This window comes from Carettochelys insculpta, chromosome 7 (assembly GCF_033958435.1).
Source record: "Carettochelys insculpta isolate YL-2023 chromosome 7, ASM3395843v1, whole genome shotgun sequence".
Lineage (NCBI taxonomy): Eukaryota > Metazoa > Chordata > Testudines > Carettochelyidae > Carettochelys > Carettochelys insculpta.
This window is the reverse complement of record NC_134143.1, coordinates 9,245,066-9,389,244: the sequence shown is the minus strand read 5'-3', so window position 1 is coordinate 9,389,244 and position 144,179 is coordinate 9,245,066. Positions and strand designations below refer to the sequence as shown.

The following is a 144,179-nucleotide window of genomic DNA, read 5'->3' as shown; positions in this document are numbered from 1 at the left end:
ATTCCATTCTACCCGCATTTGCCTCCTTCCAAATATTGGCCCCCATTCGGCTCAGCATCAGCCGTCTGGTCCCAGACAATATGTTTTCAATCCTCTTCCCAGTCGGTTCCTCCCAGCGGAGGGCCAGTAGTGCAGGATCCCAGCCAGCCCCTCTGAGATGGTAGGATACATTTACAATGGGCCAGGGGGTCTATCCAGGCATACCAAAGCTATCGGGTGCATTTCTGAGGAGGCCCCATGAAGAAGCGGCTGGAACTTGACAGCCATGTGACACTTTTAAGAAGTTCAGGCGTACGCTGGGGCAGCATCCCAGATGGGGCAGATGAGGGACTGTTCCTTTGGCGAAAGGACGGGACGCAACCCAGCCTCAGAAAATGTTTTACCACTCCCCTGCTGCTAGGGCATGGTCAAACAAAGACGGGCTTTGGAACTGCAAGAGTGCACAAGCTTCTAGGGTCATGCTTTGCTGCCCTACCCGCCCCTGCCATTCAGCGCAGTACAGCTACCCTAGTCACAAAGTTTCACTTGAAGGCTGGGAATTGTTAGCCTCTGTGCAAATTGGGAGCTCCCAAATGAAAACCACTTGTATGGGGGAGGGAGTGGACAGCTGCAGGCTGTGACATCATTTCTGTTCAGGGCGAGCTGCACACAGTCCCTCCAGTTAAAGGAGAGGAGCTCCGGGTCCCATCTGAGAGTCAGCTGCAGACGGGGGTTGGTTCTCTGGCCCCTTAAGGTCCAGGTCCATGGGGATCTGGCTGGAGCTGTGAGGCTGGTTGATCTGCCCTGCCTAGAGTGCTTGGAAGAAGGGAATCCCTGAATGAGCATTCCAGTGCAGGGCCTGCCCCCACTGGGGAATAGCCCCCTCAGGCTGTTCAGTTTGGGGCAGCGCTTTGCCCATTTTAAGCAGGTGCAACAACATTGAAAGCATCGAGTTACATGGATGTCAAACGGGTCTGTGGCAGCAAAGAATTAGAGTTTCTTCCATGGAGAGAGAGAGAGAGAGAGAGAGAGCACAAAATGTGCACCTCCAAATTCAAAGAGAGTCCCACCCTGGGTTTCAGGGTTTCATAGATTCCAAGGCCAAAAGAAAGCAATGCAATGAGCTGAGCTGACCTCCTGTATCACTGGGGCTGGAGAACGTCCCTGGATTTATTCCGGTTTGAATCAGAGATCTGCACCATGTTTTTTGTGGCATGGTGGAGTTGCCTTCTTTTACCACAATTATTTTTGCCTGACCCTAATTAAAAGCCCTTGGCACTGCCTGGTCCAAAATGTCGTTTCATCACAATGTGAAGATTCACCTTTATTACCATGGGCTTTGGATGACAACCAGTGTTCCCTGCAAACTGAGCCGCCCAAGAGAGATTCGGGTGCCGCCCAGCTGATTCGCAGAGCGCCCTAAGCCAGCAGCGTGTGTTTCTATTGGTGGTGCGCTTCCACAAAACAAAATTTATTCTGCCCGAATACAAGATATTAGAAGGTTGAGACCTGGGGTGAGAGCACATTGCTGGTTTGACACAAATAGTTCAGAGATTGTTACTTCCAGAAATGTTTTACTTCCTTGAAAAGTTTCCTAAAAGAGCCTTTTGTTGGCTTTCTGGGTATCTGATGGACATCTACTTTGGTACTGCACTAATCATTTTTGACCTCTCCTCGCAGAGTAACTTACCTTGAATGAACAAAATAAGTGACAAGCTGGGGGGAGACAGGAGGAGAGTTTGCTGGAAAATTAGGCCATCGGAGGAAGAAAGTGTTCCATTTCCTCCCGTTCGTGGCACAATCCGGAAGTGCAGAGTTGGATTGCTTTGGTAGAGGATCCCTTGCCTTTCATGGAGTCTCGGGGCTTTCTGAGCGCCGCAGGGCATTGACTCATCAGCTCAGAACTCTGCAGGGTCTGAGCCTTTCAGTGCACAGACAAATGGAAGTTTCCACATCCAACACCACTTAGTGACCTGGTGACAGCTAAGTCAGCCTCTGGTATGAGAAAGCACAGCAAGCGAAGTTTAGACGCAGATGGGTTTTGCCTCTATCCGAAGTTTACTGCTTCTACTTGGATGCAAATTCATTTCGCACTCGGCAAATATTTTCAACAAAGCCACCTCCTGTCTCCCTGCAGGGGCTATTTTTTTACACACTTCCTTGGGCATAATTGGAACAAGCCTCTGGGTTTGTGCCTGCTGCTGCCCTCTATTCCATGGACTCAGCATGGCTCAGCTACAAACAGCTGCTGGAAATTCTCCCTTAGCCTTCAGAGCAAGGGCTGGAAAATGCAGCGTTCTGTCCCCTGCTGTTGCTGTGAAGTATCAAGTGGCTGTGCTACGGAGCAGAATGACAGCTGCCAGGTTCCTCGCTGGCCACAGAGGTGGCTGAATATATTCACATGGTAACAAAGGGAATTGCTTGTTAGGCGGAGCTGGGCCTACTCGCTCTCTCGGTTCCTCACCCACCCTCTCAATCAAAAGCATAAGCAGTTAAAAATGGAGAGGAAACATTATAGGGCCCAGCCACTGAACCATCACGTGCATACAAATAAAGGTGAAGCAGGCAGGAAACGTATTGCTGGTGCCGAAGGCAGAACACGGCAGGGTTCTGCTTCCATGCCACGAACGTGCCAGTACCAATGTGCCCCTTGGGTTCAAGCAATGCGCAGCAAACGAAATCAACCGCTTGCACGAATGGCCGAGCTGGAGACAGCTCCGAGGTGTCCTCCTCGCTAGGAAATGCTGCTCCTTGTACAATAGGCAGGGCTGATAGCACCGGCGTTCCCTATCAGCCGTGCACTTGGGTAGCCATCCAGGAGAGATTCAGGTGCTGCTCAGCTGATGGGTTGAGAGCCTAGAACATCCACAGCTGGCAGCATGAGTTTCTCTTGGCGGTGCGCATCTGCATATGTCTTGGCGCATGGAACAAAATGCATGAGACCTCCACAAGCCAGTTTTTAAGGGGCGCCATGTTAATTTTATGTTGTTTGATTTTTAAACCCCCTTAAAGTGCCAAGTGGTACACAGACAGACACAATGAATTAGTTTAAAGTACATCGCATCCGCGTAAGAGACAGCGCAGGCAGGATGGCCTAATCATTACAGTTGGCTGGGTACAATGTAGTCAAAGGGAGGCCAAGAGGCAGGGTTCAGAGTAGTTTTGAGTGCCAAAATCAGTAGGCAAGAGGCAGAGTCACACACAGAGCAAAGACTGGGGGGACACGGGCTGGAGCTACAGCAAACCAGAAGTCCGCGTTATTGCCCGGACAACCTCCTGGGGCATCTTCCAGGGTTACATAGCAAGCATGGGCCAATCAGAGGGCTGCAGCTTGTTATCGCTCTGTCTGCTTGGGGTGGGACTTCCTGTAGTGCCAAATCTCTACAAGTCTCATGAGATAGGGGTCTACATCTCCTCCTGTTGGTGATGAGGAAATGTTGGCTGTCCCACGCACGGCACATCCAGAGTCTAGTCCAACACGTCCTTACAATCAGCCTCTTATCTTTATCAACCAAGCTATTTTTTAAAAGTCAGATTGCAAATTAGTTTTCCATACGCCTGTGTTGCTCTGCATTAATTGGATTACGCCTTTCAATCCTTAATTAATTGAGTCTTACGTCAGCTGTGCCATCAACTTTCCCATTGCAGGCCCCTCTGTCTAGAAGAGCCTCTGACTTTTACTGGGAGGCCCCTTCGTGCTGCAATATGGCTGTAAAGACTACAAGTCCCACAATCCTTTGGGAAGAAAAAGGAAGGAGAGTGTGGCTTTTTGGCCAGGTGGGGAAGAAGATGGTGTTCTCCTTGTTTTGGGAAGTGAAGGCTGCTGCTGTGGGCACACTGTGGACGGTGATTGAATAGACCACTTCAGGGCAGGTGTGGAGCTTTCTCTCAACCAAGGGCTGCTGTAGGGAGTTAGAGCCTGTGGGCGAGGGGCCCTGCAAAGGGAGGACTGTAAAACTAGGTTTTACATCCTGGCTTGACAAAGCCCTGCCTGGGATGATTTAGTTGGGGTTGCTCCTGCCTGAAGCAGGGGGCTGGATGAGATGATCTCCTAAGGCCCCTTCCAGCCCTAAGATTCTGTGAATTATCTGGGCCTGTAAAAGTGCTGCAGAGGCCAGCTCCAGGGTCAGAGGGGCTGGACAGCTTGTTGCTTTGCCTGGACCGACACACAGAACCGCCACCAAGCTGTCTGCAATCCAGCAGAACGCCTGCAAGCGCGCCAACACAAGCTAGTATCTGCAACTCTGATAACTGAGGAGTGTACGCTCTGGGTGGAATAACTGATGACAGTGTGCATGCTAGTTAGGTATGTTTCATTAAGTCAATCAACAATATACACAGAAGTAAAGAAAGATTTACAGGCTACACTTCAATAAAAGGAAAGTGAGTGCTCATTCTAATTTGATCCATTAGAAAGACTGTTTATAATTACTGTTTGGGAGTTGAATCCCAATTATAACTGGAATAAGTATTCCCGGAGGTTCTCAGGGCACACCATTACGTGAGTAAGGGGCCAGCCTGGTGGAGGCACTGCCATTTTACACACCTTTAGAAATAAGGAGCAGAAAGGGGATTCCCAGCTATCCAACATCACCACTGGGATGCTCAGAATCAACTTTAATATTAAACCCATCAGGTGCACAGGCACAGCGTTGAGTGTTGGCTGCTCCTGAGTAAGCCAGGGGGGAAAGAAAGGGGGTTAAACCATGATTAACGTTAGGCCGATAACTACGTGGGTCCTCCAATTTACCCGTTTAAAATTTGGCACAACATTAGCCTTCTTCCAATTTTCTGGGATTTCTCCAGTGCTCCAGGACTTGTTGAAAATTAATATTAATGGTCTGGCAAGCTCCTCAGCAAGCTCTTTTAAAACTCTTGACAGTAAATTTTCTGGCCCTGCTGATTTTCAAATTTCTAACTTCTGATTTACATGCATTGGACACTCAGAAAATCAGTGACCACCTCTGAGCAGTTTGCTCCCCTGAAGAAGTGGATTAAAATCCTTGCCTCTGCTACAGAGGTAAATCACTTCAAGCAGTCAGTTACTTTAACCATAAGACCATCCTTTTTCTCCCTGCAGTTTCATGCTTTGCATCCCAACTTCTGCCACCAATGGACAGGGATCTCATAGACACTAGCTTCCTTCCCTACCGAAGCCTGATCCATTCCTGGAGCAGGTCCCGCCTGGAAAATGAATGAGGCAAGAGTGCTGTAGAAATAAATGTCTCTGACCATTGAAGGCTGTATTGTAAAGCAGGCACACAAGGGACCTGAATTAAAGTTGAACAGGCAACCTTAAGTTTGGCATTTCGTAACGTTTGAGGGCTGCTGTTTGTAATCTTGATAATGTTCTTTTAATGTAGGTGTGTGCGTGTGACAGAGGTCTATGTCCCCAGAACAGGCACCAAGGTCTCTCTCGGTGCACCCAGAGCATCTGACACAAATGGCTAACACAAAGAACAAACCAACGGTACCCGATTGGCGGTGTTCCCTGCAAGCTGGGTGCTTGCGCAACTGATCTGAAGACACTCCAGTGCTGCCCAGCAGTTTAGTAGAGCGCCCAATGCCAGGTGATTGTTGTACATTTGCACATGCCTGGGTGCACATAACAAAATTTATTCCACCCCGGATAAAAAAAGTCCATGCATGGATCTAAACAATGAGCGAGAACATTGCTGATGGGTGGTGTAAGCTCCTGGCACCACCACAGTGCATGAACTTTGATCTGGAAGGACCCCAAGTCCTGTATCAAAGCACAGTTCAGTCCAGGAGTTGTGCATGAAGTGGTTTTTTTAATGTTGTTGCCCATCTCGTAGGTACAAGGTTAAAACCACTAGGCAGCTGGGAGGTGATACCATTTGGTCAATGCTGAGCTGGCTGGATCCAAGCTGCCTCTTAGATCCTGGACGGTGCTGTTTAGTCTTTCACTTCTAAGCCCCCTGGGCAATAGAAGCACTGGCGTATTCCCTGCATACCTGGGCTTTGCTTGCGACGAGAATGTTTACTCACGTGCTGCCAGAGCCGATGATCTAGTGCAGAGTCGGGGGTTGTGTTGCACCCAGTGTGGCATGAACTGAAGGAGCAGATTGCAGCAGCACGGTGGGGTTGACCATGAATAATGACTCGCTGAGCAGATGTAAAGTGCACCAATTTATCTTACTTAAAAAGGGCCTTGCTCACTCGCCCTGAATGGTGTGTCTGCAATATTTATTTCTATTACGCCAGGAACAAGAGCAGTGTCAAGCGTCTGGGGCATCACACGCTGGATGTCCAAACGCTGCCATCCCACCCTCCCCTGACATTGCATCCCTTCCGGTCACACCCTAGAGCTGGCATGTTGCAGCAGATCAGACAAGGTTTGTTTATCAGAGCTGGTTTATTTATCCTTGTTGAGGAGGGAATGGTTATTTCAGACTTCTTGAAATTGATCTCATTCTTGCTTTGTATTGGAGGGAAAAAATAAACATTGCAAGCGTGACTCAGATCACTGCACAACCAGCATTAGAGCAAACTACCGTTATAGTGACCTAAAAGCAGTTTCTTTCACAGCCGAGGAGCAGCGTTAGTGGGGCTGATGGAAATAATTGGAAGGAAACATTTCTCTGTTGGAAAATGGGGTTTTCTTGAAACTGACATTTTTGGTGGGGAGTGGTTCATTTCAGCAGCTGTTTCCAGCAGGAAAAGTCAAATGGAAAGGTTTCACTTTGCCCTGGGTCAGGATTAATCTCCGGTTCCAACTGGGCTGCTGCAGAGTCTCGTAAGGGTGATCAATTCACGCCCTTCACCATCCCATTCTGTCCTCTTTGACCAGACCAGACTACATCTCCCATGATGCACTACTGCAGACTATTGAAGTGCCTCTGGGACAGTCATTCCTTTGGCCCATCAGCTGTCTCTGCCTCAGCTTCCCGAGGTCAGACTGAATTTGGCTTTATGGTGCATAGGCCCAAAGGAATTGCACAGCATGGACTGAAACAAAAGAAAAACTTAAGGCTCAAAGTGCTCTGAGGTCTAAAGACGGACAAGGCCCTGGCTGGGATGACTTAGTGGGGTTGCTCCTGCTTGAAGCAGGGGGCTGGACTCGACTTCCTGAGGCCCCTTTCAGCCCTGGGATTCTATGATGAATCCAGGAGGGAAATAAAACAATTGCATCAAATGGGCCATTCAAATTACGAATGTGAGCCTTAAGAAGGGGCTATTCTGGGTAACATCTGCCCCGCGCTGGCTCTTCTTGGCTCCAGGACGGGCAGCCGCAGACCCTACGTGCAAGGCTGTGTGCGAGCCAGTGCCACAGGAGGTTGCAAGTGGACACTGGGGGAGTGTCGGTGGCTCTCCTGCCCGCCTGCAGGAGTGGGGCACACCCAGGCTGTGGCCCCCGTACCATTCCAACAGGGCCGGCCTTAGAAAATGGTACCCTGGGCCAACTTGTATGCCCCAAGCTCCTGCGCACACGGTGCGCCTCAATGCCCCGGATACCCCAATGCTCCCCAGCCCCCTTCACCCCTAGCCTCTGGGCCCCTCCTGCAGCCATGCAGGGAAGCTGGCCCACACACACGGAGCAGCTCCGCTGTGCGCATGCGGGGGCAGTAGGGGCGCAAATTGGGAGCAGCATCAGGTCCAGGTCACTCTGAATCCGGTCTCTTTCCCCACCTGGGCTGTGTAGAGGGAGAGCAGCAGCCAGGGGTCCCCAGGAGGGGGTGGGGCACAGGATAATGCCCCCATCTGCCCCAAGCCACACCCTTGCCCCGCCTCTTCCCACCCCTGCTCCGCCCCTTTTTCCAGACCAGCTCCCCAAGTGCTGTGGCCCGGGGGATGAGCGAGGTGCCTGGGGCCAGCAGCAGGGATTGGGCCACCCAGTGGTGGCGGGAAGCAGCATGACCCCCTTCCAGCAGCGTCACTCCACTGCCTGCTGCTGGGGAGTGTGTATGGGGAAGGTGTCGCCTCTTCCCCCAGGCGAGGTGGCTGGGAGCCAGGGGAGTGGGGCAGGCTGGGGTCAGCTTGCTCTGCTGCCTGCCGTTGCTGGTGAGTGTGGAGGGCAGGCCCGTCGCCTGCTTCCTGTGCCAGGTCCCTGCTAGCCCCCCAGCCCACCCTGGGCTCCATGCAGCCCCCCCACTCCTGCCTCCCCAAAGCACAGGGCCCAGGGCAGTTGGCATGAACCGTCCAATGGAGATGCAGCTATGGCCCCAGCTGCTGAGGTGTGGAGTGCTCGGTGGACTGGGACGTGCAGTATCTGGACACCACCACTTCCTCCTCTCCACCGGCTCTGGTTCCTCTGCCAAGAGGCAGCAAGGAGAACTCTGGGGGCTGCCCCAGACGGTGCTCCCCAGCCAGCCGTGAGCAGTTTCTGAATCTACACCCCTCTCCAGCGAGCATCTCTGCGCTGCCACCTGGCACCCCCTTGACCATGGTGCCCTGGCTGGAATCACAGCCATGGTGGTACACGCCACAGGCCAGGTGTGTGCCCTTCACTGCAGCCTGGAATCAGTTCCAAGAGCCCCAGGGGCTGTTCTGCACTCGGGGTTTATCCTCACCCTCTTTGCGTGCGATCTGAGCCCAGTGTTTGGAACTGGAGCTAGCCCATGTGTGGGCCCTGCAGAATTTGACCTTGTGCTCTGAGACATGGCTCCAACTTGATGTCAGTCCCAGGGCTTCTCTTGCCAGCCTTGTGTTTCCTTTGCAAAGCCATTTAGAATGCGCTCGCTCCTTCAGTAGCGTGAGCCGGGGCTAGGGTTTGTTTGCATAAGGATTTAGTTCTGGCTACGACAAGCCAAATGGCAATTGGTCAGCTTATCCGGGACTTGTAGGGTTCGATCTGGACCCTAATCTGATGCCTAATGGCTTAGTGAGCTGGAGGAGAGGAAGCCCCATTCAGGCACTTGTGTTTTGATAAAGCTGCCGCAGTCCGTAACTCATCTGAGAAACTGGTGGATAATTGCCCCCTACCTGAGCCAAGAAGCTCAGGCCAATCCCACCTGACTAATAAAACCGGGAAGATAAAACCAGGTTCGGAGCCTGCTTGTGGAATAAATAACTCTCAGCTCTGTGTTTAGGCAGTCGCTGCACTAGCAACGCCCACCAAGGCCGAAACCCACTGGCACAAACAGCTGTCGGGCTGGCAGGAGATTGACAGCAGGGAGCCACGGCATCACCTTTGCTGGAGAGAGGAATCCAGAAGACATGTGAGGTTCTCCAGCTGGCAGCGTGTAAAATCCTCGAGAAGAGAAAGAGGACGACTCCTGATTTAGATGGTGTACCTCCCCAGCAATCAGCGGTTACGCCCAGCGTGCAACGAGGCCAAGCGGTCAGATGCAGAAAGAGGCTGTCAGGGGTCACGTTCGCTGGCGCGGCACCGCTTGGCAGCAGGGTGAGGTGGTGAAGGGGTCTTCCCCTCTAGTGCTCCATGTTGGTGGCTCCTTTGGCCCTATGATGGTCTGGTTCCGTCATGACTCTGCTCTCTGGCTAAGTACCGTGCAGTCCAGACCCTTCCAGGTCCCCACGGCAGCGATGCCTCCTCCCGGGCTGTTCCTCAGCCCACCCCTTAGGCTCCGTCTCCAGCACCAACCTGGGATCAGTATTCCTTAAGCAGGGCTTGTTCGCCCCTTCCTGGGCATGTTAGGACAACCCAGGGCCACCCCCACCTCTGGATTCTGGTCCAGGGTGCTACACCGAGTGGCTAGTTCTGCTCCTTCAGACATGCTGCTCATTCCCTGGGCCATGTTCTACCTGCCCACCCCTTGTCCCGAGTCCCTGCAGCCTGTGCTTAACACAGCCTCCCCTCTGCTTCCTGGGTCTCTGGCTTCTCCTGTGGCCCTCCCAGCTCCTTCTTGCACATCTGGAACATCCCTAAAGACTGCCTCTCCCTTGCCCCTCTTTCCAGTGATTGGTTTGTCTGTGTGGCTTAAGCAGGCCTCCCCTGGTCTCTCACAGACACAGGTCTTCCCTCCTCTTTCCTGGGTCCTCCTCTAATCAAATTCTCCATTAAATTTCTGTAGACATCTCCGAGCTCCTCACCACCAGCCCCACCCGGCTCCTGTTCATTAACTTTCCATAAAGGGTGATCCTCCCTCAGGATCTGACCAGTGCCGCGCAAGAGAATTTGCCAGACCATGAGAGGTCAATATTATCATTACCAACACGTCCACTGCTGGCTGGGCTCTTAGAAGACATTTAGGGCTAAATTACAGCTCAATAACAGCACTGTCAACAAACTTCATGGGTGTGGCCACGTTTCCCACAGTCGCATAAAGAGTGGTCGTCCGGCTAACTAAAAACATGCCTTATTACGGATGCTGCCAGTTGAGAGAGTGCCGGACTAGAGAGGTTCAACCTGTACCCTATTCATCTGAGAGACAGTTGTCAGGTCATAGGCGAGGCTGAGTCCAACTCCCCAAGAAGGGCCAGCCATCCTGTGATGCAGGCTTGCAACGTTAGCCCACTTGTAGTGAAGGTCTGCCCAGACGGCACCTCCTGAAAAGGACATGCTATTGCCCTGATACTCTGCCTCCATGAGTGAGACCGGGTGTTTAAGGAAAGGCAAGGCCCAGCAATGGTTTGGTAGAGAACTAATAGGCCGTCACTACTGGCAAGAGACCTGGCAGTAGCGCTCTCTGGTTACACACTGCAGCATGGACAAAAGGGACCCAGTAAGGAGGTGCGCAGATGGTTTTCCTGGAGCACCTGTCACACGCAGCAGCCAGCAATGCTCGGGAGGCAGCAGGAGAGGTGTAAGGATGTGCGAAGGCCTGGCAGTCCCATGAGTATAACTGTGGTTCCTTCTAGACAAGACTCACTGTTATCGCTAGTGGTGGCCCTCAGCCAAAACCCCGGCTCTCAGCACCTCCCAGCATTCAGACTTGCTTGGTTCGGGGTCCAAGCATGGCTGGCGCTGCCCTGGCTAGGCTAAGACCTACCTGAGAAGCCATAAACATCAGGGAAGCTGGATGTGGCCCCCAACTTTGCATCTCGCTCCCCCTGCAGTTGTTGCTAATTGCGCTCCGGAGGGGGCCACAGGGCTAAGAGGCTGCTTTGTGCCCTATTTCCCCTCTCCGCAAAGCTCCCTCTGTTGCAGTGCTGGGCTGCTCCCCGCTCCTGGGTGCGGAACAGAGGATATGGCCAGGCACGAGCGGCAGGGGACAAGTCGTTACGGGTCACGTGCAGCACCACACGGCTCCTGTGCTCCTTCGCCACATTCTAGAACCACACACGCGTCCTAATACACGTACCAAGTTATCGTGGAATCAGGCGCGTGGTGATATACGGCAAATAGAGGAATGCCCGATACAGGTACCGGGCAACACAAGCCATCTGATTTACGCTGAATGTGCAGCGGTCACTCACCACGAGTCCATCACCTACTTCATTTGCTTCATTAATTGGTCCTGCTAGCAACAGGCCGGGTTTTGTTCTCCCCGTCCACCTGTTAGATACACCCCGGATTCCGTTTTGCCTCTCCCTCCCTATCCGAGGAGGTGGACTTTACCCACAAAGCTCATGACCAAACGCATCTGTGAGTCTCCAAGGTGCCACAGGACTGCTTGTGATTTGTGAAGCTACAGACCAACCCCTCTGAGATCTGTTTTACCGTAACTACAGGCTGAGCAAGAGCGTTCTCCTGGCCTGTCTGTGATGGGCGATAGCTGTTATGCAACAACTGGACTTCAGGCTGTCAAAGATTTCTGATCTATTCAAGGGCCCAGGAACTTTGCACGTATTTAAAGAACCAGGAATGGAGCCGTACACCTAGGTAGATGGAGACTCGAACTCTTATCAATGTCACACCTTTGGGTATCCAACCAGAAAATGAAGAAGCCGCTGAGCCAGCCCTTGCCAGTCTGAGAACTGCAGGATGGGTCCTGTAAGATTGTCTCCAGGGTTAAGATGATGCTGTTTGCCAATCAGCTTAGCTTTTGCCCCCTTGTGCTCTTCAGAATCAGGCTTTGCTTTGCAGCTGGCTGCAGACACAGAATGCCTTTGCTCGCCGTGAAGGTGGCTATGACATGCAGTCGCTCGCTCTAATACAAGTGGAAGTGACCCACTCAAGGAGCCCAGATCGCTTCCTTGTCAAGCCACAGCTCTGGCCTCTCCATCTGCTTCGCACTTGCTTTCACCTGGCCTCGGCATGGTGAGCCTGCTGGTTGTTAACTGGAACAAACTGGGCTCATGTTCCTTTGGGCTCCGTAACTGGGGGAAGATTTCTGACCCATAAAGCCCATTAGATCAGCACGATAACGCTTTGAGGGGGTGAGATGTTCCAGCGCTTTGGATACTGACTCTGAGCGGGGAATGTTTTCCTGCAGGTAGAAGCTGTAGAAGACACAGACCTTCAGCAAACACCTTATGGATGGGGGCTTTCTCTCACTGTTCCCTTGCTCTGCATTACACGAGACCTTCTGGTGGGCAAAGCAAAGCATGGACGGGCACGGCCACCGTGTTCCTGATCAGCTGTAAAACAAGAAACAGGGAGGGAGGGAGTCCGGAGATGTAACATTTGCAGGTAGGTTGCCCCACCACCACCCCCCGCTGAGACGTCTCCCCTGCCACATAAGGGGCTCAAAGTGATTTACCGACATAAGAAAATGAATGCCCACCAGGCTGTGGTGAGGTAGGTCGAGACCAACATTCTTTAGTGACAGAAAAGCCTCAGACAGAGAGAGACTAGCATTAGCTATAGAGTTACACATTGGGAAACCACAGCACGGTTTCAGACCCTTCTCTTGCGCCGCTAAAGGGAATGAGAACTTTGCAGCTGAGGTCAATAAGTGCAGGATCAAGCCCCAAGCGGCTTCCCTGGCTAGTTGAGGATCTCTCTTCTTCACAGGCCAGCGTAGCTTGCTCTCAGCTCCCACTCAGCATACAGGGCCTGCTGGAGGCGTGGCTGGGGCCAGTGGGGCACGGATGGGGGAAAAAGGCACGGCCAAGGAGCAGCAGCGTTCCAGCCACTCCCAGCTACCAGGATGGCCTCACGGGACACTGTGCAACTTGTTCAGTTAACAGAGTCCTTTTGCATTTAAACGATCTTCTCTCGGACGCACAGAAAAGCTGATCTCCCTAAGTCACTGGAGAGGGTCTAATATTTTATCAGGCCAAGGAGTGCTTTGTAATTCCATCCCAATCCCTGTTCGAACACACACATCTGCAGTCATTCACTGCTGACATTGAAACTACGTTCTGCGTGTGCCACCATCGGATGAAATGGTGCTGCTCAAACCTACCCTCCCCTGCCCCGGGCACGGTGAAAACCTGCTCCCATTGAGGTTAACGGGAGTTTAGCCATTGACTGCGGCGGGGTCAGGATTTCACCTACTGCCTGCAAGCAGGTGCAGGAGCAGATAACGCTGCTGTCGCCTCTTCTCCTTGGGCCTGATCCAAATCCCGAAGGCTACATTTCAGGGACCCCTTCACCCATCACACGGTGGCCCTATTTTCCCAAAGGGAAAACAGGACACTCCATGGGGGCCAGCACTCAGTTAATTTTAACCCTCTTTTTCCTTTCACAATAATTTGTAAGACCTGAGAAGAGCCATTCTGCACTGAAGGCGTCAGTGCTGTACATTCGGGGAGAAATTCTGCCTTCGATATGGAGTCACATCCAGAGCCTCTGTAGTAAAACTGCAGGACGATATACCTTCAGGAGAGCCAATAGACAAAGTAACCACAGATCCAAAATCCGCCGTGGTGTGAACAGTGTTCCCCATAAGCTGAGCACTTGGGTCGCCACCTTGGAGAATTAGGGTGCTGCCCAGCTGATTAGCAGAGTGCCCACGGCCGCCCACAACCAGCTCTCTAGGTGGTGCTCATCGGCACATGCCTCCGTGCATGTAAATTATTCTGCGCATGGATGAAAAAAGTTAGCGGAGCCCTGACGGTGATTTTTGTTGTATCTCTTGGTCTCTCTGCCTGCTCTGGCCACAGAACAAAAGACCCTTTCAGCAGGCAACTGCTTCAGTTCAAAGGATCCCCCTCTTCTCCCATTGGCTGACCTGGCTGCTTGCCAGCCGAGAACCCACTCTGTCTCTCTTTAGAGGCATTCGTTCATTGCAAGCAGCAAAGTTAGAATTTCGACTTGTCTGTTCCAAAAACAGAGGCTTCCTACCAGGTGTGAGCAGAAACAGGAAAGTCACATGTATCTTCACAGTTCTGACTCCATCCAGTAGGTGCCAGTGATGATGGAGCCATTCCTCTCTGACAGTAACCTGGCTAAGGTGGACCCCGTGCTTAGGACCACCATGTTGTATTTTGTTGGTGGCTGGGTTGATTTGGTACCATTCCACCGGGTAATGCTGCAAGTAAGCTGAGTTGGTGGGTTTATTAGTACAAGGCCCCTTGTTGTCTCGACAGACGGTGGTTAGCAGCAGCAGTGAGAATCTATGGGCAGCGTTTGAGTCTACAGCTTCTCTCATGGCTTAGCCGTCCAATATTGGATTTGCACGGTCGATTGCCACAACCGCATGTCAGGCTACTTCCGAATTCTGGAGGCTGAGAGTTTCTAAGATGAAGTTCTTTTGTGTGGCTTGCACATATACTCTCAAAGGATGGTGCGCCCTGTCGTAGCGGTCGTCGTCGCCAGGTATTTCAATCGGATGATGTAGATTTCCAGGATTTTGGATCATGGCGTTTTCGCGTGTGTCCTTCAGTCTTAGCTTTGGTCATCCTCTTGTTCTCAACCAACATGACAGTTCAGCGAAGAGAATTTCTTGGGGAAGATGTTCGACCCCCATTCTTCTCATGTGACCAAGCCAATGTAGTCTTCTGCTGCTGAGGATCGCTACGAGGCTGGATGTGCCAGATCTTGGCAGGATGTCTGCACTTGAAACTTCATCTTGCTAGTTGATATTCGTAGTTCTGCTGAAGCAGCAAATATGGAAGCTGTTCAGTTTTTTGTCCTGGTTTGAGTAGCTGGTCCATGCCTCGGAATCATATCGCAGGATACTCAATACACATGCCTGGTAGATTAGTATCTTTACATATGGTATTATTGCTGCTGGACTGTCGTGACTGCATTGCTGCAACATTAACCCATTGGCAGGGCATATGTTGTGGGTTTGTTTATTTTAAACAAAACTATTGTGTAATTTTAAACAAGTGAGATAAAATCCTAACTGCCTAAGAACATCTTTAGCTACTGTGTGTTATCTCAATAGAAGTCAGGTAACTTTTACCCAGTGTCATGAAACTAACCAGCTTTGATACAGAAGTAGTTCAAGAATGCCACCTAGTGGCTGAGAAACAAGATGCGGGGCAGGGGAGAAAGTCTCAGAGGTATCAGAGAACTTTCTGAGTCACTATAGGGGCTCGTTTGCAGACTTGGCTTAATCTACTCCTTGACCTTCCCCCCCTCCCCCGACCCCCTTCTACCCCTCCACTCTCTGATTTGCTCACCTTGATCATTTTTTTTTCTGATTTGTCTTCCTTGATTACTGTTTTTGGTTCTCTGTGCCTTAAATAGTGAGTCTGTTCCGGTCTGGCTCTGGTCTGAAGAAGTGGGTCTGTCCCACGAAAGCTCACCTAATGAACTATTTTGCTAGTCTTTAAAGTGCTACTGGACTGCTTTTTTGTTTTGCTCGGTATCAGAGAGGTAGTTGTGTTAGTCTATAAGGTGCCACAAGACATCTTGTTGTTCTCAGAGGCAGTCGCTGTGTTTGTAACTTCACAAGTAACGAGCAGCCCTGTAGCATCAGGTGGTCTAACAAATGTATAATTAGATCATGCGCTTTTGTCGGTGAAACCCACTTCCTCGGCTGAGCTGGAGTAGAAGTTACAGAATGCAATATCTTTAATCCATATCTTTTAGCGGACCTGCTGCTGTTTGGTGAGACAGACCAACCTTCCAGCCCCGCAGAGCTCTGCTTCACGTCTGCAAACAGCACGCCCAGCCTCCCAGCGAAGTGCAGGGTGGAAGAGAGGAACGTTTTAGAGTTAAGTAGTCGGTCCCTCCTGTTATGTGCTATTGAAGGTAAACGGTCTGTTAACACCTATGAAATCAGAGGTCAAAAAGAGGGATTCATGGGTCACTGATAATTGTAATGAGCCATAAATCCAGCGTCCACCTGGCACTTTGCTGCAGTGCTGCGTGTTCCTTCCCTGACCCGGAGAAAAGTTCTAGGGAGCTTGGCAGCGGGTCCCTCTCACCAACAGAAGTTGATCCAATAAAAGAGATGACCTCCCCCACCTGGTCTCTCTGACATGCTGGGACCCCCAGGGCTAAAGCCAGCCTGCAGGCACCTAGTGGCTGAAGCAGCATTTTGTATGTGCATTGGCAGGCATGTAACTCATATCACCGCCGGTGCCTCCCAGAATCCCAGTCCCCTTGCTTCATTCTGCCAATTCGCCTATTTATCTAGAGTCACACCATGCGTGCCTGGCCCTCGTGTGAGGGGGCAGGAGGCCGCGTGGGAGGGAGCTTTCCTCTGTTTATGCCCGGAGGTGAAAGTAAGCGGGTGCCTCCTGGTGTACTGCTCCAGCCAGAGCTGGCTGAGCTGCAGCAAAAGCCAGCAGGGAGCTGTGTAAAGAGCTGGTGGGGACCTGGGTTGCAATAGGACAGGGCTTGTCAGTCACATTTTAAGTGACTTTCGCCCCAGGTTATGTCCCTTGTGCAGGGACCAGCTGCAAGTGCAATCCCTGGGTACCGGGCGCAGGGAAGAGGGAAAGTCACTTCCTTGGCGGACACATCTGCAGAGCTGGCTAGCCACCCAGCAGGCAGACAGCTGTCCTGCCCTAAGGGGTGCAGGGCCTCCTTTTCTACACTACACTACAGGGAGTGTTTTTGACTTAAAGCAACAGGGTCCCATGATGCCATTTGGATCTGCACTCAGCAGGCCATGGGCTCCCCAGCCCCTAAATTAACATAAGAACATAACACAAGAACGGCCATACTGCGTCAGACCAAAGGTCCATCTAGCTCAGTATCCTGTCTGCCGACAGTTGCCAGTGCCAGGTGCCCCAGAGGAGGTGAACTGAAGACAATGATCAAGCGATTTGTCTCCTGCCATCCATCTCCCGCCTTCGACAAAAGGCTAGGGCGCCATACCTTACCCCTTGCTAATAGCCATCTACGGACCTAACCTGCAAATATTTATTGAGCTCTTTTTCAAACTCTGTTAGAGTCCTGGCCTTCACAGCGTCCTCTGGCAAGGAATTCCACAGGTTGACTGTGCGCTGTGTGAAGAAAAACTTTCTTTTATTAGTTTTGAACCTGCTACCCATTAATTTCATTTGGTGTCCTCTAGTTCTTATATTATGGGAACAAGTAAATCACTTTTCTGTATTCACTTTCTCCACACGATTCACGATTTTATATAACTCTATCCTATCGCCCCTCAGTCTCCTCTTTTCTAGACTGAAAAGTCCCAGTCTCTCTAGCTTCTCTTCACATGGGACCCATTCCAAACCCTTAATCATTTTAGTTGCCCTTTTCTGAACCTTTTCTAACACCAATATATCTTTTTTTGAGGTGAGGAGACCACATGTGCACACAGTGCTCAAGATGTGGGCATACCATAGTTTTATATAGGGGAAGTAAGATATTCTTCGTCTTATTTTCTATCCCGTTTTTAATTATTCCTAACATCCTATTTGCTTTACTGACTGCCGCTGCACACTGCGTGGGTGTTTTCAGAGAACTATCCACTATAATTCTAAGATCCCTTTCCTGAACTGTTGTAGCTAAATTTGCCCCCATCATATTGTATGTATAATTGGGGTTATTTTTCCCAATGTGCATTACCTTACACTTACCCACATTAAATTTCATTTGCCATTTTGCTGCCCAATCACTCAGTTTGTTGAGATCTTTTTGATGTTCTTCACAGTCTGCTTTGGTTTTGACTATCCTGAACAGTTTGGTGTCATCTGCAAACTTTGCCACCTCACTGCTTACCCCTTTCTCTAGATTTCTCTAATTTCTAAATTAGGCAAAGGTGCAGCAGTTAAGGCTGGGACTCATCTGACCCAAGTTCAATCCCGTACTCTGCCACCGGCTCTCTGTGTGACCAAAGGTAAGGCACTTAGCTGCTTGGTGCCTCAGTCTTCCCAAGTGTAAAACTGGGATAGTAGTATCCCAGGGATGGTGTGAGGAGCTGTGCTGATGGGGGACAGAGAAGTATCTAAGACATACGAACCTGAGCAGTACAGGAGCTTTTGGTGTGGGAAAATTTAGGGCCAAACATTGCTAAACTAGTATACCTAAAGTTCGTCCTCCTGCACCGATATTCAGGTGACTCATCTTAGACACCCACATCGGACAGTTGTGACCTCTGTCTCCTATTTCTAAGCAGCACCCAGATCCCTTGTGGGCTCTGTACTAAACTGGGCTTGACTTAAACTCTCGCACTCTGAGTGGAACATAGATCACTAACGAGCCTCCTCCGCTTCGCTCTTTCTTGGGATAAAACTTCTCATCTTGTGCTGGAGCTGAATGAAAACTTCCCCGGAGGAACAGTGACAATTTCAAGCTGGGGGGGAAGGGGGATTTCCAAATCCATTTCACTCTCCCCCCATTTCACAGTGGCAACTTCAGTTTTGCAGGCTCTCCATGGAGGAAACAACTAAAACTGACTCTGCTGGCCCAGGGTGTCTCACTGGATGCACACAGAGATGCTTACTCCAGTAATTACAGCAATAATGCGGAGGGATCAAGATAAAGGTGCCTCTTCTGTTTACTGAGGAAACAATGCCCTGAGGAACTGAAATGCAAACTGGGATGGGTTGAAAGAGGCACGATGGTCCTGGGGCAAAGGCAGGAGTGGACAGTGTGGGAGAAAATTTCATTTCCAGCTCTGATGCGATGGCCCAGTTAGCCTTGGGCAAACCACTTAATCTCTGAAATTCACTGCCCCGTTTGCAAACAGGGGTAACAGCGCCCTTCTCAGAGGAGCTGTCAAGGCTGTTCCCTACTCTGACACTCTGAGTGCAGAAGGTGGAGGCCCTCAAGAGACCTTAAAAATACCTTGCCTCTGGAGCAGAGGTTCCCAACCGCTTTCCCTTTTTCTATGAAATAACTATTATGAAAATATAAACATGAGGGGACACAATTTTATATTCTCGCCTCAGGTGCAAAATTACCTAGTTACGGCTCTGCTCTCCCCTTCTCCCCATTGTTTGAATTGCTGGGAGTCTTCCTGAATTGTCAGAATGGGCCCCCGTCTGGAAAAGGTTGGGAACAGCTGCTTTACAGGCATTCGTTCAGGACAGGAGCACTGTCTTGGGGGAACTCTATGGAGCTCGTGCAGTGAGTCCTGAGAAAATCTCCCTTTGCGGTACATTGATCTAGTGCATCAAGAAGCTCCTACGGATCCTGTTACTTAATACCAGCAACAGAGTTAGCTCCACTGGTCCAACCCTGTGCTGACTTCTTGGGACCTGGCATGTCAGAATTTCCTCCAGCACAGACATCCTGGAGAAAAAAAGTCAATCCAGATTGGCCCCATAAGGCTGACACGTTCCCATGAACTGAACATTTCAGACCATTTCAATTTGGCACCGTCAAATAGCTTGATGTTGTCTAGGCTATGAAATGGAATATCCCCAGCCCTACATCTAAAAAAAGTGAATCACTATGTTTTATGTAGGGGGGTTGCGGCTGTGCTAGTCCCAGGTTATTCGAGAGACAAGGTGGGTTAAGTCATCTCTTTTATTGGACCACTTTCTGTTGATGCTTTTGAGCTACACACAGCTCATCTCCAGGGCTGGGAAACGTACTCTCACAGCGCTCTGCTGCAGGGCTAGCTAAACAGGTCATCTGTCTCTTGCCAACAGAATTTAGGTCAATAAGAGATGTGTAAGTGACCAGTTTTCCCTGCAAGCTGAGCGCTTGGTCGGCCACCCAGGAGCGACTGAGGTGCAGCCCAGCTGATTAGCGGGGCTCCCACAGCCGGCAGCGTGTGTTTCTATGGGTGGTGGACATCCTCACATGCTTTGGTGCACATAACAAAATTTAATCTGCCCATGGATGGCAAAACTTAGAGGGAACACCACCCTGACCCACCTTGTCTCTCAAAAGGTTTTGACTTTGTCGGAGTCAGATGCTGACTTTTGCCTGTCGCAAGCTGTGCTGAAACATGCCCAGCCCCACAAGGGGTTCGTGGCGCAGTGCGTCGTTCAACAGAAAACTGTTCTCTCGAAAATCGTTTGTTCAGATCTGCCTGCTGGCATGGGAGGCCTCAGGCTCCACCCCTGCTGATGACCCACGCTGGGGAACCCACAGAAAAGAGATGGAATGTGAATGCCTATTGTTTGGGATGAATGCCCCATATAGGGTGAGTGTGTTGTTCCCCTGCCTCCTGCCTCCTTCCACTGTGTGCTCACCATAGAAGAAAAGAGGCAGCTGCTATTGGAATTATTCTGCTAACTCATATGGAAGAGATGGGAGTAGAGGCGGTGGTAGAGATCCTGGGTTCTAGCCCAACTGATTGCCAATGGCAAGGGGAAATTACAGATTCTGTATCACTGATGTGGGGCAGGAGTGTGTGGCTTTGGGTATTGCTTGTTGATCAGGGAGGACACCTCTGCTTCTGCCCCCACGCATGTGGCTGTGTCTCTCTCTGCAGCTGCCGCTCTAGGTTTTATCAAGTGTGACTAAGTGCTCTGCAGAGGTGGTGGCTCGGACCAAGCAGGCGGCTCACAAGTCTACTGGTGTCAACGCATCCCAGAAGCAGCTCGCCACTCAGGTTGCCTGGAAAAGTCCCCCTGCTACCAGCCGGGTGAAAAGGCCCCATCGCTACCTCCCTGGCGCCGTGGCCCTGAGGGAAATTCACTGCTACTGGAAGTCCCCGGAGCTGCCGATCCGCAAGCTGCCCTTCTAGCGCCTGGTGCCCGAGATCGCCCAGGACTTCAGGGTGGATCTGTGTTTCCATAGCTGAGCTGTCATGGCCCTGCAAGAGGTGAGCGAAGCTTATCTGGCGGGGCTCTTTGAGGACACCAACATGTGCTCCATCCACGCCAAGCCCATCACCATCATGCCCAAGGACATCCAGCTGGTGCACCGCATCCACAGGGAGATGGCTTAGACCATCCTCCTCTGTGCTCCCCGGCTCCCAATGACCTACTCAAAGGAACTTCCCTTTCATTCAGGCCTGCACAGAAAGTCCAGGGTTGGCTCCATGCTGGGCTGTGGAGATGTCATCGTGCGTATGTGCAAATCCTAGAGAAACAACCTGTCCCTGTTACTTCTCTCTGGCACAGCACGGCATTGGATATAAGCAGGACCTGACTAGGGCACAGAGGAAAGAGACCGCTTGAAAGCAGGGTGTGCCAGGTGGGAAATCTGTAGCCATCAACTCTAACCTCACAGGGGCCTGGATAAACCTTTGTCAATTCAAATGAGTGCAAACCTTACAATAAAATTCAGGGAAAATGCCCAGATTTCGCCTTGGCTGCTGTTGCTGCCAAGCAAGGCTGTATTGCAAATGCTCCCTCGTAAGCAATAAAGCCAGAAACCTGGATCTCAGGAACCCCAAACTTTTGGTGTTTGGGTTGAGTCACACAGCTGATCTGTGCGTTGTGACCAGTCCCTCTTTCCCTAGAATGCAAAATCCAGAGCAGAACTCAACACCCCAAAACTTTGGAGAAGCTCTGGTCTGGATGAAGATCGGAACTCCCCAGCCTGAATCCAGCTCTGACTTTGACTGTGGCCAGTTCTATGATTTATTTCAGACTCCTGAAAGATCTGTCTCTTATAGGGAGCCGCCTGACAACCCTGATCCCTGACAGAAGGGGAAAGCAAGTAGAATCCCCACAGCTCTCCTCCTGATCTCTGCTCACCCCAGAAGCAGCAGGAAATATGACAGGATGAGGATGGAGAGGGGTGCCTGGTAAACCCCTGCCAGGGCGCAATAAATCATTGTCAGGCAGCTTTGCTCCAAGTTTCAGCTGTGGAGAAGAAACAGCGAGACACAATGAATTCAAAGGAAAAGGGAGCTGACGGATAATCCGATGCAATTAGGAGAAAGATAAATCAGCCTGTGATTTAATCCAGAAGAGGGGCAGGAAGGGATCTCAGGCAGACAAGGGTCTGTGTGCTAAGTGGGACCTTATGGGATGAAACTGACAGAAAGGTCGCCAGGCCACAAAATCCTAAGCACAAATTGGAAAGCAATAGATCTGGGGCTCTGCGAGTGACAGAGAGGTGACCGTGCTGAGAGCTAAGGGAGCCTGCCATTCCGTGCAGCGGAAGAGATCAGTCTGCAAAGTTGGCAAGAGGCTGCAATTGTTCCAGGGAAGAGGCTGGTTCTCAACCGTCAGGACAGCTGCACTCCTCCCATGCACACACCCTGGCAGAGGAGACCCTAGTGGTTGCTCTCAACATGGCCCGGAAGAAGAGCCGGAGGCGGGTATGTTGGGTTTCAGGTAATAGCTTCATTCATAGCATGGATCCATGTGACTGGCATTTCCGCCCTCGTCAGCCCACGTTAGAAAATACTTTTTAAAACCACGTTAGTTTTCTCTTTTTGAAATGAAACAAACTCAATTCTTCCCTCATAGGTCATGTTTTCTAGATCTTGAATCTTTTTTGTTGCTCTTCTCTGGACTCTCTCCTAGGGGTACACGTAAGCCATCCTAACGTGCTGTGGAAGCGAAATGCACAAAGGACACAAATCCCCTTAACACTGCCCACCGGGATCCCACAAGGACCAAAAAAAGGAAGAAGACTGGAAAGAGACTTGATAGCAGCTTTGAAGTACCTGGAAGGGCCTGACAAGGAGAAGGGAGAAAAAAATTATTCCCCTTAACCTCTGAGGATACAACAAGAAGCAACGGGCTCCAAGCCAGGTCTACACTCCAGTGAAAAAAATCTATTTAAGATCCACGACTCCACCTACATAAATTGCACAGCTGGAGTCGACGAAGTAGAAATCGATTTTTCTCGCTGTCCCCGCAGCGGAAGAAACTCTCCCATTGACTTCCTTTACTCCTCACGACAGCAAGGAGTACCGGGGTCGACGGCGGAGCCCTGATGGTTCGATTTATCCCGGCCTCACTAGATGTGCTGAATCAAACCTGCAAGATTAACCATCGTGCCGTCAATCTTCCGATAAGCGTAAATGTACCCTAAATTGCAGCAGGGAAAGTGTAGATTGGACATTATCCACCTTGACAGTCAGGAATTTTTTCCTCAATATGGGAATAAATTGCCTCGGGAGATTATGGACGTCACGGGAGCTACTGAAGAGCGGGTTGGATAGGCGTCTGTCGGGGATGATCTTAGGTGGTTCTTGGCTCTGCCACAAGGGCAGGAGATTGACCTTGATGACCTCTCGAGGTCCCTTCCAGTTCTAGTGTTGTATGATTAATTCTGGGTTTGCAGGTGTGTAATACTTGTTTGGGGAGAATTACAACATTCCAGTAGTGACTTTAACCCTTACATCACTGATTCAAACATTAAGGGTGGGTGGAGCTTAACCTAGCCTTTTGCTCGCAATACAGGTGGGACAGGGAGCAGAAAACACACTCTTGAAAGTCGCCCAGAACTGCCCACTCTAAAGGCTTTTGAGCTCTCGCTGACTGATACCTGAGCCCCTGCTATTACTGCCTGTTCATACTAGGTTCTGTGGCTGCCAGTTGGCTTGGGAATCGTTGCTCAAAAAGCTCCCCAAGGCCCTGCTGCCTCCCTTCCCCGGCATCCCCCTGTGCAAACACAACCCCAGCCGGCACACTGACCCACAAGGCTAAGCCTCAGAACACCTCTGCAGCCTGCTACGGGTGGTTTGTAGCGGCAGTTGTGTGCCACCTACTGGTTAATGGGAGCTGTTGCACAGATTCCCTTTTTTTCCATGTGGGCTTTGTCGTATTTGAGGGGGGGGTGCGTGTGTGTCTGTTTGTTACCGGACAGGAGCTGTACATGCAGGAGGGAGGCTTGTGCCACTTACAACAAAATAGGCTTTTCTTTGCTGTTCTGCCTCATGCTGGGTCACACTTTGTGTTAGTTTGTTTCCTAATATGCAAGGGGGTGCCAGGTGCAGTGTTCATACTGTCAGAGCTGGGGCAATTAGGACTGGTGCTGGCACGAAGGATTATTGATTTGAGTCAATGTTCCCTCTAATTTTTTCCATCTATGGTCAGAATAAATGTTGGCACTTGCACCGAGGCACGTGCAAAGGTGCACCACCCAATAGAAACACACGCTGCCAACAGTGTGCGCTCTGCTAATCAGGTGGGTGTTACCTGTATCTCTCCTGGGTGGCCGCCCAAGAGCTCAGGTTACAGGGAACGTTGCTCTGAACCCTTCAGAGCATGGTAGCTATGAGAGTCATCACTGGCTTAAATGGGCAGCATTTTATATCCCCACTGTGATTGCAGCATCAAACACCAGCCTTCTTGCTTCGCTGTTTAATCGTCCATCAACTGGACGTAGTAGCCCAGGCCTATGGTCCAACCAAGGCCAAGTGCTTTAGAGGGAACGAATGATCATGAAATGATCCCTCCTGCCACCCAATCTCAGCTTCTGGCAGTCCAAGGACAGTCCACCACTTCAACATCTGGAACTAACCTCCATCAACACATCTGGTTCTTTTTTTTTTTTTATTAACCCCATTTTAGTTGTGGCCTTTACAATACTGGATAATCCTTTTCTACGTCTTTGTTGATCCTTTCCTCCACCCCAAAGAATTATAATAGATGGGTGAGGAATGATTTCCCTTTACAAGAACCATGCTGACTTTTCCAACCCATCTTCAGAGAGGTAACTGTGTTAGTCTATATGGTGCCACAAGACTTCTTGTTGTTCTCGAAGCTACAGACTAACCGATAGTTTGGAGCATAAGCTTTCGTGGGCAAAGACCCGCTTCGTCAGATGCGTGAGAAGCGGGTCTTTGCCCACAAAAGCTTATGCCCCAAACTATCGGTTAGTCTATAAGGTGCCACAAGACTTCTTGCTGTTCCCAACTAATCATGTTCATCTAGGGGTCAGCTAATTCTGTTCTTTACTGTGGCGTCCACCAGTTTACCTGGTACTGAAGATAGGCTTACATGCCTATCATTGCCAGGATCACCTCTGGAACATTTACAAACTGGCACCACATGAGCTGTCCTCCTACTGTCTGGTACGGAAGCTGATTTAAATGACTTACCACAGTTTGTCGTTCTACCATTTTAAATGTGCGTTCCTTCAGAACTCTTGGGTGAATACCATCTGGCCCTGGGGACTTATTACTATTTCATTTACAAGGTTGTTCCAGAACCCCATGAATCTAGAACGGTTCCTCAGATTTGTCACCTGAGAAGAATGGCTCATGCGTGCTCTGGCAGTGAAGAATGAGGCAAAGAATTTGTTTCCTTTCTCCACAGTGGCCTTTTCTTCCTTAATCGCTCCTTTAGCGCCTCAGTCATCGAGTGGCCCCGCTGGTTGTTTAGCGGGCGTCTTGCTTCTGACGTACAGCTGAATCCCATTTATCCAGTCTAATCCGGACCAGGGCCGGCTCATGTGGCCCAAACGCCAGATGACTGGAGAATGAGAAAATGCAGTGTTGCAACACCATCTATAGGCAACAGGAGAGATCTCCCATTTCTGGCCCTGGGGTTGCGGGTACTCTGTAAATGTGGCAAAAGTTCCGGATGGGTCATATAAGAGGGTGTGTGGTACGGCTAACCTCCTTCCTGGGCTCTGGGCCTCTATTCAGTCCACTGGCCCTATGGCAAGGATGCTGTTGCCCTTCTTGGGACGGAGGGGTGGCCTGAGGGGGACCCGGGCCCCACCCACTTGTTCTGGGTTCCGGCCCAGAGACCCTGTGTGGCTGCTATTGGTGGGGAAGGGCTCCCCTTGCCCTGGACGCTGTAGCTCTTCTCCTGGGCCTCTTCCCCAGATGATCCCACCCCAGCCCCAGACCTCCTCCAGGTAGTGGCACCAGCACCACGTTCTCCCTCCTGGATAGACTCCCCCGTGCAATCAGCTCTTTCTGGACTCACGTCGAATCTCAGGGTGACCTAGACAGGGGCCCCAGCCCCTCGCTGCTGAGAAGTCCTCCCCTCCTCCGCTGTTCCAAGACAAACTCCTCTTGCTTCTCTCCACTGGCTCTCCTCGGTCATCCCCTCCCACCCTGGCAAAGGGTTTTTAAAGGCAGTCCTAAGTGGGACCAGCTGGCCCCACTTGACCCAGGGCAGCCTCCGCCCCAGCTGCTCCCACTCCGTCTGTTTGCTAGTTCAGCACAGCCCCGCTTTTCCCGCTTATACTCACTCCCCCGGCCTCAGCCTGTCACAGGTTCTGCTGCGCATTAGCAAAAAAAAACCCCAAACTGGCAGTAATTATTATCTTGTTGCCCTTCGGATTTGTGTTTTCGGCCTGCCTAATTATACTTGGCCAGAGTTCATACTCCGTCCTTACACACCAAACCCCCAAAAGAAGCAATTCTGCAGCACCTTAAAGACTAACCAATTTATTTATTAGGTAATGAGTTTTTGTGCATAAGACCCATTTCTTCAGATTCTCACACCACGGTTTGCACCTCTTTCTTTCTAGTTTCCTCCATGGGATTTCATTTTATTTTTTGAAGATGCCTTTCTTGCCTCTCATCCCTTCTTTTCCTTTGTGGTTTAGTCATGGTGGCATTTGTGGTGCAGGGGGGATAACTCTCTTACTATGTTTCTTTAATTTGGAGGCATATATGTAATTTGAGCCTTGGACATGGGTTTTTTAAAAGTTTCCTTGCAGTTTGCAAGCATTTCACTTTTTAACTTCTGTTTTTCTTCTTCGTGTGTGTATTTCCCCTTTCTAAAATGACAACTGCTGCTGTGGGGAGCTTCTTCAGTGACCCTCCTCCAAAAAGTTAGATTTAATGATATTGTGGTTGCTGCTACCAACCAGTTGACACATTTTGACTTCTTGGACTACGCTCAGTGCTCCTCTGAGGACTAAATCGAGACTCATCTCCTGCTGTGAGTTCCAGGCTAGACGAGTCAATCAGCCGTCATTCATGATGTCTAGAAACTTCACCTCTCTTTACCATCCTGCGTGATGGTCCAAGTCGATAAGGGAATAGTTGAGATTGGTGTTCCCTGTAAGCTGAGTCCTTGAGTGGCCATTCTGGAGAGATTCAGGTGCCATCCAGCTGATTAGCAGAGTGTCCAGAGCCTGTGTTTCTATTGGTGGTGCACAGCTTCACCCGCCTTAACAAAATGTATTCCACCCATGGATGGAAAAATGAGAGGGAATCTTGGTTGAAAGCCTCTGTTATTATTGAATTTTCTGTTTTTATGACATCCGTAATCTCCCTGAACATTTCACAGTGAGTAGGCTGTTGCTGCTGCTATAGTCTTATTATTCACGCATAGAAGTTCTATCCATCGGTGATCATCAAGTGACCCCTCCCTTGTTGACATTTCCAGCCTCTGACAAACAGAGACTGGGGACGCCTTCCTACCCATCCTGGCTAGTAGCCATTGGTGGGCCCACTCCCCATGTATTTATCTAGCTCTTTTTGAACACTGTTATAGTCTTGGGATAGGTCTTCACTCCAGGGAAGATCAATCTTACCACAGTCAATCTTCTGGCATTTAATCGAGCGCTTCTGGTAGGGATGCACTAAATCAAACTAACAGAGTGCCGAGGTCATCACCGGTATTCCCGGCTCTCATTAGGACTAAGGGAAGTCGACGTGAGTGAACGCTTTCGTTGACTTTCCTTGTTGGAGATAGCACGGAAGCCCACATTAAGGTGAGTCAACTTCAGCTACTTAATTAACATAGCTGGAAATTCTATCTTCTGCTGTAGTGTAGACCTGTCCTAGGCCTTCACACCATCCTCTGGCGAGGAGCTCCATGGGTTGGCAGTGCGCTGCGTGAAGAAAAGCTTCCTTTCGTTAGTTTTAAACCTGCTGCCCATGAATTTCATTGGGTGACCCCTGGTTCTTATGTTATGGGAACAAGTAAATAACTTTTCCTTACTTACTGTCTCCACACCAGTCATGATTTTATAACCCTCTATCATATGCCCCTTTAGTGTCCTCTTTAAAAAGACTGGGACTTTTCAGTTTAAAAATCTGCTCTGATATGGAGCCCGTTCCAAACCCTTAATCATTTTTCTTGCCCTTTTAGGAACCTTTTCCAATGCCACGACATCTTTTTCTGAGATGAGGCGACTACACAGCATTCAACATGTGGGTGCGCTGTGGATTCATACAGAGGCAATAAGGTACTGTCTGTCTTACTCACTAGGGCTATGTCTACCCTACACGGTCTGGCAACAGAGTTGTGTCGACAGAGTGCATCTACGCACAAAAGACGATCAACAGCGCAAGCCGGTCTGTAGCCAGAGAGTGGCCAGACTGCCCGGCCCTCTGTCTGCAGAATGGCTGACTGGAAACTCTGCAAACGGGGCTGCCTGAGGAACCGGAATCTCTGTCTGTCGTCAGAAATGTCCACGCTGCGCTTCTGTCAACAGAGTGTTATTCCTTGAATTTCCAGCTATGTGTACGCCAGAAGCAGCTGTCGACAGGTTGCTGCCACACACAACTTGCTCTGGCGACAGAGAGCTGAAAGACTGCACTGCTCTCTGGTGACAGAAAGCGAAATCAAGTATCAGAGAGGTCGCCGTGTTAGTCTATAAGGTGCCACAAGACTTCTTGTCGTTCTCAAAGCTGCAGACTAACAGATACTTTGGAGCATAAGCTTTCGTGGGCAAAGACCCGCTTCATCAGATGCATGAGTGGGGGGTGGTTTCAGAGGGGTATTTAAAGAGCGGGGTCCCAGTAAGAGGGAGGGCCAGAGCTGACAAGGTCTATTCAGCAAGGTGGAAATGGCCCGGTATCAACAGTACTTATCAAGAGAGGAAAAAAAACAAGTCAGATCAGACAGGGGGATGTGAGCCTTGGTCAGAGTCTAATGGGGAGATACTAGCACCCAGAGCAGAGAAGCTGCCTGTGTAAGCTGCGAGCCTCTCCCCGTCTCTGTTTAATCCACGGTTAATGGAGTCAAATGTGCAAATAAATTGCACTTCAGAGATTTCTCTCTCCATTTGATTTTTGAAATTTTTTTGTTTCAGAACTGTCACCCTTAAATCTGCCACTGGGCATCCAGGGAGATTGAAGTGTTGTTCCCCCACAGGCTTCTGTACATCACCGTTCCTGATGTCTGATTTGTGTCCACTTATTCTTTTACGGAGAGACTGTCCAGTTTGGCCAATGTAAATTGCAGCGGGGCATTGCTGGCACAGGATGGCTTATACTGTATTAGTAGATGTGCAGGTAAAGGAGCCCCTGATGGTATAGTTGGTGTTGGGTCCTGTGATGATGTCACTGGTGTAGATATGTGAGCAGCGTTGGCAGCGAGGACTGTTGCAGGGGCTGTTTCCAGGCCTAGAGCCACTGGTTTGTGATTCATCGTGGCTGGTGAGGATTTGTTTGAGGTTGGCAGGCTGTCTGTAGGCGAGGAGAGGCCTGCCTCCCAAGGTTTGTGAGAGTGAAAGATCATTGTTCAGGATGGGCTGCAGATCACTGATGATGGGCTGGAGAGGCCTTAGGTGGGGGCTGTATGTGGTGGTCAGTGGTGTTCTCTTGTTTTCCTTGCGAGGCCTGTTTTGTAGCAGGTGGCTTCTGGGTACCGTCTGTGTCTATCAGTCTGTTTCCTCACTTCCTTAGGTGGGTATTGTAGTTTGAGGAAAGCTTGGTAAAGGTCCGGCAGCTCTGCAAACGGCCGCTGGGCAACAGGAAGCCCTCTCCGTCGACAGAAACATCTGCACTGCGCATCTGTCAACAGACTGTTGTGCCTCAAACTTTGGAGGGAAAATGCTGTCGAGACAGAAGGCTCCCGTCTGTCGACAGAACTCTCCAGTGTAGACACAGCCTTCGAGGGATAAGGCTGTTGAGACAAATGCAGAGTTCTGTCGAGACTCTGGTGACAGAATGCTTTGTGTGGGTGAAGAGCTCCCTGGGTTATGTTGACAATACTGCCTAGTGTAGACACAGCCTGTTGTGTTTTTTAGTGATTCCTAATGGTCTCTTTGCTTTCCTCACCCTGCTACTGCACATGGCGTCGTCTTGGGTCATTCTCTGGAAACGTCACCTCAAAGATCTCGCTCTGGCGTGGTAATAGTTAAATTATTCCCCATCGTTTTGTACGCACGGCCGGATTATTTTTTGTGATGTGCATTGAGTTGCCTTTCTCAACATTAAAATATAACCCTGCTTTCTCTGCCCTGACTGAGGGGGCTCGTGCTGCAGAGGGCCCTTGGCGAGAGCGGCCCCTTTGCACTCAGAAGGCGTGGACTGGATTGTGGATGGAAAACTCTTTATTTCTGATCTCCCCGCAGAAAATCCCCCATCTGAACAAGAGCCAGGTAATATTGTTCCTCACATACACCCCTGTCTCGAAGGCATATACCTTTGAGGCACTCAGGCAGGGTCATAGGTAGAGAGAGAGAAATGTGGCCAGACTGCACCTCTCACCCACAGGCTGCAGTTCCAGAACTGCTCCAGCACCAGTATGGGATGACGGCGGCTGATAGCTAACTGCAGTCATTACGAATGACGGATCCTCGCAGTGCTGGAGTGGGAGAAGGTGTGTGCAGCGGAGACGACAGCCACCCCGAGCCTTGGGGCACAGTGGGAGGGGGCTCAGCTCTGCACATCCCCTAAGGGGCGGAGCCAAGGTTAGAAGGGGCGGGGCCAAGGGTGGTCAGTATTTAGAACAGCCAGGACTAGGGCACTGGCCCGCTCCCCGGCCTCTCTGAGACCCACACAGAGCAGTAGTGGCGGATGGAGCTCTGGCCCCCTTTGACATACCAAGCCCTGAGGCATCTGCCCCCTTCTCCCCACATTGGCACGCCTGGGTGGGTAGATTCTCCTAGGGGGAATACACAAAGGACGTGAGGCCTTGGAGAAGGCCGTGATGCAGTACATGTAGTACAGAATGGGACCCAAATGACATTAAAATGGGATTGGCTGGCCATTTGTCCTGGGTAGGCTCAAGAGGATCCGCTCAGACTAAAGACTGTTTTGTCCCCCCACCAAAAAAAATGTGTTTCACAAAGGGCTGGATTTCAGCTGTGCTTTTTCCCAGTGGGAAAACCTGAACCTCGGAGAGTGTGTGTGTGTGTGTGTGGGCCAGGGGGAGGGATCCATTTTGAGTTGCGATTAGTTGCTTCCCCTTATTTTTAACTTCTCTTCTGCCCCCTACATTTTTCAGTAGGGTGGGAGGACGAGGCAGCTTAAAAGGCAAACCTGCCACAAGCTACAAGGTGTGTGGGGGGTGATCAAAAAGGGAAATCAAGTCACTTCCCTGAAAGGTGATATTTCAGGACGTGGACATGAGGCGCCAGGCGGCTCATCCCCACCGGCCCTAATTCCAATGCAAAGTGACACGTCGTTCCCCTTGCATCAACGCTGAGGTCGCGGGAATTCCTCTGCGCAAAGGGGGAACGGTGCTGCTGCTCAACAGAGCCTTGACTACATATAGCTCCTACAAAGCCCCTCTGGGAAGGACCGGAGCACTCCTTCCTTCTGCATGGAAGTGAAGGGAGGCCTTTGTGCACAAGCCCAGAGCTTTCCACAGACCTCCAGTAGACAGCCCCATCCACAGCACCGGTTCAATCCGTCTTTGTGCTTTAAAGCTCTTTCTCATTTGGAGCATGGAGGAATTCATCTCACAAGTTCTCAGGTCAAATCAAAAGCCCCTCTGTGTTTTTGTTTTTGTTTTACTCCTACTCAATTGTCTGTGCGTTTGCCCCAGTGAGGAGAACTAAGTGAATCTCAGAATTTGGCCTTTCCGCAACGGGGCACATGCACAGGTAGGGTGAAAGAGCAGCTCCCCCGTTGCAGTCTGCAGGATTCTGTCATTGATTTTGGCTTTTACTCTGGACCTCTCGGTGGAAGGAAGTAATAAAGGAGCTCTCCTGCCACACACAGACTGCTGTGTGCATCGCATGGGGGTGGGGGAAGGCAAAGCCGCGGTAGCACAAATTTGACAGGCAGCCACGTTGTCTGTCTCAGGTTTTCTGATGTCAAAGATGGCTCATGAGATAGACGCTGGTGTTACTGATTAATCTTACTTGTGCACATGTCATTACTTCTCCCTTATGCCTTGCCAAGAGCTTTTTATTTTTTGCTACACTAGGAACAAAATCTCCAGTGGGTCTCCTGAGCATTACAAATTGCAGACTCTGTCTCTTTGGCCCCTGCATTAATTTTCTTCAAGTGACACCAAGGGGCCAATATGTTAAGGTTACACTATTGCTTTGACAAAATTCTAGCTTTTATTTATAACCATGTGTGTAAAAAGCAGCAGACTGGGCTTGCGTAGCCCTGTTGTGCAGGGAATTGTTTTGCCACACTGGCACGGAAATTGCTTCCACTTTCTATACTTGCTGAGGTGTGTGGTTTTGCTGTGTGTGAATGCCTGCCTCCCCTTTTTCTGACACGTGGGGTTGGGGCTGGACTAAAATGCTACATTTAGGTCACTGCTCTTCTCTTTCCGACCCTCCAGGAGGATCTGGTCACAGGCACAGGCTTGATTCGCTTCACCTTTCCTGTTCTTGATCACAATGGACTGAACTACGGGCAGGACAACAGATGGCCATGAACGGGGCACTCAGGAGACACTTTTCAAACAGCTGGAGGGCATTGATTTTGCTGACGACGTCACCCTCCTTTCACACCGACATGAAAGCATGGAAGAAAAGTTTGTAACACTCCACAAAACTGCTTCAATGACTGGACCGAGCATTAACAAGGGAAAGGCCAAGACAATGAGGGTCAACCAGTCCAACTATACCACCATCACACTGGGAGAGGATGACCTAGAAGGGGTGGAGCAGGTCACCTACTTAGGCAGTATTATTGGCAGAGATGGAGGAACAGACAGATCTGTCCACAGGGAGGGATGGCTCAGTGGTTTGAGCATTGGCCTACTAAACCTAGGGTTGTGAGCTCACTCTTTGAAGGGGGCATTTAGGGTTTTGGGGCAAATAGATTAAAGAAAGAGTAGGGGATTGGTGCTCGGTCCTGCCCAAGGGGCAGGGGACTGGACTCAATGACCTCCCAAGGTCCCTTCTGGCTCTATGAGATGGGTCTCTCCATATATCAGTGCTAGAATAGGGAGAGCAACAGGTACGTTCAAGCCTTTTTGCCCCATATGGAGATCACAATCATATCTGTGAAGATGAAACTGCAGATCTTCAGCACAAATGTGCAGGACGCGCTCTTGTATGGATGCGAGACCTGGCGTACTAAAAAGTCTTCAAATCACAAGCTACAGACACTCATACACGGTTGCCCGAAGTACATCCTTTGCATCAAATGGCAAGACGTCATCGCAAGTGAGGAGCTTTGGAAGAGAGCAGGACAAGAACCACTTGACGTTTAAATCAAGAGAAGAAAGTGGGGATGGCGAGGCCACGCTCTCAGAAAAACAGCATCCAGCAGAGTCCGTCCAGCTCTCACATGGAAACCTCCAGGAAAACACAAAAGAAGACGACTTTGGACAATGTGGAGAAGGTCTACTGAGACTGAAGGACAAGTAGGGTGCTTCTGGGGTCAGCTAGAAGTTTCGTCCCAAGACAGAGTGAAGTGGAGGAGACTTGTAGATGGCCTACGCTCCACATGGAGTACAAGGTTTCAAGTCAAGTTGATTCAAATATGCATTGTACCAATCATTTACTGGTGCAAAAGGCATAAAACTGGAGTAAGGGGTGAATCAGGCCGAGTGTCGGAACAAGTATGCAAAGTGCAAATGGTACATAATATATCTCCATTGTGTCCCACGGACCCAGTCTCCTGTCGTCTTGTCTATTACAGGCACAGGTGTGGACCTTATATACAGTGAGGGCTTCTGTGGGACTATAGGGGATCACTGAGATCAGGGGTGGGACATTCAGAGCCAGGGCAGTGAGGCGTCCTGCTCTGTCCTGCTATATACAGTCACTAGGGAGGGGAGAGATGCGTGCCAGAGACATGAAGGAATTGGCAGAGATACATTATAAATATAGCATTGGTTTTCCCACCAGTGGGTTAACACACAGAACCTCGCACAGTCTGTGTCTAAGGAAAGTGCACCTAAGCAGTATTCCCTGTAAGCTGAGCGCTGGCGTGGCCACCCAGGCGAGATTCAGGTGCCGCCCAGATGATGAGTAGAGGGTCCACAGCACCCACTGCTGGCAGCAGGTGTTTCTCTGGTTGGTGCACATCTGCACATGCCTTGGTGCAAGCAACAAAATTTATTCTGCACATGGATGGAAAAAAAATAGCGGGAACACCACAGCTGATCCTTGTGTACATCCAAGTCTAATAGAATATGCAGGGCTCTTACTGTTATCTGGTTAGCTCTATAGTCCTGAGTCAGTCACTGGCGGTAGGAACGGAACCTTCAACCTCTATATCTTAGACATGTGGAGGACACCCAGGTCAGTGTCAGATTCCCACATGCAGCCCAGCCACCGTCAGCAGGGGCAAAGCACTGCACAGTGGTAATCAGAGTATCTCTGAATTGTGTAACCTGTTAGTATAGTTCCAGATCATCACTTGCTTTCTTTTCAGGAGCGTGGGCAAAATGAGCAGAATAACTTACCTGTGTACTTCGCTGAAGGGTATATTTTCAACATCTTCATAGGCTTTTCTCCAGCTCCCGTTACTGTAGGATCCCACGAGCTCAAAAAATTAAGAATGTGCCCGCGAGTTCCTTATGGAATGGGAAAGAGCATGAAATCGGCAATCCTGGGAAACTGAGGCATCAAGGGACTCACCAGAAGGCTCCTCTGCCCACATCTTTATTTAGACTCTTATATTTAATCACCTACATTAGCATTTGCTCCATTTTTGAGCTAAGAGGGGAGCTGAGGTGACTCCCTATTCTTCTTGGGGCACATCTCCGCTCTCATTAAAAGAACCAGCCTGCCTCCACTTGGCTCCGCTTTCATCAAAAGACCCAGCCTGTCTCCACTCTCATCTATCTGAGCCAGTCTGCCTCCACTTGGCATCAGGAAGTCAGGTCCAGGGGGTCACTTATGTCAAATTCAGGGAGGACGTTGGTGAATCAAAATGACCCTGAGCTGCTCCTTATGACCTTGGTTCTCCCTGGGACACTCTGGACCTCATACAGAAGGTAACAACGTTCTGTGGGAAACAGGCAGGTCAGGATCAATAGGGAACACGCTGTACAAATGAGTCCAACCCCATCGCTGGGGCTGAGAGAGAGACTGTGCTCTGGGTGGACTATCTGATTCATTGATCATGGCACTTGAGAAGGAGATTGTCCCAGGCTAGAGAGACAAAGACAAATTGTGACAAAGATCAGGTGGGAAGAAGAAGAGAGAGAGGGAGGGAAGGAAGAAAAGGGACATCTGAGAGGACAAACCCTCAATGTCCCCATTGATTCTACTGGATAAGTCCTTGGTAGGAAATAAAATCACCTTAATCTTGTGATTTCTATGCCTAGAATTCAAGTGGCCCCAGGTGGATCAGGTTGAACAGTTTCCAAACTTCTCTGAGACTCTGACCTTCTAAATAGGGACCACAAAATCAGTAGGGAAGGAGAAAACTCTGAAGTTCCTCCTCATGGTCAGGTACATCAAACCTAATTCTCTCGCAGTCGCCAAAGAGAAACCTTGAGAAGGAGCCTGGCTGCTGCAAAGCTGCAGGAGGCTCTGAAGCTGCCCCTGGCTTGCCCCTCTGTCCTACCTAGCTGATGTCAGGGTTTCTCTATGAGGTCACCACCTCCTCCACCACAATCCTCCAATAGGCTGAGGTCCTGCAATAGACCTTTGTGATGTCACTACCATACCCACCCTTTCCTTGTAAGTGGTCTCCTCTTGTGAGGTCTGAGCTATGGGGCTTTATCCATCAGCCAAGGGATACGACAGTCCTCCCCCTTCCAGGGTGTGATGGTCCGAAAGAAAACAAGAACAGAACACCGCAACTCAACTGGGGTTGTCAGCTGAACCTTCAGTGGAAAACCGCTCTTCCGTTCAGGGCTTGTTACTAAACAGTCCATACCCATGGTCATCCCTTCTAGCCAGAGGATCATCTGAATGACAAGCCACTCTGTGTGTGGGCTGCTGCCAGGCCTCTGTCACTTGAGCTGGGCTGGGCTGCTTCTTCCCCTCCCACCTGTGACCTGTGGCAGGACAGGGCCAGTTGGGGCCACAGGCTCTCTGTAACCAACTCGAGCACCGTCCACCCTATCACATGGACGTGCTCCAAGCCACTTCAACTCCTACTCGCTGTAGTCCAGACCACAGTCGCTCCGGAATAGAACACCAGGTTCCTCTAGACATAGTTAGCTAGCTCCTGGAATTTGAGAAATGTTTACCATCTTTTGAAGTGTCACCTCTGCTTAACTATATGCCCAAAGATGTTTAGAAACTGGTTTTCCCTGGGGCAGAGTGATAGAGGATGATGGCTGTAAAGATTAAACAAAGATAGACCCTAATCTCGCTTTCATGAAGTCCGGGGAAGGTTCCTCCTGGACTTCAGGTGAGAGCAGACCAAGACCACTAAAGCCAAGCTATGCTTTGTCCAAGCTGACCTTGAAACTAAGGGATCCGCTATCTCACAAGATTCGCTCTGAAGGGGCCAGTTTTGCTCCTGTCTAAACGTGTAGATCTGGACTAATGCTGGCGACTACACTAGAGTTACTCCATATGGTTCACTGGTGTAACTGGGAGCAGAGTGAGGCCCAAGGTTTATCAAAACTGAGTTCTGAAGTCTTTAATTGAAACCAACTGCAAAGCAGTGCATCAGAATAGGCTTTCCCATTTGTACTTGATTTTTAATTAGTTAATTATGTGTGTATCACTTAAATTCCAAGAAGTCACATAAATTAGCATAATTTATGTCAGGAAATTACCCTAACTAATTAGCTGTAATTGATTGTTATTTTTCCTTAATAACTAATGCCTCTCTGTTCCAAGGCAAGCTAGACATTTCAGGGCTCCTCAATAAACTGTCTGCAGGTATCTGACGAAACAGCCCACAATTTCAAACATATATAAATTCACAGCCTTTCAAACAGGTTCAAAATTGGGTCCGGAAGGGAAATTTCACGAAAAAAGTAATTGTTTTTCTTCAAAATTTGTTGGGTTGCACCCATAAAACGTTATCTGAAAATAGAAAGAGGTGGAAATTTCCTCAAAAAGATCAAAATGCTACCTGAGAACTTGAGTCAAAATCCAGTGAGTTAGATTTTTAACAAGATTTGTTACGAATGGACTAGCACATGAATAGTAAAAACAAGTATGGGTCATTGAAATTAAAACCTTCATTTAAATATAGCTTTTAAAATGAAAATGGTTAGCCTCACGAGTGAAAATAGAAAGTTCAATATCAACTAAAATTAACTAATTGTCTCAACATCCCCACATAATTCCCTGCCATTCATTTGAAACAAATCTTAAAAAAAATCATCCATGACAACTGTAAAAGGCAGAAACAGAACTCAGACCAGCCTAATTAGCTTTGACTAGATACCTTTCCAATGAACTGAGGGTCGAGCACTTTACGTTGTGAATTTATGTTGTTGGCGCACTTAAGCCTTGTCTACGCTTACCCGAAGATCGATGCTCTGAAGATCCATCTCTTAGGGGTTGATTTGGCAGGTCTAGTGAAGACCTGCTCAATTCACCACTGATCACACACCTGTTGACCACAGCGGCGCGAGAAGAGTAAAGGTAATCAACAGGAGAGTTTCTCCCGTCGATGCCCCCCCACAGCAGTGGGACGCTGCGGTAACTCAAACTAAGGAGGGTCGATGCCAGGTACGGCGGTATTGTTGTAGCTGTAGCTGTGTACCTTAGTTTGACATTGTAGCCCAGGCCTAGAGAGTTAGCCAAACAATCCACAACTGACAGAGGTTCTCCTGGGAACTCAGCCCTCAGATGGATTGGGAAGTTACCCAGAGACCGCAATTTATAATGCCAAATAGGCATTTACCTTTCAGAGAGTCATCGTCTCCCTCACCCTGAACAAACCTGCACCCAGAATGGCCTGATTTTAGGCCACCGCCGCTACTGGAAGTGCACCAGAGGCATTAAATCTTATGGACCACCTGGCATGCCTGGCCAGGTTCATCCCTGAGGCAACTCTCTTGACTTGGGTGGCCTCAGCCCAGGGACCAGCAAACGGCTCATTGTGTCAGGGAGGAGCCACCTCAGGGCATTGTTAGCTCATCCGTAAAGTGGGAGCCAGAAGCCTGACTTACTGTATGAAGAATGCTCAACTGTTATTCATGAAGCTGCTATATCAGGGCCCATCCTATACTCTTAGATCCTCCATCTAGCTGCTGTGTGGTGACCGGGCCTTTGGACCGTACCTCATGCAGCCGCAAGCCTCCTGTAGGCTCTGGGAGGGGCGAGAGGGGTGGGAAGAAGTTTAAGGACAGGAGGGATGGGGAGCTGAAGGGGTAGGTACGGGGTACGGTGCTTACCTGGGGCTCCCCTCCTCTGGTGGGGCTCTCCACACGCTGCTGCCTGGAGGAGCTGCCCCTGCAGGTCCCATTGTCCAAAGGGGTGCTCAAGGAGGGACAGCACATGGAGACGCACACACGCTGGGGCCACAGGGATGTGCTGGCAACCATGTGAAGCAGGCGGGCAGGAAGCCGCTTTAGCACTGCTGAACTGCCAGTGGTGGCGGCAGGGGGCTCCTAGGCTATTTAAATCACTGTTGTGGCGACAGCAGGTGAGGTGGGGGGATACACTGGGGAGCTGCATATGTGGGCTGCTGGTGGGGCTGTCGGGGGGAGAGACCTGCCCTGAGCTTTGCTGGAGCTGGGCCCTCCCCAGCCAGGAATATCCTTGGATCCCAGGCATCAGAGGGCCATAGAACTCACTGCCCCTTCATCTGGCCCAGGCCAGTTCCCGGTCTTCCCACAGTGGCCAGTGCCAGGGAGTGAACAGGACAGGTCATCATTAAGTGCTCCCCCCGTCATCCATTACCAGAGGCTAGGGACACCACTCCTACCCATCCTGGCTACCAGCCATTGATGGGCCTGACCTCCATGACTTTATGTAGCTCTTTTTTGAAGCCTGTTAAAGTCCTGGTCTTCACAACCTCCTTTATCAAGGAGTTCCAACAGCTGCATGTTGTGTGAAGAAACACTTCCTTTTCTTTGTTTTAAACCTGCTGTCTCTTCATTTCATTAGGTGACCCCTGGTTCTTGTGTTACGAAAAGGCGTAAATAACACTTCCTTATGTACTTTCTCGATACCGATCATGAGCGTCTAGCCCTCGAACAGGTCACACTCATTTTACTTTCTTTTTTTAAAAAACGAATCAGGGCTTTTGTGAACCAAACACCAGATGTTTCCGGGGCCTCTCTTTTTGTAGCTCTGACACTTCTGCAAAGAAAGACATCTCCTACTTTGTGACATTTTAATTATTCAGAGCACCAGGGCTCCGCATGCGGCACATGCTGTGTATTCTCCGTTCACTCATTCATTAGTTTTAATTAAACCCTTTAATTTTATTTATGCTGTCATGGACTGATTAACAATTTGCCAGCACAAACCCAAAAGTCTTAAACTGCACCTTGAGAAATCTTCCTTGCTCTAAACAGAGAGTGATGCACTATAATAACCACCGATCTGCAGGAATACAGCCCAAAATGCTAAAGGAACTGCATCAGCAGCTTCCCCAGTGCAATTTTCTTTTAACAGTGTACATTCCAGAAGCCTTAGATGAGAGTCGGGCATGATGAGGCATCCCAGGGATGCAACGGAATTAAAATACAGACAGGCACCGGGAAAGTTCGTTCACTAAAAGGAGTATATGGCTGAGTAGGAACAGTCAGAGGCATAAGGGAGAGCAGAGAAACTTCCATGTGAGCCAGGGCATCTCAGGACCAAGTCTTGCCAATAGGACTGGGTAGGGTGCTGCCCTTAGCACGTTGAGAAGTCTCAATGACATGGGATAGTAACTAGGGCATATCTTCCCTACAGGAAGCAATTGATCCAGAGGGGGTTGATTTATCATGTCTAGTATAGAAGCGATAAAGCAAACACCAAGCACTCTCCCATCGAGTCCAGTACTCCACCACAACGAGAAGCGTAGGCAGAGTCGACGGGAGCTTGTCAGATGTTGACTTACTGCAGTGGAGATACTGTGATAAGTAGATCTAAGTACATCGACTTCAGCTACGTTGTTCCCATAGCTGAAGTTGCGTAACTTAGGTTGACGGCCCATGGTAGTGTAGTCTAGGTCTCGGACGTTAAATCGTTCTTAAATGTCTTGTCACACCTGTCAGCTTTCTTTGCACGTCTGCATAACTTACACTTCAGTCAAAGTGTCTCTCCGGGTTCTTATCAGGCCCTGTCATGGCAACATCAGAACAGCTGGGCCCCTCAGCATGCATGTTGTACCACGCTTAGATTCTCTCTGGACTCTGAGACTGACACACCCCTGGGGCCTATTTCAAGTTGTGCGTGGCATATTGGCACGCTCGGTTCAGCCTCCTGGGGTGCCCACACCACTGACGTTGCAGCAAACTGGAGTGACCACAAAGGAGCTGGTTTTGAGCAACCCTGTTACCCAACAATTTTCCAGCTGTGTGAACACTCAAAGGGTCATACAAGAGTATAGTTCCCTCTGGCCACAGCTTTCACACAGCTCACCCTGATACACTCCTTTTGCTCCACAGGGATCCCCTCTTCCAAAGGAACCTCTGCCTCTGTTTAAGCCACGACATGGCTCTTTTGCACACACCTCCCCACTCCAGAAATAGTCTCTGGACAGCGAAGGTGAGCTTCATGTGTGTGATGGGGGAAGAAAACACTGTTAAACCCTGGCCTTTCACCTCTTTGCCCCAAGGTTCTACTCCGACAGAGGTGTCAAAGGATATCGTTTGAATGGCGTCGGTTGGGGGGAACTAAGGCACCATGATTGTTCTGCAGACCTTTCAGAACCTGCTCACAGCAGAACTCAGCCGCAAGCTATTTGTAGGGAGCGAATTGCCTCCAGTCCCACTCAGAAGATCTCCCAGGAGAAGACGGCTGGCCCAAAGCAGAGCAGCTGTTCCCGCCTGATCGTGGCGGTTCAATTTCCATCCATCTCGGTGAGTCTGAAGCACACACGAGGCCCCCCAGATATGCTCCAGTAGAAACTAAAAGCTTTTAAGAGAGATTAGCGTTCCGTTCTCTTCCAAGACGCCATCACTGAAAACTGGGCTCTGTTTCAAAAGTTTTTGACCTCTTTTGGGCAGTCGCACCCTCTGGTGTTACAGCAGACAGGTGGAGGTTGGGTGCGCCTACTCTGCCATTAAAACCCCAACGCTGACCCACGCCGGCTAATGCAGGGCTCAGGCAAAGGGCAAAACACCTAAATTGCAGTTTAGATAATTCTGGCTTAGGCTGAAGTCTAGAGCTAGGATCCTGTGACACGGGAGAGCCCTGACTCCCAGAGTTCAGGCTACTGCCTAAGGCCCAAATGTCTACGCTGCCTTGAAATGCGGCATCATGGAGTTGGAGCAACCATATTGGAGCGAGTGTAGCTTGAGTCAACTGTGTAGACAAACCCACTGACTCCCCAGTGTACATTGTTCCCTTCCTAGGGAGCAGGAATTAATGTTATATAGCGTGGAACCCAGAAACTCTAGGTTATGCCGTTAATCTACGTCAGACTCACACCCGGTGACCTGGCGCTGTGGATCTCAGACCGTGAGCATTGGTTTATTTTACTTTTTCCTTGCTGGGTGTTAAACCAAACGCGCCCTGGCCTTGCAAGCCACTGAGCCCCCAAGAGGAGGCCCTTAGAATCTGGTAGGATTGGGCCCATACAGTAAAGGACATGACAACCCTGAGCCAGCTCCCTCCCTTCTGGCACAGAACAGGCCATTTCTAAAGCAATGGAAAGAAACGCTTGATTGTGAATCATCTTCTGAGATGGCCATTTCAGTTTCATGGATTAGTGGGCTGCTTCCCATGATCACGTTCTGCAGTCACTTACTGCAACATCGCTATATTAAAATTAATCATTCGAGATTATACTCACCAAGGAGGCCAAGGGATTTTGGGACGCTATAGGATTAAGGCTCCGATTCAGAAACACCTCTGTCTTCTGGACAATGCTTAAGAGTGCGCTTCGCTTTGAAATCAGTCAGATTTCAGGATGTGTGTAAGTACTTTCCTGCTTGTAGGCTACATGCTTAACTATTTTCCTCTGTTGTACTCAAAGAAAGAAGTAATGGGGTGAAAATGAGAGGGATAGTAAAGTAATTCAATCCTTAAATTTTGTGAGGAGGGTAGAGATTGAGGGATGGCAGGTAGTTGTCTCACCCCTCCCAGTTTGGAAGGTGCCTCCACTTGGTGCCGGACTGTGATGCTGTAGAGCTCCTGGTGAAGATGCTGTATGCCAACAGCAGAGGCGGAAGCTATGTTGGCAGGACAGCATGTTAGCCAGCACATTCAGAGCTTAGGTCGCTGTATCTTGCCTCGCTTGAGGAGGCGGGGGCTGTCATCTGTCACACCCCTTCCAAGTTAGATTGACTTAAGTGGTAGTGCGGCCTTGCCTAGAGGTGCCTTTGTTTCTCTGGGTGCCATACGTCACCATTGGAGTTAACATACCAGTGCAGATGCAAAGCTCCTTTGAATGTAGCCACCTCTGGAAGGGAACAAGGCAGCTCACAGCAACACAACAGCGTAGTGGAAATAATGCTATTCTAATTTGAAGTGGCGAAGGAATTTAGGTGGGCAGAGTTTCCTGGAGTTGGAGTTTGACCAAGATGCAGAGATTAGTAGTCCTACTTTTTTTTTTTTCCTGAAAGGAGCTCTAAAGAGGATGGAGAGAGGCTGTTCTCAGTAGTGACAGATGACAGAACAAGGAGCAGTGGTCTCAAGTTACAGAAGAAGAGGTGTAGGTTGGATATTAGGAAAAACTGCTTCACCAGGAGGGTGGTGAAGCACTGGAATGTGTTACCAAGAGACGTGGTGGTGGAATCTCCAGCCATGGAGATTTTTAGGTCCCAGCCTAACAAAGCCCTGTCTGTGATGATTTAGTTGGGGTTGGTCCTGCTTTGGTCAGGGGGCGGGACTTGATGACCTCCTGAGGTCTCTTCCAGCCCTAGGATTCTGTAATTCTATGAACTGTTAAGCCTGAGCAGACCATGGTCATCAGCATGAGTGTGGGAAGTAGGAGTGCTAGGGTTGCGACAGCACCCCCAGGCTTTGTACCCAGTGTGGCCCTGAATCAGGGAGCCCTCTGCCAGCTTGCACCCGAGAGCCCCACTGCAACCAGGGGCTGTAGCTGCCTGCCCCATTCCTGCCACTTGTAATCCCAGCTGCCCATGTTGGTTGCTGCCGCCTGGCTGTGGGCCCCAGGGTCCTGTCTGTCCATCCCACCAGGGTTCTTGCTAATCTTTTCCATCCATGGGCAGAATAAATTTTGTTATGTGCAGATGTGCACTACAAAAAGAAACACAAGCTTCTGGCTCTGGGCAGCTGTGGACACTGTGCCAATCAACTGGGCAGCATTTGAAACTCTCCTGGGCAGCCACGCGAGCGATCAGCTTACAAAGAACACTGTGCCCCGCTGCTGCCACCGGGCTCCTGTCTTCTGGCCACTGGGCTCCACTCCAGGTAAGTGGGAAGCTCTGCACAGCACCCCCACACTAATAATGGTTCCAGCACCACTGGTCAATGGGGAATGAGATGCAGGTATCCCCCGTAGAAAGGTATTGGCTTGGCAGCTGGAAGCCAAGAGAGGGTGCCCTTGCTGAGCCACTGAGGGAAATGCCCGCATGCCCACATCTAAATCCATCTTCCACGCTTAATGTTGCCATGGCGCTAGATTTTTGCAATTAATTTCTTCGCTGTACTATGGCAGGGAAAAGAATTCTATTCCTCAGCAGTATCTGGAGGCAGACGTGCTCTCCCTGTCAATGATACAAATTGGTTTCACGTAATTAGCATCTCTCTCGGATTGATTGCCCTGGCACGGCACAGAGAGCTACTTGCCACGCGGCTGCTGGGTACAGAGAGATTGAGATGCCTTATTACTGGGGATAGAATTCCCATAGCTGCCGATGGTGCCAGCATTCTCTGCCCTCTTGAGAAGTAATGCATCCGCCTAAATCATTTATCCATTTTCATCTTAACTCTGTAGTTCTGGGGCTTTGTTTGAAAAGTGTCACTGAGGCTCAGTGGGTAGTGCTTTTATTGCTGGGGCAGGAGCCTCCCAGGACTGAAATAAACTCAGGCCTGATGCTGAAACTGCAACAGAAAAGGATGGTGAAAGCAAGAGATGCTATACATCCTTAAACTAAAATCTTTCTCACCAGCTCCCGAGGGCCTTCCAGGCTTAAGATTCTTAAAGCAACTGTTGGATACTTGGTGCTTTTTATAAAGTTAAGCCACTTATTTATGAGTTTACATATGGATTTAAGACCCTAATTTTAGACTTCTGTTTTTGGAAACCTGGATAAATGCAGGAGAGAGGAATGGCACTGATTTTTAATAGTGAAGGTAGTTAACCACTAGAACAATTTACCAAGGAAAGTGATGGGTTCTCGATCACTTGAGATCTCTGAGGGTATGGCTTCCCTACAGGGAAGATCGACCCTGCTGCGGTCGGTGTTCTGGAGTTCGATTTAGCACGCCTAGGAGGGATGGGCTAAATTGAATTTACAAGGCGCCTGCATCGGTGCCAATAATCCTGCCCCCAGCCCTCCTGTTAGGATTAAGGGGATTTGATTGGAATGCATGCTCCCGTCAACTCCCTAAGTAGAGATGTTGCGGAAACCCTGATTAAGGTGCGTCGACTCTAGCTACGTAATTAACGTTGCTAGAATTGTGTGCCTTAACTCCACCTTCTGCTCTAGTGTAGACTTGCCCTAAGTCAAATTGGGAAGTCTTTCTGGAAAGAGCCTCTAGCTGAACCAGAAGACATGGGCTTGATTTGGGAACTCGGAGATTCTCTATCGAGTGCTGTGAAGGAGATCAAACTAGATGATCCAGTGGTCCCTTCTGGCCTTAAACTAGGAATGAATGAAAATTTTTGCCTGTGCTCTTTGAGGCAAGGAATATCTTTAAATGTTTAGTGATGCTGTAGCTCTTCAGTGTGGTATATGAATAGTAAGAGTCCTTTGCCTCAGGAAGAGTTGTTATCTCGAAGCCCCCTCAACACGTTTGGGAGTCCCTGGGTTGTTTTGGATAGGATTCCATAATACTCCTAGGTAGGCCCCCTTTGGAATAGGTGGACGCTCAAGTGCAGCATAAACAACAAACGGTCCTGCGGCACCTTATAGACTAACAGATATTTTGGAGCGTAAGCTCTTATGGGCAAAGACCCGCTTCAACGAAAGACCCACTTTGTTTTTGCCCCCACAAGCTTACGCTCCAAAATATCTATCAAAACAAAAAGCAGTCAAGTAGCACTTTAAAGCCCAGCAAAATAATTTATTAGGTGAGATTTCGTTGGACAGACCCAATTCTTCAGCCCATAGCCAGACCAGAACAGACTCAATATTTAAGGCACAGAGAACCACAGACAGTAATCAAGGAGGACAAATCAGAAAAAAATGATCAAGGTGAGCAAATCAGAGAGCAGAGGGGTGCGGGGGGAAGGTCAAGAACTAGGTTAAGCCAATTATGCAGACGAGCCCCTAAAGTGACTCAGAAAATTCCCGTCCCTGTTCAAACCACATGTTAATGTGCCGAATTTGAATATAAAAGACAGCTCGGCTGTTTCCCTTTGAATAGCGGTGCGAAAATTTTTTTTCAGTAACACGCATACTCTTAAGTCATTAACAGAATGGTCCACTCCATTAAAATGTTGACAAACTGGTTTGTGGATCTGGAGTGTTTTGATGTCTGTTTTGTGCCCATTAACCCTTTGTCTAAAGGAGTTAGAAGTCTGTCCAATATACAAAGCATCTGGGCATTGTTGGCACATGATGGCATATATGATGTTAGTTGAGGAGCATGAGAAAGTGCCCGTGATTCTGTGAATAACCTGGTTAGGTGCAGTGACGGTATTTCCAGAGAAGATATGTGGACAAAGCTGGCCGCAGGCTTTGTTTCAGGGAAAGGTTCCAGGACTGGTGTTCCTGGGGTATAGACTGTGGCTGTTGGTGAGGATCCTCATAAGGTTGGGAGGTTGTCTGTAGGAGAGAACAGGCATGTCACCTAGGGCCTTCTGGAGTGTGGCATCCTGATTAAGGATAGCTTGTAGATCTTTAATAATTCGTTGCAGTGGTTTGAGTTGGGGGCTGTAGGTGATGACCAGTGGTGTTCTGTTCTTGGCTTTTTTGGGCCGATCTTGGAGTAGCTGGTCTCTGGGTATTTGTCTGGCCCTGTCGACTTGTTTTTTTACTTCTCCTGGTGTTAGTCTATAAGGTGCCACAGGACTGCTTGTTGATTTTGAAGATACAGGCGAACTCGGCTACCTCTCTGATACTTGTCACCATGTAAGTGCAGCACAGTTGCAGGACTCAATCCATACAGATAGAGTCCTGGTAACAGACCATGTCCCGAAGACTTCACGGAGCTTTTAGTCTGTCAGAATCCTTATTGAAGTCAATGGGGCTGGGTCTCAGTGAAAACCAGGCAAGGAATTCAGGATTTGGTTTAATGGAAACAGAACATGATGCTGATTGCACAATCAGGCCTCAGCTGACAGCTCTCAGCCATATCAGAACACCACCAAGCAAAAGGTGCACTCATGCCTGAAATAAGTTACCTGGCTGGGGGTGGGACCCCAGAAATAGGAAACACCTTCTCTTTGGCTCTCATACCTTATCCTAGGTCTGAGTTTTAAGGGCAGCATTTTCGAGTAGGAAACAGAAGAGAGAGGCTTCTGCCCCTTTAAGTCTTGTCTCTGACAGTGAAGTTCAGTACCAGCCTTTTCATTAAGGATTTCAAAGGCAAAACCTCAAGTTATTTCCTTTCCAAGTTGTTCTCCTATTTGAGCTTCACCCGAGACCTCTGGTTGTGGAGCGCCTCCACGGCCATCCCACATGTACAGCTGAACTCAGAGCACGTACTTTAGATACTCCGCCAGGCTCTTCCAGTAATCCCACATGTAGGAGGGAATGGTGGTTGGGGGTGGGTGGGCAGGAATTTAATTTCCCAGTATCATTAGTTCAGATCAAAGAGCATAATTACTGTATTTCAAAAGCTGCCTGGGCTATCTCCAGCAAGGATGAAGTGTCAGCTTTAATGCTCACAGATTAAGGCAAACCCCAGGGACAGCACTATAGCTACAAGGAAAAGACAAAAATAAAGACACCAGCAAAATCCAGCCTGCCCAGAAAACTAATTTTTCTCTGATTTAATAAACTATACATATATCTGGTAGCCTTGCCAACTAGCCACAAAGGTACTGACAGCCAAGGTAAGGATACTGTATTTACCTTCATTTCCTACACCCCAGCAACAGAACACCCATGTAACAGCCCCACTGGCTGCAAAGAAATGGCATGAATGCCACTGTAACAGCATTGGCCCCCTCCTAAATAACCTGGGGAATGTCTATTCACCCGCCTCACTTTCTTATTCTGCTCAGCACCCCTTTAGAAGCGGCTCACAGACCCCAAATACTTGAGTTGGACCCCAGCAAGGGGAACATTTTATCAAAACTCGTCCAGAGTCTTTCAAAATAAGAACACAAGCAATAGACTTTTCACCCTGCTGCCCAGGTGGGAACAGGTACAGCCAGTCCTTCTGGAGGATTTCTCTTCCCTTTGGAGTTCACCAACTGTCCTTGGTTCCCTTCCAACCTCTGAGCTCAATTCCCTTCCTTGCAGGACTCAACTGGTCTTGGGCCAGCCTCGAATGCTCAGGCTTCTGTCCCATGTGGCAATCCTAGCCCCGCTTGGGTGAAGTTCAGCTGACTTTCCCATGGGGCATTCCTTTCCTCCTTGCTTGGTGAGAATTAATCACATGGTCTTATTGCTTCTTGATTACAGGTTGAACCTCTCTAATCTGGAATTTGCTCATCTGGCACATCCATAATCTGGAATCATTTCAGTTAGCCGGATGAACACTTATCAGGGGTGTGGCCAAGTTTCCCAGCATCCCATAAAGTTTGTTTCCAGCCAACAATCCTGGCTCTCACTGTTCTGTGCTGTTGTTTATCTGTGATTTACAGTAAGCAGTGGAAGTACTGGGAACACTGCAAGATAATATTGACCTCCCGTGGTGTGACAAATTCTCTGGTCTTGCACCAGCCAGGTTCCCAGGGTCCTGGGTGAGAGAAGTTCAGCCTGTACCCTCCTGGGGAGGTGAGTGGATCTTGTCACAAGTGGGCTTAGGCTCACGATGGTCACCAAGAGCAGAATTTGGCCCTACTGCCTCTACCTCTTTAGATGCGGAAGTGGGGTGTGCATGAAGGGTTTCAGCCTACCCTGGGAAATCAACCACGCTGGGGATGCAATTCAACCTGATTCTGCTGGAGACTACAGACAATAACTAACAGTATTTCCGCAGGCTCTGAAATGTGCAGTCCACCATTGTGGCATGCACTGGGAGCATGATTAAATGATGATCGGGTCCCCACTAGTTACGAAACAGAACCTTATTTTAAACCTACCGAGGACAACAATATTGTAATTTGTTGGACAAGGTTGGGGCTTTTATACTGCAGATGGCCTGCCCGTGAACAAGCATTAGGTGGTGGCGCTCTGACTTTTCATAATCTTATGTGCGATACATTTCATTTGAGCTACAGCAATGTCCACCTGGCTTTGTAGAAAAATTTAATGGTCACCGTGGGGGCACTGCTCACGGTCTATTACTGTTGGCCTGACATCTGACCAACTTTGCAAGGGAAAGCTCTCTATTAACTCCCTTTCATCGCAGGGTTGGGAAGGAAGGAACATGTCCTTTGGATCACATGGGGAAGGGAGGCTCAGGTCACCTCCTTGGGGTGTGCCTCCGGTAAAAGTATGGTCACCCTAGATGTGGGGTGCACATAACTGCTCATCTGCAGCTCTAGGGCAGGATCAAGGGTTTGACAGCTGCATGCCTGGTTAGAGTGCCATTTGTGCTGACAGGCTGAGAAGCACAAAGAGGAAAGACCTTACTCTGGGCAGGCATTGAAGAGAAAGCTGGGCGATCAGTAGCCATAGACAGGCAAGTTAATTGTTCTGTTACCCATCTCCCCAGAAGGGAACAACACGCGCCGCGTGCAACCTGTCCCACCAGGGAAGGGACTGAGAATAACTGTGCACTGGACACGCGTCCTCCTCTTTAGAGACAACGTCTGCCAGGTGCTGTGGCACGTCACTGAGCCACAGCAGGGGCAGAGGAACAGCGGGAGCCGCCGGCGGCGGAAGAAAGAGCTAAACCCGGGCGCAGTCCTCAGTCCCCTAGAAAAGCTGCACTCAGCCAGAGAAAGCCACGTGCAGGCGGCGCATGCGCTCTCTTTTCTTTCTCTCCCGGCTTGGACGACGGGTTTGTGAGGCAACGGCGCAGGCGCGCTCTCTGCGCCAGGCGCGTGCCGGGGGGGGGGGAGGGAGCGGTCGTTTCTGCGCATGCGCGCTCCCTTTGCGCCGGATGCGTGCTTTGGGGAGGGGGCGGGATTCATTTGTGCGCGTGCGCAGTGTGTTGTCCCGGTCGCGGCGCGGCCCTGGAGCGGAGGGGAGTCACGGAGCGGCCGCCCTCGGGGCTCTGTCACTGCGGCGCGGTTCCCCAACGGGGGCTGGCTCGGCCCGTCGACGATGCCCACGGAGGCCGTCGGCCCGCTGGACGGGCCCCACGCGCGGGTCCCTATGGCGGCGGCGGCGGCGAGCGAGCCGGGTCCGAGCCGGGCCGGCGAAGCGGGGCCTGGCCCGGCTGACAGCGACCCGGCCGGCGGGCCTGGGGCGGCGGCGGCGGCGGCCTGCGAGGGTGGCCGGAGCGGCTCGTCGGGGGCCGCCGGTCGGGGGCCCGGCCCGCCGCGCTTCCACATCGACAGGCAGCAGATCCCGTCGGTGGCGCCGGGGGCCCAGCCGGCCGCGCTGCGCGGCCTCGGGGTGGCCGTGTACGACCAGGAGGTGCTGGAGCGCGGCGTCCTGCAGCAGGTGGACAGCGCCATCAGGGACGCCGGCGCGGCCGCCAGCCTGGCCAGCGCCGAGGCGGAGTACCAGGCCGTGCTGGACGACGTGCGGTACGTCCCAGCGCGGTGGGGCCTGCTCTGGCCACGGGGCACCACCAGGTCGTATCGCTGGAGCAAGAGAGGGGGGCGATTATTGCGTAGCTCTGGCGTCGCCCTCCGATCTCGAGGACCCGCTGCCCCGTGGACTGCTGATGTCCATGTTACTGGTGTGTCGCGTGAGGCATGTAGGCGTTGCCTTGCACCGGTTCCCTGAGGGCAGCCAGCTAGTCAGCGGCAGGGGACCACAGAAGGATGGAAAGTCGATCCCAGAGACGCACCCCTAGCTACGAGAACAACAAGAAGTCCTGCGGCACCTTATAGACTCGCAGATACTTTGGAGCATAAGCTTTCGTGGGCAAAGACCTTTGCCCAGGAAAGCTTATGCTCCATAGTATTCGCGAGTCTGTAAGGTGCCGCAGGACTTCTTCTTGTTCTCAAGGATACAGACTAGCACGGTGACCTGTCCAGGTTCTAGCTACGAGAATAGCGTGGTTGGAGTTGACATGCCTTAGGTCGACTTTGTCCACCATCCACCAAGCGGGAGGTCGATGGGAGGAACTCTCTTGCGCTACGCAAGGACAGAAAGTCGATCTCAGATGTGCAATTTTGGGGACATCACGAGTGTAGCAAGAAATGATGGCTCAGGATTGACTTCCTGTCTCTGTAGATTGGGGCTCTTCAGGCACATGCCGTCGTCCCTTGCTCCACGTGATAGCATGGAGTACCAGAACTGAGGGCCCAGCCTGGAGAGATGGATTTTGCCATGTCTTCGCAGACATGGCAAGATCGACCCCCAGAAGATTGAACGCAGCGCACTTGCCCCTCTCCCTTTGAGTGTAGACATACCCTTATTCCTTGCAGTTACAAGGCGTGTCATGGTTGACAGGAGGAACTGGTGAGCCAAACTGAACTCTGGAAAATAGAGTGGGGCAGCATTGATCTTGCCTGGAGTGAAGAATTGCCCTTAAACTAGTAAACTCCTCAACTTCAGTACCAGTTCTTTACATTGTCCCTCTCAACCATTGACTTGCTGCATGAGAATTGGAGGTTTACAGCATGTCACACTACAACCATGTCTACACTAGCACCCCCCTTTCGACAGTGGGATGCTAATGAGACACATGAGGATATGCCAGTGAGGCACTGCGATGAATATTGGAATAAGGGGATTTCGACCTCTGGGGGGGTCCTTTTGAAAAGGACCCTCTGTGGACAAGCCACGTGTGATCGAAAGCAGCACTTTCCAAGTGCCGTGGCTGCCATTATGCTAATGAGGTGCTGCATATTCATTGCAGTGCCTCATTAGCATATCTCAATGTGTCTCATTAGCGTCCCCCTGTTGAAAGTGGGGTGCTAGTGTAGATATGGTCATACTGTGACATGCTGTAACTGAACAGTTCTTGTGCAGCGAGTCTGGTTGAGTTGGACACTGTAAAGAAGATCTGGGACTAGAGTTGAGGAGTTCTCTAGTCTAAGGGCCAGTCTTCACTCCGGGGAAGATCAATGCTGCCCCACTCTATTTTCCAGAGTTCAGTTTGGCTCACCTATAACCAAATAAGAATAAGGGGGTTTTGACATCTGCAGGGTCCTTTCGAAAAGGACCCTGTGCAGAACAGCCGTGCGCGATCAAAAGTGGCACTTTCCAAGTGCTTTGGCCATCATTATGCGAATAAGGTGCTGCATATTCATTCCAGGGCCTCATTGGATATCTAATGTGTCATTAGCCATCCCCCTTTCGAAAGGGGGGTGCTAGTGTACACATAGCCTACATACAAGACATTTTGAAAGAGTTTATAAAACTTAGAGATCTCATTAGTTCTTTTGATCTCAGTGAATCTACTCATACAGGCAGTTAGGAGGATACATAAGAAATGTCTCACATTAGGCCCTAAGCTTTCAGTGATGGAGCAAAATGTACTGAATACACACAGAGCAAAAGTGGTTGCATCATCAATAATATAGTCTTTTGAGACTTCTGCACAGCCTGGGGATAAACTTTTCATAGGATCATAGAGATGCAGGGCGGGATGCAACTCATGAGGTCATATAGTTCAGCCCTTTGTGTTGTGGTAGGATCTCACATAGTGAGAACAGGGATGGACAAATTATGGACTGTGGGGCGCACCTGGCCTCTTGGTCCTTTATATCCAGACCTCAAGCACCTGCTAGGGAGCTGGAGTATGTGTTTGCCTTGCTGCTCCCTGGCTGGAGCACTGGGCAGGGGGTCAGAGTTGGTGGTGGTACATGGGTACCCATTTTTCTGGGGCTTCTCAATTGGCTGGTGGATCACAGAACACTCCAGCAATTTTGTTAGTGCAACTTATGCTAGTCAGGGGTTTTTGTTCTCCTCTTCTCAAAAGTTTTACCAGCCAAAGCACTAGTATAGACAAAGCTTAGTCCCATTTTTCTAACCCTCGGTGTCTACATTCCGTTTTAGTTTTGATGTTTGTAGGACAGACTTGTGCAATATCGCTATAAGCACTTGCTGCAAGTGCTTGGCATGCCTCTTTGGCCCAGTGGCTAATCAGCCAATGGGAGTAGGTTAGGCCAATGAGCATTTATGACCTGCCATACGATTTGACTGTATAGATGTGGCCCTCACTCCAAAAAGTTTGCTGCTTGACCTGTTGTTAAAAACTGCAAAAGACAGGGATTCTACAACATTCCTTGAAGCCTATTCTAGTGCTTAATTTTCCTCATAATTGAAAAGTTTTTCCCACTAGGTAATCATCCTATCCCTCGTCACAGATTAAATCTGTTATTCCATTTTTCGCCTTCAGTAGATGTGCAGAAGCATTGATCGTTCTCTCTATCATTAATTCTTAACATACTTGAAGACAGACAGGTCTCCCTTTAGTCATCTTTTCTCAAGACTAAACATGCCCGGTGTTTTATAACTGTTCCCCAGTGTTTAGATTTTCTAAACATTTATCACTTTTGTTGCTCTTTTGAAGTCTGTCGAATTTGTTAACATATTTCTTAAAATGTGGTGTCCAGAACTAGACAATGCTGAGTAGAGCAGGACAGTTATTTCCTGTCTCCAGTAACAATCCACAATATTAATTTTTGTGCAATTGCATCACATTGTTTGCTCATTCAGTTTGTTCTACATTACTTTTTCTAGTTGCATGTGTGCGCCACAGAAGAAATAGTCTTTAAGGAGGGATTTAAATGAGGGAAGATGTGGAGCAGTCTTTTCAGATTAGGTAATAAAATGCATTTTATGTGTAAGAAGCAGTGGCTGTGGAGAAAATAAGCAGATCAAACATGAAATCTGGTATTGGCGGATTGGAGAGGACGCGGGACAGGGACAATGAGAGAAAGGATGCCTAGAAGCAGAGGGGGACAGAGTTGGTTAAGGATCCAGGAGAGTCGGAAGATAAATGGTAAACTTGGTGTGATGGCGTGGGCAGCGAGTGAAAGATTCAGACAGTGAGATGATAGGATTAGAATGTCGGAACCCAAGGATGATAACTGTAGTTGCATTTTTGCATAGATTAGAAAGAGATGAAAGACATAGTAGGGAGCTCAGCTAGGAGGAGGTTCTGGTTAAAAAAAAAAAAAAAAAAAAATGTGGGAGATAATCAGGCTTTTAGAAGAATTTCATCTGTCCAGCATGATCTTACATGAGCAGAAACTGAAAGATTTTGGAGATGACCTAGATGCAGTGCTTTATTTATTGATTTACTTATTTAGTGCCAGTACTGAGTATCAGGGCCTCGGCAGCCCCAGCCACAGAATTAGCGGCGTGGGGAGCTGGCTTAGTACCGGCTTTTCTTTTTTTCTTTGGCGCGGGGAGGAGGCAGTGCCTCGATGCATGGGGCAGTGAATAAGAAAGTCAGAAAACCCCTGAGTTATAGGATGGAGGGAATAATGGTGTGCTCCGCAACAACAGGTGAGAGGAAGTGGAGAAAACTTTGGGAAAAAGACTAAGTTCAGATCTGACCATGTTAAACTTTCAAGTCAGAAGTCACAGAAAAGATATTCAGGAGGAGATGTCAAAGAGAGAGGGTGAAGTGAGCTACTGGATGGCTTCAGACAAGTCAGGACCAAGAGGCAGATGTTTGGAATCTAGCTGAAGCTATGTGGTCAAATGAGATCACACACAGAAAAAAGTGTGGCGGAAGAAGAGGAGGTGGCTAGGCTTATTGTTCTGTAGGAACCTACAGAAAAAGGAGAGGGAAATGGGCAGATCTTTAAAGAGATCATGAAGAAATCGCTGAAAAGTTAGAAGAACTAGGAAAGGGCAGTCCTAAAATGAATAGGACAGAATAATAAGAAGGGAATCATGATGAAAAGTGTGTAGAAATGCTGTAGAGAGCCAGGAGGGTGAAGGTGGAGTACAGGCCCCGAGACTTGACAAGGAATAAGTTATAGCTGAGCAGAACATCAGAGGGTGAAATCTAGATGAGATTAATACATTCCAAGGACAGAAAAGATCATTGTGGTCATCTTGTCTGATCTCTGACATACGCACATGCACGCTTTCTCTCTCGTATAATAGAAACCTTCTCAAAAATAATAAGGAAAGTAGGGGCCCAGTGTTTGGAGGAGGTGAGTCAAAGCAATACTTCTTAACTCAAGTCTTGATTTTGGAGGAGAAGGGAAAAGGAGGTGCAGTCAAATATGTGGCTCTGAGAATAGGAAAGATTACAGTGCGGATAGGTATTATTCTCATTTTACAGATGAATATCTGAGAGGTCACAAGAGTTGGTGAGGTTTAACTAGTTCATATTTATATGGTGCCTTTGCGATAAAAAACCGTGCGTAAGGATGACATAGTTATTCTCCCATTAGAACCTGCAGACGTGACAGAGGCCAATACAGGACCCCCGCGAAAAGGTGGAGACAGGAGGGTTATGTTGAGTGGGAGGAGACATCCCGGAAAATCTTTTCAAGTGTACAGTAAACTCCAAATCTAAATAATAGCAGAAAACGTGATGGAAAAAGCAAGATTGTAATTACTGAGTTCTAAATACTGCGGTGGGTTGTTTGTATTAAAACAAAACCATTTAACCTTTTAAAAAGTCTTGAGAGCTTTAATAACAGTGCTCAATTTATCTTAAAAAATACCCTTTGTAAAATTCAAAGGCCAAAATAATCAGCGTGCTTGCTTAGAAATCCAGTTTGAGTCTTCTGTTAAAATCTTGCCTGCAATTTTTAGGTTTAAATGATCGGTGTTGAAAATGTCATGTATTTATTCTTTTCATTATTACAACAGAGTACTAAACTAACTTTTTTTTTAAATTTTTCAGGTCATGTACAACATCTCTGAAACACATCAGTGCAATTATAGAGCAACTTACTCCTCAGGCTGCCAACAGCAAAGATATAAACAGAAAACTAGATTCTGTAAAACGACAAAAATATAACAAGGTGACTGGAAAAAATTAACTTGTGCTTTCAGTTGTTTAAGGCATTGAGTCTGTGTCACACCAGACGCTTTTGGATCCCGGTAAAGGGCCAGAATCCAAATTTGCAATTCCTTCACCATTTCTTGCAGTTTGTCTTATTACTAAAGGCTGTATGAACTTGGTCCAGAGCCCTGAAAGATCAGTAGGAGTTGTTCCATTGATTTGCTCTTTGGCTCAATCACCAAAATATTAATTCCCGTGTTTGTTTGGATAAATTATTGAAACTAAATTCCTGCAGGGGCTCAGATACTGCTTCAGAGGGTTAACAAAGTTATGTGACTCTTTCACCACACTTGTGTCCATGTTATGGGAAAATGAATCAATGAACAACCAGTTGCAAAATAATAACTAATTTGAACGAGGTATCCTTCATTAGCCAGCTCTAAAACTGACCAAGTCTTAGAATAACTCACCATGAACATGAAGGGCTTTGTATTTAGGAATAGTTGTACTGCTCTTAGGAGACTTAGTCAAGTGAGTGAAGTTGTGTGCGTAGTGTTTGAGGATTCAGGCCCTAAACTGAAAGTTCACTCTGTTTGTGTTGTCATTTTCCCAATTTCAATGTTTTATACTTTGTCTTTTTTAGCAGTTGAGAAAAAAATCCTTAGTAGGTGAAAGCCAAACTCTTTTGACAGTGAGAGAAATGTTAGTTGCCTTAAAACCAGCTAATATATGAAATTATTTCCGTGATATCTTAGTGCTGACATCTCACGAGTGTTTTATAATGTGGCTTTTATGACAGCAGGGATGTCAGTGCTTGTGTAAGTAACTTTTGTAACAGACCCATGTCCCCTAGAAGGTTTTCAACAAATGCCGCTCTTAAGGAAACAAACAGCTCATTGAGCGCACGTTATCAAATTTAAAAAAATGAAAACTTGATCCTCAAATCAGGCACCTCTGAGCAGAGAGGAAAAGATTGAGGCCAGGTCTACACGATAAAGAAAAATTGATTTAAGATATGCATCTCCAGCTGCGCGGATTGCATAGCTGGAGTTGACATATTGTACATTGATTTATTGTCACCTCCACAGCGACAGATCCTCCCGTCGACTTCCTTACTCCTTACAACAGCGAGGAGCACCAGGGTTGACAGCGGAGCCCTGGTGGCTCGATTTAGTGCGGCCTCATTAGGAGCGCTAAATCGATTCCCGGAAAATCAACAACAACCATGTTACAGCAACGATACTTAACAACCATGTTGATTTTCTCTAAGTGGAGATGTACCCTTAGAACAAAGTTTATGAGTAGTAAAAGAAAAAATAATTGGGTCAGTTTCTTAATAAATCAGAAAATTCATACGTACCCAGGCTAGAAGGGACCATTGTGGTTATCTAGCTGGCACTGCTGTATAACACCGTTCATAATCCTTTTGGTCAACCTGGGAATCGTAACTTTGCCACATTACAGCGTTTACGAGGACGATAAAAGTAGATACAGAATTGTGAAAAAAGTGTTAAATAATGATGAGCTATGATTGTTACATAGTTTTGAATTCCCTGTGGTATGTTTCCAAGGTCTACATTTCCAGATAAATGAGTTGTCTTCTCTTGACCTGACTTGATGTAATGATACCTGTTAATGCCCAAGGAAGAACATTGCTTATTTTTGGGTTATGTTAGACTCTTCTTGGCAAAGCGCCTCAAAAAAATGTTTCAGAGAGTGGTTTTGTACTTAATTTTATGATTGTACTTAGCACATGTGAAAGCGAAGGATTAGCAGTGACTGAACTCAAATACATGCTGCAATTTCATATGCTAGGTATAGGGCTTTTCTTCACTGAGTCCTGGACCGAAGTTTAAAAATACAGACCCGAGTTGCATGTGAAAATATTTGATGCATGTGAGATTTGTGTATAGAACCTTAACTTGTGCATGCACATCTGGTGTTTTACACGTATATGCTGTGCATGTGCACCTGAATTAGTGCACTTTTAAAAATTTGGTCCTTAGTCACGATCAGCTCTGCCAAATTGTGGATGCGGATGGACGTGCTATGTCAATTAGTGTCCACCAGGTGCTAGGCCGATACCTTCCGTGTGCATTTTTATCACACAGAACGTATCAGAATTTCAACTTTTGTCAGATGCAAAATACCAACTGCTGCTTAATGTATTAATAGCAGTTTGAACCTTGTTGTTTTTAAGAAAAACAAGTCTGCTAATCAATAACATACACTCTTGTCATTCAAGGAGCAACAGTTAAAAAAGATCAAAGCAAAACAGAAGCGTCTCCAAGCGGTTCTTGGTGCACCAGAGACTCTGGGAACAAATGATGTTGAATTTCAGGACGATGATGGTGAGAGAAAATGCCACTGCAGATCTCTTTCCACGTTTGTCATTTCTGTATGATCCCTTTTATTGTTTGAAGCTTATTGCCCAAGATCTTTGCCAGTGAACATGTGTAAATAAATTTCAGCGCTTTGTTTTCAAAGAGTGATTTTAGCAACATTTAATTCTCTGCACCTGCAAAATTGCAGATCTCAGAGTAGCCATATGGGGATTTTTAAAGAGTGAAAGTAGATCTGTATTTAGTTCAGTGGGGAAAGCTGATGCACATTCGAGTACTGGGCTTAATAAATTGGAAATCTTCGCATTTTTCACAGCTAATGTGATAAAGCTAACATAATGATTGAATTACATTTTATAATCAGCCATCAGTCAGCACTCTCAAAATTTATTTTTTTGTATCTTGGTAGAAAACATTAGAAATGAAAAAAAATGTGTGTGTTGTGTGAATCATAGGACTGGAAGGGACCTTGAGAGGTCATCTAGTCTAGTCCACTCCACTGATGGCAAGACTAAGAATTATCTAAGCTGTACCGTATGAGTACAACAGTTTCTTATAGAGTACTTATGGTAATTGTCTCTGTTTATAAGATCAAATATAATCGAGCATGTGTGCGTTTATTTTCTTTCTTCCTTCTAGAAACCCAACATGAGTTTATTAGAGTCAAGCTGGTATCTTTCTCCCTAGTAACGGAGAGGTGGCCGTGTTAGTCTGTACTCCAGCAGAACAGCAGAAATGTAGCACTTTGAAGACTAACAACATTTGTAGTTGTTTAAAGTACTACATTTCTGCTGTTTTATCTTTCTCTCTAGTTCATTATCACAAACACTCAAAATTCTGAAAGCCAAAATAGGTACCCATTGATGTCTGTGCAACTCCATTAGAGTTCAGTGAGCACAGGGGAGGTTTAGTGAACTCTATGATATTGTTCTGGCAGATTAGATGATTATGTTCCAGCTCTCTCACTCTCATCTGTGTTGGATCTGCAGGTTTGCAGGAGTAGAAAGCAGTAAAGACTTATTGTGTGACAGTAAGTGGTAGAAGGAATAGGGCTGTGGAATAAGAAGGTGGCACTTTAACAGTTACTTTTGTGAGTAGAAAAACACTCCCAAGGGCCTTCTTTTTACACTCTATACACTAAAACTCGGGCATTTATTATGAGGAAATGAGCTCTGTATGTCCAATTGGCATTCCCTTATTTGTGTTAGTTATCTAATCTGGTAAAGTAATAAGTTAATGAAAATAGCTGCATATGTGATTACTGATTCCTTGTGTTTTGTAAATAAACATAGTGTATTAGTGGATAGTAAATAATGTTTTGATGCTTGGTGGTTACCTTATATCTAACTATAACAAGCTAATACAAAGCTGTAACAAATTACAGTTGATCTTGCAGAGCAATGGTATCTGTTCAAAGAGCATGAAACTCAAGTGACTTGTACCCCTGCTCCTCATATTCAGGATGTATTGTGGCAAAACCATAGTAATTTAAATAGCCATCACTTTTAAAATTATGCATTAATTTTAAATTACTTTCCCCTTGAGTGGGATAAGGAAAGTGTGTAATGCATTCGTTTTGGAATGCGATACAACTGTAAACAAAAATTGACTACACAAATCAACTAAATTCTGTATTTCCCATTTCCTAACACAGGTCCTGATGCAGGAATGTAGTTAGGTACATTTATAATCTCATGGAATTGAAGGGGATGACTCAGAGTTAAGCAAAAGTTTAAGTACTGTGCTGGTTTGGTGTTGGAGGCCTTTGCCCTACAGTCTGATACAGGTGATCTCTTAAGTACCATATAGGATTGGAACTGTAGTTTTTGTCCTTTTTAGTGGCAAAGCTGAGGAAGAGTTGCATTAACTGTGTTAACTGTAGTCTCAGTAGGAAATGTAAAGTAAGAGGAATCTGGAGGAATTGAGCTTGTGGGGCAAAGTCACTGAATCGAAGAAATGGAGTTGAGATATCATCATCTTGATAGCTGCTTAGTTTTAAAAATAGGACTTAAACATGGTTTCAGATACAGTACCAGTTGCTACATGTACCTCCCAATTTTTTGTTATGCATCATGTTGCGACTGCGTATGTGAAACGGAGTGTGTGGTGCATTAACATTTTAGTAATTTTATGCGTTGTTTTATATTGTTCTGAATAGATGCCATTTTTTCAAGTCGGAATCACAAGTTAGACGTCAGTGAACAGTAATAGATGGTTGGTAGTGTGTGTGTTAAGGTCAGAACTTTTGAGTCTATGAACAGCCTGGTGTCCCCTGTGATAAGACGACAAGTTTGAGTACAGTAGCCATTGAATTATTAATTGTAATGTTGAAAGATCAAAATTAAGGTGGTGCATGGCATTTTTAGATTTTTCATTTGTGAAAAATCAGTACATCAGAGAGGACATGAGTGTGTTAGTGGTGCTAAGTGTTGTGATGGCAGCGCGTTAATTTCTGCAGATAAATGATGTGGATACTGGCTTAATTTGTTATCTTTGTAAATAAGGTTAATGCCAGAAACAGATGCATTTCAGTTGTGCATGAAGTGATTTATTGCATACATAGTTTGAGAAATATCTGGAGATAAAAGATTCTGTTGCGTGTTTGAAAAAAAGGTTATCTGGCTGTTTTGGCTTTCTGTTTTACTCTCGTCCTTTTTGGAACGTTGCCCCACTCCCTCTACCACCAGTTCATTTTGTCTTTTTTTGCCATTGGAGTCGATGGAAGTAATTTTGTCTGTTTTGTCCAATGTGCCTGGTAGGGTGTTAGTATCAGGATTGATGTTTTAGCGATTATTATTAAATGACTAAACTGAAAGATTAAAATGAACCTACTTATCTATTTATACTCTGAGATATCACTGGGCTATTACTAAGAGCATGTTAATGAGCCGGCAGATAAGAAATTCATGTTCTGAGTCTCTTTGCAGAGCCTGGTCCATCGTCTCTTGGCAGCATGCTCATGCCAGTCCAGGAAACGGAATGGGAGGAACTCATTCGCACTGGTCAGATGACGCCTTTTGGAACAAAGGTCTCCCAGAAGATAGAAAAGAAGCCACGTAGGTTAATGCTAAATGAAACATCAGATTTTGAGAAGTATTTGGCAGATCAGGCTAAACTGTCATCTGAAAGGAAGAGGTCAGCCTTGAAGAAGAGAGCAAAGAATAAAGCACAGGCCAAGACTGTTGAGTGTGCAATTCCCACCTTAGCCGTAAAGGGAAAGAGTGGCAAAAACAGAACCTTGTCAAAGGCCGACAAACGCCTGAAACAGCACATGAAGAAACTTCAGAACCATGCTCTTCAGATGCAGTTTAAAATAGGAATTCCAAAGGAAAAGAGGCTTCCTGAGCAGAAGGAGAAGTCGCGAGGTGAGCATGGGGATGATAGTGAAGAGTCAGAATATGTGCCTGATGAGGAGCTTTTTAATCCAGAAGATGATGAGGAGCAGGAGGAGGAGCCATTTTTTCATGCCGACGATAGTTCTGATTATGAACTGAAGACTTTGCCCGGAGGAAGAAAATGTTCGGGGAAGAGAGTCCTTAAGGAAGATGCTGAGGAGGATGAAGACTTCTTCCCAAGTTCTGAGGAGGAAGAAGAGGAGAATGCGGTAGGAAATCATAGAATAAAGAGATGCAGAGATGATGGAGATGAGGATTACTATAAACAAAGGCTAAGGTTAGTTCAAGAAGGCTTTATATTAGTAAATTTTACAGGTGATTCTCTCTCTCTCTCTCTCACACACACACACACACACGCTCACACACACACACACACGCTCACACAAAATGGGTGAAATACACCTCCAAGAATGCAGCTGAAGGAAGGGGGTTCTAAAATTAAAAGTAGACTAAGCCAATAAAAATATTCACATGCAAATTTCAAGACAGCTACTATGAGATTGGGAGTACTCCAGAATTATAAGGATCTCAGTATCTGATTTCCTATGGGGAAAGAGCCAGTTACGTGAAATAAACCGTTGCTATTTCATTGTTTTTCTTTGTGGCCGAAAATCAATTCGTGAAAATTAAGGCAATTTGTTGGATGTTGTGGTATTACTAAATAATAACTCCGTTTACTTCTGCAGCACTTTTTAAATGATTTTGTATGCTTTACAAGTTGCGTATCATTCCTCTTATTGTACAGATAAGAAGACTCAAATGCAGAGAGATTGTAATTTGTCCATCTCTCGCCATACAGTCACAGGTTTGAGACAGGAAACTTGATTGTGTTCTGGCTTATTTATTAACATCAGAATTGTTTTGAAAAACTGGTTCTGAATCTGTACAAAGCTTTAATGGATTTTTGCACATTAAGAAAGGATTCAACTATTTTTTTAAACTATCTTTTTCAGTTTAATGCTCTCTCTCTTTAGGTACAAAATGAACTCTCTGAGCTTTTACAAATAAGTTGGTCAATTTATAGAATTAAAATTAATTACATTTATCTTTAAATTAAGCACCATGTATCAGATCATCTTTTTGGACTGGAAGGAACGTCAGGAGGTCTCCTAGTTCAGTCCCCTGCACTCAAAGCATGGCTGCGTATTATCTAGACTATCCCTGTCATAGGATTGTCTACCCTGTTCTTAAAAACCTCTAGGCTACGTCTACACTTGCAGTCCCCTTTTGAAAAAGGAATGCGAATGAGAGAAATCAAAAATGCAGATGAGGTACTGACTTACATATTTTGTTCTTCATTTGCATAACCTTTTTTGGAAGAGATTCTTTTGAAAGGAAAAAAGCGGTGTAGACGGGGCTCTTCCGAAAATAAACCCAATCTTTGAAAGAACCCCTGTTCCTGAAACAAAATTGACACAAGTCCACTAGAGGAGAGCACCGGCGGTAGCTGCCACCAGCGGCAGCCGGGGAGCTGCTGCCATATTCATGAAATTCTACATTTGTGAGGGTTCTCAACACGGATCCCTCACGAATGTTGAGACCCTACTGTATGTGGCATGGTTATTTAGATTGTAGCTATGAACAGGAGTAGGTCAAAGCACACCATGTAAGCTTTGGTATCTGGTTGCCCAGTTCACGGGGTCAGCTTGCTGCATGCCAAGTCTCTCTCTATAGACATGCCTTTGTTTTCTCTAAAGAGGTAGGGAAAGCAGCAGTCAGAGACACAAAACCCAGGCTTTGCAGCAGGATTGTGCAGTTGGTGGACATTCTAGGGGAGGGTAAACCGTAGGTGAGAGACACGCTCATTTAGCCCATTTTATTGCTTTAAAGTTCTTTTTTCTCTTTTGCTTTTCTGAGTTCCTTCTGTGGAGATTAAATTGTACTTGAAGCAAGTTACCTGGTCACTCTGTTGAATACTAGTTGCAGCTCCTGAAATAAAAACTTTCAGATGTTGAGTCTAGTTGGACCTGCTGAGCAATTGTATTTTGTACACTGGGAGCTTTCTCTTGAGACTCTCGCAGTAAAAGAGTCATGGGATTCCAGCTGAGGGAACTAAATTTTCAGGCCCTAATATCCGAGGTGATGCAGTCATAGAAATTAGGGAAGGTGTCCAGAGGTGCAGCTAGCCCTGTAACCTTGACAGCCACCGCCTTTAATCATTCCTAATAGACGTGAAGCTTAGCTTCCCTTGAAGAAAATGTTGGTAACAGACAGCATAGTTAAAATATTATTAATTTAAGTTCCAGTTGCAGAGAACAAATTTCTAGAGACATCAAGGATTACAAGAAGACATGGTACAAATACAATCTATAGGAAGGCCAAGGACAGAGTAGGCTCATTACACAATGAAGAGGGAAAAACAGTAACAGAAAATGTGGCAATGACAGAGGTGGTCAACGACTGTGTTTCAGTTTTCGCCAAGAAAGGTGGACGCTTAACATAGAGAATGCCAAGGAAAATGGTAGAGGTTTAAAGGTTGAAATTGGGAAAGAAGAAGTTGAAATTACTTAGAAAAGTTAGATGTCTTCAAATCACTAGGGCAGTGATGTCCAAAAGGAAGACACCCAATCGTCGCACTCCCCCGGCTCCCAGTAGCCAGGCACCCTGGCCCCAGACTCGCTGGAGCTGTGCCACCGGAGCCGCCCAGCCCCAAGAATCGGTGTGGCAGCTCTGGGGGCTCGCACGGCTGCTCCTTGGCTGCCATGCAGGGATGGCGGGAGCTCGGGCTCTGCGTGGCTGGTTTTGGCGGCAGAGGCGGGAGCTCAGGCACCACGTGTCTGGCTTGGGTGCCTCACTGCGCGGCTGTTGAGGCTGTGCAGCTCCAGTTGCGCGGTGCCCGTGGAGACACCGTGCCACCAAGCAGCCCATGAACCCGCCACGGTGGTGCCCAAACTCCCGAGCCTCTGCGTGGTGCCCGAGGAGTTGTCGTGTGAGCCCTTAGAGCCGCAGCCCGAGCTGTCACACCAGCCTGCCGACCGACCCACATTCGCCACAGTTTGCTTCCGTATTTGCCGCATGTGGTGAATGGGGAACGCATTGGACACCGTGGCACTAGGGCCCAATGAATTGTATCCTAAAATATTGAAGGAGCTGACTGAGGAAATATCCGGGTCCTTAACTAATATCTTGGACAAGTCTTGGAAGATAAAAAAGGTTTCGGAAGGCTAGAAAGGGACAATTATAGTGCCCATCTCTAAAAAGGAAAAGAAAGAATTACAGACTAGTCAGCTTAATGGAAAAATAATGGCACAAATAATTGGAATAAGTCCAGAGAAGAACCATGGAAATGATGGAAGGTCTGGAAAAAAGGACACATGCAAGAAAAGATTGAAAGAATGGGCTTTGTTTAGGCTGGAAAAGAAAAGACCGAGAAGGAACATAACAGCTTTCAAGTATCTAAACGGTTTTTACAAGGGACAGGGAGAAAATTTGTTCTTGTTATCCTCTGAGAGTAGCACAAGAAGCACTGGGCTTAAATACAGCAAGTGAGGTTTTAAGTGGGATATGAAGAAAAACTTTCTATCTAGCAGGATGGTTAAGTGCTGGAATAAATTGCCTAGGCGGGTTGTGGAGTCTCCATCGTTGAAGATTTTTTAGAACGGGTTAGACATACACCTGTTGTGAATGAGGCTTGATTCTGCCAAGAGTGCAGGGAACTGGACTTCATAACCTTTTGCGGTTCCTTCCAGTTCTGAGATTCTATGAATCCTTATATTTGCTGGTAATGCCTTGGCAAGAAAGAATAGGGTTTTACTTTCAGATTCCAGATTGAGAGTGCAGAACTGGAATTGATTAAAACAATAATCATGTAATCAATCCCCTGAATCACACTTTCCAAAGGAAAATCACATGCCAGTTTTATAATTCTGTGTGGGATTTTCTGTGGGGGATTATTCTGAGGGACATCCATAAGGCCGAGACATTTTTTGTAGGCTGTGCTAAAGTATTAAAAAATGTATTAATCAGTAAAATATTTACTGGTTTATTGGAGGAGGCTGTAGTCTTTCCATTAAATTAGGTCAATATTAAAACATTTTTAATTCAGTGTTTTCATCGAGTAATTTATTTTGATTGAAAGTTTTAATATGATTCATAGTGTAAATTCATTCAAACAGATTTTTTCATAATGTTGAGATTGTGACAATTTATCCTTAGCAAAGTCATATTATAACCTACATTTCTTTCTGTTGCTAAAGTTACATGAAGAGTGTAAATGAATTTTAGAAATATCAATAAGTGTAATTGCCACCAAAACACTACATCTCTTAAAAATTTCATAGCTTCAGTTATTATGGCTGTTAAACTGCAGCTGTCCACGTCGATGTTTTTATGTTGATATCCCCAGGTAATCTTCATTATGGGAAACGCTACTAGAAATAAAATGCAGTGAATTAAGAAGCAGCACATTATGAATGCCTTAGAAATGTTGTTTGCTCTCATTTAGGTCTATTTCTGTGATGATTGGATACAAATAACTGGAAGAAATTTGACTAAATTTTTGCACTGAGAAAGAAGAGAAATATCCTTTGGGCTTAGTTAGCAGAACAGTTGTTTGGCATTAGACGCAAACTCAAGTCCCGTGCTCAGTAAGGCAGAAATCAAGTTTTAAACATACGATTGGTTAAGCAGTGGGAGTTGAAGTGTTTGTGGGAGTCAAAATATCAGGATAGTAAATTTTGACAATTAGCCAGGTGTGGTCCTGCTATGAACTTCTAAAGTGGAAGGGGTTTTTTTCTTACAATAAATAGAAGAAGTATGTAACAGTTCTGAGCTTTTTCTTTTCTTCAGAAGGTTACTTTGAGGAAGCAGGAGGCCTAATTCTGTGTAGCAAGATGTAATTACTAGTGAGAAGGACAGGAAAAATAGTTATGGAATTGAGCATGCGTCTCTCTGTGACTTGTATTATCTTGAGTAAAAAAATGGGCTCGACTCATATTATCACATCCCACTCGAGTGGCTGTAATTGCAGATTAGGACAGGTTGTCGCGTACATCCACTCCAGTTTATTTTACAGTAGCACCCAAAGCCCCCTGTGAGGATTTGGGCCCTATTGTGCAGACACATAGGGAAATATCAGTCATCATTAACTCACAAATTAACTGCCATTTATAAAAGTAATCATGATTAATTAGAGTTTGAAGCACACTACGAAACAATAGAATACCATTAAAATGTATTAAATATTTTGGATATTTTTCTTCATTTTCAGGTACAATGCAGAATACCAAGTGTGCATTACTCACTTTATATCTTTTTACAAATATTTGAGCTGTAAAACTGATAAAAATAGTATTTGTCAGTGCACTTCATACAAGTACTTTAAGGCGATGTGTTTATCCTGAAAGTGCAACTTACAAACGTAGATTGTTTTGGTTTTGATTGCGGTTATGTAATAATGTAAATGTAATACTTCAGAGCCTACAAGTCAACTGAGTCTTGCTTCTTCTTTATCCAGTTTCTAAGAGTCACACATTTGTTTACATTTGTGGAAGATAATGCTGCCCACATGTTATTTACAATGTCATGTGAAAGTGAAAACATGGCACTTTTGTAACTGGTTTTGCTTGGTATTTATGTGCCAGCTATGCAAAACATTTCTATGCCATTGTGCTTTGGTCACCACTCTAGACGACAGGTTTCTATGCTGATGTACTCGTTCAGAAGAACAGCTTTTGAAAGAGTGCGTCCACACGCAATAAACCAGATCAAGTGAGTGCTCGTCTCTTTCAAAAGAGAGTATACTCACAGCCTCTGCTCCTTCAAAAGAATAGGACAGGGATTACAAAATCCGGTGCCATGAGGACTGCTCTTTCGAAAAAAAGAGCCTGCAGAGCGTGTACGCATTTTCGAAGGCACTCTTCCTGAAACGGGAACTGAAGAGCTCTTTGGAAAGGAGCGCTGCATTCTTTCGATGTAATCTTGAAAGAATGCTTTTCTGTGTGTATACTCTCCCCTGGATATTTCGAAAGAGTCTCCTTCTTTTGAAAAATATGTGAAGAGAACTTGAACTTGCCACTTTAGGCACAGCCTTTGTGCTTTACACCATTCTGTCACATATTTTATGTTACAGCAATCTTAGGTAATGGAGTACATTTTGTTTATTATAAGAACACTTTCACGGCAGGTCTGACAAAATTCAAAGAAGGTACCAGTGTGAGATTTCTAAACATAGCTACAGCACATGACCCAGAGCGTAAGCCTCTGAAGTGTCTTTCATATTCTGTGAGGGACTAGATGTGGAACATACTCGTGGAAGTCTTGAAAGAGCAACGTTTTGATGTGGAAAGTACAGAACCCAAATCACCAAAGAAGAGACTGAAATGTCTGCTAATGGCATCTAGCGGAGATAATGAAAATGAACAGGCATTAGTCTGCACTGCTTTGCATAGTTATCAAGCAGAACCTGTCATCAGGGTGGATGCACGTCCTGTGGAATGGTGATTGAAGCATGAAGGGACATGAATCTTCAGTGCATCTGGCACATAAGTATTTTCAGTGCTGCCTACAATAAAGCCAGGTGAACATCTGTTTTCACTTTCAGGAGAGGTAAACAAGAAGCAGGCAGCATTATTTCCATCAGATGTAAATCAGTTTGATTGAGTGGACTTGTAGGCTCTAAAGTTACATTGGCTAAATTTTGAATTCAGGTTTTTTTCCCCCAATCGTTCTATATTCGTAAGTTAAACATTCACGATAATTTTTTGCACTTAAGTACTTGAATTCGGTGAGTGGGAAAATACTAACCTTTTCAAACGCAAATAATTGTCAAATATAATGTGAGCGCTGTACAGTTTGTAATTGAACTTGTATAATGGAAAGTGTAAAAAACGTTCAAAATCTTTAATGGTATTCTATTATTGTTTAACAGTGTGATTAATCATGATTAATTTTTTAATCACTTGACAGCCTTAGTTAAAATCGAAGTTAAGACAAAGCACAAGAAGAAGGAGTAGCAAATATGATAGGATAAGGATAAGAGACTGATAATGTAAATAACTTCCCAGTTTTGGGTCAGCTAAGAGGTGGGGGTTGTTTTTTACTTTAAAAAACAAATCTAAATGTGAATTTAACTATTGGTTTGGGGTGTTTGCTATTCTTTGATAATTCAAATCCATTAAATAATCACTTTCGTAACGGACTTTGTCATTATTACCGTGTCGTCTTTGGGGTAATTCATTGAGTCAGAGATCTCTTCTGCCAGCCAGGGCTACGTCTACACGTGCCCCAAACTTCGAAATGGCCATGCAAATGGCCATTTCGAAGTTTACTAATGAAGCGCTGAAATGCATATTCAGCGCTTCATTAGCATGCGGGCGGCAGCGGCGCTTCGAAATTGACGCGCCTTGCCGCCGCGCGGCGCGTCCAGACGGGGCTCCTTTTCGAAAGGGCCCCGCCTACTTCGAAGTCCCCTTATTCCCATGAGCTCATGGGAATAAGGGGACTTCGAAGAAGGCGGCGTCCTTTCGAAAAGGAGCCCCGTCTGGACGCGCCGCGCGGCGGCAAGGCGCGTCAATTTCGAAGCGCCGCTGCCGCCCGCATGCTAATGAAGCGCTGAATATGCATTTCAGCGCTTCATTAGTAAACTTCGAAATGGCCATTTGCATGGCCATTTCGAAGTTTGGGGCACGTGTAGACACGGCCCAGTAGCGCTTTCTTTTCATATGCTCCAGGTCATGGATTTCCTTCCCCTAGTGTCAGAGAGGTAGCCATGTTAGTCTGTACTCCAACAAAACAAAACAGCAGAAATGTAGCACTTTAAAGACGAACAAAATGATTTATTCGATGATGAGCTTTCGTGGGACAGATCCACTTTATCAGATCAATCTCATTTCCAGTACAGACTGACATTTATAAGTACAGAGGACCAAAAGAAATTGCAATAGAAACCAACAAATCAAATACATAGGGAGGGAGGGAGAAGTGGGGCGGATGTTAATTGTACTGTTTGAGATAATTATGAACATCAAAGGATGGGAAGCAGTCCTTGTAATGCATGAGGTACTTGATGTCTCTGTTCAAACCACGCATTAATGTGTCCAATTTGAATATGAATTCCAACTCACAAATTTCTCACTCTAATCTGTTTTTAAATTCTTTGTGCTCCAGGACACAGTCTCAGGTCTTTAACAGAACGGCCCACCGACCAGCTTATGTGTATTCTGTTTCTTGATGTCTGCTCTTTGTCCATTTATTCTTTGGCGAAGGTTTTGCCCAGTCTGTCCAATGTACATAGTAGCAGGGCATTGTTGGCACATAATGGGATATTTAATGTTGCTGGAAGTGCATGAGAATGTGCGTTTGATCTTGTAACTAACCTGGTTAGGACCAGTGATGGTATCCCCAAAATAAAACTGTGGACAAAGTTGGCAGCGGGGTTTGTTGCAAGGAAAAGTCCCAGGATTCGTATTACTGCGGTGAAGCCTGTGATTGCTGGTGAGAGTCTTAGGCCTGTCCTTGCCTGTAGACAAACTCCTAACCTATCACCTAGGACCATCTGGAGTGTAGTACCAGGATCCAGAATAGGTTGTAGGTTTTTAATGATGCGTTGCAGGGGTTTGAGTTGGGGGCTGTAGGTGATGATAAATGGTGTTCTGTTATTGAGCTTCTGGGGTCTGTCTTGAAGTAGCAGGTTTCTAGGTATTCCCAAACCCCTGTCAATTGGTTTTTTTACTTGTCTCAGTGGGTAATTTTTGTGAGTGTTTGGTAGAGGTCTTGTCATTTTCGGTCTCTGTCAGTAGGATCAGAGCAGAAGAGGTTCTGTCTAAGAGCTTGAATGTAAACAATGAATCATGTGGTGTATGCTGAATGGAAGCTAGAGGCATGTAGGTAAGTGTAGCGGTCAGTGGGTTTCCGGCAGAGAGTGGTGTCGATGTGGCCATCAGTGATTTGTACTGTGATACCCAGAAAATGTATTTCTCATGTGGAATGGTCAAGGCTGAGATTCATGGTAGGATGCATGGTAGGATTCATGGTAGGACATAGGAGATGGACGAGTTGAGAGTCTGTGGGTTAGTTTAAGAGGGGTAAAAAACAAGGGTGATGTCCTGTTAGGAGTCTACTACAGGCCACCTAACCAGGTGGAAGAGGTGGATGATGCTTTTTTTAAGCAACTAAAAAAATCATCCAGAGCCCAGGATTTGGTGGTGATGGGGGACTTTAACTATCCAGATATATGCTGGGACACTAATACAGCAGGGCACAGACTATCCAATAAGTTCTTAGACTGCATTGGAGACAATTTTTTATTCCAAAAAGTTGAAAAAGCCACCAGGGGAGAAACTGTTCTGGATTTGATTTTGACAAATAAGGAGGACTTGGTCGAGAATTTGAAGGTGGGAGACTGCTTGGGTGAAAGTGATCATGAAATCATAGAATTCACAATTCTAAGGACTGGTAGGAGAGAAAATAGCAAAATAGAGATGATGGATTTCAGGAAGGCAGATTTTGGTAAACTCAGAGAGCTGGTAGGTAAGATCCCATGGGAGGAAAAACTGAGGGGAAAAACAACTGAGGAGAGTTGGCAGTTTTTCAAAGAGACATTATTAAGGGCCCAAAAACAAGCTATTCCCCTATGTAGGAAAGATAGTAAATATGGGCAAAGACCACCTTGGCTTAACAAGGAGATCCTGCATGATCTCAAACTAAAAAAGGAATCCTATAAAAAATGGAAACTGGGACAAATTACAAAGAATGAACACAGGCAAATAACACAGGAATGCAGGAGTAAAATTAGAAGGGCTAAGGCACAAAATGAGCTCCAACTAGCTACAGGCATAAAGGGTAACAAGAAGGCCTTTTACAAATATATTAGAAACAAGAGGAAGACCAAGGACAGGGTAGGGCCATTGCTCAGTGAGGAGGGAGAAACAGTAATGGGGAACTTGGAAATGGCAGAGATGCTTAATGACTTCTTTGTTTCGGTCTTCACAGAGAAATCTGAAGGAATGCCTGACATAGTGAATGCTGGTGGAAAAGGGGTAGAGTTAGTTTTTGAAATAAAAAAAAAGAACAAGTTAAAAACCATTTGGAAAAATTAGATGTGTGCAAGTCACCAGGGCCTGATGAAATGCATCCTAGAATCCTCAAGGAGCTGATAGAAGAGGTAGCTGAGCCATTAGCTCTCATTTTTGGAAAGTCATGGGAGACAGGAGAGATTCCAGAAGACTGGAAGAGGGCAAATATAGTGCCCATCTACAAAAAGGGGAATAAGAACAACCCAGGAAATTACAGGCCAGTAAGCTTAACTTCTGTGCCAGGAAAGATAATGGAGCTGGTAGTTAAGGAAGTCATCTGCAAGCACTTGGAAGGTAGTAAAGTGATAGGGAACAGCCAGCATGGTTTTGTAAAAAACAAATCATGTCAAACCAGCCTGATAGCTTTTTTTTGACATGATAACAAGACTCGTAGATAAGGGAGAAGCAGTGGATGTGGTATACCTAGACTTTAGTAAAGCATTTGATACGGTCTCGCATAATATTCTTATCGACAAACTAGGCAAGTCCAACTTAAATCACGCTACAATAAGGTGGGTGCATAACTGGCTGGCTAATCACACCCAGAGAGTAGTTGTTAATGGTGCTCAATCCAGCTGGAAAAGCATAATAAGTGGGGTTCCGCAGGGGTCTGTTTTGGGACCAGTTCTGTTCAATATCTTCATTAATGATTTGGATATTGGCATAGAAAGTACGCTTATTAAGTTTGCAGATGATACCAAGCTGGGAGGGGTTGCAACTACCTTGGAGGATAGGGTCATAATTCAGAATGATCTAGACAAATTAGAGAAATGGTCTGAAGTAAACAGGATGAAGTTTAATAAAGATAAATGTAAGGTGCTGCACTTAGGAAGGAATAATCTGTTTCACACATACAGAATGGGAAAAGACTGTCTAGGAATGAGTACAGCAGAAAGGGATCTAGGGGTTCTAGTAGATCACAAGTTAAATATGAGTCAACAGTGTGATGCTGTTGCAAAAAAAGCAAACATGATTCTGGGATGCATTAGGAGGTGTGTTGTAAACAAGACACGAGAAATCATTCTACCGCTCTACTCTGTGCTGGTTAGACCTCAGCTGGAATATTGTGTCCAGTTCTGGGCACCCCAATTCAAGAAAGATGTGGAGAAATTAGAGAAGGTCCAGAGAAGAGCAACTAGAATGATAAAAGGTCTGGAGAACATGACTTATGAAGAAAGGCTGAAAGAATTGGGCTTGTTTAGCTTGGAAAAAAGAAGATTGAGGGGGGACATGATAGCGGTTTTCAGATATCTTAAAGGGTGTCATAAGGAGGAGGGAGAAAACTTGTTCTTCTTGGCCTCTGAGGAGAGAACAAGAGGCAATGGACTTAAGCTGCAGCAAGGGAAGTTTAGGTTGGACATTAGGAAAAAGTTCCCAACTGTCAGGGTGGTCTCAAGTACTGGAATAAGTTGCCAAGGGAGGTTGTGGAATCTCCCTCGCTGGAGATATTTAAGAACAGATTAGATAGATGTCTATCAGGGATGGTGTAGATAGTGGTCGGTCCTGCTGTCGGGGCAGGGGACTGGACTCGATGGCCTCTCGAGGCCCCTTCCGGTCCTGGTGTTCTATGATTCTATGTTCTATGCACATTGTTAAAATCTCTGTGGAGTTCTTCCAGAGTCTCTTTACCGTAGGTCCAAATGATAAAGATGTTATCGAAGTAGCCTAAGTAAAGGAGGGGTAACGGGGGACGAGAGCTAAGGCATCGTTGTTCTACGTCGTGCAAAAAATGTTAGCATACTGTGGGGCCATGCGAATGCCCATAGCAGTGCCGCTAATCTGGAGGTATAAATTGTCCCCAAACTGGCAATAATTGTGGGTGAGAACTAAGTTACATAGGTCAGCCACCAGATTTGCAGTGGTAACCTCAGGGATGGTATTCCTGATAGCTTGTAGTCCATCTTCCTATGGAATATTAGTGTAGAGAGCCTCTGTGCCCGTGGTGGCAAGGATGGAATTGTCAGGAAGGTTTCCAGTGTTTTGTAATTTCCTCAGAAAGACAGTGGTATCTCAGAGATAGCTAGAAGTGCTGGTGACGTAGAGTTTGAGGAGGGGATCTGCATAGCTGGACATTCGGGTAGAAGGGTGACAATACCTGAAACAATAGGGTGTCCTGGCTTTCCAGGTTTGTGGATTTTAGGCAGTAAATAGAATAATCCTGGTGTGTCTGAGTGAATTTGGTCCCAAGTAGAGGCAGGGAGTTCTTAAAGTAGATGGTGTAGTTAATTAGGCGTTGCATTTCTGATAGGTTTCCAGAGTACAGCATGGGTGATAGATCTTTACTCAGAGAATTCAATCCTTCTTCATCGAACATAGAGATAAAAATCCCACTTTTGGCCCAGGTCAGCTGCCTCTGGCTCAGGGGTCGAAAAATTGCTGTGTAGAGTTTCTGGCTTAGGCTAAAGCCCAAGCTCTGGAATCCTGCAGGGGTGACAGCAGTGTTTCCTCACATTTTTTCCATACATGTGCCGTGCCATAGAAACACACGCTGCCAGCTGTGGGCACTCTGCTAATCAGCTGGGCAGCACCCAAGTCTGTTCTGGGTGGCCGCCCACTTGCTCAGCTTACAGGGATCACTGGGTGGCAGGATCCGTACAGCAATGTTTAGCCCCACAAGCCGTTTCGTGTCAGAACCTGCTGATCTGGGGCTGTAGTGACCACGCCATGGTGCTTTTATTCTCCTGTAGATGTGCACGTGCGTAGGTGGTTAACATTGGAAACATTAGTTAACATTCCCCTTTTTATACTTCCCAAATCAAGCGTGTCTCATAGAGTCCTCTGAGTTTGTGGGAGTACAAATGGCTCTTGGCTCCAAAGAATTTAGCCAAAAATATCAAGACTTGAAGATGGGATTGTATTTTTTCCCTGACCAGGTTAGCATTGCTCTCCTACCCAGGGAGTTTTAAGGCTACATCTATACTACGAAATCAATACGAATTTACGGCATTACCATCTTCACTTTAAATACGGTTAGCTCGATTTAGTGAGCACTAATATTGATATCATAACATTGTCAAAACTGGCTGGCTGTAGCGTCAAATTCAAATGTAAAAGTCCAAATGAAGGCCAGTGTGGAAGAGCTACGTCTTAAAATCAAATTCATAAGCCTCCAGAAGTGTCCCATACATATCCCAAAACACCCCACAGTGCTCCTCTGTGGCCGTTTCCATCTCCACTCCAGGTGTGCAGGAATCAGGTACCAGGTAGCCTGCAAATCTGAATTTGGCACCAGGAAGCCCATGGCTGTGGGGTCATCTGTGTATTCTTTCTTTGCTTTCAGCGCTGTGAGGACCTCTACCCTTTCAAAATAGCCACAACTTGGAGTACATGGTTCTGTCTCTATATCTCCAAGCTGAGCGCGTGGATTTTTTTTTTTTTCCCAGTGCTGGCTCCAGCCCCTGCCCCATGGCACCATGGGGCAGCTGGGGTCAGGGGGGAGTCATGCATGAAAGAAAGGCCAAGATACTTCTTTTCTGTGGTTTACATTTGTGGAGGGGCTCCCTGTCCCGCTCCCCACAGGTGCCACTCAGTCAGAGTCTTTCCTGCCCCAAGCACATCACGTGGCTAGCCCCCGATGGAGTAAGAGGATGTGCCTGCTGTTCAGTGCAGACCATGCTGCCAGGCAGCACCATATCCTGGGTTGCACATGGTGCGGGCTGCAAGGGTGGGAAAGATTTTCAGAGCGACCCTTTCAGCTGGCTCTGCAGCCAGGGTCCCCACATCCTACCCACCCCCCACAAATAGATTTTCAGTGAACAATTTCAGCTGGCCCGTCATCCTCCAATCCACCCATCCTAACACAACCCACCCTCCTCCTCCCCCCAGGATGAGGGGGGCTGGCACCTGGCAGTCAGTCGGTGCTGGCCTCCCCACCTGAGCACCACCACTTGTTGAGATTGGGTGAGCCCAATCCCCCATGTTGGACAACTCAGTGTAGTGTAGTGGGAAGCCAAATATCTTTTTCTTCAGCTTTTCTATCGTCTTTTTTCAAGCTTTGGCCTCCTTAACACAGTGAAGGGTGGGTAGAGGGCCAATTGAGCAGACACCGCCCCTTTGCTGCCATTTTAAGCCCATTGCAGACACCTACTGTTTTTTGTAAAATCTTTGATATTTCAGTTATTAAAAAAAGAGATTTCAGCCCCATCCTGTTGTGGAACCCAAAAATCTTCCTCACCTTTTTATCGTCTTTCTTCATGCTTTGGCCCCATTAACACAGGGAAGAGTGGGTTACGGGCCAGTTGAGAAGTCAGACTTCTGAGTGATCTCACGACACAGAAGCTGTGTAATGTACTGGGAAACCAAAAACCCGGCCTCACAAAATCTTTTTTCAACAGCTTTACTATCCTACTCTTTCTTCAAGCTTTATATATAATGCCTGAAAATAATAGAGGAACAATGCAATCAAGGGAGGGGATACAGAGGCTGCAGGGCTACCTGAGAAGACTCAGACACCTCCTGCTTTTTGTAAAATTTGGGATGATTCAGTTACAGCTAGAGTTATAAACAGCAATTCAGTTGTAGAAGCAAGAGAGTTCAGCTGATTTGGCAATCTTTGTCAAAGCCCACTTTTCCTGCCTTCCTTCTGGAAAAATGGCCTTTTGCTTTCCAAGAGAAGGGAATGAGGGCAATGCAATGTGGGAAGACGACATCGCATTCCCGCAACCACCTGTGGGGCACTTTTTTCCTATACTGCACCAGCAGTAATACCCAGAACACTACGGGGCTGAGGGAACTGCTGCATCAGTCAATGTTTGGCGATTGAGTGTGGCAGCAATAAGTCGACTTTGTGGGGAGCCTGTGTACAGGTGAGGATACTCAGATTTGGGTTTATAAAACAAAATCAATTTTAATAAATTAGAATTTATCTCCTAGTATACATGTAGACTTCGTGATTCAAACCCTCCATAGTTTTACAAATATACATTATTTTTTGTTTTAAAAGTCTGAAACATTACCTTTACCTGGAGACCTTCTCTTAGACAGAGCATCCTGACTGCTCTTTAAAATGACAGTGCCAAGATGCAAATGAAGATACATTCAGGTGCATTCTCTGCATACACCTCTCATTCTGAGCTCGAGTGCATAATTGTCTGCATCACTCTTCGTATACTCTCTGAGGCTTGTGCTACAAAGTGCATGTATTTCATTTGCAAGGACCAAAAAAATCAGATTAAAAAACTAACACCAAACATCTCAATTTAGCAGATTAGAATAATTCTTAGTTTCTTAGGGATTCTTAGTTGTTCAAAATAGAAGATGTTGTGTTACATAAGTGTCAACTATATTGAACACTCAGCTTGGTTCCTGAATATGATTTTAAAAAAATCATATTATGTTCATTATAGTGCTTCTGTTGTGGAATTTCTTTCTTGGTTGTTGAAATTAATGGAATATGAGCTTCCTATCTCAATCTGCTCCAGTATTAAGAATGATTTCACTGCATGATGTATGGATTTTTTTTTTTAGTAGTCTTGCAGACTGAGGCTGCTTATGGGTCAGTGATCACTGACAAAGTGAAAAATAAAGGCATTTCTCATTAAGCTTGCCAAGAATTTCAAGCAGCATGTTATGTGATACAGTAATGTCTGTTTTTCTCTTATTGCTAATTATTCTAGCAATGCCTTACCTGGGATGTTGGTATGAAATTTCCCACCCTATATGCTACATTGGACAATCAATTACTGACCTGCTTAAACCATCAAATATTTTTCATTGCTGTGTCAAGGATACTGCATGTTTCGGCCATTTTAACTCTTTTGGCAAACCTTATGGCTGCATCTACACGTGCCCCTTTCTCTGGAAGGGTCGTGGTGATGAGCAGCCTGCAGGATGCTAAGGAGGCCCAGATGTAAATTTCCTGCTCCTCATTCGCATGTGGCCATGTGATTCGGAGTCCAGAAGAAGGTCTTCTGGACTCTGAAATAGCCATATAGACACACAGCCCGAGGGGATCGAAGACTCCTGTTCCTCAAAATTTTGAGGAAGAGAGGGCTTTCAGAGGGAGAGTTTCCTTCCAGGAGATCCGGACTTCTTCTGGACTCAGAATCCTGTGGCCTGTGCTAATGAGGCACAGGAAATTTACATCTGCGCCTCATTAGCATTTTCTGGGCTGCTGTGTAGACGCAGCCTATGTTCGTAACCTTTCATTACAGCTAAAATGAGTTGCTGCAAAATTAGTTTCTTGACTTTTAAAGTATTGTGAACTATAGGATCTCAAATGTTCCTTAATACAACGTCATAGCATTCTGTTCAGAATTTCTTAATACACGTGGTAATCTAATACTAAGCCTGGGAAAATGTTGGTAATATGGGAGCCATTTCAGATATGCTTCCCCCCCCCACCCCCCGCCCCCGGGAAAGCTACGGTGACCTGCAAAGGAGAGGTAGCATCACATTTTTAATACTAGCTGTAGAGTAACACTTGAATGAAGTAACAGTTTGCAAAAAAGAAATATTCACAAAAGAAAAATAAACTGCATAATGCACCAGGTCACAAAGTGGGCATAAAGTCATTTTTGGTATGCCATTAAGACACTTAACCAACAAAGTCTATGTCTCTCTCACAAATCAGATTTGTGTAATCTGAGACATCTGGCTTCCAAACATTCTATGTCCAGATACGACTCCTTGAAGAAGAGCTGAGCACCTGCAGCTTCCAGCGACTTCAACTGGGTGTAGTATCCTGGTGGTTGCTGCTTGATGACTTTCCCCAATGTGCGTGAGAGGGTACTAAATTTCTTCCTGGAGCGGATAAACTTTAATTATTTTAGTGGTGATTCTTACTGGATGAATAAAATTAGAGAATGGGTCCTCCCTGTACAAATTTCTGCCCGGTTTGCCAGCTTGGTCCCCTGGCAGTCAGTATTGAGGCAAGGTAAGGTATTTGTGGCAGTTTGTTTTTGTATTATGACAGCATCTGTGTCTGATTTTTTTTTTTTTCTCGGCAAACTAATTTAATTAACAAATTCCGACCCAAGTCTCCATCATAAGATGTCTTTTCCAACCCCACATTCTGTGATTTGTCAGCATTTATCCAAGTTCACCACTGATTAATCATTAATTTGGGATAATTGACTTGTAGCTCATCTCTATAGTAGGGAACAAAAAAACCCCTTCATGTATTCAGTAGGTATATGGAATGCAGCATTTCCTTGCCCTTTTTGGACAGGGTGGGAGGAAAGTACGTGATAGTGGCTGTCGAAAATACCTAAACCAGTCAGAGTGCCTCTCTCCTGTGTAGATCTAACGGAGCACAGAAAGCCACGTTGTTTATTTTTGAAGTAACACCTGTCTGACTTTTTAAACTTATAATGGGTCAGCCCACTTTAGCTCATGGAATGTGTCCGCATGAGGCAGTTTAGGAGCTTGTTCGTAAATGTTTGTAGCCCACTTCATTTTTAGTTAGGAAACTGTGAGTGTGATGATCTCAGCTTTCATTTCCCCGCACAGTCTCATTTTTGTGCATGTACTTGTTTCTTCTGCATGAATTTTGTTCTTGCAGGTTTATAGCACCTGTACCAGGGAACCAAAGTGCTTAATTAATGGAACTGGCCTCAGTGCAACTGACCAGCATCATGTAGCGCTGTTTAGTTTCACAGTGCAGCCATCTGCTCAGATAATTAATTGATGAATAGGTGGCAGTAGTCATCTATATTGGTGCTCTGCATAGTCAAAGTTTCAGGTTTATTGCTGAGTTCCCTAGGTATTGGGAAGGCGACAGTTTTCAAGTTGGAAAACTGCCCTGAGCAATGTTTTTTGTCCCTTAATTCAGACTGTTTAAATTTCATTTGAGCGTAGTGATTGTTTTCATTCACACAATTGCTATCAGGACTCTCGGATGAAGTCCTGCAGAAAAATAAGACAAAAACCTCACATCACTTGTGAGTGAACCCTTCTGACAAACTGATCAGTCCACAAATGACTTCTCAGTCCTCATCCTCAAAGGAAACCTGCACTACACTTTCAAAATACAAATCAAGGAACTTAAATGCATAACTTTGCTAGATTGTAAATCTCATGGACTGAGCAGAGATGCTTGCCCAACTGCTTTGTCCCCCTCTTCTTTTCCTTCCTGTGGCTGGGAAGACCCAGATGTTAAGATGCATCTGACGAAGCGGGTCTTTGCCCGTGAAAGCTTATGCTCCAAAAAATCTGATAGTCTGTGAAGTGCCACAGGACTTCGCCTTGTCTTCACTTATGCTAAACATTCTCTTCTTCCTCTCCCCTCCAGGACTCCCTCTCAACTCCTCCCTAACCTTTTCCCCCCACCCCCACTCATCGCCCCCTGACTATGCTACCAGGAATATTGGGGCCAGTGACACTGTGACCGTTCCATGCAGGTGTTGGCAGAGCTGAGGCTGAAGGGAAGGGGCAGGGAACTAGCTGGCCCTTCTCGCTGTGCTGCCAGGGATTGGGCTGATTCCTTCTGTCAAGACCATTCTGACCCGACTTCCTGGTGGGAGTTTGTGGGCCAGACTGAAAGGTCTGGTGGGCTGAATACGGCCTGTGGGCTGTAATTGTCCCCCTCAGACTTAAGGGTCTGAAAAAATCCCTACCCCTGAAGGACATAGTTACACCAACCAAACTTCCAGTGCGGACATTGCTGTACTGATGGGAGAGCTTCTTCCGCTTACACAGCTATCACAATTTGGGAGGTGCATTAGCTAAGCTGACAGGAGAAGCTCTCATGTTGGCATAGAATAGTCACCACTACAGCAGCACAGCCGTACATGTCAACAAAGCTCCAAGTTTCCCAGGCTTGAAGAAGAGCTCTGTAGAAGTTTGAGAGCTCGTGTACTGCAACTAACAGAAGTTTGTCCAAAACCTCACCCACACTTACATTTGACATACAATACGCTTTGCAAGTAGTCCTCCATAATAAAGTATAGTAACATGTTTAAGAGAAAAATTGTTTTAGAGCAAAAAAGGAAGAATGATTTTCAGTTTGTAAATATCCTTGATGTTGTTAATATCTTTTTAAACCTTCACCCAGTTGTGAAAATAAGCCCTGTTAATCCATTATCTTGCAGTCATTTTTTTTCTGCTGTTACGGCTTTCTTGTCAACAGAGGGAGCTGGAGATAACTAAAAATTCACGTGTTAATATTCCCATGAGTAAACCCTAAGAGCTCAAATGTTAGCTAGGGGAGAAATTCCACTGTCTGCTCAGCTACAATGTTTATGCACCTCAGAAAGCAGAGAGATAAAGATCTGTTGGGTCCCATCCCCTATGTTGCCAGTTTAGAATTGTTCTAGAGAGTATATTTTCCAGTTTTTTTCTCCACACAAGAACCATGGCATCCAGCCCTTGACTTGGGAGATTGTTCCACAGCATAATAGATCTTACTCTTAAGAAGTTTATCCTCGTATTCAGCCTAAATTTACTGTAGTACATTTTCATCCTTTTGCTACTATTTGCAATCTTTTGAACTGTCCTAAATAATTCATCTCTCTCCGAGTTCGCTAACTCTTCTCAAATGCAGGTCGGCTGCTGTTATATCCTCCTCCTCTCTGTAAGTCATTCTTTAGCCTGACATATTTGATAATTTAAACATACCCCTTCACCTCACAATAGGTTTTTGCAATAAGGTGCATAGTCTCCTGTGCGATATCTGATGAAAAGAGGCAGGGGAGTATTTGCATGTTTCAGAGGGGAAAAAACTACAGATTTGCTGGGGGCGGTGGGGGTAGGATGGCAGAATTTCGGCATGTGCAGCTGTTTCTGCTAACCAGTTGTTTTTTTTTTTACAGTGATGAGGAAATACTCATCTTATTATTTGATCCTATACAGTATGTGGCAACCTTTTATTTTCTGAGCTATTAATGACTGCTTTTCTGTCATGCCTCCAGAGCAGCATCGTGATAGCACCTTTTCCCATCCGTCCCATAGCTATACCACCTGTGTGAAAATTCTTTCAGTGTGTGCATGTTTAGCACAAGTAGATCTAAACAGCCCTTGGATGGGAGACTTCTGAGGAAAACCTAAATGCTGGCTGAAGTGATGGCGTTAACTACTTTTTTACTCTTATCAATACTGAATCAGTTTCTCTGAGCTTGGGGATTGGGAACATTCTGCTATGGGAAGTTCATATTTTGAATAAGACAAAAGTTCAGGGTGCTGATTACTTTGGATATTAAAGCTATTTCTCACTTTTCTTAAGAGAAGTGAGAACCACAGTGACTTCTAGTTCTAGCTTGGATTATTACGCTGCATTCCTGAAATCTCTCTCTAATTTCAAAAACTATGATAGTTTCCTGCTTTCAGTTATAAGTGTTTGAACAGCGAAAGGGTGGGGTTGTCCCCCAAACACATCTGTGTTCTGCTGAAGTTATTCCTGTGAATAGCATAGAAGGCGACATGAGCTTTTTCTGGTTAAAGGAAGCTACAAAGGCTCCTAAATTGTTCAAACTCTTCTGAAAATTTCACTCTCTAGAGTGCAGTTCACTCTACATGGATGGCGTGGAGCTAAAAATCTTAGAAGAGTTTAATTTAAACATTGCAGTAACACTGAAGAACATAATCAAGTGCACATACACAAGCAGACAATTAAGATGTCTGCATTCAGCTTTTCATATTTTCTACTTTTGTGTGCTTAGCCGTGTAATCTTAACATTTTCTTAGATGGATTGTTGTTGAATTCTGTAAAGAGATTTTATAATGTAGCTTTTGTGTCGTGTCTTTCACATAGACTGAAAGACAGAAAACACAAAAGAGCAATGTATTTCCATTTTCTAATGCTTATCTTGAGTTTTCCACTTACTTCATAGATCAGTATAATTTCATATTGCATTTTGTAACCACAATAATTGAACAGTAAATCTTAATGTCATGATAGGAGATGGCAGAAACAACGATTGAAGGACAAAGAGAAACGTCGGATGGCAGAGGAAGATTCTGATGAAAGCGATGCTGAATTTGATGAGGGTTTCAGAGTACCAGGATTTCTCTTCAGAAAGCTTTTTAAGTAAGTATCATATGCTTTTCAAACATTGAATAGACTGCTTATGCAAATAGTTATCAGCTTTCATTTCCAAGAACCCTATCCTGTATTCAGATGAGTAATCCCTGTTGCTTCTGTTAAAACATACATGGATACTAAATGATTAGTTGATTTTATAAATATATATATATATATATATATATAAATAAAAATGTGCATATACACACACACACACACATACGTATTCCCACTAGTCACTTAATCTAGATGTAGAAAGTGTTTCCCAAACTGAAAACATTTGCATACCCCTCTTGGGACTTTGACCTTATCGGCGTACCCTGTCTCCCAGTGTTGTCCAAGTGCTTATCTCTTGATTTTCAGTAATTTACTTTCTGCCGTGTGCCCCTTGACATCCTTTTGCGCACCGTGCTTTGGGAAACGCTATTGTACAAGAAAGATTTAAGAACTGCTTTTCATTGTAAGAAACATTCTCTTCTTGGCAGTGTTGTTTCTTAACTGAAGAGTGGAGTGGAAGGAAACTCGAGTGTTCTGGGGCTACAGCTGCTTTACTTGTGATGCATAAAAATTTGGAAAATGTGCACTCACGTGAGAGTTAGGTACTTGGCAAAAACTGGGGGCAAGTCTTATTTTGAGAACTATTTTATGACCCATGTCATCTTTAACTGAGACTGGACAAAATGCTCAGACACGTTGAGGTTGCAGTGTTGTACCGTATGTGGGATGTAGAACTGCTGCAGGATTAATAGTACCCTCTGTACAATAAAACATTTTGTCCAGTCTGATTTTAAATAACCGGAAAGGAGATGACTCTCCATCTTTCATTTCTGTGGTACCCCGATGTTGAATGTAAATGCTGAGAGACGCTTGTAAATCATTCAGACGTAGCTCTTCTCGGTGAGCCAGTTACGAAAGGCATTGCAAATAGAGCTGCTGACACGTCCACTCATTACACGACTTCCATGAAATATTGATTTGAACGTAGCTATTGGTGTTCCACATAGTAAGAAGACCATTTCGACTCTGGAAAGGTTAACCTTAAATCCAAGCACAGTAAAAGCTTTGTTATCTGGCACGTTGGGGAGCTGAGTGATGCCAGTTAAGCATAACTCTTAATGAAATATTCTGGTAAACTATCAATGGAATACCAGTTTTCCAAGAATTAGAATACAATATAATGAATAAATGATAAAATAATGTACAGGTCGTCACCAGTCAAGTAGAAGTACTGCTCTGCAAAATAGGTGACCTTCTGAAGCACTTAGGTAGTGACATAAGTTAACCTATGGTGTAAAAGACTTTACCTGTTTACACCTATCACTGTTTACAGCACATGGCATATACCTGGATTACTAAAAATACACTTAACACTAAAACTGTTGAACATAATTTGGTCTTTGGTGATCCAGGAGGCACTTAAAGATCTTGCAGTGACTCATGGCTATTGTTATTAACAATCAGTTTTCACTGTAGGGCTACATCTACACTTGCATTTCTGTTTAGAAAGAGGAATGCAAGTGTAGATGTAGGCTAGCTGCAGACATTGTAGGAGAGTGGGCTGTGACTCAGTCATGGCCCTCTGACATACCCTGGAAGCTGCTTTTTTAAAAAATCCCTGATCTCAGCTTGCTTACTGCTTCTGCTCCTTTTGTGTAAAAGTAGAGTGCAGAACATGCAATTTCATAACTCCTGCAGAGTGTACTAGTCCCAGTTATTAGACTGAAGATTTGTAGCAGGAGATATAAGAAATGCAAGTTCATTCAGCTTTCCAGTGGTAAAGTGCTGGATAACGCAGTTTTTACTGTAATTAGTTCTATAGATAACTGTGGTTTGTAATAGATGATGTATGGTATACATTTAATCAGGAATACCTAGTTTTATAACCTTAAATTACTACTTTTGTCCCAGTTTCTCAGAATTACAGTGCCAGCTCTGAAAGAGTAGTTGGACAAATATCTGGTTGGCAAGACCCTAATCAGCCAGTGTATCATCTCCAATGTTTATCGAAAGATTAGACAAAAAAAGTCTGTAACCAAGTCAACTGAGACAGACAACTAAAAATTAATCGTAGGGATATAAGCCTTGCTGATGAAGGGTATCCCTGCAAGCATGAGTCAGTGGGCAAAACTTCCTAAGTGGTTAAAAAGATCAATCGGATTGAATGATTTGTCTGACTTGTAAGTTAAATGTTCAAGTCTCCAGTGTATGAAGGGTTTCAGTCAATAGGCATTAAACTTTGAGTTCTAACCAAATTTGAGTACAAAGATGGCTAAATATTGACCTAAGGAAGTCTACAGTAGTAAATTCTACATGGTGCTGTTTGCCACCATTTAATGGAACACAAAACACATTTACTCCCATTGCTAGAAATATCAACTCCAACTTTTTCAGTAAACTGTTTAAACAATATGTTTCTTCCCCATATAAGCCTGTCTGCTCGCAAGAACATGTAGTTAGATGAAGTGTGATCCTGCCGCCTCATACAGTGATGAAATCAGGTTTTAGGAATGCTAGATGAACAAATTTAAAAAAAAAAAAAAAAACTGAGCAGAATTGATTTTTAATAATGGCTGAGATTTTTGGCATGGGTATTTTTATTAAGTCATGGACAGGACATGGGCGGAGTGTGTTGTGAAGGCCATGATTTCAACAGGGTTCAGAAAAGAGCTAGGTAAACTCATAGGGGATAGCAACAAGAAGTCCTGTGTCACCTTACAGACTAACAGATATTTTGAAGCATAAGCTTTCGTGGGCAAAGGAACACAGCTACCTCTCTGATACTTGTCATCATGGAGGATAGGTCCATCAATGGCCACTAGCCAGGATGAGCAAGGGTGGTGTCCCCAGTCTCTCTTTGTCAGAAGCTGGGAATGGGTAACAGGGTCACTTGATGATTACCTGGTCGGTTCATTTCCTGTGGAGCACCTGGCATTGGCCATTGTCGAAAGACAGGATCCTGGGCTAGATGGACTTTGGTCTGACCCAGTATGGCTGTTCTTCTGTTAATAAACAAAACTGTGTACATAAGTGCAAGGCCAGCATTACGGAGTAGCGAGAAGGGCAATTGCCCAAGGTCCCATTCTACTGGGAACCCCGTGAAGCTATATTGTGGGTATTGGAGCAACAGCGCAAGTCCTGCACAGCAGGCTTCTGGCTTTGACTGAAGCCTGAGTCCTGCTGTTTGGGTCTGAACTAGGGATTTTGGGGAAGTTGTGACGCTTTCTGTAAAATCACAGCATCCGTGTTTGATTCGTGGACTTAACTGAAAGTCATCTGATGCAGTATACTGACCTTTTGAGGCCCTCTGCTGGAAGCCTTATGATCCTACCGTACCCTGCCCCTGAAAAGGTGGTGTGAAAGTGTGTCCTCAAGATATGCCTAGAAAGGCTGTGGAGAAGCAGCCAATCAGAGCGCAGCAGGCTCAGTTAAAAGGAACAGCAGGGCCTGCCTCCTGAGCAGATCACTTCTTGGCTGGGACCAGAAATTAGAGGAAGTCCTGGGAAGTGGAGAGTCTCTGGATGAGGAGTTTTGCCCGAGGACCTGCCCGAGCAGGGGTTGTCTGGAAAAAACTCTGCACGTGAGAGGCTTGGAGAGACCTTGTGCAGACAGGGAACAGGGCAGAGAGAAGAGAAGGAGTTTCACCTGAGGTAAGGGGTGAAAGTGATGGGACTGCCCAGTGAAGCAGCTTAGTGAATAGCAGCAGCAACCAAATAAATGAAAGCAGCATATGGGTGCTGTCCCTTGGCTGGGACCCAAGTAGCGGGTAGGCCTGGGTTGCCCCACCAGCCACTGTGGAAATGGCCTCAGCCCCAATAACGGTTAAAGACTCTCTACTAAAAGCCTGAGAAAGGGTCTTAGATTTAAACAGGCCTAGTGATGGGGCTGATGATTCCAGACAGCGCCAATGATTTCTTGAACCTGGCTGTTCTGGTAGGGGACTGCAGTTAAAAAACTGAGCTTGAGAGCTCAGACACCATAGAACTACTAAAGATAAAGAGAGGGCCCTTCAGATGCTCTTTTACAACAGGGCAGGGACAGACTTAAAACTATCCCAGAAGAGCCTGAGAACTAAGCCCAGATAGGGCCATAGATACCAATGAGGGCACAGTGATAGTCTTTGCTGAATCTTGGTCACCCCAGAAAGAATTCGTCCATTTTAGATTATGTGCGACTTAGCTGAAGGGCGTGCCACGGAGGACCCACCTGACAAGGGCAACAGGCAGCATTGTGAAAGTGAATGAGTATGCAGCTGCAGCATCGTGCCGGCTCATGCAAAGTGAGTGTGCCCTATCATAAGCTGTAATTGTGTGTTTACTATGCACCTACCCAAGAGAATTCCTGTCTGTACTGTAAGAAGTATTGTATTGTGATACCCCGTTGCAACCCGGTTTTTCCTCAATGCCATTATAGCATACCTCTGTCTCACCACTGAAGACAAAAGTAAAATGTATCATTGAATCCCTGCTGTAGCTGTGAAATTTCACATCTTTGCTTAATAAGGTTGAAACACAATTCAGTCCTACGTATGCTGGGCAGACCACAGAGTATTTTAACTGGGTTCCCAAAATGTTTTCGTAGTGAAGATGAGAACATAGAAAACTAGTGTGTGGAAAGCTGTCAGGTTATGGAGAATTACAATCATCCTAAACTAATTCAATCTCTCTAGTAACAAAGTATTGTAAAAAAAATGTGAGCATTTGCAAATAGTTAATATTTTTAACATTTCTAAGATCAGGATCATTGAACGCAGTCAGTCTAGAGAACCACCATAATATGCCTGAATCTGAGAAGCTTATGTAGAAAATAAGTCACAAAGAAAAATACTTTGACCTCTGTTTCAGGAACATATTTAACTAAAAACACTCATGTTCCTGATATACAATAACTCCCGATTATGTAACAGAGTAAAAAGAGACAGCACTTTGGGTACAGGCATTTTCTTCTCCGAATAATAGCGTATACATGCGCATACATATAAAGCTTGTGATGGTGTTTTTAGCGTGGACACCTACTGTAATGAAATCGTTAGCAAGACTTATGTTTTGAAACTGGACGTGCTAAACAAGTGCTAATGCTGTGAATCTCTGGCTTGATTATATTATAATGTAGTTTACAAAAACTACATAGGCAAGTCCTGTGAACTTTGAAACCATATTTGGGCCTTTGTGTAGTGGGACTCTTAAAAGATTTAAAATGGCCTGAGTTTTACTGTAATCACAGCACTGATGGTTAGCAGTGTGCCATTGCAGCAGGTTTCTGGGATAGTAGCTGTACATCAGATGCCATGAAGGTAATCCGATAACCTGTCGTGTGTAGAATATAAACCGAGGTCAGAAGATAAAGCACCGATCTAAATACAGGCTTTGACGTTATTGTGAAATGTTTTTCTTTCCTGTCTGCGGAGTGGCTGTGCATGTTCAGGGTGTCATGCAGATTGATAGTTTGCCTCGTTAATGATGAGTAACATTTTAGGTATGCTTGGGAAACAATTGTGATGCTAATTGGTCTTAATCGAAAACTGCTGTTAAGAGCTACTTCTGATCTAGATCTAAAATCAGTGAATGGGGCAAAGGTATTTGACTCTCCAAATCAACATTCTTTGGTAGTGTGTGCATTGCAATACTCCTCCTAAAACGCTGTTCTATCTTATTAAGGTGTCAGAACCATAACATCCTTGCTACTTCTTGGGGTGCGGGGGGTGGGTGGGTGGGAAAGGGGTCCTTAATGCCAAATATACGTACAAATACGGTTCAACAAAGAGTCCTGTGGCACCTTAGAGACTAACAAACGTGTTTAATACTTTAGTTCGGCAGTCATTTTTTCTTTTCTTTTCTTTTCTTTTCTTTTCAAACTTTTTCCTTTTGGAAAAATGTGGTTCCATTCACACTACAAATTTTATGTTGGGGGGGATCCTTTAGTAGTGCTGTGATGTGATACCTCAAGGGATGTTTGTGGCGCTACATGGTTCTTTAATCTTCTCCTGTCTTCTCCAATCCTTTTGTTTCATTCTTACCTCATTTAGCCTTTCATCTAAATACCTGAGGAAAGAACCACATCTTAAGTTTGTGTAATGACGAATAAAACTGCAGTAGTTATTTACAAGGCATTTGTGGACATGTGTCAGTAGGTCAGAGTGTTCCTAAACCATCTTTATTCAAGGAAGGAAAACAGAATTACAAAAGAAAGCAGGAAGTGCTTCTGTGAACTGTCCCCATTCTATCAATAGCTACATTTCCATACTCAACTTCTGCTTTCCTCACCACGCATGTTACATGGGGGAAAGAGAGGAATCGATAAAGTTTGTCTTCCCTTGTATTGCTAATACACAGACTTAAAGGGGAAAATCAACAAGGCAATTGAAGCATCTATCTCATTTAATTTTTCATAATTTTTTCCAGTTTAAACTACCTCTGTTTTAATTCAGTATAAAATGTATTATGACGTACTGTTAGAAAAACCATGTCCCACAATCGGTCTAACCTCACAGTTCTGACCTTCTTGGCTTTTCATTTTATACTGTCTTCTTCTAATCTTTATTTAAAATGGGATGTATTCTATATCACCGTTCATTCTCTTCCCAGGCTTTCACTTTGAATTGTAACTGCACTCGTACCCTCTTCTAGTCACACACTGCTGCATCCCGCTCTCTCAGACAGGTCTTAGTTCTTTGTCTTCCAATTTTTTTTAAACTTTTAGCCTTTTCCTTGTTTAAAAGAGGCTGTGTTCTCTTAAATTAATTTCTGGTTGTACATAAAGTAAACAAGACCTAACTCTTTATCTCTTGTAGTAGAGCATAAAATCTCACCCACCGTCAGTTACAAGCCTAACCTTCCAGTTCAGTCCAAATGGTGTACTTTGCTAAGCTCCTACGTCTTAAAAGTTTCCGATTTCTGAAGGCATAATAAATATTTGGATGGTAGAGCCACTTCCCAAGTTACTTCTAACAATATTTTTAAAAATACATGAAATAAAATAGCCTCTAATTACTGTGTCTATCGGTTTAATTAGAAATGTTTTAGCAATGCATAAAGAATGAATTTGTCACATATAATGTCTAAGTGCATCAAAAATGTATGACCTTGTAAATACAGCACTCATGTAAAACACACATGCAGCATGTTCCTGTAACTAGTATTAGGACCTTGCCAAATGATTAATTCATGAGTACTTTCTGTTATGATCTGTATTATCAAACATTTGCCATGTTTTTTCCTTGTTGTTGTAGGTACCAGCAGACAGGTGTTAGGTGGCTCTGGGAATTGCACTGCCAGCAGGCAGGAGGAATTCTGGGAGATGAGATGGGATTGGGCAAGACCATCCAGATAATTGCCTTCTTGGCAGGTCTGAGCTACAGCAAGATCAGGACTCGTGGTTCAAATTACAGGCAAGTGCTCCTCTGCAGACTGTCAGTCTGTAGAGCTCAATTAATATTTCATCAGATGTATTGCTGGTGGAGGAGGGTCCTGTGAATTATTAATGACATTTCAATTACATTATTCCTTTAATTCTTTTAGTGGGGGACATCAAAGGAAATTTTTTTACGAGACAATGGAGCTGTAGGGCAGGAAAAATTAAACATGTAACACTTTTAATGAATTCCAGGCATTGATGCTTCATTTTGCAGATGAGCCACACTAGATATTTTGGGTCAATACAACATCTAAGGTTAGCTTACACAAATGGATTGTTTACAAACTCAATTACCTTAATATCAATAGTTTACGCAATATGGAATTTTAAATTAGATGTAATACCTTTAGTTCCATTTATTAAATTTTACATTAAAATATTTGTTCTGGCAAGACACCAGGTGAATGCTTTACAGGAAGTAACAAGCAGATGTAGGATGAAAGTCAAAGCTTGCAGGATCTTTAAGACCAGAGCAAATAGACCTAGACCTGTTTTCTTCTGAAAGCGGTTCTATAGGATGACTAGTCTTTCAAATGACACCCCTTGCTTGTTACTCCTTCCACGGACTACTGAGTATTATCTAAAATAGTCATTTGCTCTTATTTGTGGACCAGATTACTAGAAGAAATTTCTTCTGAATCCTGGAGTACCAAGTGTATGCATAATAGTACTAACAGTTTGCAATTTTATAGCACTTTCTATTTTAGAATCTCAAATTACTAAATAGCATTTACTAAGGCTGTGTCTGCACTAGAGGGGGCATGTTAATGAAGCAGTTCAGAATATGCTAATGAGGTGCTGACATGAATACGCAGCACCTCATTAGCATAATGGCAGCCGCGCACAATTCGAAAATGCCGCTGGTGTAGATGGGGGGCCTTTTGAAACAACCCCCCGATTTCAAAAGGCCTTCTCCAAAAACCAAATAGGAAGCAGGGGCTTTCGAAGCCAGGGGGTCCTTTCAAAAGGCTCCCCATCTACATGGGCGGCATGCGTTCCAAAGCGGCACTTTTGAATCACGCACGGGTGCCATTTTGCTAATGAGGTGCTGAGGAGACCTAGCAATGCCTTCCTTCCTGCTTACTCGAGCAATAGATTCTAAGTAGACGAGGGACCACTGTGATCATCTAGCCTGAAGGACAGTGTTACAGAGGAAAGACCCCCAAAATCATTCCTAGAACCAGGTTGCTAAAAAAGCATCCAGTCTTGATTTTAAAAAAGATTGCTGGTGATGAAGAATCCACTGTGTTGCTTAGTAAATAATCATTGACACAATTTACCATCACTGTTAAAAATTACTTTTATTTCCAGTCTGACTGTGTCTGGCTTCAGCTTCCAGCTATTGAATGGTGTTTTGTCTTTCTCTGTTCAGTTGAATTTTGTTCTCCATGAAAGATGCTTATTGACTATGATCAAGTAACTCCTTAACTTTCCCTTTGCCAGCGTGCATAGTTAGACCTCCTTGAGTCAGTCACTATTAGCTGTATTTTCTCATATTTAAATTATTCCTGTGGCTTTCCTCTAAATCTTCTCCAGTTTATTAACATCCTTCTTGAATTGTGGGCTCCAGAACTGGAGACAGTATCCCAGCAGTGGCCATACCAGTACTAACACAGAGATAAAATACCTTCCCTCCTCCTCCTCCTCCTCCTCCTCAGGAGACCCCTGTTTATTCATCCAAGTATTTTGTTAGTCCTTCTGGTGACAGCACAGCATGGGAACGTCATGTTTCGCAGGTTATCCACCATGGCCCATAAATCTTTTTCAGAGTCACCGTGTCCCAGGATAGACTCCCCTGTCCTGTCAGTACGAAGCATGTACTTGGCATGACGGATTTGACAGAGAAAATGTCACGAAAGACCGTAATGTTTCTTGTAAATGTGGCCTCTTCACGAGACACCACAATAGGCTGTGGATGCCCCATGGCTACATTCAGGATAAATTCACCATATTCATGTGACAGGGTCCCTCTGAGATATGCTAATTGGGCAAGTCTAGGGAGACTTTACAGTGCAGAAGGGACTTTCAGCTATCTGATCTTAGTCATGGGAGGGGAAGCCAACAGAGAAGGACACTGCAGTGAGGACATTAGAGGCAAAATGTTCCAAATTGGGTATCTCAGGATATGCCATAACTAGACATTGCTTCATTTTCAGAGGTGCAGAGCAAGCGCAGCTTTCACCGAAGTCAAGATTCAGGAGCCTAAATATAGGTGGCAAGGGTTAGACAGGGTTTGCGATGCAGGTCTCTCGAGGAATCTACACTTTACACAGTTGGCTTGGAGATGTTGTTGAGGTTTTGCAATTGGCCGGAGGAATCTTAGCTGCGTTGAAATCAGTGGGAATTTTGCCATTGACATCCGTGTGACCAGTATTTCACCCCTCGGTATCTCAAGAGGTGCCTCTGATTCAGACTGACAGAATGCTCATGAGACTATGATAGCGGGTGGATGGTGCTTCACATCCTGCGCTAGGAAGCCCTGCACGGTGGAATTGGGAACTGTCCCTAAAGATGCTTCTGTTTGTCACTTATTTGGATAAGGATGGACAGAATTATTGCAGACAGATTGACGCTACTATAAAACACCCTCCAGGACAAAAGGCAGGGGAATTGCACGTCTCTGAACACAAAGTTATTAGTACACTGCATAAGAAATTAGACTCAGAAATTCATTCCTTAGTGGCCATAAATATCTTCCCTTGTCTGTGTACTTGGAACATCACCTATGTCACACTCTCCCTCTGCCTCCCTACTTCCTCTGGTCTATTAGTGAGTGACATAATTAGTTCTTAGTTAGTTATTGCTGATCCCACCACAGTGAGGACATCTGCACACAGTCAGCAGACAGATGCCTTCTTTATGATACCTTGGAGCCTCAGGAAGGTAGCTCTCGAGAGGATCTACATTGAAAAGTTTGCTGTTTCTGAGCAGTTGTCCGAGGGATTCTAGTTGCCCAGATGGTATCTATAGGAAGGGCATATAATTTTAACTGGAAAAGATTTGAGAACTGGCATGGAAAGACCTAGGTGTGGATCATTTCATAGATCTCCCAAAAATGGTTCATCAACCTTCCTTGCCCTTCTTACTCTTGGCTACAGATCCCATCCATCAGAGCATATTTGGCTGCTGTTTCATTTCCTGAATGTAGATAAATCTCTGCTCTCTTTTTCTGTGAAGATTCTGGCAAGACTTCACAAACCCTTTGTTAAAAGAACCCTTGTCTTTCATCTGAGGTGTACTGAGTCCTTAGAACATCCTCCACCTTTGACTTAAAGCACCTCACTGAAGAGTAAGAAAAACTGTCACTAAAGAACCCTGTCTAATGGTCAGCTGCTGACTGAACTTTTTGTTACTTTTCCGCCGAAGGCCTGTTAAGGCATAGCTATATTGACTATGATGTCAAGTATCGGAGGGGTAGCCGTGTTAGTCTGGATCTATCACAGCAACGAAGGGTCCTATGGCACCTTATAGACTAACAGAAAAGTTTTGAGCATGAGCTTTCATGAGCAAAGACTCACTTCATCAGATGCTGGTCATGGAAATCTGCAGGGCCAGGTATAAATAAGCCAGAGCAAGGCTGGGCAGTCTGATGAAGTGAGTCTGTGCTCACGAAAGCTCATGCTCAAAACTTTTCTGTTAGTCTATAAGGTGCCACAGGACCCTTCGTTGCTATTGACTATGATGACATCTGTAGCCAACTTCCTTTCAGCTCACATCATGGAGACCCTACATGGCATTCTCTGCTAAATTTTTTGTTGCAAGAATTGAAGTGTGGCCTACTATGATTGCAGAATTTGGTTCTCTGCTTTTTGGGGCATCAGGTTGTTTTTCAGGATGTCTCCAGTAGTTTATCATTCCTCTTCCTGTTGGAAGTATCCCAATTCTCATTTAAAAAACTAAACTTTTCCTATCACCTCAATGGTATATTTATATAATTTTGTTTATTTGAAAACTGCAGGAACTGTGGGTCCTCCCTGGTATTGCTGCTAAGTTTAATCTTTAGTAGACCCATCACTGGATGTTCTTATTCTCCCTAAGTGGAAAGCTCTGGGTAACTTGTACCTTTTGGAGAGAGAAAAATAACTTGCCAATAATTCTAGGCATCAGATTACACCAAAGCCTCCTCTCTTGGCTGCTTACCTGGGTGTTTTCTCAAGGAGGCTAGTGGTTTCCAGTACCGATGTTAAAATAGCGTATTCCCTTGGCATGGGAATCGCACCTCTAGCGCAAAGTCTGGACAATCTTAGAGGCAGTAGGGTCTGTGGTATCCTTTCAGCTGGAGCACCCGTTGCCTGCCAGTGAAGAGAGTGAGGAAATTTTCAAATCTAGTAATTCACTGGAAGATGGATTCAGGCAGATGCAACAAATGGAAAGGGCATACCCCGTCACACACCCCTCCCTAAAATGCTGAGGTGGGTAAAGGGCCAGTGGCAGAGCCAAAAGGGAAGAGGACCTGCCAGAGCCCTTCCTCCTCCAGTTCCAGCCACGCTGTCTGTCTGGGACCTTACCATATACAGTGCAATGGCTGCTCTCTCCCAGGCAGGTGCTGTGTTGCACTGGACGGCATCCCATGCTGGTATCATGGCTGGAGAGTGCCTGGGAAAGGATAGAGTGTCCTCTAATCCCACTAGGTGCCTCGGGGAAAGGGAGAGCGTGGGGAGCCCTGGCCTGGGAGATGGGAACCAATTATGTGGGGGGGGGGTATGTTCCCTTCCCCCACCCCAAGTGGTATCTCCCTTATGTCACTCCCATTAGTCACCCATGGATTCAGGAGTTATGATAGATCCTTTACAGCCTGCTGAGTACAAGACTTACAGGTCAATAATTTTCCTGCCTCCGCACCTCTGACTTCCTCAGCTAGAATGGATTTGCTGTAAGTGTCCAAAACAATCCATCTTAACTGAAACCAAGCATGAGAAATCAGCTGCTGTGATAATTTTGAGAAAATAGTCTACTGAATATGAATGTTTAAAGTCAAAGTGCCCTTTCAAAACGATAGTGTCTTAATAGCACTGGTTCTAGGACCACTGTTGTTCAACATCTTTACGAATGACCTCGCTGAGGGGATGGATTGCAGCCTCAGCAAATTTGCAGATGACCCTAAGCTAGGGGGACAGGTAGATATGCTGGAGGGCAGGGTTAGGGTCCAGAATGACCTAGATAAGTTGTAGGATTGGGTCGAAAGAAATCTGATGAGGGTCAGCAAGGACAAGTTAAGAATCCTGCACTTGAAATGGAAGAATCCCAAGCATTGTTACAGGCTGGGTGCCAACTGACCATGTAGCAATGCGGCAGAAAAGGACCTGGGGATTACAGTGGATGAGGGCTGTATGTGAATCAGCAGCGTGCCCTTGTAGCCACAAAGCCTAATGGCATATTGGGGTGCATTAGGAAAGGAATTTCCAGCAGCTCTAGAGAAGTTATTATTCTCCTCGATTCAGCACGTCTTAGGCCTCATCTGAAAATACTGCATCCGGTTCTGACTCCCAGCATAGAAAGGATGTGGACGCAGTGGAGTGGATCCAGCAGAGAGCAAAAAAAATTATTGGGGGCTGGAGCACATGACCCATGAGGAGAGGCTGAGGGACTTGGGTTTATTTAGTTTGCAGAAGAGAGGAGTGAGGGGCGATTTGACAGCAGCCTTCAACTTCCTGAAGGGGGGACTTGAAAGACGATGGAGAGAGGCTGTTTTCAGTAGTGATGGATGGCAGAACAAGGAGCTATGGCCTGAAGTTACAGAGGGAGAGGTGTAGGTTGGATATTAGGAACAACTTTGACCAGGAGAGTGGTGAAGCACTGGAATGCGTAACTTAGAGAGCCGGTGGAATCTCCATCCGTAGAGGTTTTTAAGTCCTAGCTTTACAAAGTCCTGACTGGGATCACTTAGTTAGGGTTTTGATACTGGTTCAGGCAGGGGGCTGTACTAGATGACCTCTGAAGGTCCCTTCCAGCCTATGATTCTACGATAAGGTTTTCAGCTGTTATGTGTTTTATATTGACTCAGCATCCAATAGCAACTTTGTCTTGTGTTACAAAATTTGTTTTTTATTCTGCAGTTGAACGAATCAGAGCATGGTAGGATTTCGTTAAATTATAGATGAGCAGTCTAATATCTATTTGAAGTTTACAAAGGGGAATGCCACACTGAGCCTAAAGAAATGGAAACCAGCCCTGAAATTTGGGGCTGGAAATCAGAATCTGCCTGCCCTCAGAAGGGATTCTGTGAGTGCACCAGCCAGTGCTAATAATGAGCAGCACTTTCAAATCAATTAACCATCAATATTCATATCCTGCGATCCATAATGAAAGAGTAAGATATATTGGATTATAACTCTGATCTCTCATTAGTATCATATTGTAGGGGAAAGGCTTCAGAAAAAGAATCTGTGGTATATTAACCCAAGAACTAAATCAATTGTGAATGAAAGTGCCCACAAGAACATAGTATCTCTTGACATTAAAACAGTCACCTTTTGAGCGCCAAAGAGCAAATCAGTCTGCTCATCTCTCCCTCTCTCCTCATTGAAAGCTGTGAGTTCTGATTTGTTTTGTTTTCGTAGTTCTATCTTTTTGTTCGAAAACTGTGTTTAAACTCTCTTTGAAAAGTTGAACTTTTGTGCAGCTTGCTTGGGTTTGGGTAATATCAGGCCTCCAAACTTTGTCCATATTCGTGAATCCAGTGCACAAACTGGAACTGGTTGGTTTAAATGAACCCCCTTTTCACATGAGCTGCAAGGAGGAGTTCACAGATGCAACTCATTGTTTTACATGTTTTTGATCAGAAGCATTTGTTTTACTTTGAAATGAACTGCCCAGGAAGCGTGGGTGGGGCAAACACCTGTGAAGTTAAGCAGATTACAAAACTGACCAAACCACCTGCAAACCGAAACTGACAAGTTGACCCTGATGGAGTTAGTTTGCAGCACTGATGCTGCGCTGTACCTTTTTTTCCTGAGACCATTTTAAATACTACATTAGCAGCTTGAGTCAAGCTGTTGTCTTCAATTGTTATAAGTGCTATTTGAACCTGTTCACAGGGGCTGGCTAAACACCACGTGGTTTTGAAGAAGCTGTTGAGGTACAGGTGGAAAGGGAATCAAGGATGAGCAGTGACTGATCAGGGGTCACGTGGTGGCAGAGCGATAGAAACGTCAGGGAATTCCACCAAGGGTATGGCTGCACTGACAAGGTTCTGTTCTGCGCAGGAAGGTTACGTCACAGCTCGGAGAGCTCTGAAGAGATACTGCTGGTGTGTAGTCCTTGATAGCTGCTTGCACAATAACGTGTTAATGCTTGCATTGCTTGCATCGGCGTTCAGCGAGATGCACTTTTGGCAGCTATCCCAAAAGAGCGTGTCTCCCTCCCCTGCCATTAAATGTTACAGGGAGGCAGAGCAGGTCACAGGGCACCCTGGACTCTGTCCAAATGTCCCATGATGCATTGCTTCTCATCCCAGCAGTCCTTGTGGAGGGGGAGAACTTGTCCTTCTTGGCTTTGAAGGAGAGAACAAGAAGCAATGGGCTTAAACGGCAGCAAAGGAGGTTTAGGTTGGACATTAGGAAAAAGTTCTTAACTGTCAGGATGGTCAAACAGTGGAATAAATTGCCAAGGCAGGTTGTGGGATCTCCATCTCTGGAGATATTTAAGAGCAGGTTAGATAAATGTCTATCAGGGATGGGCTAGACAGTACTTGGCCCTGCCGTGAGGGCAGGGGGCTGGAGTCAATGACCTCTCAAGGTCTCTTCCATTCCTACTATTCTAGTATTCTATGATTGTGCATGCATCCATATTTGGTATAATTTTTCAAGGGTTTGATATTGAACATTCTGCCTCATTGTTCGGCAGTCAGAGATCCTGCACTGCTGACCAATACATCACGAGTGGCAGCGGAGTTATTCCTTGCGCTGCAAAGACTAGAGGTTTCTGACATTGAGGTCGCTGTGCACAGTGTCTGCACCATTGATTGATTGATTGTGGCATTCACAGAGGTGCTGACGGCAGGGATGCCACTTTGGGGCTAGAGTAATTAGCACCGAGTGGTGGGATCACATCGTCATGCACGTCTGGGATGACGAGCAATGGCTGCACAACTTTCAGACAAGGAAAGCTGCTTTCATGGACCTGTGTTCTGCACTCACCCCAGCCCCATGGAGCGAGAACATGCAAGAGAGAGCTGTCACTGGTGAAGAGTGGGGGCAGAGGTAATAGGGGTCAGGTGGCCCCACACTCCATGACAGCAGCAGGGATCTCCCATCCCTCACCCCACATCATGCTCACTGGCAGCTGTGAATCAAAGAACTGAGCGCCAGGGATGTTCTAATCCCAGCTCTGGCATTGACTTTCTCTGTAAATTTTGGCTGATCATGTTGCTTGTCTGCCTCAGGATCCAGACTTCTAAAATGGGGAGCTGATGTTACTTCACCAGGGTGTTGAGGTATCTGCTTGTGAAAGAGCTTGATTATGAAATGTGCTTGTAATTGTGTCGCTTTAACACTATAAAACAGAGCCCCAAAATAGTCAGAACTCTGAAGTATTTTTTGTCCTAAGGTGGTATATTCTTTACTATCCACATAAAGCAAAATGGTAGTGTATGATCAAGTGGGTGGACACTTTTCACAAAGATGACTTTCACATCCGGCCTCTCAGTCCTTGACCTGAAAGAAAACCTTCATAACCCTTCAAAATACAAGTTTGGGAGCTTAACTTCAAAGCAGAGCTTGATACTGTGGGCAGTAGAGATACTTTCTAGTCTCTCCTTATACCAGTCTGTAATCCTCTAACCCTTCTTTGTCCTGCCGAGGTGTTAATTGTGCACTTCATCTTGAATGGTCTCTTGCAACTTGTGTTAACTATGAGCTGAAGAACAGTTCCTTGGAGCTTGTTGCTTTCGTTAATAGAAGTTGGTACAATAAAAGTCCTGCATAAAATAATACACTGGAGAGAATGTAAACCCCCAGGGGTTATTAGCCAGCATGAAGTAACAAAGTTGTTGATAGTTAATAATTTCAGTTCTTTTAAAGAGACAGTGTGCATTGTAAATCTGATTTGTATTTGTACAGTAACCTTTTACCATTTTGTTTGGAGTTTGTCTGTTAATGGATACATTTATCAGTATAAACACACAAACTGTTCAACACTTGTAGCTGTACCCTTTATCCCTTTTGTCATGCATTTAAAAAAAAAGAAAGAAAATGTCAATTTTTGTAGCTGCTATATGCTACATGAACTGTTGAGTGTTTGTGGGTTATTGTAATGGATCGCTGAATATAGCATATTTGTTTCACATTCATGTTTTCTTCATGAATGTTTTCTTTTAGGTTTAAAGGTCTGGGCCCGACGGTGATTGTGTGTCCAACTACAGTGATGCATCAGTGGGTGAAAGAATTCCACACTTGGTGGCCTCCCTTTAGAGTCGCAGTTCTACATGAAACGGGCTCTTACGCCAACAAGAAGGTGAGGTTTAAAAAGTGTATGCGTGCATGTACTTGTGTCATCTTAGTACATAGATTTGTACAGGTTGAACCTCTCTAATCCAGAACTCTCTTGTTCTGACAAACTCCATAATCCACCATGATTTTAGTTAGCTAAACAACTACTTATTAAGGCTGTGATCAAATTTTTCCTGTGGTCCCATAAAGTTTGTTCATAGCCACCAGTTCTGGCTCTCAGTGTTCTGTGCAGATATTTAGCTCTAATTTACCCCAAATGTCTTCTGAGAGCCCGGTAAGCAGTGAAAGTGTTGGTAATGTGCTAGACAATATTGACCCCCCATTGTCCAACAAATTCTCTCATCCAGCACTGGTCAGGTTCTGAGGGTGCCGAACTAGAGAGGTTCGACCTGTCTGTCCATTTTTTCTTGAAGAATTGTGCGTATGCTCATCTTTGTGTGTGTGCTTCTAAAACATTCTCAGTGGTTTGCTAAGATTCTCTGGGAAACTCAATGAAAAAGTGATGACTGCACCGTAATGTAACCACGAAGCATGTATTAGTCTTAACATTACTGCATGGTTCCATAGGAACCAGTCATATTTTGCTGTTCTTGCACAGAATTTGTTGTTTCCCATGCCATATTTTACAATGCTCTGATATACTAAAAACCCTCCCAGGCTCCTGCCAATGTGCCTTGGGGGAAGGAAATCCTTTTTAACTCTGTATCTGAGGACTAGTGAGCAAGAATTCCCATAGCATGTTATCTAAACTTAATGCATTGGTGATGTCTCTGTAATATTCAGTGTCTTTCTTGCATCCTGTCACATTGGAATCTTCTGTCTCCAGAGGCAAAAAGTTCCAAGCGCAGCTCATGCTCTGGTGCCTGGGCAGCGCTCTCACCATCAGTTTAACCTGAACTTTTGTGATCTTAGTTTAATTCCCAGGGGTCCAGGTTTTTGTTTGCTCTCTTCTGGCATCCATACCCAAATCAATGCAGTCTTCTCTGGGTACTTCTGCAATGTAATATGAATTCACATGCACATACTGAGCACAAATAAATTCCACTGCTTCAAACCTCAGAGTCTGAAGGCTCAACCCAGAAGGGTACTGAACAGCAACAGCTGCCTCTCAGTTCCATGTAGTCTTGATCATTAAGTAGCTCTTTTGTGTGCATTCTGTGCTCTCAAGAAAGAGTTCACCATTGTGCAAGGCCATGGTATAACTCTTGCCTTCATCTCGGGTATAATTAGGAAGTAAGATATGACCTAATTAGCCTTCTTTTCTGCAGCTATCTAAGAGTCTGTATGTGTACGGAATAGTGCTACTGATGAATTCCTCCATCATGCTATCCTGCATCAGGATAGCCTGGATCCAATCTGTAGTATGTTGCACCAGCACACACACAATTCTACTTCTTATTTATTTGGTCATTATCTCAGATTAAAGTGATGGTTCCCACTTTGTTTCACCCTGACAGCCTAACTTGTTTTTCTCAGATAGTGTCTGTGTTACTCCTTCAGTTTGTGGAGTAACCTTTAATTTTAAATGATTTTATTCCATTTCTCAACTTGATGAAAGCCATTTCACGTGAAGTTTCAGTATTTGGTACTCATCAGAAGGGAAGTGAGAGGAAAAGGTAGATTTGGTTTTGGCTTCAGTTTGATTCTTAAATGAGTTTGCAGAATTGTGTAAACCATTTTTAAATTTCTCTTTAAATATTTATTGAATTTCTTGTAATAATGTTACAGTAATATGGAGCTTAATTGCACTTGATTAAATGTATTGTGAAATGATCGATACAATTACTGTACAGAGAAAAAATGAGCAGCATATGGAGAAATGTGCTAGTAGCTTCCTGTTACTAAGTTAACTCAGTGTGTCATCATTCAAGCCCCAAGAATCAACTGACTGCAATAAGGTTCTTGCATATATGACTGATTTAAATCGCGCATACTTATTTTCGTGGTTTTTTTAATGAGCCTGTCTAACATACACAGAAATTGCACAGCAAGGGAGAGAGGCCGTTCACTGAGGACTTGAAGAATCCTCTGTCCCACCAGCTACGTAATCAACAGTTCATATATTCTCTGCTAATGTATCATTAAATATTGTTGTTGGTGTTATTGTAGCCTTAGTTATAGACCAGCACCCAGTTGCGGTAGGTGCTGTACAAATGAAACGAAAAGATGCTCCCTGTCCCAAGTTGCTTATAGGCTAAGGGCTTGTCTACGTTTCGCCCAACTTTGAAGGGGGCATGTTAATCAGGGTGATGGGGCTTACTAATGAAGCGCTACCGATGCATATGCAGCACTTACTAATTCTCCCCCGTGGCAACTTGGAAGCATCAAACTTCAAAGTGCCAGAATGCGTGTAACCGTGGGCACTTCGACATGCCCGTGCTACTTCCAAGTGCCTTAACTCCCCAAAATTTTCAAAGTTTGACACTTGGAAGTTGCTGCGAGAGAGAATTAGCCTAACAAAGTGCTGCATATTCACCGCAGCACTTCATTAGTAATCTCCCGTCACCCTGATTACCATGTGCCCTTTGAAGTTGGGGGAAGTGTTAGACGCAGCCTAAGAGCATGGAGAAAAATGCTATCACCATGCCCAAGCTTCAGTGCGCTGAAGTGCCAGGGTAAACAGGCTTCTAGTGTAAGCCAACAGAGATGGTTTATCTCCTAGAGAACTGTGAGATCTCTCTCTCGTCACTCCTTCTGCGACCACACTGTTGGGTTAAAGGTCTGCTGTGGCAGCACTTGAACCGAGAAGGTATAGACAAAGCCTTTGTATAAGAGACAACAGATGGATGCAAACAGACAGGGCAGTTGCAAGGAAACAGTGAGACAGTAGTCAGTAGCACATAGGCAGAGGCCTGTGCACAACAAAGGTATAATGCACTGCTCTGCCTCTGTGCTCACTCTGCATCATGGAGCCCTGAAATAGAATCTCTTAAGCCAGGATGCCCTGGAAAATCAACATGGGCTGAAACTCAGGCACATTTCTCGTGGCTGTATGCCACAGTTTGTCCTGCTCGGTCCATAGCCCAAAGAGGGTCAGGTTGCACGTCTGTGTGCCGATTCCATCTCCTGATCACCTGTGACCTTACGTATAACTTGTTGTTTGTCTATTCACGTTGTATAGTGTTTGTTTCAGGAACCGTGCAGCCCCTCGTGCTGCCAATACTGAGTTCAATGAATAAATAAGAAAAATGTGATTAAGTTAGCAAAGCTGCTTTCCTCTTGATGAAATTAAAGTTGTAAAAAGTAAAATTAGAGCCCATCTGTTCTGTCATTACAGCCCTGATGCGTTTGATTCTTAAATGACTGTTCTAGGATTGGCTTATTAATATAGCAGTACATCATAATGTGTTGTCGTGTGACACGTGAGGTTTGAGCTTGCTCCTTTTCAGGCAAACAGGATCTCAGAGCCTTGCAGTGCTAGCACTGTGCCTTTGATGGCAAGGGATCACTTAATTTCCTAGGTTGGAGGGATGACAGTGCTGTGGATCAGTGCAGAGTGATTCATGGCTCCTCTGAGTTAACCAGAGGCTACAGGAAAAGTTTTAGCAGGTTCCAGTAGAAGCTGCACTCCTCTGCCCTTGGCCAGGAAAACATTCTGAACAGTAGTCTTAAGAGGGGTTCTGGGGTGCTCCCTGCATGAGCAGGGCAAAAGACTCCCGAGAAGTCATGCATATTCAGTTTCTGTCCTTGAGGCATGCTAAGTGTACCGAAGGACGAGAGTTTTATAAATCTTCAAATGAACCTTGAGTTCTTTAACTAGAAGTTGAAAAAATACCTAAATCCCCTACTGTTACTGTTGTACAGCTTTGTATCCTAAGATTGCTAAACATTTTACGAACATTAACTGTCCCCAAAATTTTATTCACTTTACATCTTGGTATCCTTTGCCTCTGAAGCTGTATGTGTTTCCCTCAAAGTTGCACATCACACTTCACAGAAATGTAATCATGATTTTGTTTTCTTCAAATTAGTATTGGGCAATGTTTTAAGCTTTAGCCGAGTAACACTGGAATAAATGTGGAATATCCATCAGTCTCTGGGAATTGTGGGCTGTCCAACAGTTTCTTGTTTTATTCTGAAGAGAATAGCAGACTTTTTAACTTTCAGTGACTTGACATTTTTCAAAAATATACTTGTCTCTTAGTTTAATTCTTTGTTGTCAGAATCACAGAGCGTCTCTGTTGTGACTTCTCTGCCATGGGGTGCTCCATCTACTGCATTTAACTGCTGTCCATCATCTTGTCTTACTGCTTTCCTGGGGATGAAAGGTTCTGAACTGCATAACCCTAAAGGGAGATTTTTCTAGTGGCGACTGCATATAAAATGACTGAAATCTTTTTGTAGTGCCAGTTACCTGCATTGAAGTTGCAGAATGGTTAAGCATCTCTCCTGGTGCCTAACCAAATGGGCTTGTCTTTCTGCTCAGAACTATGCCTGCTCTGCTTGTCAGTTACAAGCCACATCATTATGTGCATTAATAAATTATTGGTCCACGGCTCATGTGAATTACCTTTTGGATTATTGCAGTGCTTTTCAAACCGCTATTAATGGCACAACCCTAAAGTGTTTTGGGACTGTTAGTACCACTTTTCCTTATTTTTAGTTACTGTGAGCCTAAATGGACTTTCAGCATCGTTACCAGCCACTTTCATTGAGATGAGTTGGGGGAACTAAACTGGGCTTAAGTTTTCGAGGTATATATTAATTCTGAACTTTTTTGAAAGGCAAAGGCAAAGTGTTTTTAAATCAAAAGAACACTTGTTTTGCTAAAATGAGAGATAACGCGGTCAGTTACTGTTAACATTTAGAAATACTAAACAATTGAAAACAAAGTGATGTAAAGTGAAGGTCCCTTAAGTCTGCCCCAGCAGCAACTCTGAAACTTTATCCATTTGTTTGTGTAAATGTCTAGTTTATTCTGGGCTCAAATATACAACCGTAAAAGCTACCCGTTTTGAGGGAAGCATCCCACTTGTATTGTAGATTTTAATTGGCGGTTTATAAGTAGAAACTAAGTTCCATCTTTAACCTGGACATATGGACTAGCTCCTACCTTACTTTTTATTCGAGAAATAGACAGTTAAAATGGGCTACCATGAAATGCACATATGAGCTTATGGAGGTAGAGGGGAGGATTCTGCTTCCACCATCTGCATATTTTGCATCTTAGGGTTCCTTAAAAGAATATTATGACTCAGAAGGCTAATGTGTGAACCCAGCTCTGGGACAGCCTATGAGTTGTCTAGCCACTGTTGAAGTATATACTAGGGTTCAGCAGGACATTTTCTGGATTTTTCTCTCTGAAGCCTCACTACCAAAGCATGTTCAGGGAATGCTTCAAAGGGCAAGCTACACCTTCCCTTCCCCCATCAAGGGCAAGGCTACAGATGTGGCTAATCTACTTTTCCCTGAACTGCAGTAGATTGAAGTGGGAGCTGATATAAAGCTCCAATTTCAGCCCTTAAAGCAATAGTGACATGTAAAAGGTGACCTCAAGGGAAGGTAATTTGTTGATGAGAGTCATGGAGGAAAGAAGCAGCAGCTGGGTTAAATGGAGAAGACCATTTAACTTGCAATTTTCCAAAGAGTTTGTAGCAAGTCTGAAACCATTTGGATAAAATACAAAGTGAAGTCTTCCTGTTTATGATCATTGACAATACAGTTTGTACCTCTGAAAACTGGGATTCTCTGGTCTGGCAACATCCGTGGTGCTTCCTGGATCAAAGAACCCAGGGGTGGAGGCTGTGGCATCTCTCATCTATTCATCAATTTGTCAAAGTTATCCTGAATTTTAATCTTGCCCCACATACTGTTTGCAGCTCTTCCCAGCTTGGTGTCAACTGCAGATTTTATAAGCTTATGCTGCACTCTATTATCCAAGTCATTAATGTAAATGTTGGCTCTTGCTAGGCGTAGGACTGATTCTCTGTGGGAAGACACTGAATATGCCCTCCTATTCTGACCGCGTGCCCATTGATAACTATTCTGAGTATAGTCTTTTAGCTAATTAGGCATCTGCCTTATAGTTTTCATCTAGATTGCAAATCACGTGGAACTGTGTCAAAAGGCTTACTAAAGATATATCACATTTATCACATATATCACAGGCACTTTCCCCCATACAATAGGCCAGTAACCCTGTTGGAGAAGAAAATTTAAGTTATTTGTCCTTTGACAGATCCGATCTGGGTACTCCTTGTAACCCTATTAATTTCAAGGTCCTTGCAAACATGTTTTACGAATTTGTTCCCGTAAATTTCCAGGTATTGAAATTAGACCGATGGCTCTATAATTTCCCTGGTTTCTTTGTTCCTCTTTTTAAAGATATCCATATATGAGCTGCCTCCTAACGTCAGAATGTTTCCACGTGGAACTTTGGGGTGCAAAATGAGCCAAGTCATGTAAAACTTAACAACAGGCAAAGCAAGAAAAATCTTAACTAAGCCAATCACTAAAGTGTAGAAACAAGAGTTCTTGCAGCGCAAAGATTCTTACGTGACCAAAAAAAGCTATACATTCAAAATGGTCCAATTGAAATTATTCCAACAGTCAAACTTTAAAAACTGCATAACTCACATTTTCTGTGGAGATCTTTTTATGTGGTATTACAAGATCAGAATTTGAAGTCTAGCTGCCCCAGCTAGTGATGGGAAGCAGGCAGGCGGAGGTGGCAGTTCATCCTGAAGTCTTCCCTGTAAGCTGTGAGCTTGTGCAGCTGCTCAGGAGAGATTTCGGTGCTGCCCAGCTGATTAGCAGAATGCCCAGAGTTCGGATTTTCTGTTTCTACTGGTGGTGTACATTCAACCATGCCTCGGTGCTCATAAAAAATTGTCCTGCCCTCAGATGGAGAAGGTTAGAAGGAAAATCAGCACCTGGGCTTTTCATCCTGGTTCCCATCTGGGAGCAGCCACCCAGCGCTGTCGGGGGCTGGGCTCTCTCTGTCTAGATTTCTTGTCATTTTCATGCCTCCTTCTGTGAAATGGATAAGAAGGTCTACTACATCTCCGTCACTACACCAGCATAAGCCCTATGCCTCCGTGGAGTTCGTTATGCTGGCGTAATAGGGCACTTATATCAACAGAAGCAAGGCTGTAATGATGTAATTAGGCTGACATAAGCTATCTGACGTAGTTATGAAGTAAGGCTGTATTGTTGAACAGATCCGAGCAACTATAACACCCACACATAGATTGAAGTGCAATTTGTTGTTAAAGTTGCGGAGTCATCTTATCTGTGGGATGGCCAGCTCTTCAGCTTCTTCAATCTGACTGGCCATACTAACTGCATAGGATCATGGTTACATGCCCTCCGAGACAGAAATGCAGGCAGATCCTTATAAGATAATATACCATGCAGTGCCAGCCTTTGAAATCAAAGAACTGCTAATGTCTGTAGTATGCCCACAGGAAATTTTTGCTCTATTTTTAAGTAAATATTTCTTCAGAAAACAAGCGGAAGATATCTGGCACCGCAAAGCGAAAAGATCCGACCCATAGAAATGGTTAACTGTAATGTGGTTGCACTCTTAAAAGATTCTCTTCAAAAAGATTACATGTCCATATCTCGTAGAGCTGGAAGGACCCTTGAGACCAGTCAACTGCCCTCTTTACAGGGCCAAGCACCATCCGGACAGATTTAAAAAAAAAAAAAAATCTCTTTGTCCCAGACCCCTAAATGGCCTCCTGAAGGATTGAGCTCACAGCCCTGGGTTTTAAAGCCCGTGGGCAAGCCCATCACCTCTCCCTCTTTCACCACCCCCTTTGTAGTATTTATTAGTGTGGGTTCTTAGACATAGAGAACAAAGCTTAATTAATGTTTGCAGAACAATTAAGACATTCTCAGGTGGGAAGGTGTTTGTACAGATTCTAAACCCCATCAAATACATCTAACTGTAACATAGGAATTGTTCTATTGTCTAGATTGGGAAAGTGCAGCACAGTCAGTGGCCGAACCAACACTTGGGTCAGAGATACCCAGGGCCTGGAACAAAATACGTGTATCAATACAGTCATGAAGTGAAGCAACGACTAGGCTCTGGCCACGCTAGCCCCTCCTTTTGGAAGGGGCATGGCAATAAACCACTTGGGCAGCTGCTATTGAGGCGCTGCCATGAATATGCAGTTCTGGTTTGGGGAAGAATGGGCTTTCGAAATCGGGGTCGTTTTCGAAAGGCCGCCAGCCACACGTGCGGCATGCGCTTCAAAAGCGGCGCTTTGGAAGCGCGAGCGACCACCATTATGCTAATGAGGCGCTGCATGTTCATAACAGTGCCTTATTAGCATCTGCCAAAGTGGCTTATTACCACGGCCCTTCCGAAAGGAGGGGGCTAGTGTGGCCACAGCCCTAGTGTCCCATTAAATATATAATAAGCTCTCTATGTTAATTACATCTTTTAGGTTTATTAAAAGTTGTAATGAGTGGTATTAAAGCCTTTTGGTCAGGTAGTGCCATTTAGATTGTTTTGGGGATCGCACAGCCAAGAGATTTTACAGGTTGAGTTTATGGGTCTCTTCTTAATGGTTAGTCAGGAGATAATGAAAACTGCCTACCCTAGCACTCCTTTCGCTGACAAATAATACGTGGTTGAGGAAGTGATTGTGTATTTCCCAGGTGGAGTCACATTTGCTTGTTAAACACCCACAGGAAATTTGGGGAAATCGTGGCAGAGCTTGTTTGTGTGTTTTTGTGAAGGTTTGTTCAGATTTCTCTTCATTCGCGTACCTAGTTCATATTACAGCAAAACCAGGTAACAGAACACTTCAATATGCAGCAGGGAGATAACGTGTTTCGTTAGAGCAGCGGTTCCCAACCTTTTCGAGACGGTGACCCATCTTGACAATTCAGTAAGACTTTATGACCCAAGGCAATTCAAAAGTGAGGGTGGGGGAGGTTTTCCCTTGCGAAAAATTTGCTTTATAAATCTTGAGTTGCCCCTACCCCATAGCTAAAATGCCTTACATTCCCAAACCACCCCCGCCCCATCTACCTCACATGAACTCCGTTGCTGCCCTCTGCTGTTCCTTCGCCGGGCCCCAGCCTTCCTACTCCTGCCACCTGCGGCACGGGCAGTTTCCTGCCCTGCTGCACTGAAATGGGGCTTAACATAATTGGTTTTACAGGTGGGTCTCTCCTGCCAGCTGCTAAAACAATTAAATTGAGTTCCATTTCAGCACAGCAAGGCAGGGACTGGGAGCTGGAGGAGTGAGAAGCAGCAGCAGCAGGCAACTCAAATGGCTCCTTAAAAAGCCACATACGGCTTAGAGCCGCCCAGACAGTGACCCTGAGCACTTCTAAAGTGGACCCAGGTTTGGGTCCCGACCAGTAGGTTGGGAGTCCCTGAGTTAGAGGCATTTTTCTGCCTCTTCTCAGAACTAGGATATGGCCAAAAAACGCTGGTTGATGCTTGTCAAAATGCAGTCTTGTTTTGGACACTAGATTCATCTTATCTGGGGGGTCCTAGATAATCCGTCTGTCACCCTGATTGAGGAAGCAAGACAATTGTTTCAAGTCCAAAGGCAGAAAATACCATTTTGAATGAAAATGCAAGATTTAAAGAAGTTTTCTCAGTTTATCATTATTTCTTGTAATTTATGGCTCTATCTCTTTTGATACCAGAACTCACAATTTCAAGCCTAATTACCCACCACTTAACCCTTAGGCAATGGAGAAATTTGTCCCCATTAAGCAAAACTTATTCTAACACTGTCCCAGTCAAGCAGCAGTCATTTCTATGCACTATCGTTAGGCTAAATTGGTTCCCTGAGACATCCCAGTAAAGCAAACGTTGCTATTAAGTACATCTTAATTTAAGCAAAATGAAGAGTATTTTGAGCAGATTGCAAAGTGAAGACTGGCAAATACATCAGCTGATGAAGTAGCATGAATTCTGAAATGCTACAACATCCAAACAGAATACATCAAAATTTAACCCTGAACTCCATGAAAACATTTAAGGGTGTACAAAGTCGGTTACAGCTCTTAATATAATTTAAATGTCCACTAGATACATTGAAATGATAGGAAATAAATGATTATGCATTGTTAAAGTTTTGTTTCCTGTGTTTTTTCTCTTTGTCAGCACAAATCCTTGTTTATTAAAGATTTAGCTTGAAGGAAATTTTAATTAATTACAGGTTCAGTAAATCCTGACTAGGAATCTGCTGTGCTGTGTTTACTGTGAATGGCCTTCATGTGCCTGTGTTTCACTCCTGTTCTTTCTGCTATCTGACAATGTGATTTATGGCTGTTGTTTTTCTACCAGTCCACTGTTTGCCCTCTAGGAGGGATTGGTCTCCTGAGCCTCCATAATAACAGCAGCGCTTTCACAAAACATCTTTTAATGACAACAATGTAGCATTCGGTAAGTCAGGCTAATTGCAGACATACCCTATTAATTGCAAAAACTAGGAGAGGTTACATATTTTACAAGCTTTTAATTTGAAATCGCCTGAGATGATTTGTCTTAAGTGTTTGGATAGAGATGTCTACAATATTCTGCGATAGGCCATTACTGAGAATCTAGAATACACAGTTAAAGAATACGGGGAATGAATCAAGTGAAGACAAGTCTGAGTTCAGTTCTGCCGAGGAAGGCTACAGAATGTTATAAAAAGATTGCATGTTATGGGAATAAAGGAGATGGTATCTGCCTTTATTTTAACAATTGCATTTGTCACATTTATTTTGGTAGATAGCATTCAAAGAGTAGAAAGTCTAAAGCAGATTGAACTGCAAGAGGCTTCAGGTTTTGTTGTGTCTTAAGCCATACAATGGTCAGTTAAAGAACTTTTTTTTGTTTTTTTTACACAGAAAGTGATTGATGACTTATCAGGTGTTCACTGGCGTCATTAGGGAGGAAAACTGTGTGTTGTTCTAAAAGAACAGAAGACATCATCGGTGTCGTCGTCGTCTTTTCTGATTTTTGTGCTACTCTCCATATCTTGTATCTATTAAGGGTACTGGGAAATTTCCCATTGATTTTGCTATTGTAGCATCAAGTCCCAGGCCAGCAGTGAACGTGGACAGCTGTTTCAATCGTGTTGACTAGTTATTACAAGCCAGTAAGAGAACTCATGCAAAGAAAGACACTCAGGCTATGTCTACACTGCGCGATACTATTGATTTTAAGTCACTTAGCCTGATTTTTCCAAGTGCTTGTCTTCACTGTAAAGTCCATTAGCTCGATTTATGGTGCACTAAAATCGACGTCATATCGGTATCACAATATCGTATTAACCTGGCTGGTGGAGCGTTCAGTTCGAGTTTAAAATTCTGAATGAAGGGTAGTGAGGAAGCGCCATGTCTTCAAATGGAATTCATTCACCTCCAGAGATGTCCCGTATGTGCCCCCCAATGCCCCACATTTCTCCGCTCTGGTCTCTTCCCTCTCCACCGCTCTCAGGTGCGGAAGAATTAGACCACAGGAAGACCATTTGAATTCGGCACCTGGAAGCCCGTGGCTGTAGGGTCATGAGAGGCTGAAAAATCTTCTTTCCTTTTGTTTGCTAGTTGTGCGGCTGTGGGGTCTGGGGTTCTGCGTCTCCCTCTCTAACTGCGTTTTTTTTCTGCGCTGCCTGGCGCTAGCCGCTGCCATTCCCCGCACCATGTGGAGGCGAGGCTGTGGAGGGGGGTTGCGCTTGTCTGATAGGATGAGAAACTTTTTTTCAGTCATTTACATGTTGTCCTGCACCCCACACCCCCTCCTTTCCCTTCCAGACAGGTACCGTGCATTCTGGAACCTTCCCTTACATGCATCACGTGCCAGCTAGTCTGTGTATGGGTGTCGTGCTTGGATGAGAAAATTATTTTCAGCCAGTTTCCTGGCCCTGACATCCCCTCCCTTTCCTCCTCCCGGAGGTGCCACGCTGTCTGGAACTTTGCTGTGTCCAGCCGCATCATGTGGCTTGACCCCGATAAAAGGAGATGCTGTGCAAGGTGCCGGGCAGCTTGCATGCGGTGAGGGTCCTGTAACCGGCCAGGGGAAGACTCCCTCGTCAGTCACGATTTTTGGGTAACGGAAGAAAATACTTTGCCACTAGCCTGGCTGTCCTCTCAGAGGGAATTTTTGAATAGGCTTTAGCCAATGGCCAGGAGGCTGGCTCTAGTCAGGGGTCTTCCAGCCAGCCAGGGGAAATCTCCCTCCGAGGTCACTATTTTTGAGTGCTGGCTGTAGTCTGGGGTCTCTTAGCTGTCCAGGGGAAATCTCCCTTGGCACTTGTGATTTTCAGGTGCTGGCTGTAGTGGGGGGGTCTTTTAGCCAGCCGGGGGAAATCACCCTCGGTGGTCACGATTTTCGGGTAGTGGCTGTAGCCGGGGATCTTGTAGCTGCACAGGGGAAATCTCCCTCGGCAGTCATGATTTTCAGGTGCTGGCTTTAGCCGGGGGTCTGTTAATCACCCCTAGCTGTTGCTATTTAAATGAAGACAATGTAATAGCTATACATTTACCTCTTGAAGTAAGGCTTGCAGCGAGGCATATTCTTGTTCTGAGGGTCTTTTTTGGCAGGTCCAAAGCTGGCTGTGTTCTCGGGTCTTTTAGCTGCCTGGGGGAAGTCTCCCACGGCGGACACGATTTTCAGGGCTGGCTTTAGTCTGGAGTCTTTTAGCCGCCCTGAGCTGTAGCCGTTTCAGTGTAGCACCCGTGTCTGCTTAAACAAATTCTTGTTCTGAGGGTCTACTTTGCCGGGAGGTCTAAATCCAGATCCAAGCCTGCAGAGATCCAGTGAGTGCTTTTTGCATCCCATTTTCAAAAACCTGTAGGTTGGGAGACCCAAAATGATTTTTCTAACCATTCCTAAGTACTTTACTACCCCTCCCATTCTCTCCCTTCAATAATAAAAAGCACATCTTTTATCAAGGCAAGCCAGACCCTGCCTGGAAAGGGAATGTTTGTTTAACGCAGCAGGGGAAAGAGGGGAATGAAATGTGGGAAGATGTTGTCAGATACCCACATCTACTTGGGGAGCCTTTTTTCCCCATACCGCACCGTTGAAAATAGCCAGAATGCTATGGGACTCAGGGAAATGTGGGGTAGATTCCCACAATGCACTGCTGCAGCAGTCAATTTCAGCTACTTGTGCATGGCAGCAATAAGTCGATTTTGTGGGGAGCATGTGGGAATGTGAAGATGCTCAAAATCGAATTGATAAAACCCAGCATTAATAAATCGATGTTAAGAAAATCGATTTTAGCTCGTCGCATAGATGCAGCCTAAGTTAAGTATTAATATATAATTGGCCAAATGCTGCCAGAGATTTTCATTGTGTCACATTGAATTTTCCGGGTCTCGAAGGGTTAAGGCTCACATATGACCAATTTCCCTTTCCTGCCTGAAAGCAGCTTTAAATTGAGAGAAGTTTTTGAATTTCCAGTTACCTGCACATAATTCTTAAACTTTTCCCTTTCCTTTTTTCTTGATTTTTCTTACATATTTTTATTCTTCATTTGCTTGGCTTTGATTTTCCAATATTTAAAACATCCAGCAGAATGGTCATGGGTAGATTTATAATCATCGTTATTTGATTTTATTTATTTTGATGAGAACACTCAAAAGCTAGCTGAGGCAGAAGGCCCGATTTTGCTGTATGGACAAAAAATAATAGAGGAGGGAATGCTCAACAGATCGGGTGCCAACCTCACATTCAACAGACCTGTGTTTGATCTCCTGCTCCGCCATAGGCTTGCTTTTCAACGTACTTATGAAAGATCTGGAGAAAGGGGTAAAAAGCGAGGTGGCAAAATTTGCAGGTGGCACAAAACTGCTCAAGATCGCTAAGTCCCAAGTCGACTACCAAGAGCTTCAACAGGATTTCATAACACTGGGTCACCGGGCAACAAAATCGCAGATGAAATTCAACGTTCTGAATGCCAAGTAACGCACACTGAAAAATATAATCCCAACTGCAGGTTGGACGTCTAAAATCCATGACTTGGTGGTCTGGCACGAGCTGGACCAGAGAGCCACAGAGCCTTGGCCTGGCCTGGCCTAGCCTGGCGTCCACAGCTGAGCCAGCCGTAGGGGACAGCAGCGTGCGACTGGGCTGGAGAGCAGCAGCCCGTGGCTGGGGAAAGATAATAGTGTTTCTTTTGAAGGGGGATTGCACCAATTTCTGAATAATTACACAGGTAAACGCTGAGGAATTCCATTTCTAGTCATTAGACGTAACGAAGCAAACTCTATCCAAGCAGATTTTGTATTTGTTAGCCCTTTTGTGATGAGACAGTACTGGTCTTAGCCATACTTACTTTATTTACAAAGAATACTTTGGGTTTTGTTTTGGTTTTTTAAGGTGCTTTTTAACACAACCAGGATCACAAACACACAGTTGATTTTGTCTTAATGTGACATCTTAATGCTAAGTTATTGACCACAAATCATTCTGTTTGCAGGTGAAACTAATTCGTGAAATTGCAGCATGCCATGGCATTCTGATCACCTCCTATTCATACATTCGATTGATGCAGGATCATATCAACAGCTACGACTGGCATTATGTGATTTTAGATGAAGGTCATAAAATCCGGAATCCAAATGCTGCAGTTACACATGCATGCAAACAGGTACAGGATGATAAAACCAGCCAAATATCTTCTTCATGTGTGATGTTTTTATGAAAAGCTAAATAAATACTTTGAAAAAATAAGCTCAAAATCTGATCGTAACCATGGATTGCTAAATCATAATTAAATCTTAGCAAAGAATAAAGGCTTACATCATGAGACTTTCTTTTAAAATGTTGCTTGGGTACTTAATTTGTTTGTCTGTTTTAAAATTGTTTTCAACAGACACTAAAAATCAGTAATGCTCCTGTAATAGGATAAATTCAGCATTTGATTAGCATTTGCTCAAAGTTAGTACTGACTGTGCCTTTAAAACCTATATCTAAAACAGATTTTTATGTTAATTTTATTTTATGGAGTAGTAACGCTAAGTCCTTTTCGAGCTATCGGTTTTGCAGACGGTATTTCACAAGAAGTTTATATTTACTGTAGGGGAAATATACTCTGTATTTTAAAATGCAACAGCTCATAGATGTGAAATTGGATAGCCTCTGCAAGACAAATCTGTAGTACAAGCCAATTCACGAAAATGCCTTGCTCCTAAGTTGGTTTGTTTTATATTAATAGTTCCGCACGCCCCATCGAATCATCTTGTCTGGCTCCCCTATGCAAAATAACCTAAAGGAGCTCTGGTCCCTCTTTGACTTTGTATTCCCAGGGAAGTTGGGAACATTGCCTGTCTTCATGGAGCAATTCTCTGTTCCAATAACTATGGGAGGATATTCCAATGCTTCTCCTGTGCAGGTAAAGCTAAGAGCAAAATATTATTTTTACTAATTGGTTGTCGTAAATTTGGAGGAAAAAGTAAGCTGTATTGTTTCAAAACTCACTTAAACTGTATGTTGCGTTCGATGCCCTGATCCAGGAAGCACCGTTAGAAACCTTTTATTTTTACACGCACACAGAGCTTAATATTTTCATTTTGATTTTGAATTAGTTTCTCTGTCTGGGTTTCAGACATTAGCAAAACTGTGTAATATTTTTATTTCAGATACTGTAGAGAAAAGTTTAGATCTTATGGTGAAATCAGTTTTCATTTAACAACAATTAAACTTTTCCCCTTCTATTAAACTGAATCTAATTTCACAACATAAACTGCCTAAGATAATTCTTTCAACCAGGTATATCTGTTAATCTGTGCAGTTGTTGTACTTCTCTTTATCGTAAGTATTTTGTTTAGGTGACTTTTTAAAAGATTTACCTGCATTGCACTTATTAAATTAATTATTAGATTAAATGTTTGTAAAGTTATCTGAAGATTAAAAGCTCCATGTAAATGCTTAGAATATAAATTATTTCTACTCTAACGTTTCTGGTAATATTTTATGCACACATTTTTCTACAATTTTATCTTCGTTCTGAGTTTAAGTGCTTCCCTTGTCTGAGGCTTGGTAATTTACTAAATTGAATGGCCAGTTTGATTTTTACATATCAATAATTTATTATATTCTTTGTTTTGCTTTAAGAGAATTGAGGGTATTTTTAGCTATTATGTACAGTTAATACCCGTCTCACACATCCATTACCCATTACAGAACCATATGCGCCATTTAAGACCAGAATGACCTTTAGATTCTGTGATCAGAGGGGTTTTCTTATACTGATTTTTTTAATAGTCTCAAGTGGGCACTAATCTTCGCTTATTGTCTGGTACCCACCGTTGCTGCAGGCTTCGCCTTTGATGCTCAGTCTGTATGGGAGCAGTTTTGTGTGTGGCCTTGGATTGTATATAAGGTTACACACATGGATTCATTGATAAAAGGGACTTGCCTAAAGGGAAGTGTCATCTGTTCTTAGCCAATACAGCTATAATTTCTGGTCCCCTTTCAGTGGAATAAATTCCACCTAATGAAGCCAAAATAAATAATTAGTATCTGGTATGAGAGAGTCCATTTATTAACTGTTACTGTTGGCTAACATCAATTAATCACAAATTACATTATATTCCATACTAAAAAAGGTTTTGTAACGTCATGTATTCATTAAGAGGTGAAACTATAGCTGTACTTGTGCCATCTGGTTTTTATGGTTTTGTTTTTTTTACTTTTCCCTTCTCCTAGTTAATGAATTTCATTTAAATCAAAATACAACAAAACAAAAAATGCTCTACGCGGAACTCTTTTAAATGCTGGGTTTTTTCCCTTCGAAAGGTAAAAACTGCCTACAAGTGTGCGTGTGTTTTACGGGATACCATAAACCCCTACTTGCTGCGGAGAATGAAAGCTGATGTGAAAATGAGCCTGTCACTGCCGGAGAAAAATGAACAGGTTTGTTTAAAATATATCTAATGTTTGATTCTTTGCTTCCTGAAGGCCGTAGCAAAACTGGAGAGCAAATGTAGGAGAAGGGTTAAATCTACACATTAAGTTCTCAGTAATGCTGTGAGGCTTACAAGCTGGGGAAGTCAGTGTGTTTAACAGCTTAAATCGCTACTGAGGTATTTTGTTTGGTAGGTGTTTAAAAGTCATCTGATTACCATATCATCTGGGCACAAAAGTCTGGTGGAATTGTCTTGTGAGGAAAGAATCTGTTTACATCTTAAATAAGGACTCATAGCCCCACAGATCCTACAGATTACAGCTTCTGCTGTGATCCAGCGTACAGTGATTCATTTTGAACTTCTGTCTCCAAACAACTACGCATCCATATTAAAGCAAACGGCATGTAAGGTGTATTCTCCTTTCTAATCTGTTTTATGCATATTGGTTTCAGCCCTTGAGCACTTGGTGAGTGATCAGTGCAGGCCTCAGATGGCCAAACGTATGTTCATCCTTAGAACAGTGCCTGTAGGATACCTCCTGTGGTACGTTCACTATCAGAGAAGAGGTTGTTCGTGGTGTTCTGCGGTTCATTTGGCCAATGAATTATTGCCAGGGAAATAGGTAGTGTGACAGCAGTAGTTCAGGTTGCAAACTTGCGCATGCCAACGATCTCCCACAATTTCCCCTTCCTGGGCTGAAAGCTTCCATGCTTGAAGGTGAATGTTTTTGGTGAAGTCTTGAGCACATGGCCTTCAGTTATTCTTGAGTCAATGAAATTGTTGTTGTTGTTTTGTTAAGAAAGAAAGCAACAAACATCTGTGACTCCCAGGAGCCACTGTTTCTAGTATGACTTACAGTTCACTTCCTCCCAGCCCTCAGCTTTGTTTCTGTGCCACACCCCTTTTTCTTTCTTCTGCCCTTGCTGTGGTCTTCCCTCCAGTTTCTCTCACCATCAGGCATATAAGACGAGTAGTCATGCTAGTGATAACTCACTGTCCACTCCATGGGGACACAGGGAATAAATTATGTCTGCTGTGAAGTCTCATGCTCTCTGTTCAATCAAAGTCTGGAACATAGTGTCAATATACTTTAAAGAATGGAAGTTACTTCCCCCCTAAACAACACATTCTGAAATGAGTTAAAATCATTTGATTTTTCTTGTCAGTGACAGACTGTACAGGAGTTTGACTTACAGCATAATGTTTGTTCCCTTGCAGGATGTGAGTGAGTGATTTGCTCCATTTTAACCCATCAGGCTATTTGAAAAATCATTAGATGGTCACGTTCAAAGATTAATGACAGAACAGATTACATGTGCTAACCTATTGTTTACCCAGGAGGTCATCAGGGGATTGCAGGTTTTTAGGGACATAACAGATAGATAGAGTGTACAAAGTGCTTCCAATACTTAGTATTCTATAAATTCCACTTTAAAAAGCTCTTGCATTAAGGCAATGTTAAAATTGCACAGTTAAGCAATGAAGTCAGGAAATAGGAAAGTGAAGCTTGCATAAATAAATGCAGTAGGAGAAAATAAAGGGACCAGAGTGGATGCTGAAACTCATCACTAACTATAGCATATATCTCCTACAAATACTCTTAATTTTTTCTTAAATATTTCAACTTCGGGTTCTTTGTGCTTTTAGTCATAATTTTGCACTTTTGGTTCATTAAAAATTTCTCGATGCAGCTTTATTCTTTTTTTTTTTGTTGTTGTTGCGCATTTCGTCTCTCGGGAAGTTAAACGGTAACTACATAAGTGAACGATATTTTTTTTGTAGGTTCTGTTTTGCCGTTTGACAGATGACCAACGGCAAATCTACCAAAACTTCATTGGCTCCAAGGAAGTTTACCAGATTCTCAATGGAGAAATGCAGGTTGGCATTAATTAAGGTCAATTATGACATGTAAGAGTTGAAAAATAGTCATCTGCATAAAGGCACTAATGGCCTTTCAGCATTTTTCTAGCTGGAATCTGAATACCATCTTAGAGAGGAAACAGACTTTATGTTCTTAATTCTATTCCTTTTGTCATTAGCTTGTATTTCTTAAAACTACTTAGTAGGCAGAAATAGAGTTGAATGAAGTTTAGATTTCCCGTAGCTCCTTGATATCCAAGATGTCCCAGAGCCCTTTACATAGTGATGAATTAGAGCAGCGATGGGCAACCAAAAATACAGAGTGTACTGTATGAGTGGTGGTCTTCCACCGCAGTCGGCCACAGCGACCCGAGGGCCCACTGGGGCGCCGCCTATATTTCTGCAGACACCCTGTCTGCCCTCCACCCCCACGCACTTCTCGCACTCCATCTCCATCCCTCCCTCCTACAGTCGGATCTGTGTGCAGTTCCAGTTCCGGGAGGGAGCGGGGAGGAGCAGAGACGAACTCGAAGCAGCTGATTTGCAGCAGTCCTAAAGGGCTGGGAAGGCGGGAAAGAGGTAGGAAGCGCAGGGCTCTGATGCACCAGTGCATGAGAGGAACATGGGGGAGGGGGGCAGACGGGATCCTTGGGCCTCAGGTGGAGCTTGCCGGCAGCAGGTTGCCCACCGCTTAATTAGAGGCTAGTAACAGAGTGGCTAAGGAAGAGATTATGTGTGGAACTGTGGCATGAACACACTACTGGGTATTAGAACCCGTTTGCTGAAGGAGGGCGTGCTGGACAGGGCAGTAGCTTATGGGTGCTGAGAATCACTCGGAAATGAATTTTCTGTCCAACGATCAATCATAAGCAAAAGGATTTCACAACTTTACAGCTTTTTGCTTGAGTACATGCCCTGAAGTGTCAACAACCTAAGTCCTGGTGTTGGTTTTCAAGTGAGGACGCTCTGCTCTAGAAGTGAAACTTCTGCCTGTAATGCACAGTGATAGCTACAGACGGAATATCAGATACAGATTATACTGCGTGATCATGCGTAACGTTTTAATGTCTGATTACCCCCCACAATTGGCAATGGATGGTTTTTGGACCAGAAACTGAGAATGAGTGTCACACTCTACAGCCTGGAAATTTGTGCACTTACTGAGGATGTGGGAGATCCACTTTCAGATCCCTGTTGTAGTGAGATTTAAATCTATTTTATAAAGAGGAAAGAGTTTAAGAGGCAAGATTGAGAACATCACACAAGAATATCCCATAGCCCAGTAGCTGGGACATTTTCCTCTAATGGGGGAGATCGAAGTCCAGATCCCTTCTCTGTATCTGGCAGATGGCAGAGTTGATGCCACGTCTCCGTCATCCCAGGTGAATATAGGGTCTGTGTGGATCAATTCATACACAATACATTCGTGTTCTTCAGAAGTCACACTCCCATGGTCTACCTTACTGCTTAGAGCAGACATGCCTCTCGATCTAATTAACGAATCTTGGTGGTTTTCTGGTGTTTTATTTCATAAACACCTTTTCGTTTGTAGCGAGGGTGTTTTATCAATATTTGTCAATTAAAATAAAAGAATCAGAAGCCTTACTTTTAAGGGAGACAACACCTCTGTGGTCTCTTGTGTCCATTTTGCGAATCCTTTCACGACTTTGTCAAAACATGTGAAACTGTAAAGGAAGTATTTTTAAAACTTGTTGTAGAAATGTTTTGTTTTAAATATTGACATATGTAATAGAATTCATGGATAGTTTCAGTCAGCCTGAAACCGGTTTTTTGGTGGGTTGTTTTTTTTTTTGAATAGACTATTTAATCCGAAAAATTTCTCCCAGCTGGAATTAAACCTTGTGTTCCTTCTGACTTATTTGAAATAGCAGCTTATGCTATACTGAGTGGTAGGTAGAAGAATGCATATAACTGCAGTGTTCCTAAATGAGCTTTTACCTGCATCATATCTTAATATTTACCTAGAACTTGTCCCTTCCTCTTTATAGGTTAGAACATTGGTGTAGCCTTTAACAGTTCCTTGGGCCTTTAATACGTTGATGTGGTGCTCTTACTCACTCAACTCTACGGGGCTGGGGCAGTTGTTTTGGCAACTGCAGTTTGCTCAGTGTGGAGAGAAAGGATTATATGTATGGTATTTAAAATGTCTAATGAATAATTGAAAAGAATCCATCTAATGCAGTGATGTAAACAGCGGTCATTAACAGCACTATATGCATGTTCTGCTCAAACACATTGAGTCAACCTGTTCTCAAGTCAAGTAGTTGTACTTGCCAACAAGGGAAATGTTCTTCACATCTTTTATCATCTCCTAGCATTTTTGCTTTTTTATCTCAAACAGATTTTTATTACTTTGTTTATTTGTTTCTCCTAAAAACAGGAAAAATACGACAGTTTTGTACTGAAAATATAGCATCACTTAGGAATTTGCAGTACTTTCAGGGGAGAGAAATTCATTTTATGATTAAAGAAAAATGAGCCAATTCAGTAAGAAGTTTAATTTTTCTCCCTGAGGTTCTTTTTTTTTTTTTTATTCTGGGATTAGTTGGTATAAACAGATCAGTTAGGATCCAACTTGTGCAGAGAAAAAAATCTATATTTGATTTATAAGTCCAGCTGCATGTATAGTATCCTTCAGCAAGTGATACATTTTCAGTTTCTTTATTGGGAGACCATGTAATGTGCAGCTATGACTAATTGTAAATTATATGAGTGTGGAAACTTTTGGAATTTTTGTAACGTTATTACCAGAATGGATTCTTAAATAACAGAGTATTTCATTGGCCACTGTTATTATGTCAGCTGTGTAATACCTCTTACTGAAACAGGAAGAAAAGTCTATTGGTGTAAAAATCTAAAACACCACAGTATTCATCTGCTTAGCCATTATTAGTTTGATTTGTTACTGGCTCGTTGTCTTAAATGTAAGCCATGGTAGCATGAAAAATTTGCAAGAAAAAGACACTTCTCTCGTGTGTTTTGTAGGTTTTTTCTGGACTTGTAGCCTTGAGAAAAATATGCAACCACCCTGATCTCTTTTCTGGCGGCCCCAAGATTTTGAAAGGTGTGCCAGATGATGAATTAGAAGAAGCAGATCATTTTGGATACTGGAAACGTTCCGGAAAAATGATAGTGGTAGAGTCCTTGCTGAAAATATGGCACAAGCAGGGTCACAGAGTGCTTCTGTTTTCCCAGTCGAAACAGGTAACAGCATCTAACAAGTTTATTACAGTTATGCATTAACTGCAGGAAAAAAAAAGAGACGGAGAAAAAAGAAATGCCTCCGACAGAATAGGTGTGTGTGCGAGAGCTAAAAAGAGCTATAGCAAGAAACTTGCTATTCTGAGGAATCCTCCAATTATCCTGAAAAGTGTCGCAGTGCGAAATTTCTTTGTTTTGTAAATGCTCCATAAATGGAAGGCAGACTTCTAGTCCAGTTCACTTCCATAAACTTTATTAGCACAATGTAGTACGCCAAATATTGCCCAAGTAGAATATATGGAGCCAAATATTGCTGTCGCTTAGGACAGTGGAAATCAAAATAAGCCCTTCTGATTTCAGTGGTGCAATTTTAGATTTACACTCGTGTAAGTGGGAGTGGAATTTGGCACAGTACAGGTAACTGTCTACGGTATGACTTCCCAGTGCACTGTACAAATGAGTCTGTTTCCGAATCAGTGAGTTTGTTATACATCATGACAGATTCCTCCCAGGTCTTCAGTTCTGTCAGAATTGTGCTGAGAAGTTTCGGTCTTGCTGTTAGAATGTTTGAAGTAGTATCTTTCTTGCTGTGCATATTCTAGTCCAAGGAGTAAATGCAAATATCATAGAATCCTAGGGCTGGAAGGGACCTCAGGAGGTCATCTAGTCCAGCCCCCTGCTTCATGCAGGATCAACCCCCACTAAGTCATCGCAGCAAGGACCTTGTCAAGCCGGGACTTACGAACCTCGAGGGATGGAAAATCCACCACCTCTCTAGGCAGCACTTCCATTTCTCCCATCATTTCTTTTATAAAACTGTTCCTTCGATAGAGCGTCAAGCTATATTTTTTTGAGATTACAACTTCGATAAAAGTAGTAGTATTGGCATAATAGACTTCTGTAAGGTGTTTGAGTTGGTACCATGTGATGGTTTTTACCATGTAAGGTTTTAGTAGTGGGGGATTCCATCATTAGAAATATAGATAGTTGGGTTTGTGATGACCGGGAGAACCGTATGGTGACTTGCCTGCCTGGTGCGAAGGTTGCGGATCTCTCGAGGCATCTAGACAGACTTATGGGCAGTGCTGGGGAGGAGCCGGTCGTCGTGGTACATGTTGGTACCAATGACATAGGGAAGGGTAGAAGAGATGTTCTGGAGGCCAAATTTAGGTTACTAGGGAGGAGACTGAAATCCAGAACATCTTTGGTGGCATTCTCTGAAATGCTTCCAGTTCCACGCGCAGGGCCAGATAGACAGGCAGAACTTCAGAGTCTCAATGCGTGGATGAGACGATGGTGTAGGGAAGAGGGGTTTAGATTTATTAGGAACTGGGGACACTTTTGGGGTAGGGGGAGCCTATACAGGAAGGATGGGCTCCACCTAAATCAAGGTGGATCCAGACTGCTGGCATTAAACATTAAAAAGGACATAGAGCAGTTTTTAAACTAAGAGGTGGGGGAAAGCCGATTGGTGCGGGGGAGCACCTGGATCGGACGGAGACTTCTCTTACACGAGGCTCCATAGACAGGGATTCCCTAGAAGTTAGTCAGATAGGGAACGTGGGAAATAATATATGGGCAAGATCAGATGTGAAACAATCGTGCATAAAAAAATCCACCACGTCTGTGAAAGGCGGACATATAAATAGTGGTAGTTTTCTAACATGCTTTTACACTAATGCTAGGAGTCTGTCTAATAAGATGGGTGAACTGGAGTACCTCATATCAAAGGAGGAAGTTGACATAATAGGCATCTCAGAAACATGGTGGAATGAGGACAATCGGTGGGACACTATCATACCGGGATATAAATTATATCGGAAAGACAGAACAGGTCGTGCGGGTGGCGGAGTGGTACTATATGTGAAGGATAATATAGAATCAAATGAAGTAAAAATCCTAAAGGAATCAAAATGTTCCATAGAATCATTATGGATAACAATTCATTCCTCTAATATGAATATGGCATTAGGAATATATTACCGACCACCTAACCAGGACAGTGATAGTGATGCTGAAATGTTAAGGGAGATTAGAGAGGCTATCAAAATAAAAAACACAGTAATAATAGGAGATTTCAATTATCCCCATATTGATTGGGTGCATGTCACCTCAGGACGGGATTCAGAGATTAAATTTCTTGATGCCTTAAATGACTGCTTCTTGGAGCAGCTAGTACAGGAACCCACAAGGGGAGAGTCGATTCTCGATCTAGTCTTGACTGGAACGCAGGATCTGGTCCAAGAGGTAACTGTTACTGGACCGCTTGGAAATAGTGACCACAATATAATAACTTTTAATATTCCTGTGTTGGGAAGAACACCGCAGCGGTCAAACACTCTGGCATTTAATTTCAAAAAGGGGAATTACACTAAAATGAGGAAGCTAGTTAAACAGAAACTAAAAGGTAGAGTAATTAAACTAAAATCCCTGGAAGCTGCATGGAAACTGTTTAAAGACACCATACTAGAGGCCCAACTTAAATGTATACCCCAAATAAAAAAACACAGTAAGAGACCTAACAAAGAACCACCATGGCTAAACAGCCATGTTAAAAAGGCAGTGAGAGAGAAAAGGGCAGCTTTTAAAAAGTGGAAGTCAAATCCTAGTGAGGAAAATAGAAAGGAACATAAACACTCCCAAATTAACTGTCATAATGTAGTAAGAAAAGCCAAAAAAGAGTTTGAGGAACAGCTAGCCAAAAATTCAAAAAACAATAGTAAAATGTTTTTTAAATACATTAGAAGCAGGAAGCCTGCTAAAAAAGCAGTGGGGCCCTTGGATGATAAAGATATAAAAGGAGCAATCAAGGAAGACAGTGCCATTGCGGAGCGATTAAATGATTTCTTTGCTTCAGTCTTCACGGCTGAAGATGTTACAGAGGTTCCTAAATCTGAGCCAGCCTTTTTAGGCGACAAATCTGAGGAACTCACTCAGATGGAAGTGACATTAGAGGAGGTTTTGGAATTAATTGATAAGCTGAATAGTAACAAGTCTCCAGGACCAGATGGCATTCACCCAAGGGTTCTGAAAGAACTCAAATGTGAAATTGCGGAGTTATTAACAGTGGTTTGTAACCTATCCTTTAAATCCACTTTGGTACCAAATGACTGGAAGACGGCCAATATAACACCAATATTTAAAAAAGGCTCTAGAGGAGATCCTGGCAATTATAGACCGATAAGTTTAACATCAGTACCAGGCAAATTAGTAGAAACACTAGTAAAGAGTAAAATTGCAAGGCACATAGAAGAGCACGAATTGTTGGGCAAAAGTCAGCATGGTTTCTGCAGAGGGAAGTCGTGTCTGTCTAATCTATTAGAATTCTTTGAAGGGGTTAATAAACATGCGGACAAGGGGCACCCAGTGGACATAATATACCTAGATTTCCAGAAAGCCTTTGACACGGTCCCACACCAAAGGCTTTTATGTAAATTAGGTGGTCATGGGATAGGAGGAAAGGTCCTTTCATGGATCGGGAATTGGTTAAAAGACAGAAAACAAAGGGTGGGAATAAATGGTAAATTTTCACAATGGAGGGGGGTAACTAGTGGTGTTCCCCAGGGGTCAGTCCTGGGACCGATCCTGTTCAACTTGTTCATCAATGATCTGGAAAATGAGGTAAGCAGTGAGGTGGCAAAGTTTGCAGATGACACCAAGTTGTTCAGGACAGTCAAAACCAAAAGGGATTGTGAAGAACTACAAAAAGATCTCAGCAAACTGAGTGATTGGGCAGCAAAATGGCAAATGAAATTTAATGTGGGTAAGTGTAAGGTAATGCATGTTGGAAAAAATAACCCAAATTACACGTACTACATGATGGGGTCAAATTTAGCTACGACAGATCAGGAAAGGGATCTTGGAGTTATAGTGGATAGTTCTCTGAAGACATCCACGCAGTGTGCAGCGGCAGTTAGTAAGGCAAATAGGATGTTAGGAATTATTAAAAAAGGGATCGATAATAAGACAAAAGATATCATACTTCCCCTATATAAAACTATGGTACGCCCACATCTCGAGTACTGCGTGCAGATGTGGTCTCCTCACCTCAAAAAAGATATATTGGCATTAGAAAAGGTTCAGAAAAGGGCGACTAAGATGATTAGGGGCTTGGAAAGGGTCCCATATGGGGAGAGGCTAGAGAGACTGGGACTTTTCAGTTTGGAAAAGAGGCGATTGAGGGGCGATATGATAGAGGTATATAAAATCATGAATGGTGTGGAGAAAGTGAATATAGAAAAATTATTTACCTTTTCCCATAATACAAGAACTAGGGGACACCAAATGAAATTGATGGGTAGTGGGTTCAAAACTAATAAAAGGAAATTTTTCTTCACACAGCGCACAGTCAACCTGTGGAACTCCTTGCCCGAGGCGGCTGTGAAGGCCAGGACTCTATTAGGGTTTAAAAAAGAGCTTGATAAATTTTTGCAGGTCAGGTCCATAAATGGCTATTAGCCAGGGATAAAGTATGGTGCCCTAGCCTTCATAACAAGGGCAGGAGATGGATGGCAGGAGATAAATCACTTGTCTTCTGTTCTCCTTCTCTGGGGCGCCTGGCATTGGCCACCGTCGGCAGATGGGATGCTGGGCTTGATGGACCTTTGGTCTGACCCAGTATGGCCATTCTTATGTTCTTATGTTCTTATGTTCTTATGTAACTCATTCAGTGTGTTCCGGGGTAATTGTATATAATTCTAGCTTTTTACCAAACTGACTGATAAGTCTCAAAATGTAACTGTGAGTGGGGAATCTTCATTGAACTGTGTGTTTTCAGGGGAGTCCTGTTGGGCAGGGTTTTCAAATGCGCTGTGGCCACATGCAGCCAGCTATTAGGAGCTGCTCTTGCAGCCGTAGCCACAGCCACAGCCTCCTCCCCAAGAACCACCGGCAGTCAGTAAAGCAAATAGGATGTTGGGAATAATTAAAAAAGGGATAGAAAATAAGACAAAGAATATCTTACTTCCCCTATATAAAACTATGGTACGCCCACATCTTGAGTACTGCGTGCAGATGTGGTCTCCTCACCTCAAAAAAGATATATTGGCATTAGAAAAGGTTCAGAAAAAGGAAACTAAAATGATTAAGGGTTTGGAACAGGTCCCATATGGGAAGAGGCTAGAGAGACTGGGACTTTTCAGTCTAGAAAAGAGGAGACTGAGGGGGCGATACGATAGAGGTATATAAAATCATGAATGGTGTGGAGAAAGTGAATACAGAAAAGTTATTTACTTGTTCCCATAATATAAGAGCTAGAGGACACCAAATGAAATTAATGGGTAGCAGGTTCAAAACTAATAAAAGAATGTTTTTCTTGACACAGCGCACAGTCAACCTCTGGAATTCCTTACCAGAGGACACTGTGAAGGCCAGGGCTCTAACAGAGTTTAAAAAAGAGCTTGATAAATATTTGGAGGTTAGGTCCATGCATGGCTATTAGCAAGGGGTAAGATATGGTGCCTAGCCTTTTGTCGAAGGCGGGAGACGGATGGCGGGAGACAAATAGCTTGATCGTTGTCGTCGGTTCACCTCCTCTGAGGCACCAGGCATTGGCTACTGTCGGCAGACACGATACTGGGCTAGATGGACCTTTGGTCTGACGCAGTATGGCCGTTCTTATGTCTGGGCTGTGCCACCCTTTGGAAACACATGAGCTGAAGGAGCAGGTCGTCAGGAAGTTCCCCAACTTTGTGAGGTTGGGCTAGGGGGTGGCAGACTCCAGCCTGTGAGTCTGTGGGTGGCAGACTCCAGCCCTGGACTCAGGAGCCATTCCAGGTTAGGTGGTGGTTGGCTCTGGCCCCAAGCTCGCCACGCCACATCATCAGCCCAAGCTGACTACGTACTCACTCCCCATCCAGGCTTAATTCCTAAGTTTGACCCTGTGCTCTCTGGGGCTAAGTAAGTCTGTTGTGATGAGTGTTATGTGTATGTTAGCTAATATCTCTCTTCACATCAAACTTGGTAAAAAGCAACCAGGGAAAAAAAAAACACGAAGGAAAAAAAAGAAAGAAAAATGTATCAAGTACCTTATTTGTATTTCTATTTTGTATAGGTCTAGCAAAAAATGGGAATAAATGTACACTATTTTTTATTATGGCTTCTTTAAAAAAAAAACAAAAACCTACATACATAAATTACAATGTTTTGGATATGGGCCTGTGCAGATGGAAATAAATTGGGAAATAGTAAGCCACGAAGACGACAGGTCACTGATTCAGAGTACTAGAGATGACTCAGTAAATTAGAGGGAAGCCAGCAGTATGCTTTTTAATAGAGCTAAATGTAAATGTAGATTTCTAAGCACAAAGAATGTAGCCCATACTCTATCCTGAAAAAGACTCAGCTATAGTGGTGGACAGTCAACTGAATATGAGCTCCCAGGGTGATTCTTTAGAAGTGGGTCTGTCCCATGAAAGCCCATCACCTAATAAATTATTTTGTTAGTCTTTAAAGTGCTACTGGACTGCATTTTGGTTTTGCTAGAATATAGACTAGAGCAGCTATCTCTCTGTTACTACTTCTGTAGCCAAAAGTGCTCATGGGATCCTGGCATGTAAAAATGCGGATCTTGAGTAGGCACAGAGAGGTTATTTTACCTCTGTATTTCACTGCTGGAGTACAGTTCAAGAAGGATGTTTAGAAATTGGAGAGAGTTCAGAGAAGAGCCAAGGGAATGAGTCAGAGGATTAGAAAACATGTCTGAGGGTGATAGTCTCAAAGAGCGCAATCTGTTTAGTTTGCTATAATTACAGATTATATATATATATACACACACACACACACACACACACACACACACACACACACACACACACACACACACACACACACACATATATATATATATATATATATATATATATATATATATATATATATATATATATATATATATTAATAATGGGCTCTTTAGTCTGTAAGAGAGAGGTCTAAAATGGACCAACAGCTGAACATTGACGTTTGACAAATTCAGACAGGAAATAAGCATACATTTATAACCTGTTGGAACAGTTTTTATCCAGGATCATGGTGGATTGTCCATCACTGGCCATTATTAAATCAAGATCAGATTTTATGTTTCTAAATGAGCTGCTTGTCCTGCTCTCTTTACTGTCAGTCCCTGAGGAAAAAGCTACTCTTCTGCTTCTCTGTTGGGTGACGAGATGTTAGCATCTCTCCCTCCTGTGTCTCTGTTAATTTAGTGGTGTGTCCATTTGGGGTGTACATTGTTCTGGAGATGAAAATGCGATTCAAAATGAAAACATTTCTCGTCCTAACTTTGGATGACGATTGTGAGTGCTGTGCGCCCTGCTCTTCTTGTGTTTTGCAAAAACTGAGTTCCTTAAAAGGAAGGCGTAATGTTTGAATTGTGAAGGGTAGTAAGTATGTATAGCAGGGCTGTTTTGTAGCAAATGTGTAACTCTTACTCAGGCGTGTGCAATATATTTCATTACCTTCTGAAGTGCTGAGGTGATGAAGGAGTTGGTCAGACCACCAACGGTTTGTCCAAGGGAGGTTTGGGGAGCTGTGTCATCAGAATCTCCTCTCCTTCCTCTCTTCTGGACAAAAAAATCCCTGGTAAGCCTCTCCCCGTGATGTGGCCAGCTAAGGGAAAACTGTTCTCTGGCGTGCTTCCCCTATGGAATAGCAGAAATAGGCTGCTGATAAGAATTGTGTATTAATGCTGGCAGGTTGGCATTATTGTTTTCTATCCTCCATTACACGGCTATCTGGCAGCTTTTGTAACCTGTTAGAGTGTCTGCTGCAGGCACATGTACAGGCAGAGCCCACAAAGGTGTTCCACCCGACAGGCTCAAAATGCACAAATGGCATGCCTTCCCTTTGCCGGTCCACACGTGTACGACTTCACTTTGCCTCTGCGAGTTCCCTGGAACGTTCCCCAACCAAGCCTAGTCATCAGCCTTTTGAGGTCATGCCCCTCACTCCACTCGGTCTGGGGAAACACCCTCATTTCCAACCGTAAAACACCTCACTTATGTTTCACAGGTTAGTATAATTCATTATTTTTCTGATCTTTAGACTTCATAAGTCCTCCCCCACGCCACCTCCACAGCAAAACATGATCTGTCCCTTTAATTGCAATTAATATCAGAAATAGCTTTGACAAGATCTGATGCTCAGGTATTCTTCCTACCTGGATTACATTGAAAGCTTTCTGTTAAAATAGATGCTGAGAATCCTTGAAGTATTTCTGAGAGACAGAAGCTATTCCTACCTTAAGATGGATGGTACCACCACCATTGCATCCAGACAGCCTCTCATAACAAGGTACAATCAGGTGAGAACTTACAACCTCTCCGTACATTCTTAGTGATGATTGATCTTGAGCTCAGTTCAGAGCTGAGTTTTTTAGCCATTCCCTGTGGTCTTTTTCAGAATTGCTCCCTGAAATGGGAGAGCTAGGTTTTGACATTTAAGTTGATTGAGAACAGTTTGTCTTAGTATGGAGAGAGAGAAATCACAGTTTTTCCCACACTGAAGTTAAAACAAAGCCCAAGCTTGAACAGGAAAGAGAACTTCACTGTAAAAGAAATAGAACAAATCAAGTACAGACAGTTTAAAGTGTGGTTATGGTGAGAAATGTGACTTTGTAAACAAGGTTATGTACTCCAGGTGTCTGCTTCCTCCACAGTACATCTTAGTCATTTCTGCTGTCACACCTGACAAAATCAAACTTAGCTACTTTTGAGCATAGCAGAGTCAATACACCCATGGAAGATTAAGCTCGTTTTGAACGAGTCTCATACATGGCCAATAGTAGCGATAGTCTAATTGTAGAATCACTGTTACATGGGATGAAGAGGCAGAGTGTATACAGCTCAATTTTCAGATCCCAGGAGTTTGCAACATCAACATATGTCATTCTCCACTGAGGCAGCCACTGCCATTATTAAGTTGTCAGAATGCCAGTGAGAGATCAGCTCCTGGATGAGGAACAGCCAGCTTAGAGTCAGCCCAGGCGATAATGAAGTGATGCTGGTTGGAAGGAGCAAATATTTCAAGGACTCACTGTAACACTGTTGCTTCACATTCTGTTGAGGCTGTATAACCCCATTTGTTGAAGTGAGCTTGGCTGTTCACTAAGGGCATGTCTACACTTTGAGCGTGCAGATGCAATTCCCAGCTTGAAGAGACATACTCCCACCGTCTCAACGAGAGCTGGAAATAGAATATTCCCCCAGCAGCACAAGCAGCAGGAGGGGCTAGCTGCCCTGAGTCTGTATGTAGTGGCCAGTGGGCACGTATAGCCCTCCTTGCCTTACCAAAAATCAAAAAAACAGCCCAACAAAGCCAGAATGGCAGTTGTTACATTGACACTCCCTTCTGCTACCCGTCCCGTGCAAAAAATGAATTAAAAGGCCTGAAACAAACCAGCCAACAACAAATAGAGGTTAAGGTTTTTAACCTTAGAAAGGGAAAAATCCACTAAGGCGTTCACTGTTGAAGGTGCCCAGATACAATGGTAACAAGAGATCTTATAACACCCTCAGTGAGATGAGTAGCCATTTGAAAAAAATAATCATTTGACTTACAAAGAGGATCCAGAAGTCATGAAAGGGAGATACTTTGCACTTCCATAGCATCATTTGTTTAGGAACGTAGCAGTTGCCAGACTAGATCGGTCCCATGAGCCATCACGCCCTATATTGCACATCCAGTAGCGACCAGCAGCAGCCACTTCAGACGAGGGCGCCCGAAGCCCTCTGGTGGGCAACCAAGGAATCACTTGCCTGTTGTGATTGGGTTCTGCGTCTGTGAATTATTAATGGTGGTCTTCACTTCTCCAGTGTGTGTTTAAAACTAAATTAATCTCATAATACCTACAAGAAAATAATGTAACAAAAGCATTGTTGTATTTGGGGGTGCTTTATTAAATTTTGTCTTGTGTTGCATGTATTACAGGACACGTCCATCTTTATTTTCCTTCTCACAACTCGAGTAGGTGGTATAGGCGTCAACCTGACAGGTGCCGACAGAGTTATTATCTACGACCCTGATTGGAATCCCAGTACAGACACACAGGTATGTTTGGCTCAGATGAGTTTAAAAAAAAGTTGAGGCTTGAAGGAGGTAATAAGTTTGTTATTTTAAATAACTAGTTAAGAGATCATTATTATGTTGATTCTATTTCAGTATCAAAGGGGTTGGAAAGATTTCAGTGTTCTTTAATGTAGATTTCACAGTCTCAAGCTGCAGGGGAAACGGTGTCCCTTTTGCCCTTTTCACGTACACTTCAGTGCCGAATTAGAACACTTTAAGAATGGGTTTAATAAGTAAAATAAACAAATGACACATGTTCAAGACAATAGCAACTGCTATCTGAATCTCTCTCGCTCGGAATGGTGTCTCAGGGGAAGATGCCATGTACATCTGATAAAGTTCTCTTGTCCAGCAAGACTCAGTCAGATGCTGGGGATTCTGGTCCCATTTTAGCGTATGAAAGTGCAGGGGGTTTAGAATTGTTTTTAAGGTAAATGCAAGTTTTTAATTAATCTGAACGTTTTGGGCCAAGTATTAAAGTAGCCCACAAAGACAAACACTACTTTGAAATTCTCCTGCTTTCTCATATGTTCAGATGGGAGCTGAATTCCCTCAATCCGTGGTGTCCAACACATTGGCCGCATGGGGCTATTTGGCTGGAACAATGAATATATTTTCAGAAAAATGTAGCTAGTTCGCTTTAGCAGTAACCAGGCCCCTAAATTCATCATTAAAACCATCCATGTCAGTATGGTAGTTTCCCATTTCATTGTAAAATTAAGCCATATATGAAGCCATTAAACGCTGAGATTGTACTGTTTTATGCACTGCAGCGTTCTTAAAGGGCTGGGCTTTGTGTAAAGTAGCCACTTTTCTAAATAAAATTATTCAAAATGCACGCATGTTCATATGGCTTGGAGGCACTATGTTCAGCCGCTGGGTGGATATCTTTAAAAACAAGTTAAGGTCATACCCGTCTGAAAAAGGGGGAAAAATTTAGCTTCACTAGGCCATCAGCACAGCCCTATGAAGCACCTGCACAGATGATCTGAGTGACCTAAGGTTCTGGATAGGGAATATTTTGTAAAGCCTGCCAGTTTCAAGTTAAATTGAGGAGGTAAAAAACTGTTGGGATGCACATATATGAAGTGGAATTGATTTCTGAAATGGATCTTTCTTGGGATAAGTTTATCCGAGGGAAAGCACGGTTAAATAGCATACTGGTTCCTCTCTTGTTAAAATTCAACATGGATTGTAGAGGTGGTTACTAGAATCTCATCTTTCTAGAAAGCTGGACCATGGGAAATTTTTATTTCCTGCCTCTGTAAAAGTGTGGTCATAATAATAGTTTCTTGAACGATTGGTTAAATGTCCAAAGCAGATTTCAAATACATAGTCATACCAGTAGTTTTCCATGCATGTGACACTTTGCTGCCAGAGGGTCTGGTCTGCTAAACCTTTCTTTATGCTCTAGGCTCGAGAGCGTGCATGGAGAATAGGCCAGAAGAAACAGGTGACTGTTTACAGGCTCCTTACTGCGGGCACTATTGAAGAGAAGATTTACCACAGGTCAGTAGGACCAGTGTTCATCGATAACTACAGTGTGCCGGAGAAGGGAAGGTTGGAACGCCTTGCCCCTATCCTGCAAAAAACGTAATCACCTCTGCCACCTTACTCAAGGGAGCAGCAGCGACAGCGATACCGATACCTCGGCTGTCCGTAGCACTTCTATCTATATATCTCCTAGCGCTTTGAAGGAGGTCAGCATGATAATCTCCACTTCATAGGAGGGAAGCTGAGGAACAGAAGTGAATGACTCCCCTCAGCTCTCCCACTAGGCCACTGGCAGAGCAAGTCATACAGCGCAGGTGTCCTGAATCCTAGTGCAGGACAGGTTGCGCTAGGCCGCGCCTACCCAGTTAATTTCTGTGGAACTATTCATGTAAGCAAAACGAAGCACATGCTTAAATTATTCTTCATTTTTTCCCCCTTTTCGCAATCCCTTTGTGTACTTAGTACATCAGAACAAGTTACACCATTTAGACTGTGTATCACAGATCGTGAATATCAAAATAGGGTTTAGCAAACATTTTCTTGTCCTCAGCTGGGAGATGTCTGTAGGAAGATTTGAAATGGACCTGAAGCATAAGTACATAATCTTCTACTTCTAAAAATAATTTCTCAGCAGATCTGGTCCCGGTGTTTATTCCGTAAGGGCTGACTACTTTAATTACAAGAGGAAGGCGGCTGCTGTGCATAGCCATTGCAGCCATAGGGCAGGTCTGCTCTACAGAGAAAGGGTGAATTCAGGTATGCAATTCCAGTTTCGCCAATTAAGTAGCTAGAGGCAGTGCACCTTAATTTGGGCTCCTGTCCTGTCCCCGCTGAGGGAGGAGCGGGTAGGAGCACTGTTGCCGACACAGGTGCCCTGTAAGTTTGATTTAGCGCATCCCTACAAGGCACATTAAATCAAACTCTGGAAGATCGGCTGCAGCAGGGCCGATCTTTCCTTTAGTGAAGGTGTATCCATAAACAAATGAACTGGATTCTGCTAATTCAAATGCATTTCCAACAGAGTTATGTACAGAAATTGAGGTACCGGGTGAAACTCTCATCCAGTTCTCTCTCGTCTGCCAACGGCCCTGGTCTGGCAGGACCGTGGATGTTGCTAGCCCAGGGAGTGCTTGGACAAGAGAGCTCCAGCTGCATGGCTGCAGCAGAGCCCATCTGGTGGCAGCGAACCCTGCTGGCAGCCTGCTCTTGGGGGACCCACTGCAAGAGCCCAGATGGGGTTGGAGAGCCTTGCTGGCAGCCCCACAGGGGGGATCCTGCCAGGGAGCACTGCCCCCCGGGAGCCCCATAGCCCCACACTGGGAAACCTGGCTGGGCCTTGGAATCCCTCCATCGGCCCCGTGGCTGTGGGGCGCTGGGGCAAGAGAGCCTTGCAGCCCTGCCGCTGGAGAGCCAGTCAGGGAGCCAGCCTGAGGCACAGAGCCCCACCGGCAGCTGAGAGTCCCACCAGGAGCCTAGCACGAGTGGAGCCCCCTGCAGGAAGCCTGGCGGAACAGGGAGCTGGTGCCAGGTAGGAGGGGGGCCTGGCCTGCCAGTTGGCCCCTCCCTACCCCATAGCAGGACAGCCAGGAGGGCTAAGCTCCCCTCGTCCAGCAAATCCCCTCATTCAGGACCGCTCGGGTCCCAAAAGTGCCAGATGAGTGAGGTACAGCCTTAGTTGAGTGAATGCAAGTTTACGGAACACAGTGACACATCGCATAGGTGTCAGTATTCTAAAACGCATGTGTTTTAAATAATTTTCTGTTACCTGCCCAAACCTAAGATGTACCTGGATGTGCTGTTGCAGGAGTATAGTTTAAAATCAATAAAATTTCTAGTATTATGCGTGGTACGTAATGCATAGTATAAAAACACAGAATGGCCACTCAGCAGACTTTATACTTGTGCTTCTTTTTCCGAATATCAAAACGAATAAGTCCCTGTGAAGAACTGGTTAACATTCAGCTGTATGGTTAAAATGCAGCCAACCCCCTTATGCGTACACTTCTAAATCACAACTGTTTTTTTAGTTTGCTTTGCCATTCAGTTCTCATAATAGCTCCATTAATGTGATCTCCAAATGAATGTACTTAGGTATTTTGATGTCACTTGGATGTACGTTGTTCTTTACAATGGGAACATCCTCTCTCATAAGGCTGATAAATGGGAAGCTCTAAATAATCCAATACCAGCACTTAGGAAGAGCAGTTGCTATTTGCTTCACCACACAGACTCAAGGCTTCCGCTGCTAGTTGGCTTGCTTCCCAGCTACAAACGCTGGTTCAGTTTGAATAACCCTGACCGCACAGGGGAAGTGGGGTCTGACCTCCGGTTAGAACAGCCATCAGAACTCCTGTTCTTTTCGGAGAGCTGCGATGGGCTCGCTCTGAGCCTCGGGCGAGCAACTTTACTTCACTTTGCCTCCGTTTCCCGCTGTGTAACTTGAGGAAATATTGACCAGCCTCATGGAGGTTTCTGAAAATGGATTGTTGTAAACTTCTTTGAGATGCTCTGAGAGATTATGATTATTCTTTATTGCATTATGCTGTAGTTCAAAGCCATCTGATCTGAACACTGATTTCACAAGCAGAGTTTCCCTGCACCATTGTGACAGGATCTAATTTGCCGTCAAACACTGTAGCGCAAACCAGGTCTCCTTATAGGGATGGAGGAATGCTTAATACAAGCCTAGATTTCCCAGGAGTGACGGGAATGTTCTGGCAGCTTCGTTCTTCCCAGTCCCTCCGGATGGGTCCCGGTCTTCCCCCAGCCCTTGTGGGGTAATCCAGCCCATACCAGCAGACAGTCAGACTCTGAGCTGAGGCAGTGTGTGATTTGTGGCCTCTCTAACCAACATCTTATCATTTCGACTTTATCACTTTGACAACTGCTGTCTTCCCTTACAGAGCTTCCTGACGCTCGTGTGGTAAATGCAGGCAGGGCTTTCTGTTTTAATGTACAAATACCCTCTCGCTGTGAAGTTATTTACTACTTAGGATAAATGAAGTCTCATAGGATGCTTCAAGATGGTGGGTTCCTACTGTGTTATGGAATTGCTAAAATGCAATAAATTCTTATGGTTAACAATTTAATGGTTGTTTAAAAGTTACTAACTCAGATTGTCTTTGTAAAACAAACATCTTCTTCCCATTACTTAATTGTTCTGTAGGGTAACATTCATGATGATTAAGTTTTCTTGAGCACTGTATTTAGTGCTTAAACATACCTAGACACTGTTTCATCTAAGTACTACAATTTTATTTAATATTTTCCAGACAAATCTTCAAACAATTTTTAACAAACCGAGTGTTGAAAGACCCAAAACAAAGGCGCTTTTTTAAATCCAATGATCTTTATGAACTTTTCACTCTGACCAGCCCAGATGGATCTCAAGGGACAGAAACTAGTGCTATTTTTGCAGGTACATGAAATCTCTTTACCTAAACTATGAAACCTAAATTTTGTACAAGAAACTATATGCAGAATATTTATTATTATTTAACTTCACGCTTATATCAGGTACTGGTTCAGATGTTCAAGCCCCGAAACGCCAGTTAAAACGGAAACTTGAAGAGCCACCGGATTGCGTTTCCAAACGTGATCTGCATCTTAAAGAGCACAGCTCACCTAAATATGATAGGCCATCACATTCCTCCTCAGCAAGCTGTTTAATGAATGCTGCTTCTAAAGCAGTAGAGACCGTTGGAGAGACCGAAGGAAACTTAGAAACTTTGAACCAAAACAGTTCTGTGAAAGATGGTGTCCAAGCTACTAATAATACAGACTTCTCGACTAAAGGTGGGGAGAGAAGTTTGGAAGCGACTCAGGGGGCTGTATTTCAGGAACTGGAAAAGAACGCATGGACCTCAGAGCATGTGGAATGTTCAAATCTGGCATTGATTGGTGAACTGCATGGGGCCCCTAGTGTAAGTATTGGTCGCGTATGTGAGACAGACGGTTCCCAGGGAAAACAGAATGGTAACTGTGAAGATGAACAACTAGGAAATAATCCTCACAAATGCACTTCAAAAACTAAACACGGTATGGATATGCAGATGCCAGAGGGCCACAAGAATAACCTGAAAAAACCAAAAGATCACAAAGGTGCCAGATTTGAAGGGGAGCGCATCCCATATCTGGTGAAACAAAAGCAGTACAGAAAGGACAACCAAGAGGAAGAACAGAAGAAAAATGATGATTATGTCCTGGAGAAACTCTTCAAAAAGTCAGGTAACCATTCTATTCATTTGACATAATACCAGCCTGGGAGAAAATACAGAAAATATGTGCGGGTAGGTTTCCATCATTTGCAGTTGTGAGCAGCTGCAATACAATAGACTTTCTCTTTTCATGTAAATGACCTGTTGAAAAATATTTGTGATTTAGTCGTCCTATATTAAAACAGTCAAAGGTCTCTTTGACTGAAGGTTTCTGAGATATGTTGAAACTTCAGCTAGAGGAGCTGGTGTGTGCGTGTGTTTTGTTGGTTTCATTTTGTTTTTCTGACATGTGGGACAGCAATATGGTGGAGAACGCCAGTGCCAAAGCAATTACCAGAGTTAGACTGAACTTGGAGTACCACTGAAAATGAAGTTGCCCAGATGGATTTAGCCTGTATCCAGCGATACAGTGGAACCATACTAAGTTGAACCAATTACTGAGAGAGCCAGTGGGAGTGGATGCATTTTCAACTCTAATGGCGAATAGGAGTGGTTTGTTACTGTGGCAAACTACTTCAGTTCACTTGATAGATAAGAAATCTCTGTTATAAATGTTGAACATTCCCAGGGGCTGTGTAAAACGGAATTCGTTTTTTATTTTGAAGTTCACTGCTTAATTTCTCACACATTTTTTCCTCCTCCCTCTTTGTGCACCCTCTGCTAGGAATACACAGTGTTATGAAGCATGATGCTATTATGGAAGCTTCTAATCCAGATTATGTGCTAGTGGAAGCAGAAGCTACCCGAGTGGCGCAGGATGCCTTGAGAGCCTTAAAGATCTCCCGACAACAATATCTAGGAGCAGCTTCTCGTGTGCCAACCTGGACGGGCAACAGCGGTCTGACTGGTGCACCATCTAGACTAAAGTAAGAATAGTACCCAGGTGGCTTCTGCAGAGGGAACCTTTAACACAGTCTGCTCTTCGTGATGGTTATTTGTTTGGATTTACTTCAAAAACCATAAATGAGATACAAGGCTGATTACAGAAATTGTACTGAAATAGTAATTCTCAGGTCAAGTTTTTGAAAACACTTTAGACCCATTTCCCAGTCTTTGCTTACTTAGGCTTCTCGGACACTTTTGGAAATGGGCAGTTAAGGACTTCAGTCATTTTGACTCTTCTGAAAATGTTACTCCTCATCAGATAGAGTTGAGATGGAGATATAAGTAGAATGAATTAGGGGTGCATATCGGAGAAAGTCCTGTTTTGGAATGGCAATCAAGCTAGATCAGCTTCAGAGTGTAACAGTATTTGGTTGAGAAACCTGTAAGGAACACATAGGTGCTACAGATGCTGTGCTGTCAGACGTACTGAAGGGTGGAGTCCCTAGGTGTGGCTAGGCTAGCTCCCCACAGCTGAAAAGGGAACTGGCATGTCCCTTTCCTAGGTACAGCTGGGGAATGTTCAGCAACCAGCACAAGTTAGAAGGCCCCTGGAATAGAAGGCTGCTCTGTCATTCAGGCATTCATGGCGGAGCAGTGCTCTCCGGCCTTCGTCCATCCTCAGAACACTCATTGCACTTAGGTTGAGGCATATCATCAGGTACAAGTAACCCAGGGGCTGACTTTGTAGCACAGTTTCTTGTGCCCTTTGCACCACTAGAATGGTGCAGAGGGGAAGGAATGAGTGCCAGAATCTGCCCTGCCATCTTCCAATCAGCTCATGAAACTGCGCACCAGAGCCTGAATGATCCTGTGTCACATTCCACGTTAGCCTGGCTGTCAGACCTACTGTAAACATCACAGTATAGGGTGCTGTCTAAAATGCCCCTTATAGTTTCAGCTGAACACAGTTAAGTCTTCACTTCCCCTCTCAGCCTGATGTGTGGTTTTCCCATATTAAACTGCTGCTATAATTTGTGCTAGAGATGGGCAAAGTTGTAGATAAAGTGTGTATATAAATTGTCCTGTATACAGGGATACAGTTTCCTACTGCGTTGGGACTCCGATAGTGACAGTTGCATCCTGTGTGAGAGAATCTCCAGGGCTGTAAATGCTAAGAAAGTCTTATCGTTGATCACTAAAGAGTTGATAAGATCCACAGTACCTGGAGAGGGTTCTTTCAACAATAATTCAGTCCAAGTATATTAGAAAGCATCACAGCATATGTCTAGGAGAGCTATTGTAATAAATTACTTCTTTTGCCTGGTTTTTAGGAGGAGGTTTGGTCAGAAAAGGAACCCCAGTTTGCTTCTCCAACATTCATCCAGTACATCTCCTGGAAAAAATTGCAAGGTAAAGCATAAGAACTGGTATTACTTTTTTTTCTTTTTTCCTCTCCATGAGTGTTAGCTGATTTATTTGAAACATTCCGACTTAATTTTTTGATATTTATAATATATGGCTCATAAATCATTACCACCCTCGGCAGAATTCCAAAAGTGTTAGGCCTTAAATTTGATCTTTCTTTTTCAAGCTGTAGCATCATACTCAGTTGGATCAACAGCACGAGTCTTTCATTTCATCTTCCTGTTCAAGATGTTCTGGTTCAGAAGTTGAATTTCTGTTTTAGCTTCCCAGCTACTGAAAAACGTATTCAGGTTGTGAGATTAGCTCACACAGAGTCTGACATGTTTTAATTCACGTAGTTAACTCTTGCAGTTTGCTGAGTTTGTTTTGTTTTGCATAAGTCTGAGTGGCAGGCAAATTCGCAAAGAGTAAATTCCAAGGATCTCAAATGCCCACTTTTCCCACAATATCTATGTTTACTTGCAGGATGCTGATACAACGAGGAAAGAGAAGATAAAGAAGAATACTTCCAGTGTACATTTTGATGGAAAAATGGAAACAGGAGATCCATCATCCAATGCACTAGATTCATCATCTTTGTTAGCCAAGATGAGGGCTAGAAACCACCTTATTTTACCACAAAGGATGGAGAATGAGAGCGATGAGAATCTCCAGGCACCTGCTCAACTCCCACCTTCGACAGAGCATGATGAACTGCTGGTGGATGTTCGAAACTTTATAGCATTCCAGGCTCGTGTGGATGGAGAGGCTAGTACTCAAGAGATACTGCAGCAGTTTGAATCCAAGTTGTCAGCTGCACAGTCTTGTGTGTTTAGAGAACTTCTGAGGAATCTCTGTACTTTCCACAGACACCCAAGTGGTGAAGGTGTCTGGAAACTAAAGCCAGAATTCCGCTGACCTTTCTTTAAAAGTACATCTGTATGTGCTTGACCAACGCTCAGCTCCACAAGACTTCCTTCTGTTCTTTCTGAACCCACAAGTTTATTTTGTGTTAAATATTTTAATTGCCGACTTGTACCTGGTGCAGCACTTAAACATGTCTCACTGGAGACAAAACTGACAAACTTCCTCTAAACTCTATTTATATAAAAATGCCCATCTACCTCACAGTTGAAATAATACAAACATTCTTAACGTAACTAGGCAGCGGAACAGGTGTATTAATAGTTTATTGCAATAAGAGCCATGGATTTTGCCGTGTGATGTCATATTTTATCCAGTTTCTGTGATGATCTGTCTTCTGTTGGTTATTTGACCAGTCGTGGCGGGGTAGGGGTTGTGGGTGCACATTATACCAGTAAACAGAAACGTTAATCATGAGTTTAAATGAAAAGGCCGTTTGTACCAACTCGTTTATCAAGAATCATTGTGAAGACTTCCATTGGGTGTTGGAAATCTGCTTTCTAGTGTTGCTGCTTTCCTTTTGGCTTGACATGTGTCTCTAGGAAAAAAATCTACTTTCATGAAGGTTTAATTGCACTAAGTGAGAGCCAGAAAAACATCTGGATGAATTAGGAGATGGGTAATGGGTTACAGAATTCTTTTACCTATACCTCACCCCTTCAGAGCCAGCCAAGTCCCAAAGTACTTGCCTGGTTTAACGCTCGCTACCATGAACAGTCATGGCTTACTGTCACATTGATTTCAAAGGAGGTCTGGTAGTAGGTGATAGGCAGTTGCTGTCCGTGGCCTCTGTAATATAAAGAAAAATCTGCCCACAATTGGAGCTAATTGTGACCTGCTTTCAGCCTTGAATAAGAATGGAGAACGAATTGCCTTTGCAAGGCCAGTGTGTGGTCCTTCCAGTTCAGGGCAGAGACACGTGTGTAGTGTGGGGGGAAGCTTGCCATGCTGTACCCGTTCTGTAGATTTAAAAAAAAAAATAAAAAGTCAATTTCCCTGGCCTCCACGTCAGCACTAAACGAACATGTATTTCCTTTGAAAAAAGAAAGAACTGGATTAGCAGTAGTTGTTGTTCCGACCGCTGCCACCTGGAGTCTCTCTGCAAGATACTGTGTGCTTCATAGAGAGATTTTAATGGGAAAGTGGCAATCTCTGTGCCAAAAGGACATTCTTCCTCCTCTTTGCAGCTCCTCTAACACATTGTATCGTTTTAACTGAGGAATAATCAGATGTAGTCAGTGGATCCCTTTAGAGAGAGAAAGGCAAAGGTGATCAACTGCAGGTTTTTCTTGGAGTTCATTACTATTAAGCAACTTGTATGAACTAATTATTAAGCTGCAGCTATAAGCAAAACTTAAAGGTGATTTGTGAAGCAAAAATAAAAAGTTTTTTTCCTTTCCTGCTCCAGAGTGATTTAGAAAGATGGCTCTTAGGTCTTTTCCCCAAACAGGCTTTCTTCAGCTTGTGTGTTACTCTGGGGTTCTTGCTTCCCTCTCTTTGCTGAAAGATCCTTTGTGGGACCCCATTTCTTGAAAAGTGCTGCCACACTGTGCCCTGTCTTGAGTTACGCTGTGCCTGCCCGCACAGAGGAATGAGAGTGGCCAAGAACTGGCGTCCCCTCCACATGGCATTTGGAGGAGACATTGCTGCAGCTCAGCTTGCAGCCTATTATGACATCCACTATGCATGGTCTGTGAACTTACCGAGGACCTGCAGTGATGAGAGTGAACCACAGAACTGACATTCCTAATGCAGAAATGTTTAGCAAATGTTGAGTCTGACTTCATGCAACATCAAGGAGCGGCGAAGGGGTGACATGTATTTTTAGCAGTTCACTTTAAAGTTGTACATTGATTTCTGATTGAGTTCACTTCAGGAATTAAGTATGTGTCTCTGGTGCCAAGTAAGGAGTTTGGGTGTCCTGTTTCACATACTGCTTTCATTCTCAAAGCCATAGCCTAGATTAGAGGGTAGAAGGTTTGTAGCTCTCTCCTCTGATGTGTTCATGGCAAGAAAGGGGCTGTGTGTGCTTTAATGATTCCTCAATTTTTATGAGCTTAATAAAATGTCACTGGTAAAAACGAACATTTTTGCTAAGAAACTGCTTTGCTTCTGGGATTTAGTTAGATAACAGGCTGTCCCTTTGGACAAAAATGGAAAGACCCCCTTGGACAGGAGCTATCCCTCTCTTGATGATCATCCATCGGACCTTAGAATATCTTTGAGGATGTCTGACTACAGTCTTAGTCCTGAGTTTTTGCAGGGCTTCCATACACATGGGTAAGTGTAACTTTTCTTATTGCTTTAATAAAACTTGTCATACAGATTAGACTTCGTACTTACGATTGTGTCTGTAGTCACTGGCCTGGGACTTTGTGTGTTCCTAAAAGTCTCCAAATTTGAGAGTAGCACCAAAAGTTATTTCACTCTTTTGAGCTTGAAACGCGCAACTGGAGCTGAACACACGGTCGCTTAATGCAAAATTATTGAAGTCAATTTAAATGCAAAGGGCTTCAAGCACTGCTCTTGTTTGGAGCCAGAACTGGAGGAGCAGGGGTCTGAAACCTGGATTGTGTTTTGGCATTGCATGCAGGCTCGTAACACCCAATGTTGGGGAGTCAGACCCGGCCCCAAGACCTGCTGCTGCAGAGTGACATTTTGATGACTGAGTTTCTCCCCTCCTGCACCTCTTCTACGAAATTGACCAACTATTTGCATGACAAAATTATAGCCTTCCTGATAGGCCACCTCCTTTTGTCTTCTGTAATCCCAAGATGGCTTGTCCGTTTGCTGGTTTTGACCCGGTTTTTAGGAATGGAATTTCTTGCATAAGGGAGGAAGATTTTCAAAAGCCCCTAACAGGATATGTGCTCCTCAAACCCATGGCAACTTAGAAAAATCTTCTACCAAATCATGACAGTTACAAAGCTTGCTATGTGTTGGGCCAGGCTCTCATCTGGTGCAAATCAGTCTAGCTCAGCTCCTCTGCTGGTGACAATCAGTAGTAGTAGCATCCTTCAGTCTATGTAGACTATGGATCGCGCCCTTCGTAGTTCCGTTGGGCATCCTCATTTGCAGCATCGGCTGTGACTGTGAAGACCCACACGAGAGTGACAGTCCTTGCTGCACCTGTTGCATATGTAATGGGTGTCTGGCAGGTCCTTGCTGTGCTTTCTGTGGGCTCGCTTCTCCTTTGCTAGCTGTCTGATCCTCAACTCACCCTTCTGAAGGCCCTTGTATAGTTCCTGCCTCCATCTGCTGCGATCGTCTGCCCGCTCCTCCCAGCTGTCTGGCTTGATGTCTACTTCCCTGAGGTCTCTCTTGCAAATATCTTTGTAGCGCAGCTGGGGGCGTCCGGGAGGTCTTTTGCCAGAGGCTAGCTCCCCATACAGGATGTCTTTTGGGATCCTTCCATCATTCATCCTGTGGAGGTGGCCAAGCCAGCGGAGCCGACGCTGCTTGAGGAGGGTGTGCATAATTGGGATTCCAGCTTGCTGAAGGACAGTAGTGTTGGACACTCTGTCCTTCCACGATATTCCAAGGATGCGCCTGAGGCAGCGCAAGTGGAAGACGTTCAGCCTCTTTTCCTGGCGGGCGTACAGGGTCCAAGTCTCGCTGCCATAAAGGAGGGTGCTGAGGATGCAGGCTCTGTAGACTTGCATTTTGGTGTGAGTGTACAGCTTGTTGTTATTCCACACTCTCTCATTGAGTCTGGACAGAGTTGTGGCTGCTTTACCGATCCTCCTATTTAGCTCAGTCTCCAAGGACAGGGTGTCAGTGATGGTGGACCCGAGGTAAACGAACTCGTGGACGACCTCTGACCTCGTTTACCTCAGTGACAATCAACACTGTTCTATTGAAGTTAACAGAGATTTCCGTGAGCGTACAGCCATGCTGTCCAGTCCACCTTATCACTTACTGGCATATGCTTTCCCCCGAATATGCAAATCTCTTTAAGCAGGTGCATACTTGAATTCTAGTCAAGTCCAGCAATTTCTCTGGCTTCCATGGGTGTGTTTTGGATCTGAGAGGTTATACTTGTCTGTTTCCCAATACAAGAAATAAATAACCCGTTGTGTTACTGACAGCTCTGGTTCATTTACCATTTGGGAAATGTCTTTTATGCCTATTTCTGATTGGCTTTTCCACGCCAATAAAATCCTCTGCTTTTACAGACGGTGGCCTCGTTGGGGTTTTTTGGTCAGCTGGACTCTGTAGATAGCTTCTGTGATGTGCTTTCAGAACCTTGCGGAGAGGAGATATTGACCACTCTTCTCATTCTACTATCCAATTCAGAACACGTTTCAGCTATGTCTGATATCCAGTGTCTAATAACTGTAGTACATCGATAACCGTCCAAAACTACTCTTATTTACACTCATGCAAACCTCAGTTAGCTGAGCTGAATCAGTTTTTCAGTATCTACCAACTAATTCATCTGGATACTGAGTAAATATGGCTCCATACGCAACACGGGCAAA

At 44.8% G+C, this 144,179-nt stretch overlaps 1 protein-coding gene and 1 pseudogene across 1 annotated transcript; both read left to right on the top strand.

Moving 5' to 3' along the window:
• Positions 1-14,255: 14,255 nt before the first annotated feature.
• LOC142015774 (histone H3-like) lies at positions 14,256-20,981 on the top strand (annotated as a pseudogene).
• Positions 20,982-49,436: 28,455 nt separating this feature from the next.
• On the top strand, positions 49,437-143,863 carry ERCC6 (ERCC excision repair 6, chromatin remodeling factor). Its single transcript, XM_074999932.1, has 20 exons — positions 49,437-49,961; positions 55,205-55,325; positions 57,552-57,657; positions 60,576-61,320; positions 81,891-82,019; positions 89,239-89,397; positions 98,741-98,876; positions 113,260-113,430; positions 113,998-114,174; positions 115,581-115,697; positions 117,473-117,568; positions 120,557-120,775; positions 128,961-129,071; positions 130,697-130,816; positions 132,249-132,343; positions 135,601-135,746; positions 135,845-136,555; positions 137,210-137,411; positions 138,702-138,780; positions 139,261-143,863. Exons 1-20 carry the CDS (start codon positions 49,534-49,536, stop codon positions 139,690-139,692), a joined length of 4,500 nt encoding a protein of 1,499 aa, XP_074856033.1. The 5' UTR covers positions 49,437-49,533; the 3' UTR covers positions 139,693-143,863.
• Positions 143,864-144,179: the final 316 nt, after the last annotated feature.

What these genes read in the sequence shown, in the direction of transcription:
- ERCC6 (XM_074999932.1), top strand. Translation starts at nt 49,534, where the DNA reads ATGCCCACGGAGGCCGTCGGCCCGCTGGACGGGCCCCACGCGCGGGTC. An exon ending in GCCGTGCTGGACGACGTGCG is followed by an intron (nt 49,962 to 55,204) that starts GTACGTCCCAGC and finishes TAAATTTTTCAG; the next exon opens with GTCATGTACAACATCTCTGA. An exon ending in CTCTTCAGAAAGCTTTTTAA is followed by an intron (nt 82,020 to 89,238) that starts GTAAGTATCATA and finishes TTGTTGTTGTAG; the next exon opens with GTACCAGCAGACAGGTGTTA.